The sequence below is a fragment of the Salvelinus fontinalis genome, chromosome 19, assembly GCF_029448725.1.
Source record: "Salvelinus fontinalis isolate EN_2023a chromosome 19, ASM2944872v1, whole genome shotgun sequence".
NCBI classification, from domain to species: domain Eukaryota; kingdom Metazoa; phylum Chordata; class Actinopteri; order Salmoniformes; family Salmonidae; genus Salvelinus; species Salvelinus fontinalis.
This window is the reverse complement of record NC_074683.1, coordinates 4,482,496-4,626,674: the sequence shown is the minus strand read 5'-3', so window position 1 is coordinate 4,626,674 and position 144,179 is coordinate 4,482,496. Positions and strand designations below refer to the sequence as shown.

The following is a 144,179-nucleotide window of genomic DNA, read 5'->3' as shown; positions in this document are numbered from 1 at the left end:
CGCTCTGAACTCTCAATCTGACAGCACAGTTGTAGTTACCAACGCTCTGGATTACATAACAGCCTAACCAGCTCTGCTAGGGCGAGTAATGTTCAGTGAGCTGTTCTGTTATTTCTGTCTGGAAGTAGCGATCAAGTTAGTTTGGGTGTTTGACTTTTGTTGTTAGTACAGAACGCTTGGATCAACCCTTAAAGAGATGGGTGGGGCTAAAGCTTAAGAGGGTGTGAACGATGCTGAATGGGTCAAATTTTGTTACATAAGCACGATTTGAGCCGGTCGGTCACAAATAGTTTTTTCCCCCTCATCAATCTGCACACAATACCCCGTAAAAAAAAGCAAAAACAGGTTTTGCTAATTTCTTAAAAATAAAAACTGAAATATGACATTTACAAAAGTATTCAGACCCTTTACTGAGTACTTTGTTGAAGCACCTTTGGCAGAGATTACAGCCTTGAGTCTTCTTGGGAATGACGCTACAAACAGGCACACCTGTTATTTGGGGACTTTCTCCCATTCTTCTCTGCAGATGCTCTCAAGCGCTGTCAGGTTGGATGGGGAGTGTCGATGCACAAGTAGTTTCAGGTCTCTCCAGAGATGTTTGATTGGGTTAAAGTGCGGGCTCTGGCTGGGCCACTCAAGGACATTCAGAGACTTGTCCCAAAGCCACTCCTACGTTGTCTTGGCTGTGTGCTTATGGTCATTGTCCTGTTGGAAGGTGAACCTTCGCCCAAATCTGAGGTCCTGAGTGCTCTGGAGCAGGTTTTCATCAATGATCTCTCTGTACTTTTCTCCATTCATCTTTCCCTCGATCCTGACTGGTCTCCCATTCCCTGAAGTTGAAAAAAATCCCCACATCATGATGCTGCCTCCACCAGGGATAGTGCCAGGTTTCCTCCAGACGTGAAGCTTGGCATTCAGGCCAAAGAATTCAATCTTGGTTTCATCAGACCAGATAATCTTGTTTCTCATGGTCTGAGAGTCCTTTAGGTGCCTTTTGGCAAACTCCAAGTGGACTGTCAAGTGCCTTTTACTGAATAGTGGCTTCCGTCTGGCAACTCTAATACATTTCCCAAAATAAATAAAAAACTGTTTTCGCTATGTCATTGTGGGGTATTGTGTGTATATTGATGAGGACATTTTTGTATTTAATACATTTTTGAATAAGGCTGTAACATAACAAAATGTGGAAAAAGTCAAGGGGTCTGAATACTTTTCAAAAATATATACGCAACATACAACAATTTCAAAGCTATTACTGAGTTACAGATCATATAAGGAAATCTACATAAATTCATTCTGCCCTAATCTATGGATTTCACAGCCACTGGGGAGCCAGGCCCAGCCAATCAGAATATTTTTTTTTTTCAGGCTCCAGTGATGGGATCAGCTAATGTGGACATACATATTGCGGGCCGAACGTTCCACCACCCCGTCTGGGTTGCCGAGGTCAGAGAAAAGTGGCTGTTGATTTTGGACTTCCTACACAGGGAAAGCTGACAGCTGGATCTTCGAGCTGAGGTGATAATCTTTTATGGCAGTCCTGCCATACATCTTCGCCGTTCCCGAAGACTGAGACACTCCAGACCCCAGTACTATCGAAGCCTTGCCCTTTGGAAGAAGACATCTCACCCCCACTAGCAGGCACGCGACCTGTGCAACCCCCCAGTGTACAGCACCCTGTGGACGTGATTACACCAACCTACCCCATGCCCAGCCTGACTCAACCCCTATTCCCCACACTCATCTAAGCAGTGACCCCCAGGTGTGGACTACAACCAGGTAAATGACATAACTGTCAAGTACTCCTTCCAGCTGTCTCGGGTGGATGAGTCCCTTGACTTGGTGGTGGGGTCCACATGGTTTTCTTCTTTAGACCTTCTTTAGACCAATGTTTGAACGACTGATGGAGAAAGAACTGGCTGGCATGCCTCCTGAATGCTGTCTAGTGTTCTTAGAGGATGTGTTGGCACATGGGCTGGACTTTGATGCTGCCTTAGAGGCGCTGAGAGAGGTCTTAGAGAGGATCCGTGCCGCAGCCTCAAGCTGCACCCTGAAAAGTGTTGCTAAGGGAGGTCACATTCCTCGGCCACAGAGTGAGCAGTGAGGGTCTCAAAACAATGGAGGACAAAATCGCTTCAGTTCAGGACTGGCCTACCCCCAGAGACATTCACTAAGTACCGGCATTCTTGGGCCTAGCCCAATACTACAGGAGATTTGTGGAAGGCTTTTCAATAGTGGCTGCTTCTCTGAAATGGCTCCTGAAGAAAGGGAATGACTTCCAGTGGAACCAAGAGCAGCATGTTGCCTTTGAAGCCCTGAAAAAGGCCCTTTGTGATGCCCCCATCTTTGTTGCCCCAGACTCACAGAGACACTTCACCCTGGCCACCGATATCAGTGGAAGGGTCTGGGAGCAGTCCAGTCACAGGTCAACCCGAAGGATGAGCGGGTAGTGGCATACTATAGACATACAGTACCTTCAAAAAGGCGGAGAGGAACTACTCCGTCACTCGCTGAGAACTCTTGGCAGTAGTGGACTTTACTCATCATTTCCGCCACCACCTCTGTGGCCTGCCCTTCGTTATACGAACATACCACGCAGCTTTGAAGTGGCTTCTTTCCTTTAAAGAACCTGAGGGCCAAGTCACCCGCTGGATAGAGCAGCTGCAGGCTTTCCAGTTCACCATTTTTCACTGTGCTGGGGAGAACCACTAAAATGCTGATGCACTGTCCAGGCGGCCATGTGGTCCTGAGTGCAAGCATTGTGAGCACACAGATGCTTGTGAAGTGCTGGCACTGTTGCCAGCAGACACTGATAGGTGGATAGAACAACAGCAGGCTGATCACGACCAACAGATGGTGTTTGGCTGGGTGGAGGAAAGATCTTGCCCCCCTGCGATGAGGTGGTGGAGCAGTCACCCATAGTGAGGGAACTGTGGTCATAGTGGCCTGGGTTAGAAATAAGAGATGGATAACTAAAAAGAAGCAGGTTGGAACCAGCCACAGGTGAGGCTCGTTCGCAGTTGGTATTCCCCAAGGTTCTGAGAGAAGAAGTGCTCGAGCTACACAATGGACGCCCTGGTGTAGGACATTTGGTGTTACCAAGAGACTGAAGCGAACCCACCAATCCTTCTACTGGGGACAATGTAGACAGGATGTGGAGGATAGTGCCCTCACCATAGTGCCCTAAAAAGCTCATCACTAAGCTAAGGACCCTAGGACTAAACATCTCCCTCTGCAATTGGATCTTGGACTTCCCGACCGGCCGCCCCCAGGTGGTAAGGGTAGGAAATAACACATCCGACACTCTGATCCTCAACACGGGGCCCATCACGGGTGCGTGCTCAGTCCCCTCCTGTACTCCCATGACTGCATGGCCAGGCACGACTCCAACGCCATCTTCAAGTTTGCCGATGACACAACAGCGGTAGGTCTGATCACTGACAACGATGAGACAGCCTGGGAGGAGGTCAGAGACCTGTTCGTGTGGTGCCAGGACAAGAACCTCTCCTTCAACGTGATCAAGACAAAGGAGATGATTGTGGACTACAGGAAAAGGAGGACCGAGCCCGCCCCCATTCTCATTGACGTGGCTGTAGTGGAACAGGTTGAGTGCTTCAAGTTCCTTGGTATCCACATCACCAACAAATCATAGTCTAAACACACTAAGACAGTCGTGAAGAGAGAACGACAAAGCCTATTCCCCCTCAGGAGACTGAAAATATTTGGTATGGGTCCTCAGATCCTCAAAAGGTTCTACAGCTGCACCATCGAGAGCATCCTGACTGGTTGCATCACTGCCTGGTATGGCAACTGCTCGGCCTCTGACTGCAAGGCCCTAAAAATGGTCAAAGACTCCAGCCACCCTAGTCATAGACTGTTCTCTCTGCTACCGCACAGGAAAGCGATACCGGAGGGTCATGTCGAGTTCCAAAAGGTTTCTTAACAGCTTCTAGCCCCAAGCCATAAGACTCCTGAACAGCTAATCAAAGGGCTACTCAGACCGCTCTTTTACACTGCTGCTAATCTCTGTTTATAATCTATGCATAGTCACTTTAACTTTACCTTCATGTACATTTTACCTCAATTACTTCAACTAACCGGTGCCCCGGCACATTGACTCTGTACCGGTACCCCCTGTATTTAGACTCTCTTGTTATTTTACGGCTGCTGTTCAAGATTTTTTTATTTTTTCATTCCTATTTTTTACTTAAAACTTCTTATGGCTGCAATCCCGTTAACGGGATGACATGACAACAGCCAGTGAAAGTGCAGGGCGGCAAATTCAAACAGCAGAAATCTCATAATTAAAATTCCTCAAACATACATGTATTTTATACCATTTTAAAGGTAATCTTGTTGTTAATCCCACCAAAGTGTCCGATTTCAAATAGGCTTTACAGCGAAAGCACCACAAACGATTATGTTAGGTCACCGCAAAATCACAGACAAACACAGTCATTTTTCCAGCCAAAGACAGGAGTCACAAAAAGCAGAAATAGAGATAAAATTAATCACTAATCTTTGATGATCTTCATCAGATGACACTCATAGGACTTCATGTTACACAATACATATATGTTTTGTTCGATAAAGTTCATATTTATATCCAAAAAACTCAGTTTACATTGGCGCCATGTTCAGAAATGCTTCCAAAATATCCGGAGAAATTGCAGAGAGCCACGTCAAGCAACATAAATACTCATCATAAACTTGATGATGAAAGATACATGTTTTACATAGAATTAAAGATACACTTGTTCTTAATGCAACCGCTGTGTCAGATTTCAAAAGCTTTACGGCAAAAGCACAATATTCAATAATCTGAGATCAGCGTTCAGCCACAAAAGGAAGCCATACAGTTACCCGCCAAATTGTGCAGTCAACAAAACTCATAAAAAGCATTATAAATCTTCACTTACCTTTGCTGATCTCCGTCGGAATGCACTCCCAGGACTCCCACTTTTTGCCTGCCATATGAGTTCTGTCACAGACATCATTCAAACAGTTTTAGAAACTTCAGCGTGTTTCTCTCGAATACGAATAATAATATGCATATATTAGCAACTAGGACTGAGGAGCAGGCAGTTTACTATGGGCACCTCTGTGCACCTTTTATCTACGCTTCTCAATACTTCCCCTGCAGCCATAATATTTTTTTTTTCTGAAAGCATTGTTGGTTAAAGGGATTGCAAGTAAACATTTCACTGTAAGGTCTACAGCTGTTGTACTCGGTGCATGTGACAAATACAATTTGTCACGGCTCCTCCTCTGCAGTGCAGGGGGCGGTTCCTCCTGCAGGCAGAGGAGGGTCGTTAAGTGATTGGAGCCACCTGGGCTCAGGGCATAAAACTGCTTACTAATCACCTCTCCCGGTCTTGCTCTCTCTCTCTCTCTGCTCCTCCAGGTATGCTCATGATTTGTTTGTTCCTTTTTAGTTTTGCATAGTTTTCACTCAGTCATGTTCACACACACATATTCATGCACCCATGCACTTTACATACACCTTACATTATGATACATCCACACCTCATTCCTATTTCTTAGTTTAAGTTAATAGTTTGTTTAATAATAAGGAACACTTTTAAATTGGCCTATACCTGTTGTTCATGTCCCCTCATTTTTGTCACAGGCTATGAGCCGGCTTGTGACAAGTGGGGGCTCGTCCGGGATGGTAGTTAACTTGGGTTAGTTTAGTTTAGTTTGCCAAATGTTTTTTTGTTTGAGTGGATGTTTTGGTTGGGCCAATTTTTGTTTAAGAGAGAGTTGAGAGCCATGTGTTCTTTTGGTTCAGTTAGCTTGGTAGCTAAGCAATTCACTCTGTGTTTTTCTGGGTTTGGTTCAGGTGGGAGTCCTCTCCTGTTCAGGCATATCAGCGAGTGTCAATAGGAGGCTTGTGGTGTTTTTGTTTTAGGTGGCAGTGAACGTGGGTAGAGCATCCCTTTCCCTTTTCCCCTACATCGGCTCGGGAGCACCTCCGTGGTTATGGGAGGGCCGCCAGTTTCTGGTTGTCTTTTCCACTCCACTGGTTTTGTGTGCATAAAACCCCACCACATGTGACTGCACGAAGACCAGGGCCAGTTAGTTAGTAGTTTTGGAGGATCGTGGGGTGTGGCTCCTGTCCTTGAACCCAGATTGACAGCAGGTGAGTTGTGTTTTTTTGAGCATTTGTAATAGTTGTATTGGTTGAGGAAAATGTCTTCCATTTTGTGTAGTTTTGTTCAAGCTCCTTCAGAGGTAGCCTTAGAGTTGTGTACTAAGGAGCAGTTAATTGAAATTGCTGAACATTATCAGATTGAGATTGTTGATAAAAAAATTAAAGAGACTGTTAAAACTAGCTTAAAGCAGGGTCTTAGGGAAATGGGTGTTTTTGGCAGTCAGTCTGCTAGTAGTGAGGGTGCAAGTTTTCAGTCTAGCCCTTCATTAACTTTTGAGCAGCAGAGGGAACTGTTGCAAATGCAATTAGAGATAGAGCGATTGAGAAATGCTAATAGACCGGAAAGACTACCACCGTTTGATGTTTCACAGAATCTTCGTTTGTTGCCTAAATTTGATGAGTCAGATCCAGACACATACTTTACTTTATTTGAGCGTATTGCGGAAGCTAGAGCTTGGTCAGATTTGGACATGACTATGTTGTTGCAATGTTTACTTACAGGTAAAGCACGTGAGGCTTTTGCAGCACTGAGTGTAGCTGACAGTAAAGTTTATGCTAAAGTTAAATCAGCAGTTCTGAAGGTCTACGAGCTTGTGCCAGAGGCATATCGTCAACGTTTTCGTTACAGGAAAAAGTTAGATTCACAAACCTATTCTGAGTTTGTTTGTGATTTGACTTCTGCATTTAATCGTTGGTGTACAGCTTCTGAAGTTAGTACTTTTGAGGGTCTGTCTAATTTGATTGTGTTAGAACAGTTCAAAAATTCTGTGTCTGACCAGGTTGCTACATACATGAATGAACGTAAAGTTAAGTCTCCAAGTGATGCAGCCATCCTTGCAGATGAGTACAGGCTAACACATAAAAGCCATTTTGAGTCAAACAGTGACATGTACCATAAAAATAACTTTACTCCTAGGAATAGGTCACCTGTTTTGGGGGCTTCTTTCCAAAGGCCTGGGCAGAAGTTTAAGTCTGGAGGACTTAAAGGACCGGTTAATGCTAATACCTGTCGCTACTGTTTAGTTGAAGGCACTCCAGCAGTGAGGTCAGTGTTGACTGCTGCCCCAGTCCCTGCATCTTCTGGCTTTAATTTGGTGGAGGGGGGAGAAGAGGAAGTTAAAGTTTCAGATGAGGTCTTACAAGGACGGTTGAAAAACTCCCAGACTTTGCAAAACCTTGGGGTTTTGGTAGATCATTTAGACTCTGAGAAACGTGATGAATTGGTAGCTCTTATTAGAAACTACCCTGTTTTGTTTTCTGACACTCCATCGCAAACCCACTTAATTGAACATGATATAGACATCGGAGATGCTAAGCCTATCAAACAGAGATTTTATCGTGTGTCTGAGGAGAAGAGATTGAAACTGGAAACAGAGGTGCAGTATATGTTGGACAATGGTATTGCGGAGCCATGTTGTTCAAATTGGGCTTCACCCTGTCTATTGGTCAAAAAGTATGATTCTACTTTCAGACCTTGCACTGATTATAGAAAAGTTAACAATGTTACTAAAGCAGACCTTTACCCTCTTCCTAGGATGGAGGACTGTATTGATCAAGTTGGGTCAGCAAAGTATGTTAGCAAATTTGATCTTTTAAAGGGATATTGGCAAGTACCCCTTACCAAAAGAGCTTGTGAGATTGCTGCCTTTATAACTCCATCTGGTTTGTTCTCTTATAAAGTGATGCCTTTCGGCTTGCGGAATGCTCCAGCCACCTTCCAGAGGCTAATGAATCGGGTGGTCTCAGGTCTGGAAGGGTGTGCCGTGTATTTGGACGACGTGGTCGTCTACTCAGACTCCTGGGAGGAGCATGTTCGGAGAGTGCAAGGCCTGTTTGAAAGACTGGTGTGGGCCAGGTTGACTATTAATTTGGCAAAATGTGAGTTTGCCAAAGCTACAGTCACATACCTAGGCAAGGTTGTTGGTCAGGGATTTGTCTGTCCCGTGGAAGCCAAGGTTCAGGCTGTGAGGCAGTTCCCACAGCCCTCTACAAAGAAAGAACTGATGCGCTTCCTGGGAATGGCAGGGTACTACCGTGCTTTTTGTAAAAACTTTTCGGTAGTAGTGTCCCCAATGACCAATCTGTTGAAGGCCAAGGCTGAATTTATCTGGTCCACCCAGTGTCAAGAGGCATTTGATGCAGTTAAGACTCTTTTGTGTTTGGCACCTGTGTTGGCAGCACCAAATTTTGGGAAACCTTTCAAATTGCAGGTAGACGCCAGTCAAATCGGTGCTGGGGCTGTGCTTCTCCAGGAGAATGACGACAAGGTTGAGTGTCCAGTCAGTTTCTTCTCCCGAAAATGTAATAAGTATCAGAAAAACTATTCTGTAATTAAAAAGGAGGCTTTAGGTCTCATTTGGGCTTTACAGCACTTCGAGGTCTATGTTGGTTCTGGTTTGACCCCTTTAACTGTGTTCACTGACCACAACCCACTTGTTTTTCTGAGGTCCCTGCAAAATCCCAACCAGCGCCTGATGCGTTGGGCTTTGTTCTTGCAACCTTTCAACCTTGATATTAGACACATTAGTGGTAAGGATAATATCATTGCTGATGCTCTGTCCCGTGCTCCTTTAACCTAGCTTGTATCTTTTCTCTGCTGACCCCTACGGGCTGTCTGCGCCTCTTTTCTCTTAAATTGCTACCCAGGTACCAGGGCTGCTGAGTTTGAGGGGCGGACAGTCAACTGGGGGACACGGGGCTACTGCTAGGAGCCGGGATTGGTATTTTTGTTTATTTGTTTTTTGGGAAATTTGAATTATTTTGGAATATGTTGGAGGTTGAGTTGAGGGTGGGACCCTCATTTTAAGGAGGGGGGTGTCACGGCTCCTCCTCTGCAGTGCAGGGGGCGGTTCCTCCTGCAGGCAGAGGAGGGTCGTTAAGTGATTGGAGCCACCTGGGCTCAGGGTATAAAACTGCTTACTAATCACCTCTCCCGGTCTTGCTCTCTCTCTCTCTGCTCCTCCAGGTATGCTCATGATTTGTTTGTTCCTTTTTAGTTTTGCATAGTTTTCACTCAGTCATGTTCACACACACATATTCATGCACCCATGCACTTTACATACACCTTACATTATGATACATCCACACCTCATTCCTATTTCTTAGTTTAAGTTAATAGTTTGTTTAATAATAAAGAACACTTTTAAATTGGCCTATACCTGTTCGTGTCCCCTCATTTTTGTCACAGGCTATGAGCCGGCTTGATTGGATTTGATTTTGATTACACAAGGCAGCTGCAAGACCGCATGGATGTTGCCCACAGATTTGCCCGAGAGCAAGCCAAGGCAGCTGGTGTGCGACAAAAGAGAGGGCACGATGTGCAGGTGATGGGGCAACATTTTACATCAGGAGACCTGGTGTGGGTGTATGGCCCTAAGAGAGTGAAAGACAGGAGCCCCAAGCTGGACAGCAACTGGGTGGGTCCCTGCTACATGGTTGGCCGGGTTGGAGAGGTCGTATACCGAGTGAGGCTAGCATGGCCACACAGTTGTCACCCACCGAGACAGAATGACGGCTTATCAGGGCCAGAACCAGCCCTACTTCGCCTGTAGCTCACCACATCCCAGAGACCGCAGCTCACCATCCCACAGAGACTGCGGCTCACCCTCCAGAGTCACCCATTCAACCCCCAGTCACCAGAGGGCCGGACGGCCTAACCTGTGGTTACCTGGCAACATCAGAGCCACTTCTGAGGTGAAGTGGTGACCCCAATGGGGGCACTGGTGCCTCCATCAAGGCCAAACACTACATTCCCTGCTTCCACTCTCGCACCCAGAGCTGGTCACCCTTCTCCGCCTACCCCCATTGCTCCAACCCGGAGGCTACAGCGTTCAGATACTTTATCCTTGGGGACAAGGACTTGAGGGAGGGAGCAATGTAGCAACCCTCAAGGGGTAGGGTGGGCAGATCCTGCCCCAACCTGTCGGCACCAGTCACATTCAATGTTTATGGTGTTTGTCATGGTAATAGAAAAGGGCTGCTCATAGGTTTTGTGGGGATATAACCAGTGTCTCTCTTGTGTTTATCTCTCTGGGGAGATACCTCCCGACTGTGATGTATCTAGTTCAGGCTAGGTTTGTTGTTTTGTGCAACTCCCTGTTACCCTGTGCAGTGTAACATTAAAATACCTTTTGGCGTTAACTGTATTTCTCTATCAGTCCATTTGTTATTTAAGCTATCAATGTTATAAAGATCGGGAAACCCGTAAACGCCACAGTATTTTGATATATTTACTACATAAAAAAACAAAATGCTATTGTTGCCTTTTTCACTGGTGTTACCTATATTTTAATGACAGTTCAACCTTTCCAGAATGTAATTTGATTATTTAATTTGCATATATATTCAAAGACAGAAAAGGTTCATGATAAAATTAAGAAATGTTTTTGATTAGTAATAATTTACTTTAAACAAAACACATTTTTTGTTTAACGTAAACGAGTGACTGTAACACCAGTGACCAGAAACACCAGTAACAAATCTTCAGACTATTCTACTAAAACCAGCAGGAACAGTAACACCAGTGATGGTAACACCAGTCACAAATCTGCAGAAAATATAGAATATCTAAGATGGTGGCCACAGTATCCAAACCACATTTCTTAAATTATAAAATCACTTAATCATTTGATTTCATCAATTATTTTAATTAAATGTCCCTTTACCCTTACTTTGAACTGTGTAACACCAGTGACACATCTTAAGGCTTCACCTGAAATTACCAAATTAATCATTAAATTGCTATGAAGAGAGAGAGCCCTACATCCAATGAACCTTTGACCAGGTAAGAAGTTCGTTTTTTTAATTGTGGTTTTTATAATGGGGTAACACCAGTGACATTAAATTGAGGGACAGCTATTCCCTGTAAATTATTTATAACATTTTGTTGATATTTAAGTATTTTAAGTGTTACACAAAACAAATATAATACTTCCCTTGGTATTCTTAAATTTAAAGTGGGAGAAAAAAAAAACATGGTACTAACTATGTTTTATGATATATACAGTACCAGTCAAATGTTTGGCAAGCGTGTACAAAGCTGTCAAAGGCAAAGGGTGGCTACTTTGAATAATCTCAAATATAAAATATATTTTGATTTGTTTAACACTTTTTTGGTTACTACATGATTCCATATGTGTTATTTCATAGTTTTGATGTCTTCACTATTATTGTACAATGTAGAAAATAGTAAAATAAAGAAAAAGTATGGTGTGTCCATACTTTGACTGGTACTGTATATATATAAAAGTTTGCAATATTACTGTCTTACATATGTTTTATTAACATTGGTCTAGGGGTATGATTCTCGCTTGGGGGTGCGAGAGGTCCCGGGTTCAAAACCCGGACGAGCCCCCCCTTATGTTACGAATCCCTTTTGCCCGACAGTCTAGGGGGAATGGTAATGGGACCCGTAACATAACTCATGCAAATTATAGTAGTGACAAAGTAAGAGTGAGAACGAAATAACCACGACAACTAATATCTACCGTCAAACACTCATGGTTTATTTACAAACACATGGTAATGGGGGGAGCAGGAAAAGGGGCTGAGCTGGACCCAAGGAAAGAAATAAGTATTAACAAACACCCCTAAGCTAGACTAGCCTACTTCACCAACAGCTAACTAACTAACCAAAAATACAGTAGGTGGTCCGCCCAGTTCTAACTAGTGTATTTAACAAAGTATTCCTACGGGTAAAGTATGCCCATGGGCGACTTATCTTGGTACCTCCTTTTCCCACCATCAAACACCATAACAAAACCAATGCTCACCAGCTGTGTCCTCAAATACTTTTGACATTGGTAGGCAGATTGCTTTGGTACCTTTGTTCAGAGAGTCAGAGGTTGACTCCTATTTTTGTGTATTTGAACGTATAGCCGTAGCATTGAAATGGATTGAAGAGGTATGGTGCCTACTACTTCAGTGTAAATTAACTGGTAAAGCCCAGGAGGTTTTGTCAGCGCTACCTCTGGAAGACAGTTGGAATTATGAAGTGGTCAAAGCTACTGTATATTAATTTAAAAGTGGTTAAAATTCATAACATTTTGATAATTCATAATATGATAAACTAAATAAATTAGATTTTCAATTGTATTTTGCATAATAAAGGAGCCAAACTCACAAACTAAACTATTCTCTTCATATTAACACAGAGAGAGATGTCACTCTACAAAGGATAAACCATCCTCATCACCACACCTACCATGATGCTTGAATTTGATGTCTTTGTTAATAAAAACACAAAACCAGCTCTTCTGTATGTACACACTCTCGATAAGATCAGCTGAGGCTTGCGGCCAGCTGACCACGAATCAGAGGGCAGGTCAGAAACTTCCATCATGGAAACAAACAGAGAATCTTGTGATTATCTCTTACCAGTCACTTCTCCACACACAGCCTGTGTGACAGATGAACATATCACTGGCTTAGATGCCTTGAAGAGTAGGAAAGAGCTGAGAACACCATTTTCCTTTCTTCAGGAGCCTTTCTCTCTGACATGGTTGGTCTCTCCTGGTCTCGCCTTTGCCACTATCTGTGAAATTCTCATCACGCACACACGCACGCATGCACGCACGCACGCACGCACACACACACAGCCCCTCTCTCTTCTCTAATCCTCCTCATAAAGAGTGCAATCCAAATAACTCCAGCAGACTGCAGAGACTTCTCAGGCTTTTCCTCTTTGTGTTGTGTTGTTGGCTGGAATCATTAACTTGGTCCCTGGAGACTTTGGGATGTAAATAATCCCCCTCCTCCATAGGGAGGATGTCAATCAAACCTGGTGGTGGAGACTGAGGGGGCTGGCTGCCAAGGAGACATCCCTGATTTAAGCAATAAGGCCCGACGACGTGTGGTATATGGCCAATGTACCACGACCAAGGGCTGTTCTTATGCACAACGCAACATGGAATGCCTGGATACAGCCCTTAGCTGTGGTATATTGGCCATATACCACAAACCCGCAAAGTGCCTTATTGCTATTATAAACTAGTTACCAACATATTTAGAACAGTAAACAAGTCATTTTACGACATACCCATGGTATATTGTCTTGATATACCACGACTTTCAGCCAATCAGTATCCAGAAGCCAAACTACCTGTTTTATAATGGTAATTAGGAAATTGCCATGTATGGGATAAGAGGGATATCGGGGAGTGTGGATATGGGGACATGGGGATGGGGGGATTTGGGGATGGGGAGGTGGAGGTGGCACAGCTGAGCTGGCCTGTACATTGATATTGGAGCGGTCTAATGCACTGCATCTCAGTGTGCCACCCTGGTTCGAATCCAGGCTGTATCACATCCGGTCGTGATTGGGAGTCCCATAGGGTGGCGCACAATTGGCCCAGTGTCGGCCGGGGTAGGTCGTCATTGTAAATCGTAATTTGTTGGCGAGCCTAGTTCAATAAAGGTGGCGAGCCTAGTGCAATAAAGTTAAATAAAATAAAAAATAAATATTGATTTGCAATAAGAGACTTGATACATGTAATATATGTGTACATAGCTATTTAGATGCATTATTGTTCATCATACAATTTCATTGTTCATATGCTACAGTTACATATCTACAGGGATTTAGCTTGCGAGGACAGTATGAGCATTTTCTTCAAGACATAAGATCATTTTTAAATGCATGAGTAGGGATGGCATTGAGGAGAGTTGGCGGGGAGGTGTAAGGCTTTGGTTGCCATGGTGGTGTGCAACAACTTGACAGTGCATCTTGGCTCTTGTGCCAAACAGCACTCTAATCCTTTCATGGCAAGTCCTCCAGCTCAGCTCTCTCTCTCTCCCAGATCAAAGCCTGCTTGTCTCCTACTGGGGCCCATGGCTGCCTGTCACTCTCCTCCTGCTCTCCTCTCCTCACCCGCAAGCTTTCCTCTTCTTACTGTGATGACTGGTCAAATGTTTTGAAAAGGCAAAGCAATTTGTTTACAAAGACTCTCTTCGCACAAGGCAACTGGACTTGTGAAGGGTCTTTCTGTTCTTAAGCTGACGACTTGACATTGAGAGGCTTGAGGAGTGTTACTGATGGAAGGTTTATACAAAGGATTCATAACAGAGGTGTTCAAGTTGACGTTTAGTAAATCTGGGTTGCCTGCCCCTCTCTTCACATTTTAGCTTGACAGGAGCTTCCAATGAAAAATTTGTGAAATGTAGTGTGTTAAATATTAAAATAAAACAGCATTTTAACATGTATACATTGCCCTCATTCAAAAAGATCGGACAAAGGATATGCAAACAACTCATGACTGTAACACATATCCTGTACACACACAAAGCCGTGATTGATTATTCTCACTTCGCTTGACAGAAGTATGTCCCACCCCTCATTATAATACCACATGTGCCAACTCTAAAAGACACCAACCCTGTACCCATCTGACACACAAATGACAATATATTTCTACACTATAGAAATACTGCATTGAAATAACTCTTATACTATAGCTTCTGTATAGTTGCCTCTGTATAGTTTCCAGGTAAAGCTCCAGAGTATACGGGATTGGTCCATAATAGCATTTTCCACTCAACTTTTTAGAAATTCCATCATGATTGATGCAGCAGTGTTGTTTCCTCAGCAGTTAGGTTATTTGGGGACAAAACATTTTTTTACTGGTAACAACTGGTTTAGCAGCAGAAGGTCAAGTCCAATATCACACCCATTTGGAGCTGAAATAAAGATTGAGTGGAAACGGTTTGATTTTGTTACATTTTGAACCACTCCAAAAGGACATGTCTGGACTGTGGTTAAGAAACTGTCTCCACCTCACCCACATGAAATCCAACCTGATCCTAAATCCAGGCTGACGCACAAAGCTACATTTATGATTTTCTGAGAGAAAAACAAAAGAAACAAAAGCATGATGGTTTTGAACTATTAACACTTTTTAATAAACTTCCCTCAACAACATAATAATACCATAAACAGTCAACTTCTGTTCCGTCAATTTGTAGTCTACATCTGACAGTGTTGTACTTGACTGAAGTATATAGCGTCGAAACTGAGACTGGGATGAATTAGGTTAAACATTAGGCTACACTCTTAAAAATAAAGGTGCAAGTTGGAACCAAATAAGGTTCTTGAGAGCAATACCACAGGGAAACTATTTTGGAGTCTTGGAAGAATCATAAATTGGACTGTTCTTGAAAGAACCATACAAAAATTCCAAAACCAGAAATGTTTCAGCCCTCCAGGACAGGAATTGAATAGCCCTGCTTTAGGGTTTTAAACCTTATTTACATATTTCCCAGGGTGCCTTTAGAGTGAATTGTAGAGTTACCAGTACCACCTATGACTGTGTTTGCTAGTGACAGAGACATGATTGATGCATTTATTCATTGACATAGCTATAGCCTTCATGTATAATTTTGTCATAAAAATGTAATTATTTAATACAAGGCCTTCAGTTGAGGGCCTTCTTTTACTCTATAGAGTGGCCTGTAACTCATAGATTACTGCCCACATCAGGCCTTATGCTGGTTTGCAAAGCGATGTGTAATTCCTATTGGAATCCAGCCTGAGTGGGGATATTAAATATTTTCAGAAGAAAAATCACCCGCAACCTGCATTCAGAATGACTGCCAGGGTTGGGAAGATTAAGATACTAGACTACTGTACCTTAATACCAACACTGGGGTTATTCTACACCACTGAGTGTTAAACTTAACTCATTACAGTGCTAATTTAACTCTTGAATCAACACTAGAAATGTTACACTGACAAACAAACACTAGTTAACACTGGCCAATTTCCTGTGTGCTATGAAAGGGACACATCTGCATGCTTCCATTCATTTGAAGAACCTTTCAGAATTCTGAAGAACCAGATGCCATGTGAAGAATCCCACACGTAACTCAAAGGTGCTTATTCGGGCAAGAGTTCTTGAAGGAACCTTAAGAACTGAGGAAGAACCATTTCAAGAACCTTCATTTTTTTTCAATGTAGCAGCAAATACAGCTTCATCAAATCCTGAATTCTTTGAATATTCATAAGTGAATGAAAAGTTATAAACCTCTTACGTAATTTACACTCAGAAATATTTACTTAGAAGTAATTGTCTTGTATATATGAGTATTTACCATTTGCTCTGATGACTACCATAATATAGAACAATTCTTCCAAACAGATGAATATTCATCCATGCTAAATAAGTCCATTAGTAGCTCAGGGCTACTTCCTTGGTGGTGCTGGGAAAGTCAAACATAAGAAATTGTGGCTTAGAAAAACCTTCTTGGAGTAGAAGATAAGGGATGGAACAGAGAAAGCACTGAGGCCTGATGGATCCAAGAGTCTAAAGCACATGGGTGTGTCAGATATGGGATGTGTCATATGGACTGGATTCACACAGATCCATCCATAATTTACTTGCTTTGGTCTGGTTGTTGAACAATTTAACTAGTCCACATGATTCCAACTAAACAGATAGATTCATATTGAAGATTTCTGAACATAATACACTTCTAAAATGCAAGATTTCAGGTACAGGCCATATTCTCAAAACGAGCCATATTATTCCCTATTTTCAAAAAATGGCTTAACAAGGTCCATAAATATGCTTCATTAATCAAAATGTTGTTATGTCCTTCAAATCTTATGTCCTTCAAAAACCTCAAACTAGAAATACAAATCTTAAGGATTCATACAACACAATTACAAATGAACTTTTACTGCACATGTCCAGATAATGGATCACCATGTCAAGAAGCTCAAGAAGCTATGCCTATATATGACATGTTCAAGCAGCTCAGAATAAATAGCTAGAATCATTCATTACAACAACTTTCCACAACATTTAGCCCTTGCATAACAAGCACTACTCACATGCTATGGTCCAGGGTGGTCCTGTCCAACGGAGAGGAGAGATGTAACACCCACTGAACGGTTAAACACTCTACTGCATGTCACTGGCACATGGATGAAACTCTGCCTCCAAACAAAACACAGCCACCTAGTTAGTGTGGTGCCTCTCCCTCCCTCTGCCCCTGACCCAGCCGTAGCCGTATGTTCATGGAAGCGTGTAACGGGCTGGAGTAGCGTCACTTGCACTGGGTTATTTCATGGACGCGGCATCCATTAAAGGGCTGGGACTGTGCTCTTGGCCCTGACACTCCCCTGTCGCTCCCCTCTCTCCCCTCTCCACCCCATAAGACAAAAGGCAAGCAAACAAAGACGGGGGAGTATGGGGGAACCTTGGGGATCAGGCTGCACACAGATGGGGTCAGTCTCCAAGCCTCTGCTGCATCGCTGCATCACAACCATACATCATCACAAAAGATACATGAAGAATACACTGCTCAATAAAAGCTCCTCATGAGATCATGGTGAAATAAATGTGCAATTGCAAGAGGCCATACAATGGGAGAAGATCTAGGGGAAAGGAGGACTTCTTCATTGATGTGTTGATGTGTTAGCAAATCAGATGTGAGAAAACGCAGATGTAATCGAAGTGAAAGCATGCGTTAGGGATAGGATTTTTTTCCCCACAGACTTATTATAAGGTCGTATAGAATATTTATCTACAGATTAAAACATCTAATAATAATAGAATCAGATAGGGGTTCTGCGGCTTGTAAATATCAACTTAATGAAAAACATGATTTTATAGATTTAGCGGAACCCTTATTTGAAGGTTCTATAAAGAACCCTTTCCCAAGGTTCTATAAAGACCCATTAAAAAAGGTTTTATATAGCACCAAAAAACCTTCCGCTATGGTTACAACTATTTTTGTGGCTTTTAGAAACCTTTTTTATGGTTCTTTATGGAACCTTTCTCAATCTGAAAGGTTCTTTGTAGATCCTTTTGAAGAACCATGCAGACTTTTTTATTCTGGTCAATCATTACATTCCATAGGTGTTATTGCTGTGTTCATTGACAAGTTAAATCAAGTGAGCTACCTTTGAAACAGCTGGGTGTCCTTAAGGAGAGATTTGAGAACCACTGACCAAATTGGTCATCTTTCACAAGACACCATCACTGGCCAACGTCATCTAATATATGTAGTGGCATAACACAACACATTAGATAAACTGGAATGACACTCTCACTCATGGTTGCACAAAACGCCGCCGCTACTTACAATTTAATTATCACTAAAAGAGCAAATAATCATTTTGCGAACTGTAAGTAAGAGCTTAAATGGTTCTTTGTGTCATTATGGTTGCACATAGAACCATCACCCTTTACAAAGTCCTCAATTTTTTGTGTATATTCATTTAAGTAATTTAGAAGATACTCATATACAGAGCAACTTACAGTAGTGAGTGCATACATTTTTCATACTGGTCCCCCATGGGAATCAATCCCACAACCCTGGTGGTGTAAGCACCATGCTCTACCAACTGAGCCACATAGGACTGTATACTCAACCACCCAAGTACGTTCAACCACCCAAGATACACAACGTTAACTTGAGGGATGAATCCAGCACGAACTGCACTGCACTGAACACAATCTGCATCATTCTGAGAGAACATTATCACTCCTGTTAAATTCTACCTTACTCCACTGTCCCCACGGACAGTTCTGTGTGCACACGGTAACCATGGCAAAGGTTCAAGATTTTAATTACTCTGCTGGCCTATCAGTAAGATGATCTCCCCCAAGGGCTCACTGCTGAAACACACAGGGTTGATGGATCAAATAAATAAACATATAAATGCATTTCCCTCTGCAGCAGTGTTCTACTACAATAAATGATGAACCCTCCTCTAATCTATCAACAATACAAACAAAAGAATAGCAACGAAGATAACATCTACTATCCTCTTTACCTTTGCTTCGGGTTTTTCATTTGAGTAGCTGTGGTTGAGTTTCAAGCGAGTGGAACTGGAAAGCCATGTGTGTGCCACAGCACAAGATGCCCTTAATGTAAACAACCTTTGGACTGCATTCTGATTAGCTTGGATAACATATAGTTGGCTGTGAGGGGCTATAAGAGGCATTGACCTGGAAGTTATGCTTTTCCTTTGAGTATAGGGCAGCTATACTACAGCTTGATTGTCTCCATGGCTACGGCCCTGCCTGCCAGCACTGTGGCATCAGATTCCATGCAGCTTTTTCTCTGCTCTCTCTCACACAAGCTCTAGCCATTCAACAGCAGCCATGATCTGAATTGACACAGTGAGGTATGTTTTTAAGAACCTAGATGGGAAAATACTTGGAGGTGTGCTGTTTATTTACAGTGAAAAGCAAATTCTCCAGTGTAAAAAAAACATCAAGTATATGTGTGAGTCTGAGTGTGCACAGCAAATTCTCCAGTATTAGATCAACACTGAAAGTGAGGATTTGTATAGACACTGGAACAGTGTTAAATTAACACATTGCCATTCGAGTGAATTGTAGTTACCACCCATGACTGCTTTTGTGAGACATGGTTGTTGTATTCATCCATTTAAAATTAAAGTACATTTATTTAAAAGGTCATGAACAGTCAAAATCATGTTTTTCATGGAGTAGGGTGATATTTGGATGAAACCAGATCGACGTAAGATCATAAAGTTGGGGTGTCAGCAAATATATTTAAAAGTTTACATTATTCATCTATGGTAAAGATACTTACATGTTTCCCCTTTCATCTGTGTCTGGTTTTTGCTAGTTACTTGCTAGCTAGGTCTTCAGCCAGCACGGAACAAAAGGGGGGAAGGGTCATTCAAAACATTATCAGTGCTGCTGTGAACCGCATCACAACAGACATGACAAACGGGAGATGTATATATAAAATGAAAATAGCAACATTCATGCAATTTAAATGTTTGAGTAGCTTTGTGTATTACCAAATTAGCTTGAGGTGATTTTACTGCAATACTGCTGTCTGCAACCACGCTGCTTGACCTTTATTTAACAAGGCAAGTCAGTTAAGAACAAATTCTTATTTACAATGACGGTCTACCAAAAGGCAAAAGGCCTCCTACGGGGATGGGGGCTGGGATTAAGAATAAAAATATAGGACAAAACACACATCACGACAAGAGAGACACCACAACACTACATAAAAAGAGACCTAAGACAACTAAATAGCTTGGCAGCAACGCATGAAAAGACAGCATGGTAGCAACACAACATGACAACAACATGGTAGCAACACAACATGGCAGCAGCACAAAATGGTAGCAGCACAAAACATGGTACAAACATTATTGGGCACAGACAACAGCACAAAGGGCAAGAAGGTAGAGACAACAATAGATCACACGAAGCAGCCACAACTGTCAGAAAGTGTCCATGATTGAGTCTTTGAATGAAGAGATGGAGATGAAACGGTCCAGTTTGAGTGTTTGTTGCAACTCGTTCCAGTCGCAAGCTGCAGTGAACTGAAAAGAGGAGCGACCCAGGGATGTGTATGCTTTGGGGACCTTTAAAAGAATGTGACTGGCAGAACAGGTGTTGTATGTGGAGGATGAGGGCTACAGTAGAGATCTCAGATAGGGGGGAGAGAGGCCTAGGAGGGTTTTACAAATAAGCATCAACCAGTGGGTCTTGCGATGGGTATACAGAGATGACCAGTTTACAGAGAAGTATAGAGTGCAGTGATGTGTCCTATAAGGAGCATTGGTGGCAAATCTGATGGCCGAATGGTAAAGAACATCTAGCCGCTCGATAGCACCCTCACCTGCCGATCTATAAATTACGTCTCCGTAGTCTAGCATGGGTAGGATTGTCATCTGAATCAGGGTTAGTTTGGCAGCTGCGGTGTAAGTGGAATGATTACGATAAAGGGAACCAAGTGTAGATTTAACCTTAGCCTGCAGCTTTGATATGTGCTGAGAGAAGGACAGTGTACCATCTTGCCATACTCCCAAGTACTTGTATGAGGTGACTACCTCAAGCTCTAAGCTCTCAGAGGTAGTAATCACACCTGTGGGGAGAGGGGCATTCTTCTTACCAAACCACATGACCTTTGTTTTGGAGGTGTTCAGAACAAGGTTAAGGGCAGAGAAAGCTTGTGTGTAGAGCATTTAACACAACATCCAGGGAGGGGCCAGCTGAGTATAAGACGGTATCATCCGCATATAAATAGATGAGAGAGCTTCCTACTGCTTGAGCTCTGTTGTTGATGTCAATTGAGAAGAGCGTGGGACCTAGGATCAAGCCTTGGGGCATTCCCTTGTTGATAGGCAGTGTCTGAGACAGCAGATGTTCTAACTTCATACAGTGCACTCTTTGAGAGAAGTAGGTAGCAAACCAGGCCAAATACCCCCCAGAGACACCAATACTCCTTAGCAGGCCCACAACAATGGAATGGTCTACCGTTTCAAAAGCTTTGGCAAAGTCAATAAAAACATCAGGACAACATCGCTTAGAATCAAGGGCAATGGTGACATCATTGAGGACCATTAAGGTTGCAGTAACGCATCCATAACCTGAGCGGAAACCCGATTGCGTACCTGAGCTAATATTATAGACGTCAAGAATGCCAGTCAGTTGATTATTGACAAGTTTTTTTTAACACTTTTGATAAACAGGGCATATAGAAATTGGCCTACAACATTTAGGATCAGCTTGCTCTCTCCCTGTTAATAAAGGATGCACTGTGGCTGCCTTCCAAGCAATGGAAACCTCCCCAGAGAGGAGATACAGGTTAAAAAGGTCAGAGATAGGCTTGGCGATCATAGGGACAGCAACCTTAAAGAAGAAAGGGTCTAAACCATCTGACCCAGATGTTTTTTGGGGATCAAGTTAAACAAGCTACTTTAGCACCTCAGACTCAGTGACCCGTTGTAACTTTGTAGCGGGCAGGGGAAAAAGAGGGAGGAGCATTGGGGATAGTCGCACAAGATGGGGTGGGAGATTAGGAAATGTTGGACGGGCATGGAGGCATGGCAGAGTCAAATAGTAATCCTGACTTAATGAACTGGTGATTAAAGAGCTCAGCCACGTTCTCCTTGTCAGTTACAACCACATCATCAACATTAAGGGACATGGGCAGCTGTGAGGAGGAGGGTTTATTCTCCAGGTCTTTAACTGTTTTTCAGAACTTCTTGGGGTTAGACCCACAGAGAGAAAACTGCTCCTTAAAGTAACGAACTTTGGCCTTCTGGATAGCCTGAGTGCACTTATTTCTAATTTGTCTGAACAAGAGCCAGTCAGCCTGAGTATGCGTGTGCCGAGCAATTTGCTAAATGGAATTCTTGAGGTGGAGTAACTCTGCCAGATCACGGTCGAACCAGGAGCTGAACCAGTTTTTAATTTGAATTTTCTTTATGGGCGCATATTTGTTAACGATACAACTGAAAATATCAAAAAAGAAGGTTAAAGCGTCTTCGACGGAGGAGGTCAAGCTGATTATACACCAATTTACAGAGGCCATGTCAAATCAGGCCATGACAAATCAGGACAGGTTGTTTCACTGAGCAGCCATTACAAACACAGGCTGTAAAACAGTGATCACTAAGGTCATTACAGAAAACACCAGACTGATACCTATCAGGATTATTTGTAAGGATAACATCAAGGAGAGTTGCCTTTTCTGAGAAAGATTTAAGGAGTCCCATTGCTTTAGGACTTGGTCAGGTGGTTTAAGCATGTCACTGTTTTGTTCGCCTAGCAGGACAAATTCAGACTTAGTGTAAAGGGCCAGGAGAGAGCTTAGGGCATTTAGGGTACAGGCCGGTGCTGATGGTGGCCAATAACACCTGGCAACAGTCAACAAAGAGTTATTTGAAAGTTGAATGCGTAAAACCAGCAAATCGAATTGTTTGGCGACAGACTTGGTAGAGACAATCGAGCACTGAAGGTGATCCTTGGTAAAGATTGCCACTCTACCACCTTTGGAAGATCTGTCTTGCCGAAAAAGGTTATAACCAGAAAGGTTAACATCAGTATTCAAAACACTCTTTCTTAACCACATCTCAGTAATGACCAACACATCTGGATTGGAGCTGTGAACCCACACTTTCAATTTATCAAATTTAGGTAATAAGCTTCTATTGTTAATATGCAGAAAACCAAGGCTTTGAAGAGAGCAGAAGTCAGTGAAGCAGATATCAGAGCACAAATAAGAATTGGGGCTAGTAGATGGGCCAGGGTGTACATGCACAATCCCAGATATAAGCAGCAGTAATACAATCAGGGCACGGCAGAGGACAGGGAGAGCTCTGCAGTGTTGATTTAGAACATTTGAATGTGCATTAGAAGGCAACAAGATCATAATGTACAGCAATTTCATCAGGTAACATGAATACAAAGCTGGCGAGATGTGGTTAGAATAGGATGGGAGGCCAAGAGTCTGTGTAACCAATAGAGAGTCAGAGTCCCGAGTGTGGGAACAAACATAGTCCGTACCACGGTTGAGTAAACAAGCAAATTCATAGTCAACAAAGCACGCAGGAGTCATGAGGCAAATAGCATAAAGCACAAGAGAAAAATATAACGACTTGGGGCTAGTCATTGTAAGTTCAAAGTCACTTACCCCAACAGTGTGTGTGTTCTGGAGGAGAGCGAAAGCTCAGGAGAGAGGAGGGAGTGTGGTGGGGGTACCTGTACCAGACAGGGGGAGACAGGCCAGGGCAGATGGTGAACAGATCACCAGGTGGAATCCAAGCAGCAGTGCAGCAGGCAACGGGAGTAGGTGTTACACACACTTGGGAGAAACTTTTTTCGGGAGGCAGATTCCTTGTAGAAAATCCCAGCTAGCTAGCTAACGTAGCTAACGTAGCTAACAAGTCTCTGTTCACCATCTTTTCCACGTGGAAAAGGAGGTTGTTAGCTAGCTATATCTTTTCAGTTTTGGCGAATGGTCCTTTACGACGTCCAAACAAAGTTGTCCTGGGCAGTATTTTTGAGATTCTGAGGAGGATATCTCTGCACAGATGGAGGGGGCTGTGAAACTATCTTGCCATTGTCATGCTCAAGGGTTTTCACACCTCTCACTTCACATTTCAGTGCTAATTTCAGTCTGTTTAATTTCTAGTGGCTTTGTAGCTTAATGGCCATATTTATTTAGCTATATATATCAAAATTACCTAGAGATTATTGTCTTTTAATTTTGGGCTTCAGAAGTAAGTTCAGACTGAACATTACTCACTCAGTTTTGTGTAGGATGGTATTTCCAGGTTCCAATGTGTTTCTTCTGCAGGTTTTGGTTTGTTCTAAGTTTTTTTTCTTGATGATCCTTGGTGGTAATAGTCCAATCAGATCATTTTGCCCAAAATCAAGGTTTTAGGTATGGAATTGTGATTTGGAATGAAGGTTTTGATGTTGATGGTAGTATCCTGTATAAGTCCTTGCGAAAGATTCAAGTTTATCTACATTTATCCAACTCTAAATTCTATCAAAGTAAGGCGAGCTCATTAATTTATCTCCCCACCCACTCAGTCTGTCTTTTCAAACTTCCTGGTAGTGAGAGACAAAGTACTCAAATGTTGAGCAATTCTATCCGAAACAAATATTATGTGTGATATTTTAGTCACTCAAAGGCTATTTTACGTGAGAATCAGAATGACTGTTGTAACGGTTTTCCTCTTCCTCTTCATCAGAAGAGGAGGAGCAGGGATTGAACCAAAATGCAGCGGAGTTTGAAGACATGATTTATTAACGAAAACACGAAAACACGAAAACGAAATTATCTTGACTAAACAAAATAACAAACGGTGTAGACAGACCTGGACGACGAACTCACATAAACACTAAGAACGCACGAACAGGGAAAATAGCCTACACATAAATGACGATGAACAAACAAACCGAACAGTCCCGTATGGTGCGACAAACACTGACACAGGAGACAACCACCCACAACGAACACTGTGAGACAACCTACCTAAATATGACTCTTAATTAGAGGAACGCCAAACAACTGCCTCTAATTAAGAGCCATACCAGGCAACCCATAAACCAACATAGAAACAGAAAACATAGAATGCCCACCCAAACTCACGTCCTGACCAACTAACACATACAACAAACTAACAGAAATAGGTCAGGAACGTGACAACTGTTCGGAACCTTTAACACACTATAATACATATTTCATAAGGCCTGCGTTTGAGGTCCTTCACTCTAAACATAAGAACTCTGTAAATGCTGAATTAACATTCATTGGTGTAAAATAACCCCAGTGTTGACAAAATAACCAGATTTGAACCAAAACCACTCCCATCATTATCATATTTACCAGCATGCTCTATTGCAGGATGAATTTAAGAATTGTTTGTTTCAATATCTAGGTTCTTGCATGTTCATTGATTGATTACTTAATCTTATGTTTCTCAAATATAAATGAAATACATTTTCTAAACTAATCCAATATGTTACTAGTTACTGAAATGGTTGTTCCAATTTAGACGCTTTAGGTAGTCTAATATTGCAGTTTTCCCAACCCTGGCAGTCATTCTGAATGCAGGTTGTGGGTGATTAAAAATGCTCAAGGTTGGATATTGGCACTCTGGCTGAATTTCAATAGGAATTACACATCACTTTGCAAGCCAGCATAATGTGGAAGGTTGTGTGAAAAACCCAACAAGCATAGGTTAATTAAACCATCAATTTAGTTTTCATTCTGGGTTGACCAAGCAGATGGAATAATGTAATCTATAGGTTATATTCATGGGGCGTGGCTTATTAGGGGTGAGGCTTTAACATAGTTAATGTCATTCCTGGTGTTCATGTTAACTTTGTTCACAACAAAGTCATATTTTAATTGAACACAATTGCACATTACATTTTTATAGACAAATATAAATGCCTTTATTTTCATATTAGTGCTACATAGTGGTTTCTATCACATTGGGCTTTGCATATGCTTTCAAAGGTCATCCAGTGTCAAAATCAGTTTTTTTGTGAAATTGGATGATATTTGAAGGAAACCAGATTAAAGTATGATGACCAAAATATGAAAAGTTATTGTTGCTTCTACATAGATAAAGTTTGATCATAAAGTTACTGGTTCCCTCCCCTATGTCAAAAACTTGGATTCATTATTAAGGGGACAACGTGATGTCACCTTTACTCTAAATTTAATTTGCCAAAGGTAACATGATATTCTCTAACCTAATTTCTATAAGTAACATCCTTGTAACCAACATCAGAGAAGGCATGTTTGCGGAGGGGTGCGGTTTATATAGCTAGATGGCTACTCTACTGGTGCCAACATTTTACTGTAGGGTGTCAGCAAATAAAGTGCATTCGGAAAGTATTCAGACCCCTTGACTTTTTCCACGTTTAGTTTTTTTTCCCACATCGATCTACATACAAAACCCCATAATGACGAAGCAAAAACAGTTTTTTAGAAATGTTTGCACATTTATAAAAAAACAACAACTGAATTTACATAAGTATTCAGACCCTTTACTCAGTACTTTGTTGAAGCACCTTTGGCAGCGATTACAGTCTTGAGTCTTGGGTATGACGCTACAAGCTTGGCACACCTGTATTTGGGGAGTTTCTCCCATTCTTCTCTGCAAATACTGTCAAGCTCTGTCAGGTTGGATGGGGAGCGTTGCTGCACAGCTATTTTCAAGTTTCTCAAGAGATGTTCATTCGAGTTCAAGTCCGGGCTCTGGCTGGGCCACTTCAGGACATTCAGGGACTTGTCCTGAAGCAAATCCTAAGTTATCTTGGCTGTGTGCTTAGGGTTGTTGTCCTGTTGGAAGGTGAACCATTGCCCCAGCCTGAGGTCCTGAGTGCTCTCTGGAGCAGGTTTTCATCAAGGATCTCTTTGTACTTTGCTCCATTCATCGGTCCCTCGATCCTGACAAGTATCCCAGTCCCTGAAAAACATGCCCACAGCATGATGCTGCCACCACCATGTTTCACAGTAGGGATTTTGCCAGGTGTCCTCCAGACGTGACGCTTGGCATTCAGGCCAAAAAGTTCAATCTTGGTTTCATCAGACCAGAGAATCTTGTTTCTCATGGTCTGAGAGTCCGTTAGGTGCCTTTTGGCAAACTGCAAGTGGGCTGTCATGTGCCTTTCACTGAGGAGTGGCTTCCGTCTGGCTACTCTACCATAAAGACCTGATTGGTGGAGTGCTGCAGAGATGGTTGTCCTTCTGGAAGGTTCTCCCATCTCCACGGAGGAACTCTGGAGCTCATTCAGAGTGACCATCGGGTTCTTGGTCATTTCCCTGACCAAGGCCCTTCTCCCCCGGTTGCTCAAGTTTGGCCGTGTGGCCAGCTCTACGAAGAGTCTTGGTGGTTCCAAACTTCTTCCATTTAACAATGTTGGAGGCCACTGTGTTCTTGGGGACCTTCAATGCTGGAGAAATGTGTAATACTCTTCCCCAGATCTGTGCCTTGTCTCGGAGCTCTACAGACAACTCCTTTGACATCATGGCTTGGTTTTTGCTTTAACATGCACAGTCAACTGTGAGACCTTATATAGACAGGTGTGTGCCTTTCCAAATCATGTCCAATCAATTGAATTTACCACAGATGGACTCCAATCAGGTTGTAAAAACATCTCAAGGTTGATCAATGGAAACAGGATGCACCTGAGCTCAATTTCGAGTCCCATAGCAAAGGGTCTGAATGCTTATGTAAATAAGGTATTTCTGTTCTTTACGTTTAATAAATGTGCAAAAATGTATAAAACAATGTTTTCGCTTTGTCATTATGGGTGGAAAAAGTGTGGAAAAAGTCAAGGGGTCTGGCTACATTCCGAATGCACTCTATGATTAAAGGTTTACCATATTCATCCATATGGCAAAGGTACTTACATGTTTCCCCTTTTATCTGTGTCTGTTACTGGCTAGCTAGGACTTCAGCCAGCATGGAACAAAAGTGGAGCAAGGGTCATTAACAACTCCGACACAGTTGTCAAGTCAACACATCCTTCAGTGCTGTGATTTTCTTGGTAAGTTTTTATTAGGATCCAAGATGGCGTAGCAGTAGAACGTGTGTGTTTGTCTTTGTCTTATCCCGTGTAAATAGCCGGTCTTTTTCGTATTTATCTTAATCTCACTATCTATCTACGAACTAAATATACACTGCTCAAAAAAATAAAGGGAACACTTAAACAACACAATGTAACTCCAAGTCAATCACACTTCTGTGAAATCAAACTGTCCAATTAGGAAGCAACACTGATTGACAATAAATTTCAAATGCTGTTGTGCAAATGGAATAGACAAAAGGTGGAAATTATAGGCAATTAGCAAGACACCCCCAAAAAAGGAGTGATTCCGCAGGTGGTGACCACAGACCACTTCTCAGTTCCTATGCTTCCTGGCTGATGTTTTGGTCACTTTTGAATGCTGGCGGTGCTCTCACTCTAGTGGTAGCATGAGACGGAGTCTACAACCCACACAAGTGGCTCAGGTAGTGCAGTTCATCCAGGATGGCACATCAATGCGAGCTGTGGCAAAAAGGTTTGCTGTGTCTGTCAGCGTAGTGTCCAGAGCATGGAGGCGCTACAAGGAGACAGGCCAGTACATCAGGAGACGTGGAGGAGGCCGTAGGAGGGCAACAACCCAGCAGCAGGACCGCTACCTCCGCCTTTGTGCCAGGAGGTGCACTGCCAGAGCCCTGCAAAATGACCTCCATCAGGCCACAAATGTGCAGACCTCACCTGGCTTAACTGGTACCTCTAGAGACGAAACCTCTCTCATCGTTACTCAACGCCTAGGTTTAACTCCACTGTACTCATATCCTACCATACCCTTGTCTGTACATTATGCCCTGAATCTATTCTACCACGGCCAGAAATCTGCTCCCTTTACTCTCTCTCCCCAACGCACTAGACGACCAGTTCTTATAGACTTTAGCCGTACCCTTATCCTAGTCCTCCTCTGTTCCTCTGGTGATGTAGAGGTTAACCCAGGCCCTGTAGCCACCAATTCCACTCCTATTTCCCAGGCACTATCATTTGTTGACTTCTGTAACCGTAAAGGCCTTGGTTTCATGCATGTTAACATCAGAAGCCTCCTCCCTAAGTTTGTTTTATCCACTGCTTTAGCACACTCCGCCAACCCTAATGTCCTAGCCATGTCTGAATCCTGGCTTAGGAAGGCCACCAAAAATTCAGGAATTTCCATCCCAACTACAACATTTTCCACCAAGATAGAACTGCCAAAGGGGTTGGAGATGCAATCAACTGCAGAGATAGCCTGCAGAGTTCTGTCATGCTATCCAGGTCTGTGCCCAAAAGGTTTGAGCTTCTACTTTACAAGATCCACCTTTTTAGAAATAAGTCTCTCACTGTTGCCAATTGTTATAGACCCCCCAGCTGTGCCGTGGACATCATATGTGAATTAATTGCCCCCATTTGTTCTTTTAGGTGATGCATATGCTTACAGCCCGGCCGTCCTACACTCTAAACTAGATGGCACAATCTCACACAAATTATCAAGGAACCTACTAGGTAAAACCCCAAATCTGTAAACACGGGCACCCTCATAGATATCATCCTGACCAACCTGCCCTCTAAAACACCTCTAATATCTTCAACCAGGATCTCAGCAATCGCTGCCTCATTGCCTGCATCCGTAATGTGTCCGCGATCAAAGACCACCCCTCATCACTGTCAAACGCTCCCTAAAACACTTAAGCGAGCAGCCCTTTCTAATCGACTTGGCCCAGGTATCCTGGTAGGATATTGACCTCATTCCGTCAGTAAAGGATGCCTGGTTATTCTTTAAAAGTGCTTTCCTCACCATCTTAAATAAGCATGCCCCATTCAAAAAAATGTAGTACAAAGAACAGATATAACCCTTGGTTCACTGCAGACTTGACTGCCCCTTCGACAGCACTAAAACATCCTGTGGGGTACAGCATTAGCATCGAATAGCCGCCCGCGATATGCAACTTTTCAGGGAAGTCAGGAACGAATATACACAGGCAGTTAGGAAAGCAATGGCTAGCTTTTCAAACATAAATTTGCATCCTGTAGCACAAAGTCCAAAAAGTTCTAGGACACTGTAAAGTTCATGGAGAATAAGAGCACCTCTTCCCAGCTGCCCACTGCACTGAGGCTAGGAAACACTGTCACCACCGATAAATCTACGATAATCGAGAATTTCAAGAAGTATTTTTCTACGGCTGGCCATGCTTTCCACCTGGCTACCCCTACCCCGGGCAACAGCTCTGCAATCCCACAGCAACTTGCCCAAGCCTCCCCCATTTCTCCTTCACCCAAATCCAGATAGCTGATGTTCTGAAAGAGCTGCAACATCTGGACCCCTACAAATCAGCCGGGCTAGACAATCTGGACCCTCTCTTTCTAAAATTAACCCGTGGCAATTGTTGTAACCCCTACTAGTAGCCTGTTCAAACTCTCTTTCGTATCGTCTGATATCCCTAAAGATTGGAAAGCTGCCGCGGTCATCCCCCTCTTCAAAGGGGGAGACACTCCAGACCCAAACTGTTACAGATCTATATCTATCCTACCCTGCTTTTCTAAAGTCTTCGAAAGCCAAGTTAATAAACAGATCACCGAACATTTTGAATCCCATGATACCTTTTCCGCTATGCAATCTGGTTTCAGAGCTGGTCATGGGTGCACCTCAGCCACGCACAAGGTCCTAAACGATATCATAACAGCCATCGATAAGAGACAATACTGTGCAGCCGTCTTCATCGACCTGGCCAAGGCTTTCGACTCTGTCAATCACCACATTCTTATCGGCGTACTCAACAGCCTTGGTTTCTCAAATGACTGCCTCGCCTGGTTCACCATCTACTTCTCAGATAGAGTTCAGTGTGTCAAATTAGAGGACCTGTTGTCTGGACCTCTGGCGGTCTCTATGGGGGTGCCACAGGGTTCAATTCTCGGGCCAACTCTTTTCTCTGTACATATCAATGATGTCGCTCTTGCTGCTGGTGATTCCCTGATCCACCTCTACGCAGACAACACCATTCTGTATACTTCTGGCCCTTCTTTGGACACTGTGTTAACAAACCTCCAGACAAGCTTCAATGCCATATAACACTCCTTCTGTGGCCTCAAACTGCTCTTAAATGCAAGTAAAACTAAATGCATGCTCTTCAACCAATCGCTACCCGCACCCACCCGCCCGTCTAGCATCACTACTGGACGGTTCTGACTTTGAATATGTGGATCACTACAAATGCATATGTGTCTGGTTAGACTGTAAACTCTCCTTCCAGACTCACATTAAGCATCTCCAATCCAAAATTATATCTATAATCGGCTTCCTATTTCGCAACAAAGCATCCTTCACTCATGCTGCCAAGCATACCCTTGTAAAACTGACTATCCTACCGATCCTTGACTTTGGCAATGTCATTTACAAAATAGCCTTAAACATTCTACTCTGCAAATTGGATGTAGTCTATCACAGTGCCATCCGTTTTGTCACCAAAGCCCCATATACTACCCACCACTGCGACCTGTATGCTCTCGTTGGCTGGCCCTCGCTTCATATTCGTCGCCAAACCCACTGGCTCCAGGTCATCTATAAGTCTTTGCTAGGTAAAGCCCCACCTTATCTCAGCTCACTGGTCACCATAGCAGCACCCAACCGTAGCACACGCTCCAGAAGGTATATTTCACTGGTCACCCCCAATGTCAACCCCCCTTTGGCCGCCTTTCCTTCCAGTTCCCTGCTGCCAATGACTGGAACGATGTGCAAAAATCACTGAAGCTGGAGACTTATATCTCCCCCACTAACTTTAAGCATCAGCTGTCAGAGCAGCTTACTGATCATTGTACCTGTACACAGCCAATCTGTAAATAGCCCACCCAACTACCTCATCCCCATATTGTTATTTATTTTCTTGCTCCTTTGCACCCCAGTATCTCTACTTGCACATTCATCTTCTGCACATCTATCACTCCAGTGTTTAATTGCTAAATTGTAATTATTTTGCCACTATGGCCTATTTATTGCCTTACCTCCCTAATCTTACTACATTTGCACACACTGTATATAGATTTTTCTATTGTGTTATTGACTGTACGTTTGTTTATCCCATGTGTAACTCTGTGTTGTTTGTGTCTCACTGCTTTGCTCTATTTTGCTTTATCTTGGCCATGTCGCAGTTGTAAATGAGAACTTGTTCTCAACTGGCCTACCTGGTTAAATAAAGGTGAAATTATATATTTATTTACTTTTAATTGCAAAACTGCTCACTGCATCCAAGTTGCTTGACATAGGCATTTCAATGAGCTGTCAGTCAAGGTGAGGCCATCAATATAAGCTCCCCGCCCACTCAGCCTGTATTTTCCAACTTCCTGGTAGCTAACCATGGGAGACAAAGTACTTTTCAGAATGACTGTCCAGGACCTTTAACACTTTCAAAAGTGTTTTTTTAATACCAGTTGAGTGGTGTACATTTCACGCTTTCCGAGTTAAATGTACAAAATAGATTTTACTTTGCAGGCTATGACTAGCTACCATGGCTCACTCTAAAACTTGGACAACCTAAGCACAAAGTCTGCAGATAGAGTGTGACTCAAATGTCCAGCACAAATAAATCATTTGCAGAGAAACGCCGGGATGAGTTGCAATATTTATTTTTTGCATGAGAAACACAAAACAATACTGAATGTCTGTTGTTTTCCCAGTTAAATAGGGAGATAGAGGCAGTAACTTATGGGAAAATAAGGTTATGTGTTATGTTTAGTTCCACAGCACAGTCTAATAGCCAAAGCTTGTTGGCTTTTCTTTTTTCCTGAAAAATGTATCCTTCTTCTGTAAGTCTGTGGTGAAAGCCTGCCACATTCTTTTCTGCTTGGAGAGCCCTGTAATTGCTTCCAGCAGCTTCTGATGGATTTTCTTAGACATTGTTAGACTATTAGATGTATGTCTTTAATAAGCAAAATATTAACTTAAAGCTGTTTATCGCAACTCAGATGAAAAGGCGGGAAATGTCTAGGTAATTCTCAAATATCTCAGACAGTTACACAGCTAAAACCTGGCTGACTAAACTTAGTCATTAGCACATTCATGATACCCGCCTAAATCATCAGTTAACTTTAATACAGACCCTATTGTACTGTTCCTTGTATCTCTCCCAGAAACATACAGTTTTACTAAGACACTGAACAAAGTGGAGACTGGCTAGGGGGGACTGTGAACATCTGCTGTTCTATGCTCCTGTGTCTTATCCTGGGAGAGCTGTGGATAGGATGAGCGCTGCAGGAGCCCTCAGCAGGAGAACCAGCTCTTAGAATCTGGGTCTGGGCTTTGGGTCTTGGTCTGGCTGGGTGCATTCCATCTTCACTACACTACAGGCTCTGTCAAAACACCATCAGCTCTGGTTTGGTCTGGTCCCTCAGTGGGAATAATTACATAATGCATTGTTAGAGGCAGAACGGGTTATCATAGACAAGCAATATAGTGGATAAACGTTAGCTATCACATCTTGGTATATAATTTTTACACTATAGGTTATAGTTTCTGTAGAGGGCCCTGGCTAGATGGGGTTGAATAGTCCTCAACAAGAGTTAACTGAAAAAACTTGTAAGCTTCATTGCTTTGGCTGGCTAGAAGCATGCAGAGTATCCTCCTTTCATTCCTTCTCCATATATATCTCACTTGCTCTAAAGTCTTTGCAGGACACATTCCCCAAACTTGGCTCCAACAATAGATTTTTCTCCCATTTCAAAATGGATTAAACAGTCGCCTTTTCCACTGAGCTCAGATTGTCTTCTCTGGGAACTGGAGCTTGTGCTCCAGCCTCCAACAGCAGAGGAGTATCCAACCACACATTGTGGTGACTGACTCACAGACTCAGCATCACTCTTTCCACAGTCAATGCTACAGTACAGTACAACCCTTGGGCTCACATCAACACAGCGGCGTGCTCTGTCACAACCAATGGCTGGGAATAATATAGGAATGGACAAAGCCATTGATCACATGACACCATTGATTCCTATGTGAAGACTCAATAGCGCATTTGAAGCCAAGGAAGTCAGGTGAAGATGCGCATGCACTTTGAGTTACTCCAGGGTACTCCCGGGTACTACAGGCTGCCATTAGCTACTAAATTATCCTCATAACTTCTTCTGTTTGTAATTTTAAAATAATTGGTTAAATAATCAAGGACATACATCTGGTGTAATAGAATACATTATTGGTACAATGATTGTCTAAAAAAATGCTTTATTTAAACCAAGATTGACCATGAAGTTTGACATTTTCTCATTCATTTTCTCATTCCCTAATGGGGATCCTGTTTTTTTGCAAATAATACCTGCAGTACCGCGGTCTGCCTTGAACTTCGTGGCTTCAATTAGAGTGGGCAGTCATTCTCCCCTGGTCACAACACCCAGGCCTAGCGAATTCACCCTCACTAATGGCCCTGGCTCTCTTGACACGGGATGGATACATTGGGTTCATTTATCATTAAGAAGGATGGTAGTGAGGCAAAAGTGGGGTTTAAGAGGTGATACACCAACAGAAACTACAATTCACATTGCTAAACGTAAATAAAAAATCCCAAGAAATCCATTGCACTCGGGATTATTATAATGTATTGATGAGAAATTACTCGTCTGGACTGTTCTTTAAAAAAAAGAAAAAAGAAAAAAAGAGCTGGTTACGGAATTCAGTCCTCAAGGCAAAGAAAGCACAAAATATTAATGTTGAGAGAAAGTACTACTGTTTCAGTCTATTTAAGACAAAGTTTACAAAGAAAGTGTTTGAAGTGTTTGAACACTACCAGATGTTTCTAGGCTGCACTTCAGGGAAACTACAGAAAACCTAAATGAATATACCAGATTCCCACTTTTACCATTTTTGGCTCAATTAAATGTACTGTATCCTTTCCTAAAATAACATGGTACTGCTGTCATTTCCACCAAAAAGCTTTAGGTTAAGATATATGACATAACGTTTATTTTAAATTATAAGATTTATGGTGTAAAATTACAAGGAACTGAACCCTCTAACCTCCTTATGTACAGTAGCCACATGACAGTTGACTGTTTCCCTGAAATGAAGTATACGTACATTTTTCTGTTTAATAAGCCAAAGTCAGAACAGTTTCCTCTTTGTGGTACCTGGTAACTCAGTGGACCTGTCAGCAGGTATGATTCATGTCCACACCAGTCTCAACCTGTTCTTTTACAGCAATTCCTGCTCCTCCTTACTTGGAACACACACTCTCTCTCACACACACACAAACACACACACAAACACACACCCTGGGACTTCAACACCTGACCAGTAGCTCAGTAACAGGAATTCACTTACAGCACATTCCTATTCTGTTGTCTCTCAGACTGGCAGAAAGAGTCAAGCAATATTAGGCCCCCGAGTCTCATCAATATCCATTTAAGAGAGATTGATCAAATCTTTATATAGGCCTTTTTTTATAGTCCTTCTGATGCAATACAGAGGATGTATTATCCTAGTCACTTTGTAATCCCTAATCACATTCTCTGCCTTTGCGCAAGAAATTGTACACCGTGTGCAGAGGAGACAACAATGTTGAGTCAGCAATGGTTAGCTTAACAATTTGGTTGTTGAGGGACGCAAGTGAAAGTCATGGAGAAAGTTGTACTGTACAAAAACTCAATCCTGAATACAATTCATAGTCTCATCACTATTCCAATGTTGCCATTTGTCCTTAGACCTCTACAGTATGTATCTTACCTGGCTCCCCATGGCTGCCATGTGTGAGTCTCTCCCAGGTGAATAATGGCAGAACAGCAGAACGTGGCCAGGCAGAATGTCTCCGTCAGGCAGCAGTCAGCCAGGATTCCTCTGGTAAAAACATACAGGAGGTTGGAAGGTGTTCTGTCTCGCTGCTGTACACTCCCCTTCATCAGGGTGTGTACACACACATACCATATTGACACACACTCTGCTTCTCATCTGCCTCACAGGTTTACACAGGAGCACAGAAAGCTGGGCTGGGGTGAGTCCTTCCACCCCAGGGGAGCTGCCGTTACAGTAATGCCTTTACAGTTCTATCCACACACAATGTACAAATATTTCCATTAAATTTACCCTAATTATACTCACTGCAAGTCATCATCTGACCTACCCATATGGTGGGGGAACTTATCTGTTCTGCACCTAATATGCACAAACTTTGTAACTTATTGATTATCTTTTGGTAGTTAGCTGCAAAAAACAACAACAAATTAATTAGATAGAATTAGGAGGAAAGTCAGGGAGACTTGTGTTTACTAGGGCTAGGTCTGTTAGCCGTGGGTGGAAAATCAGTTCCTGATAATGGGGATAAATGCTCTTTCATCTTAACAGTTTATCTCACATGGCCCTGGGCATTCTCCACTGAGATACCACAGCAGAGAAGACAAACAGAGATAAAGAAGTCTGGAACAGAATGAATCTCCCTAAGCATCATCCTACGCAAACAGGCAAAAAACCTGTTGTAATTAGAATTTAATTTATCAGCTAAAGACTTTAAATGCTGCGGGATTGATTGCAATGTTTGAAAAATGAACGATTTCATCATCACAATGGTGTGATCTTATGGGTCTGGAGTAAACATATATCTCCCAACCTCCCTGAGGACAAGTCATATTTTATGCTAACTGGACTTTTTTGGTAACATAGCAGAAGGCTCAATGAAGACCTTAGAAAACCTTGAGGAAACTCCCTCAGTTTCAGTGACTCCAATAAAATGAAATGACTACTTATTATCAAGGCCTATCTTCTGCTTAATTGCTGCTTGCTTTCACTTGACATTTCTTTGATACATAAAACGCATAATTATATGGTTGGAAACTAGATTTATCGCTCAGTGTCTCCTGCTTTGTCTGAGCGCAAATGTTTTACCCCAATCAATTTAGCAAGCATTAATATTGAAATTAAGACATGCCTTGGAATGTTAAATAACAGCCTTCAGCGTTTTCTCCAGTGAGTAGTACACTCTTAGACAAAAGCGTTTCAAAGGGGTTCTTTCGGCTGTCCTCATAAGAGAACCCTTTTTCGTTCCAGGTAAACTCTAACGAATGTTGGGTTAAAAACAAGCAACCAACTCGCTATCAAGCTTTGATTATTTGAATCAGCTATGTAGTGCTAGGGCAAAAAACAAAATGTGAAACCAGGTGGGGCCCAAGAACCGAGTTTGGGAAACCCTGATTTAGTGTAGCTATGATGCACCGGGTCAGATCAGAAGACTGGAGGTGTGGCTTAGTAGGGGCTTGGCTTTCAGCTAGTTATTTTTGCTCACTCGGGAGAGTAAATATAATTCCAATGAATCTGTTCTGTTGTAAAGTCAACATGTTACGTTTAAGCACTGACACTTTTGGGGTTTTAATGAGGTTTATACAAGAGTATGAGTTCTTTAAGTGCCTCTGCATATCTGAATGGTGGGTTAGTTACTGCTTAGTTATGATATCTAATAATAATGCAATTACATTTTATATTACAATGTGTAAGGTGCAAAATAATTGAAATGTGCATGTACAAATTAAACATGATGAACAGGAATGATATTTACTCTCACAGGATGCCAAAATAGTGATATGGAAAGCCATGCCCCTAAAAGGCCATGCATTATTAATTTATCCATCAGTTGGGAGGGGGGGTTCACTTTCATGCTGGGTTGACCCAACAGATGTGTATTTATATTATTTTTTGTATTGCAGTCCATATGTTATTTTTAGGAGGCATTGCCTATGTGTGGCATGGCATTTAGATTGTTATTGTTTGCCACCCACCAGAGCAAATGTCATTCCTCTTCATCATGTTGTTTACATTTCCTGAAATAATATTGCCTGTTACATATTTTAATGTAAAATTAATAACATCATTATTTAAATATCATAAAGTGTTAACTAATAAATATAGTTTTGTTGGTTAACAAAAGGTGTGGACTAACAGTGAAATGGTTATAGGCCCTATCCAACAAAGCAGAGAGAAAGAAAATAAAGAAATAATGGAAAAGTAAAGAGCCAGTGTGGTGGGATTCAATCTTAGTCCTGTAATGATGCTTTGCCTGTTTGTTGCTTCATCGGCAGGGTGTAGCGGGAGTTCTTATCAACGTCCGAGTTAGTGTCCCACTCCTTGAAAGCAGCAGCTTAGTACTGACGTTGCCGGTAATCCATGGCTAATGGTGGGGACAACATCATCAATGCACTTGGCATACACATAGGCACTTGAGACAGTCAACTTGTGTAAGGCTCACTACACAACAGAAGTCAGTGCTCAACCTTAACATATGCTGAAAAACACAACAGAACAGATTAACCGGAATTACATTTACTCTCACAGGTGGTAAAAAATAGCTATCTGAAAGCCAAGCCCCTACTAAGCTACACCTCCAGTCTTCTGATCTCACCCGGTGGATCATAGCTCAATAACCCAGCTAAGTGACACAACTGGCTGGGTTAAAAATAACCCAAAGTGTGTTCTGTCCACTCTTTACCCAGCGTTGGGTTGTTTTTAACACCACATTTTTAGAGTGTGGAACCGTTTTTCATTCCAGGTAGAACGCCTTCCAGAGAAGGTTTTACATGGAACCCAAAAGGGTTCTACCTAGTACCAAAATGGTACTACAAATGATTCTCCTAAGGGGAAAGCCAGAGAATCCTTTAAGGTTAAGGTGAATGTGAATGTGTACTGAACAAAAATATGAAAGCAACATGTAAAGTGTTGGTCCCATGTTTCGTGAGCTGAAATAAAAGGTCCCAGAAATGTTCTACACGCACAAAAATATTATTTCTTCCAGAGTTTGCGAAGAAATTAGTTTACATCCCTGTTCGTTAGCATTTCTCCTTTGCCAAGATAATCTATCCACCTGACAGGTGTGGCATATCAAGAAGCTGATTAATGAGCATGATCATTAAACAGGTGTACTGGGGACAATGTAAGTCCATTCTAAAATGGGCAGTTTTGTCACACAACACAATGCCACAGATGTCTCAAGTTTTGAGGGAACATGCAATTGGCATGCTGACTGCAGGAATGTCCACCAGAGCTGTTGTCAAATAATTGAATGTTAAATTCTCTACCATAAGCCACCCCCAATGTGGTTTTAGAGAGTTTAGCACTGCGTCCAACCAGCCTCACAACTGCAGACCACGTGTAACCACACTAGCCCAGGATCTCCACATCCCACTTCTTCACCTGCAGGATCATCTGAGATCAGCCACCCGGACAGCTGATGAAACTGAGGACTATTTCTGTCTGTAATAAAGCCCTTTTGTGGGGAAAACTCGTTCTGATTGGCTGGGCCTGGCTCCCCAGTGGGTGGGCTCCTGTCACGCCCTGACCTTAGAGAGCCGTTTTATTTCTCTATTTGGTTAGGTCAGGGTGTGATTTGGGGTGGGCAGTCTATGTTGTCTATTTCTTTGTTTTTGGCCGAGTATGGTTCCCAATCAGAGGCAGCTGTCTATCGTTGTCTCTGATTGGGAATCATACTTAGGCAGCCCTTTTTCCCACTTTCTGTTGTGGGATTGTGTTTTTGTTTGTTGCATGTGTTGCACTCCGAAGCTTTATGTTTGTTGTGTTGTTTATTATTTTTTTGGTGGAACATTTAATAAAGAAAATGTACGCCTACCACGCTGCACCTTGGTCTGGTCATTCTACCACTAACGACGGACGTAACAGCTCCCCAGCTCCAGAAAGAGTCTTGGTGGTTTTAAACTTCTTCAATTTAAGAATGATGGGGCCACTGTGTTCTTGGGGACCTTCAATGCTGCAGAAAGGTTTTGGTACTCTTCCCCATATCTGTGCCTCGACAGAATTTTGTCTTGGAGCTCGAACAATTCCTTCAACTTCATGGCTTTGTTTTTGCTCTAACATGCACAGTCAACTGCCGGACCTTATATAGACAGGTGTGTGTCTTTCCAAATTATGTAAAATCAACTGAATTTACCACAGGTGGACATCAGTCAAGTTGTAGAAACATCTCAAGGATGATCAATGTAAACAGGATGCGCCTGAGCTAAGCTTCGAGTCTCATAGCAAAGGGTCTGAATACTTAGGTAAATAAGGTGTTTCTGTTGTACATTTTTAATACATTTGCAAACATTTTGAAAAACCTGTTTTTGCTTTTATTCAGGTTTGATCAATTATATTCTTCATACTAGAAAATAATATAAAATAATGCCATGGAATTCTAAGCAAAAGCGTGTCTTCTAAATGAACTAGTGTAGTCCACAGCCATATGGCATAACCAGATCAGAACCTAACATAAGGACAACTCAGAGTATGCTATTCTATTCTTCTGAAATAGACTACATTTTCTTCATATTGTGCTTCTTTAGACCTGTCTAAATAAATAATGGATTCATGTAGGCTATATTACATGGATTTATTAGACTTTTAAAAACGTAAATGTTCCAAAGGTCTGCATCAGTGGCTTGTGTGGAAGCCAGTAGATGCAATATGTGTTTATGTTAATTACCGGTCAATTACTGTGAGACTGACAATCCCCGGGTGACGTAATTTCGTGTCCGTCAAAGCCCTAACTGTAACTCAGTAAAATTGTTAAAATTGTTGCATGTTGCGTTGATATTTTTGTTCAGTGTACATCTGAGAAACTGCAATGTTTCTAGTTATCTTCTTGAGAATACAGGGGGTGCTGTTTCGCATTAGCATAATTGCCTCTACAGATTAAACTGCCTCTTATTCAATTATTGCTGTTACTATATGCATATAACCATATACCATTGGATAGAAAACAAGCTATGGTTTCTAAATCCGTTTCAATTTCGTCTCTGAGTGAAACACAGGTCATTTGACAGCACTTTCCCTGAGCCAGAAGAAGATTGCAAGATGTGTATGCTCGCTTCAACGCTCTGCCTATATATGGTCATGCCACCTATGACCCGAAACACACTTCCTTCTTCTTCCTCTGGGTGTCTGGAAGACGTCAGAGGAGAAATTTTTTGTTTATCTTGTACTGACGTGAAATAAGACCTATTTCTTTAGCGTGACCGACAACTTCCGGTTTCTGAGATGCGCGTTTTCAGAGGTGCCATTGTCTTTTGTTATGCTGACGTTACGGATGAAAACTATCTCCGTCTCGAAGTTTGTTTGATACATGTGACCATATCACCGTAATGTATGTTTTTTCAATATAGTTTAATCAGATTATTAGAATTTTTTCGGGAGTTTTGCCGTGTTCCGTTCTTTGAGTTTTTTAACTTTGGACAGGGACCGTGCCAGTCGACCAGTACCCAGGCTAAATGAAGAGGGGAAGTTGCCATTGTGAATGGATTGAACGACTCATCAGGACTAAGGACACCTTGATCAACATTCTGATGAAAGACCAGCAATAGTAAGACCCAATTTACGATGTTATTTCATATATCTGTCGTGCATGTGAACTGGTCGGGCGCGTCCAGCTGGTTCTGGCTGGCCTGGTTATGCTAATTTAGCGCTACATTTTGTTTTCGCTATAAAACATTTAAAAAATCTGAAATATTGTTTGGATTCACCAGATGTTGGGCTTTCAATGTCTGTACGCTGTGTATTTTTTCTGAAATGTTTCAAGACAAGTAATTAGTTATATAACGTTGGTCTCTGTAATTGTTCTAGCTGCATCAGCACTATATCAGATTGCAGCTGCAATGTAGAACTGTGATTTATACCTGAAAAATGCACATTTAAAAAAAAAAAACTATGCTATACCATAAATATGTTATCAGACTGTCATCTTATGAATTTGTTTGTTGGTTTGTGGCTATCAATATCTTAGTTTAGCCGAATTGGTGATAGCACCTGATGGAGTAAGAAACTGTTGGAGTAAGAAAATGGTGTCTTTTGCTAACGTGTTTAGCTAATAGATTTACATATTTTGTCTTCCCTGTAAAACATTTAAAAAATCTGAAATGGTGGTTTTATTCACAAGATCTGTGTCTTTCATTGGGTGTCTTGGACTTGTGATTTAATGATATTTAGATGCTACTATTTAATTGTGACGCTATGCTAGCGATGCTAATCAGTGTGGGGGAGGTGGGGGGTGCTCCCGGATCCGGGTTAGGTACTCTGTAGAGGTTATTTACTTTGAGATATTTTTCCCCCCTGGAATTTGTTCATCTTGAAATCCAAAAAAGTTACCGAAGGGGAACAAGCAAATTGTATACACTCAACTACTGTGATGATGCTTTCACTATGCAGTCTTACCTGTAACAACACAGATGTGTGGTCTGTAATATAAGTTGCAGTCAATACAATAAGTATTTCCCAACCCGACATCAATATTTTGTTGATGTCTCAAGAAACATTACAAAGCAAGTATAGTTATGGAGAACAAACAAGCACTGCTAAGCAATATTTCAGCTTCAATCTATTTTACAGTCACTTTTGAAAACCCACATAGTAATAAAAAATCTGTTTACAAGATCAGTCTTTTCAAATAATTTGTCAACGAGACTGCTCTGGACTGCTCCAAATGTGATTATTTTACAGCCTAGTTCTAAAATGGATTATATATTTTTTCAATCTATAGACCATACCCCATAATGACAAAGCAAAAACTGTTTTTTAGAAGGGTCTGAATACTTATGTAAACGTCATATTTCCGGGTATTTTTTGTAATACAATTCACAAATGCATTACAAAAAATACCCGGAAAAATCACATTTACATAAGTATTCAGATCCTTTACTCAGTACTTTGTTGAAGTGCCTTTGGCAGTGATTACAGCCTCAAGTCTTTTGGGTATGGCTCTACAAGCTTGTTACACCTGTATTTGGGGAGTTTCTCCCAAACTTCTCTGCAGATCCTCTCAAGCTCTGTCAGGTTGGAAGGAGAGCGTCACTGCAAAGATATTTTCAGCTCTCTCCAGAGATGTTTGATCGGGTTCAAGTCCGGGCTCTGGCTGGGCCACTCAAGGACCTTCAGAGACTTGTCCCGAAGCCACTCCAGCATTGTCTTGGCTGTGTGCTATGGGACATTGTTCTGTTGGAAGGTGAACCTTCGCCCCAGTCTGAGGACCTGAGCGCTCTGGAGCAGATTTTCATCAAGGATCTCTCTGTACTTTGCTCCATTCATCTTTCCCTCGATCCTGACTAGTCTCCCAGTCCCTGCAGCTGAAAAACATCCCCACAGCCTGATTCTGCCACCACCATGCTTCACCGTAGGGATGGTGCCATATTTCCTCCAGACGTGACGCTTGGCATTCAGGCAACAGAGTTCAATTGGTTTCATCAGACCAGAGAATCTTGTTGCTCATGGTCTGAGATTCCTTTTGGTGCCTTTGGCAAACTCCAACCGAGCTGTCATATGCCTTTTATTGAGAAGTGGCTTCCATCTGGCCACTCTACCATAAAGGCCTGATTGGTTTCCGAATGCACTGTGTCTGTAGCTCTGAGAATTACTGCTCCTTGTTGAATTTGCTGATTGTTAAGGAGTTGGATACTCTGTGTCTATATTGGGAAGTGGCTTTTGGTTACTATGATGAAGTAGAGTGCTAACACATTTTCTAAAACAACAATTGTTAAGAATCAGTTGGCCAGAATAAGGACATACTGAGGTTGCCCCAAACTGATCTCCTGTCCCACCATGTCCAAAGCATCTGTATCCCCATTGTGTTTAAGTATAGTATGTCGACCCAAGAACAGATCATCTAAATAGGATCATCAAAAAATGACCTCTCTCCTGGAGGATACCAATATTTAAAATGTTTTTCAAGGCATTGTTCACACACATACGCTACATGCAGTGGTGTAAAGTACTTAAGTAAAAATACTTGAAAGTACTACCTAAGTAATTTTTTGGGGTATCTGCACTTTACTTTGCTATTTATATTTTTGGCAACTTTTACTTTTACTTCACTACATTCCTAAAGAAAATAATGTACTTTTTACAACATACATTTTCCCTGACAACCCAAAGTACTTATTACATTTTGAATGCTTAGCAGGACAGGAAAATGGTCCAAATCACATACTTATCAAGAGAACATCCCTGGTCATCTCTACTGCCTCTGGTCTGGCGGACTCACTAAACACAAATGCATCTTTTGTAAATAATGTCTGAGTGTTGGAGTGTGCCCCTGGCTATCTGTACATTTTTTAAACAAGAAAACGGTGCTGTCTGCTTTGCTTAATATAAGGAATTTGAAATTATTTATTATTTTACATCTACTTTTGATACTTTAGTATATCTTATCAATTACAGTTACTTTTGATACTTAAGTATATTTAAAACCAAATACTTTTAGACTTTTACTTAAGTTCTATTTTACTGTGTGACTTTCACTTTTACTTGAGTAACTTTCTATTAAGGTATCTATACTTTTACTCAAGTATGACAATCGGTACTTTTTCCACCACAAAAGTATGTGGACATAACTTTATATGAGTGGATTCGGCTATTTCAGCCACACCCTTTGCTGACAGGTGTATACAATCGAGCACACAGCCATGCAATCTCCATTGAGAAACATTGGCAGTAGAATGGCTTGTATTTAAAACCTTTTCTCAATAGGGGGTGCTGTTTGCACTTTGTAATAATTTCGTTCCCAAATTAAACTGCCTCGTACTCAATTCTTGCTCGTACAATATGCACATTATTATTACTATTGGATAGAAAACACTTTCTAGTTTCTAAAACCGTTTGAATTATTAACTCGAGTTGGAGCAATTTTCCTATGAGGAAGTGAGAAATCTGAAATCTGCAGACTGTTCTGAGGTCGGTTTATTAATTTGCATGTCTTCTATTGGTTGAGATGCACTGCATACGCCTTCCCCTGGATGTCAGCGAATAGTGAGAATTGAAATGGAGTTGCTAGGCAGATCTGAGGCCTTATAAATGGGCTGGCAACGTGGGGTCCTCCCTTTCTTCTCTTCGCCATGAAGCAAGACAGACCTCAGGATGGCGTTCTAGAAAGCTCCCGTTATAGCCCTTAGATATATCCGGCTCTGATTTTATTCGATATAGGTGTTAAAGACATCATAATGTTGTTATTTTAAACCGAGTTATATCAGTTTATATCAGTATATTGCAATTTTCGGGTATTTATTTGTGCTGCGTTCTAGGGAGTTGGGCACGTCTGGCCCACATGGCTAATGTTACTGCAAAATTCCAACGTTGAAGGCGACAATCTACAACCGAGCAACGATTCTTTTGGAAAAAGGACAACTTGCCCAAGATTCTGATGGGAGCTCATCAAAAAGTAAGAACTATTTATGATGTTAATTCGTTGTTCTGTTGAAAAATGTAAAACTCATATTCCGCCATTAATTTCGGTGCGGTCTCGCTTTAACGCACGCTGTATGTCGTAGTAACGTTAATTTAAAAAATCTAACACAGCGGTTGCATTAAGAACTAATGTATCTTTCATTTGCTGTCCAACCTGTATTTTTTAGTCAAGTTTAAATTTAGTTACTGATTAGATTAGGTGCCTCTCCCAAGATTTCTCCCGACATATTGTTGGCAGCTTGGCTACTATTCTCATTGTATAACCACGATTTGTGCCGCTAAATATGCACATTTTCGAACAAACTCTATATGTATTGTGTAATATGATGTTATAGGTCTGTCATCTGAAGAAGTTTGAGAAGGTTAGTGAAAAAATTTATATCTTTTGCTGGTTTATTCGTTGTCGCTATTGTTGGCTTGAATCAATGCTGTTGTGTGGTTGGCTATTGTAGTAAGCTAATATAATGCTATATTGTGTTTTCGCTGTAAAACACTTAAAAAATCTGAAATATTGGCTGGATTCACAAGATCTTCGTCTTTCATTTGCTGTACGCTGTGTATTTTTCATAAATGATTTATGATGAGTATTTAGGTAATTCACGTTGGTCTCTGTAGTTATTCTAGTTGCTTTGGTGAGAGTTGTGATGGTGGCTGCAATGGTAAACTATGATTTATACCTGAAATATGCACATTTTTCTAACAAAACATATGCTATACAATAAATATGTTATCAGACTGTCATCTGATGAAGTTGTTTCTTGGTTAGTGGCTATTTATATCTTTATTTGGTCGAAATTGTGATAGCTACCTATGCAGGAAAAAAATGGTGGGAAAAAAAAGTTGTGTCTTTTGCTATCGTGGTTAGCTAATAGATTTACATATTGTGTCTTCCCTGTAAAACATTTTTAAAATCAGAAATGATGACTGGATTCACAAGATGTGTATCTTTCATCTGGTGTCTTGGACTTGTGATTTAATGATATTTAGATGCTAGTATTTACTTGTGACGCTATGCTAGGCTATGCTAGTCAGCTTTTTTACTGATGGGGGTGCTCCCGGATCCGGGATTGTGATGAAGTAGAAGTTAAGAGCTCAGTGACATTCAACGTTTCATAGGATGCTACCTTTCCAACAAGTCAGTTTGTCAATTTTCTGCCCTGCTAGAGCTGCCCCGGTCAACTCTAAGTGCTGTTATTGTGAAGTGGAAACGTTTAGGAGCAACAATGGCTCAGCCGTGAAGTGGCAGGCCACAAATCTCACAGAACAGGAGTGCTGAAACGTGTAACGTGTAAAAATCGTCTGTCCTCAGTTGCAACACTCACTACCAAGTTCCAAACTGCCTCTGGAAGCAACATCAGCACAATTACTGTTTGTTGGGAGCTTCATGAAATGGATTTACAAGTAGCTTGTACAAGCAGATTTACAAGCCTAAGATCACCATGCGCAATGCCAATCATCGGCTGGAGTGGTGTGAGGCTCACCACCATTGGACTCTGGAGCAGTGGAAGCTGGCAGTCCGATGGGCAAATCTTGTTTTGGCGGATGGCATGAAAATGCTACCTGCCCCATTGCATAGTGCCAATTGTAAAGTTTGGCGGAGGAGGAAAAATGGTCTGGGGCTGTTTTTCATGGTTCGGGCTAGGCCCCTTAGTTCCAGTGAAGGGAAGTCTTAATGCTACAGCGTACAATTACATTTGAGATGATTATGTGCTTCCAACTTTGTGGCAACAGTTTGGAGAAAGCCCTTCCTGTTTCAGCATGACAATGCCACCTTGCACAAAGCAAGGTCCATAAAGAAATGGTTTGTCAAGATCCGTGTGGAAGAACTTGACTGGCCTGCACAGAGCCCTGAGCTCAACCCCACCAAACACCTTTGGGATGAATTGGAACACCGACTGCGAGCCAGGCATAATCGCCCAACATCATTGCCCGACCTTGTCTTGTGGTTGAATGGAAGCAAGCCCCTGCAGCAATGTTCCAACATCTAGTGGAAAGCCTTCCCAGAAGGGTGGAGGCTGTTATAGCAGCAAAGGAGAGGGACCTACTCATGATTTTGGAACGAGATGTTCGACGAGCACGTGGTCACATACTGTTGGCCATGTAGTGTATCTACAGTGCCTTCAGAAAGTATTCATACCCCGTGCCTTATTGCACATTTTGTTGTGTTACAGACTGAATTTAAAATTGAAGATTTTTTTTCTCTCACCCATCTACACACAATACCCCATAATGACAAAGTGAAATCATGTTTTTAGACATTTTTGTGAAATGTATTGAAAATGAAATTCAGAAATATCTCAATTACATAAATATTCCCACGCCTGAATCAATACTTTGTAAGAAGCAGCTTTGGCGGCGATTACAGATGTGAGTCTTTTTGGGTAAGTCTCTAAAGGCTTTCCACATCTGGATTGTACAATATTATTCTTATTCTTTTTTAAATTCTTCAAACAACAAGCTGATTGTTGATGATTGCTAGACAGCCATTTTCAAGTTTTGGCATGAACTTTCAAGACGATTTAAGTAAAAAATGTAACTAGGCCACTCAGGAGCATTCAATGTCATCTTGGTAAGCAACTCCAGTGTAGATTTGGCCTTGTGTTTTAGGCTATTGTCCTGCTGAAAGGTTAATTCATCTCCCAGTGTCAAATCAAATCAATTCCCTCTAGGATTTTGTCTGTGCTTATGGATTCATTGCGATAATTTTTTCCTTAAAATCTCCCTAGTCCTTGCCGATGACAAGCATACCCATAACATAAATACACAAAGCGTGGTACTCAGTGATGTGTTGTGTTGTACTTGCCCCAAATATAACGCTTTGTATTCAGAACATTAATTTCTTAGCCAAATTTTTGGCAGTATTACTTAAGTGCCTTGTTACAAACCGGATGCATGTTTTGGAATATTTTAATTCTGTACAGGCTTCTTTCTTGACACTGTCATTTAGGTTAGTATTGTGGAGTAACTACAATGGTGTTGATCCATCCTCAGATTTCTCATATCACAACCATTAAACTCTAACTGTTTTAAAATCACCATTGGTCTCATGGTAAAATCCCTAAACAGTTTCCTTCCTCTTCGGCAACTGAGTTAAAAAAGACACCTGTATCTTTGTACTGACTGGGTGTATTGATACACCATCCAAAGTGCAATCAATAACTTCACCATGCTCAAAGGGATATTCAGCGTCTGATTATTTATTTAATTTTAATTCTTCATATCTACCAATCGGTGCACTTCTTTGCAAGGCATTGACAAACCTCCCTGGTCTTTGAATCTGTGCTCACTACTCGATTGAGGGACCTTACAGATAATTGTATGTGTGAGCTACAGAGATTGGGTAGTCCAATTAAATCAGATCAAATTTTATTGGTCACATACACATGGTTAGCTGATGTTATTGCGAGTGTAGCGAAATCATGTTAACCACTGTTATTGAACACAGAATGAGTCCACGCAAATAATTATATGATTTGTTCCGCACATTTTTACTCCTGAACTTATTTAGGCTTATTGATTTAATACTTATTGATTTAAGATATTTCAGCATTTTATTATTTTCTCAAGTGTTCTACAAACAAAATTCCACTTTGACATTATGAGGCATTGGGTGTAAATCACTGACACAAAATCTCAATTTAATCAATTTTAAATTCACAACAAAATATTGAAAAGGTAAAGGTATGTGAATACTTTCTTAAGGCACTGTCTTTAAATGTCTTATTACACTGAAATAATATAGTGGGAATGAAATAAAGTTTGTTAGCTCAAATCCCAAAATACGCTCAATATATTTCCTTTTGGATCATCTCCTCACAGGTGTGATTACTACCTCTGAGGGTTTAGAGCTTGAGGTAGTCACCTCATACAAGTACTTGGGAGTGTGGCTAGACGGTACACTGTCTTTCTCTCAGCACATATCAAAGCTGCAGGCTAAAGCTAAGTCTAGACTTGGTTTCCTCTATTGTAATTGCTCCTCTTTCACCCCAGCTGCCAGACTAACCATGATTCAGATGACCATCCTACCCATGCTAGATTACGGAGACGTAATTTATAGGTCGGCAGGTGAGGGTGCTCTCAAGCGGCTAGATGTTCTTCACCATTCGGCCATCAGATTTTCCACCAATGCTCCTTATAGGACACATCACTGCACTCTATACTCCTCTGTAAACTGGTCATCTCTGTATACCCATCGCAAAACCCACTGGTTGATGCTTATTTATGAAACCCTCCTAGGCCTCTCTCCCCCCTATCTGAGATATCTACTGCAGCCCTTATCCTCCACATACAACACCCGTTCTGCCAGTCACATTCTGTTGAAGGTCCCCAAAGTCGCTCGTCTTTTCAGTTCGCTGCAGCTAGTGACTGGAACAAGCTGCAACAAACACTCAAACTGGACAGTTTTTTCTCAATCACTTCATTCAAAGACTCAATCATGGACACTTTTACTGACAGTTGTGGCTGCTTCGCGTGATGTATTGTTGTCTCTACCTTCTTGCCCTTTGTGCTGTTGTCTGTGCCCAATAATTCTGTACCATGTTTTGTGCTGCTACCATGTTGTGTTGCTACCATGTTGTCATGTTGTGTTGCTACCATGCCTTATTGTCATGTGTTGCTGCCTTGCTATGTTGATGTCTTAGGGCTCTCTTTATGTACTAGCGTTGTGTTGTCTCTCTTGATGTGTGTTTTGTCCTATATTATTATTATTATTTTATTTTTTTAACCCCCGTCCCTGCAGGAGGCATTTTGCCTTTTGGTCGGCCATCACTGTAAATAAGAATTTGTTCTTAAATGATTTGCCTAGTTAAATAAAGGTTAAATAAAATAAAAAATGAAGATGTTCTTTTGAATAACAGACATTCCTTCTGTTTTACATGGAGAGGTAGCTGAACAGAGGTCTAGAAGACTGAATATGAGGTTAAAACAAGCACCTCAAATGAAATACATTTGTATTTGTCACATGCACAGAATAGAACAGGTGTAGACCTTACCGTGAAATGCTTACTTACAAGCCCTTAACCAAGAAATAAGAAATAAACTAAAGTAAAAAATGAAATAAAAAGTAACACAATAAAATAACAATAATGAGGCTATATACAGGGGGTGCCGGTAACGAGTCAATGTGCGGGGGTACAGGTTAGTCGAGGTAATTTGTACATGCAGGTAGGGGTAAAGTGACTATGCATAGATAATAAACAGTGAGTAGCAGCAGTGTACAAAACAAATGGGGGGGGTGTCAATGTAAATAGTCTGGGTGGCCATTTGATGAATTGTTCAGCAGTCTTATGGCTTGGGGGTAGAAGCTGTTAAGGAGCCTTTTGGATCTAGAGTTGGCGCTCAAGGCACTGCTTGCCGTGACCATTTTTTTGGGCCTTCCTCTGACACCACCTAGGATATAGGTCCTGGATGGCAGGAAGCTTGGCCCCAGTGATGTACTGGGCCGTACGCACTACCCTCTGTAGCGCCTTACGGTCGGACAGAGCTGCCAATTGTGAATGAAACAAAGCAGATCTGTCCAGTGGTCTGCCAGTCTTAGTGAGAGCAAGAATGTTTCACATTAAATTACTAACAGAAGGAAGGCTGAGAAGGAAGGCTGTAATTATATGTTCTGACTGAACACAGGTTCAAGGAATACACTGAGCTAAATGTAGTAACGTATAAGTAGAAACATTACCAGACCAATGTTACTGTAGCATTTTTGTTTTATTTGTATGGGGACAAACACCTTGGCCAGGAAGAGCATGAGGAGGAGCAGATGGGTTGGTGCACCCACAGTGCTGGTGTCTCCGTTCTCACCAGGACCCTGGCAAAGACAAGGAGAAAACGTCTGTCAGGTTTGGCCAAGGTACTTTATGCAGATGACTTGATATATGTCCTACTAATCTCAAGGATGACTTCAAATTAGTAATGTATGTTTTTTTTTGAGGGGGGAGTGCATTTGATTTAGGGCATTGCTTGTATATGCTATTTAAATAAGTTCACTTATCTCAGTGCTAATACCTGAATAAAATATCAAGTAAACCAGTTTCCTAGAATATATGTTGCCTTGCGCCTTTCAAATAAAAAGGTATTGCTCAGAATCAAAAGACTGACAACAAAGTGCACCCAATTACTTAAGCATGTCTTATCTTTAAAAGTAATGGTAATAATCTGAAGTCAAGTGAAAAAATGTGGGTCCTCTAAGAAGATTTTGAATTGGTCTAGGCTAAGAGGCTTAATGCAATCAGTGTTAATCCTTTAATCGGAAAGAACGTTTTCTCTAACATAAAGTGGTGTTCACTTCCTCAAATGGGTGTTTCTTATGACTGTTTAATTGGTAATGAGTGTTTTAGTAGAATACTAGTAGAAATAGCGAGTGATAGGCTCGATGCGTCAGAAGTTCTTCTAGTAGGGATAGCAGCTAATAATAGCAGTACTAAAGTAAAGCAGCATGAGACATTATGTTCGGGCTGTTCAATGTTTCCATTGATCACATTGTTAACAAAACATGTGACAGGTCTACTGAGACTGGCTGTGGAGTGCAGACATATTCTCCTGCTCTTGAATAAGTTCTAATGGATGTTCTGTTGTTCCTGCATGTCCACCCACAGTCTCAGCTACAACCTTCCTTTGTCCTCTCTGCAGCTGCTGCTGCCAGTAAACAGGTAGGATGGACCCCCCTGTGAATGACTGAGACTCCTCTCCTCCCAGCCAGCGGATCAGCTTGCATTTGTCAGTACAACCCTGATAAGAGGGGAAATCAAATATTTCAGATTTGTCAATTGGCTCTACAGTACATTGCACCCATCTCTTCAGAGCAATGTTGTTTCCTATGACTCTTTTCTATCCCAGACCTGGTCTGTTTCTTCTTAGAGAGGATGGATTTGCATGTGTGGTGGGGGTGGAGGAAGGCCTGTTTCACTCTGTACTGCAGATGGAAAGTGGAAGTGGAAGTAAACAGCAGTGTGGTTGGTTGGATTGGTTGTATTCCCTATGAAATGCATCCAGACATCCTGCTCTGTCTCTCTGGCCTGGTCAGAGAGTGTGACAAGCTATTTGGTGGCCAGAGTGGAATAGCAAAGCCTTTAAACAGCTGTTAAGGCAGATATGGCCCACGTAGTTTAACCACATTTCTCAGTGCTGAGTAAATCCCCTGGCTTTGCCTAACAAGGAGTAGACTGCTTTTGACAACAGAAGCCAGATGTCCTATTTTGGCAATTGTTCCAACGAAGAGCAGTGTGACGACTGGACATTATATTCAGCAGCACATCTTTAAGACACCCACTTGGAGATTTTGTTGAATAATGAACAAAGGCCTAGTGATGCTTTACTTATACCAAGCTTAAAAAATGTATTACTCGCAACACTGTCTGCATCGAGAGACTGAACAGAGACTAGGGTTGCAAAGGTAGGGTATATTACTAACAATCTAACTACCAGAATTTTGTTATCTTTCAAGGATTTTATGTCATCTATCACAAGACATCTAGTGGCTCCTTTGGGTACTTTAGGTTATCACAGGTGTCTGTAATAGTCTCTGGACCTCTGTGACGCCTTATAAGATTATTTAAAAATAAAAGAATGACAAAGCTGTAAACTAAATATACACCATCAACTTAGGTGGTTTAAACACCAATAGTATTCACTAAGGTCGATATCCGCTCCCCAGTGGGAATGTAATTAGCACAATATAAAAATCCCCCCAAAAATCTGTCAGTTAAATCTAGAGATATCTGTTTTTTTCAATAATGGATCCGCCTATGTGGCACTTCCGAATCTGCTGTGAAAGGTGACAGAGCTAAAGCAGTGTTTGTTAGACAATGAGACAAACCCTGAAAATCGGTCTTCTCACAAAATCATCTATAGCGTTCCGAACGGCTTACAGACTATTATGTTCCATGTAGTGAATCTGTTATTCTATGCGTTTGTATGGGCTAATAGCAGTAAGATCACTTTTTTTGTACATCAAATAATTTTTAAGGATTTTTTGCTGGATACTTCAACAGGTCTTAAAATTACAGATAAATAGCTAAATGATCCTTGTAATGACCTTCTTAAAACAATTCCAAATAGCTTAGCAGAACACTCAATTCTCCAGCTTAGACAGGGCTTAGACTGTTTAGTGCCAAAAATAAGTGGATAAACACATGTAAAATAACAAATAACAAATGTTTCCTGATCTTTCTTATATTGCGCAGATATATGAGAGATACTTCAGAACAAACTTACTTTTGATATTTTTTGGGGACTATATGTTGTTCCATGTAGTGAATATGGTATGCAATGCATTTGTAAGGGCTAATAGCAGCAAGATCAAAAAAACATTTTGATCAAATCATTTTTGTATTTACAGTACCAGTCAAAAGTTTGGATACACCTACTTATTCCAGGGTTTTTCTTTATTTTTACTATTTTCGACATTGTAGAATAATAGTTAAGACATCAAAACAATGAAATAACATATATGGAATCATGTAGTAACCAAAAAACGTGCTAACCAAATCAAAATAGATGTTATATTGGAGATTCTTCAAAGTAGCCACCCTTTGCCTTGATGACAGCTTTGCACACTCTTGGCATTCTCTCAACCAGCTTCATGAGGTAGTCACCTGGAATGCATTTCAATTAACAGGCGTGCCTTGTTAAAAGTTTATGTGTGGAATTTATTTCCTTCTTAATGCATTTGAGCCAATCAGTTGTGTTGTGACAAGGTAGTGGTGGTATACAGAAGATAGTCCTATTTGGTAAAAGACCAAGTCCATATTATGGCAAGAACAGCTCAAATAAGCAAACAAAATGACAGTCCATCATTACTTTTAAGACTTGATATTCAGTCAATCCGGAAAATGTCAAGAACTTTGAAAGTTTCTTCAAGTGCAGTCGCAAAAACCATCAAGCGCTATGATGAAACTGTCTCTCATGAAGATTGCCTGTAAGGGGTGCGTGCTGGTGGCAGGGAAGTCAGGCACAGGAGATCGAACTTGGTAGAAACGGAGCAGTTTAATAAGTGCTCAAAAACTCAGAAAACCAAAAAATACAAAATAATACAAGTGGGTACAAAACCCGTCGCACACCAGAACGTAACTTGCACATAGCTTACAAACGAACAATCACCGACTAGACATGAGGGGGAACAGAGGGTTAAATATACAATGTAATTGATGGGATTGGAACCAGGTGTGATACAAGACAAGACAAAACCAAAGGAAAATGAAAAGAGGATCAGCGATGGCTAGAAAGTCGGTGACTTCGACCGCCGAACGCCGCCCGAACAAGGAGAGGGACCAACTTCGGCGGAAGTCGTGACACTGCCACAGGAAAGGAAGACCCAGAGTTACCTCTGCTGTATAGGATAAGTTCATTAGAGCTACCAGCCTCAAAATTTGCAGCCTAAATAAATGCTTCACAGAGTTCAAGTAAAAGACATATCTCAACATCAACTGTTCAGAGGAGACTGCATGAATTGCAGCCACTACTAAAGGACACCAATAAGACTTGCTTGAGCCAAGAAACACGAGCAATGGACATTAGAATGGTGGAAATCTGTCCATTGGTCTGATGAGTCTAAATTTGTGATTTTTGGTTCCAACCGCCGTGTCTTTGTGAGATGCAGAGAAGGTGAACAGATGATCTCTGCATGTGTGGTTCCCACCGTGAAGCATGGAAGGAGGTGTGATGGTGTTGGGGTGATTTTCTCGTGAAACTGTCTGTGATTTATTTATAATTCAAGGCACACTTAACCAGCATGGCTACCACAGCATTCTGCAGCAATATGCCATCCCATCTGGTTTGCCCTTAGTGGGGCTATCATTTGTTTTTCAACAGAACAATGACCAAACACACCCCCAGGCTGTGTAAGGGATATTTGACCAAGAAGGAGAGTGGTGGAGTGCTGCAACAGATGACCTGGCCCCCACAATCACCCGACCTCAACCAGATTGAGACGGTTTGGGATGAGTTGGACCGCAGAGTGAAGGAATAGCAGAAAAAAAGGAAAAAACTCATTCCAGGTGAAGCTAGTTGAGAGAATGCCAAGTGTGTGCAAAGCTGTCATCAAGGTAAAAGGTGACTACTTTGAAAATTCTGAAATTACTACATGATTCCATTTGTGTTATTTCATAGATTTGATGTCCTCACTATTATTCTACAGTTTTGAAAATAGTACAAATAAAGAAAAACCCTTGAATGAATTGGTGTCCAAACTTTTGACTAGTACTGTATATTTTTTGATACTTCAAGTGGTCTTAAAATTCAAAATAAAATAGCTAAATTATCCAATTCCATTTAGCCTAGTAGAACCCCCTCCCCCGGCTTAGACTCGGGCCAGGCTCTGATGGGTTAATATGAGGGTTTCAGCATAAAATATCTTTTATATATATTTTTTACAAACTTTTATTTATTTACTATGTAAATATGCATTTGTTGTCAATGTTTTGGTCTCAAACTGGTGGCAGTTGTGGGGGAAAACAGTCAATAGTTGGAAGATTTGCAGCGTTAATTGAAAATAATATAATAATAATAATAAAATAGATGCTTTTTTCATTAATTAGGCTATTTCCTCTTGAACCATATAGTTTAACTACTAGAAAGTCAATGACATTATGGACACAGATATAATAAATGAATCCTACATATTAATATAACGTGTACATTTTACAGTAATTTTACAGTATAAATTACCAAAGTTACAATAGATTGCCATATAATTTTTGTTAATTACCAAAATTACTGGTGGCTTTGGTAAATTATAGATAACTTTGCAATCCTACAGTAGCTGAGACACACGCTGTAAATAACCAAAACCTACAAAAAGGAAGATAAACAACCATTTATGGATATTCAGCAAAATAACACAGGTATTGCAACCATGGTGAAGATAGAATGTTATAATTTAGAAAAAGTTAAAATTTAGAAAAAATTCCTAAATTTCCCTATTATACTAACAAATTCAAAAGATATGCAATGCAGGAAAATACGGTCATCGAGAACAGGACATTCCGTTTGGTCATGGTTCCCTCTTGTGGCCGTTCAAAGAAATAATTTGATTCTAGGTCACATTAACATCAACAAACACTGTATTTTAATTTACAACATCTATATGCTCAAATATTTTGCGTAATCTCACAAAAATCATACTCCACCCGTAAGCAAACAGAGTTAAGTGGCGAAAGGACCATATAGTGGCGAAAGGACCATATAGGATTGGGCATCATAACTCACCCCACCCATAAAAAGATAAGCCAGTAATCAGGAAGCGAGTTTGCCTGTGTTCCAGTCTGGGGAGAGGAGAGGTGAACTCCCTATGGTTATGTCTGGGACCCTCTGATCCACTTCCTGGTTTGTGAGAGGGGTTTCTCAGAGACCAGACAGCTCCGGCTCCGGCACTTCATTACAGTGTTGAAATTTGCCAGAATTAAATCTTTATGGAGTCTGCGGAGAAGCTGCAAAGAGACACCTTCCGCTCCAGTTCATTAGAGTGTGAACCACTCACATTGTTCCTGACTTCCCTTTACACAGAATGGGCACATAAGAAGTAAGAGCGAGAATAAATCAATGTAGTAGTTGGAGCATACTGACAGAACTCTGTGAAGTAGAAATTAATAGGCATTTTAAAGACAGTAAGAGGTTATAGCCACATAACCTTCTGCGTCATTTTTAGTTTCTATGTATAGTTTTACAGAGGATGATAACAAGATGTCACAAGCCGGCTCATAGCCTGTGACAAATGAGAGGACACGAACAACAGGTATAGGCCAATTTAAAAGTGTTCTTTATTATTAAACAAACTATGAACTTAAACTAAGAAAAAGGAATGAGGTGTGGATGTATCATAATGTAAGGTGTATGGGTGCATGAATATGTGTGTGTGAACATGACTGAGTGAAAACTATGCAAAACTAAAAAGGAACAAACAAATCATGAGCATACCTGGAGGAGCAGAGAGAGAGAGAGAGAGAGAGGTGATTAGTAAGCAGTTTTATACCCTGAGCCCAGGTGGCTCCAATCACTTAACGACCCTCCTCTGCCTGCAGGAGGAACCGCCCCCTGCACTGCAGAGGAGGAGCCGTGACAAAGATGATAAAATTACTAATATCACATCATGGAAGTCATAGGAAAATGAACATACAGTAAAACAATCAGGTGGAAGAAGGGTTGGAGTTGGCAATAATACCGTATTAAAGCAGCTTGATTAGATTAAAAACATGTCAATACTGATGCTGCCCAAGGTACTAAAGCATGACTATTAGCATTAGCAACGTAATGTTAAGTCAAAGTGAACATGAACAAGTCTTACTAGCATGACTAGCCATCTCAGAGACAATACTGTAGTTGTTATTAAGGCATAACGTTTGGTCAGGACAAACAAACAACATTTCCCAGCAAATAACAACGAAAAAAAACTCAATGAAAGTCATGACCATATTTATATCTTAGTACAGTACCTTCACTTCCCCTCAAAAGCTATAAAACAAATTATAGGGGAGAAGAATAAAACAAACAAACTTGGTACATTTCATGACAGTGGCATTCAATCACAAACTGAGTGATGCTTTTGTCTTTTTCTGTACTCCGTATTGTGGAATTACATTCATAATGTTCTGTATCGTCAAGTTTCATTTTCCTTCAAATAATCAAAACAGTTAGATGACAGTTACTGTTTTATTTGGATGCGTGAACAAGTCAATGAATTAATGACTATTTCAATCAGTTACAGAAGGCCACAAACATTAAAATTAGTTATAAAAAGCAAGTGACCTAAACAGTTAAGTTCAATATCACTATCAAAAAACACAAACAATCAATTTTCATTTGTTCGGCAATAGCTCCACCAAGATACAAATAACACAAAGACACTTACAGCATCGAACATAATTTGATGTCATGTTTCACTAAGAAAGTTGTATTTGATTTTGCTTATAACATATCTGCATTATATCTCACAGGGTGATATTACAATACAAAAACAAACATTACGTGTAGGCTATTAGTACCAATACGTTTAGGATACATTCAGATTAATTATCACATCATTGTTCTGAGTTGAAAGAAAATTAAAAAACATAAAGGAAAGAAAATTTAGTATTTAGTTACTATGGGTAAACAATATTCAGATAGTCACATGTCAGTGATGCTAATTTGTGTCTCTGTTGAGGTACTGTCTTAGTGGCAAAATGTTGGAGTCAGACTTCTGAAATATGAAAACTGTAAGACACACATCAAGAGTGAAATAACAACATTTACTCACAGACAATTGGCACATCTCAGTAAATTGAACCTACAATTTAGAGAAGGACAAAGTAGTTTGAGCGAGTGCGTATAAACATCACACCAGTGTCTCTGGTAGAGTGTATTGTCTGCTGATAGGAGCTGCCCTATCTGCCACCTCTCCTTCTGCAACTCTGGGCTGCCTGACACCTTCCCTTCCAGAGGACCAGAGGAGGGGGTCGTAGGGGCCACAGTCTGGGGCCCAGGGCTGCTGCTGCCCTGGGGGGGGGGGCAGTTGTGGATTCTGGGTGGGTCACACACCCAGGCTGGTGCGTGGAAGGGCAGAGGGAAGGTGTGGAGAAGTTCCTCTGAGCGGTCCAGAGTCGGAAGGGGGAGGCCTTCCATCCACCCTGCCGCCAGGCCTGCCTCTGAGGGAGGGACTGGCAGGCTGTCCCATTCCGCCCATTAGCGCAATGTCCTCTGGGCTGCAGCCCCCTGGTTGGCCCGGTGGCCGGTGAAGTAATAACAGGTCTGTACCCTCCAATCTCCGTCCTCTCTTCGTCAGAGGGCTACTGCTGCAGCAAGTCACTGGGGGGTGTGGCCTGCACTCAGGCATACCAATTGAGGTGTAAGATCATCTGACACGCTGTTTGCTGTTGTTACCTTGGTGACCGTCGAGTCCCTCCAATGAGCCACAAGAGCTGCATTCTGAAACGTCGCCATGGGAAACTGGGGGAAACCATGTACACATAATCAAAGTCTTATCTCCACCTAGTGAACATGTAATTTATTCTAGGTTGCAGGGTTTCAAAGAACAAAGAATGAGACATGCTATTCAAAGACAATGAACATACCAGTGATATGAGAGGAATGCCAGGCACCCCAGAAATGTTAATCAGGTGTGTCTAATAGAAAAATCTGAAATATTCTTCATATTAAGCAGCAATATACAATAGTGTATTAGTGGTATTTTCAGAGATGAAATGACCAACAACTTGATCATTGGACAGCTCCGCACCTCTCTGATTCAGAGGGGTTGGGTTAATTGTCGGAAGACACATTTCAGCTGAATGCATTCAGTTGTACAACTGACTAGGTATATCCCCCTTTCCCTTTCCTTTTCCCCTTTGCCTGTGGATGGTGAGTGGTACTGTAGCTGTCGCTGGGACAACCTTTGACGTGGCCCACCAGTGTGTACTGCTCGGAGACCTTGAAGAGCCTGTCAGAGAGGGGGCTGCTGTCCCCCTGGTCCTGGGAGAGCAAGCGCTCCGACAGCACTGGAGAGTTGATTTCATAGGGGGACACATCCGCACTGGAGGCCTTGTTGGAGTCACTGGAGCAGCGCCTCTCACTCAGAGAGAAGGGATCCTCAATCATCAGCAGGCCTGGACCACTATTGGAAAGAGGAGAGAACCATTATGAAGAAGAATCTGCGCCCTAGTTACAAAGTATGCCATAATGTACAGATAAGTAGGGAACATTTGTAGTTCCACATTATAAAACAATTAAAATTGATTAGTAAATCATGTATTCAATGTATTAATCATTACTCACACATTTGTACATGTTATTAACTTATTTAGTCAGACATTTATAAACAACTTTCAAAGTATTTAATAATGATTTATAAGATCATTCATAAGATGTTTAATATAGGCCTTTATAAACCAAATATTTGTGCGCGGTCTCATCTAAAGTGTGGGCTATTTATACTTTCAAAATACGTTATAAATGTTTGGAGTGACCAGTGTAATTTCTCACAAAAAAGGAGCACATGGCATTGGTAGACATTCCAGCAGTACCTGATGCTCCTTAAGGTCTCAAATGGCATCTAGAACATACAGTATCAATGGATAAACAATAAGCACACAATACAGAGGATGTTTAAAACATTTTATTACAAAACAGTTACACTGTTGTAATAGGTTGATGTATAACTTCAGACACACTCTATGCTGAATACAAACTGTTTTTTGTCTGAAATGCTAACTTAAGCTTTCTCGTCAGTGACTTTTCTACCAAAATCAAAGTGTGGATTCCATTCACTCCTTAGAGCAGTGTAATCTTAGTTAACCCAAAACTAAAATCTTAATTTGGCATCATTTGATCAGCTGCATGACTAGGTTCTGGGTCCATACGTGTTAGAAATTGGGAGTTACGAATTGCAAAGTCTCCAGTCTTGCAAAAGGAACAATACACAAAAATCCACAAAATAAAAATTAAGAAATATCAGAACAAGCAATGTCAGAATCTGGAATATAAATATACACTACCATTCAAAAGTTTGGGGTCACTTAGAAATGTCCTTGTTTATGATTGAAAAGCACATGTTTTGTACATTAAAATAACATCAAATTGATCAGAAATACAGTGTAGACATTGTTAATGTTGTAAACGACTGGAAACATTGTGGCTGATTTTTTTTTAAAGGAATATCTACATTATCAGCAACCATCATTTTTTTTTAAAGGAATATCTACATTATCAACAACCATCACTCCTGTGTTCCAATGGCACATTGTGTTAGCTAATCCAAGTTTAGCATTTTGAAAGTGTCACGCCCTGACCTGAGATATCTCTGTTTTCTTTATATTTTGGTTAGGTCAGGGTGTGACGAGGGAGGGTACGTTAGTTTTTTTTAATTATCTAGGTTTTTTTGTATGTCTAGGGTTTTTGTAGGTCTAGGTGATTTGTATGTCTATGGTGGCCTGATATGGTCCCCAATCAGAGGAAGCTGTTTATCGTTGTCTCTGATTGGGGATCATATTTAGGTAGCCATTTTCCCTTTGGTGTTCGTGGGTTCTTGTTCTATGTTTAGTTGCCTGTCTGCACTATTCATATTAGCTTCACGGTTCGTTTTGTTGTTTTGTTAGTTTATTCAGTGTTCATTCTTTTAATAAATATAGAATGTACGCATATAACGCTGCGCCTTGGTCCGATTCATACGACGAACGTGACAGAAGAACCCACCATAAAAGGACCAAGCAGCGTGTTCAGAAGGAGCAGACATCATGGACATGGGACGAGATTTTGGATGGTAAAGGATCCTGGACGTGGGAGGAAATATTGTCAGGAGAGGATCGCCTACCATGGAAGCAGGTGGAGATAGCGCAGGAGGAAAGGCGACGATACGAGGGGACACGGTTAGCACGGAAGCCCGAGAGGCAGCCTCAATAAAAAAGAAATTGGGGGGCACACGAGGAGATTGGCTGAGTCAGGTTGGAGACCTGAGCCAACTCCTCGTGCTTACCGTGGGGAGCGTGTAACTGGTCAGGCACCGTGTCATGCAGAGATGCGCACGGTGTCTCCAGTTCGCATTCATAGTCCGGTGCGCTCTATTCCAGCTCCTCGCATTTGCCGGGCTAGAATAGGTATCCAGCCAGGATGGATGGTGCTGGCTCAGCGCTCCTGGTCTCCAGTACACCTCCTTGGACCAGGATATCCTGCGTCGGCTCTGCATACTGTGTCTCCGGTGCGTCTGCATTGCCCAGTGCATCCTGTGCTAGCGCCCCGCACTTGCCGGGCTCAAGTAAGCATCCAGCCAGGATGCATTGTGCCAGCTCTACGCTCCAGATCCCCAGTGCGCCTCCACAGTCCAGTACGTCCTGTGCCTCCTCTCCGCACTCGCCCTGAGGTGCGTGTCCCCAGCCCGGCACCACCAGTGCCGGCACCACGCATCAGATCTCCAGTGTGTCTCCACAGTCCAGTACGTCCTGTGCCTCTTCCCCGCACTCGCCCTGAGGTATGTGTCCTCAGCCCGGTACCACCAGTTCCGGCACCACGCATCAGGCTTCCAGTGCGCTTCCACAGTCCAGAGCTTCCGGCGACAGTACCCAGTCCAGAGCTTCTGGCGACAGTTCCCAGTCCAGAGCTTCCGGCGACAGTTCACAGTCCAGAACCTCCAACGACGGGCCACAGTCCAGAACCTCCAACGACGGGCCACAGTCAGGGGGCCTCCGGCGACGGGCCACAGTCACGGGGCCTCCGGCGACGGGCCACAGTCAGGGGGCCTCCGGCGACGGGCCACAGTCAGGGGGCCTCCGGCGGCGGGCCACAGTCAGGGGGCCTCCGGCGACGGGCCACAGTCAGGGGGTCTCCGGCGACGGGCCACAGTCAGGGGGCCTCCGGCGACAATCCCCAGTCCGGGGCCTCCGGCGACAATCCCCAGTCCGGGGCCTCCGGCGACAATCCCCAGTCCGGGGCCTCCGGCGACGGTCCCCAGTCTGGGGCCTCCGGCGATGATCCGCAGTCCAGATTTTCTGGCGATGATCCGCGGTCCGGTTCTACAAAGGCAGAGGGATCAGCGTAAAGAGGGGGGGGGGGGGGGGGGGGGCTGCGTCCAGAACCGGAGCCGCCACTGAGGGTAGATGCCCACCCGGACCCTCCCCTATAGGTTCAGGTTTGCGTCTGGGAGTCCGCACCGTTGGGGGGGGGGGGGGGGGGGGGTACTGTCACGCCCTGACAAGAGATATCTTTGTTTTCTTTATATTTTGGTTAGGTCAGGGTGTGACTAGGGTTGGTACGCTAGTTTTTGTATTGTCTAGGGTTTTTTGTATGTCTAGGGTTTTTGTAGGTCTAGGTGATTTGTATGTCTATGGTGGCCTGATATGGTTCCCAATCAGAGGCAGCTGTTTATTGCTGTCTCTGATTGGGGATCATATTTAGGTAGCCATTTTCCCTTTGGTGTTCGTGGGTTCTTGTTCTATGTTCAGTTTCCTGTCTGCACTATTCATATTAGCCTCACGGTTCGTTTTGCTGTTTTGTTAGTTTGTTCAGTGTTTATTCTTTTAATAAATATAGAATGCACGCATACAACGCTGCGCCTTGGTCCGATTCATACGACAAACGTGACAGAAAGGCTAATTGATCATTAGAAAACCCAGCATCCCGGAGTTGCCTTTTCCCTGTTGATGTTGAGAGTGGTGTTTTGCGGGTACTATTTAATGAAGCTGCCAGTTGAGAACTTGTGTGGCGTCTCTTTCTCAAACTAGACACTCTAATTGTCCTCTTGCTCAGTTGTGCAACGGGGCCTCCCACTCCTCTTTCTATTCTGGTGAGTGCCAGTTTGCGCTGTTCTGTGAAGGGAGTAGTACACAGCGTTGTATGAGATCTTCAGTTTCTTGGCAATTTCTCACATGGAATAGCCTTAATTTCTCAGAAAAAGAATAGACTGACTAGTTTCAAAAGAAAGTTCTTTGTTTCTGGCCATTTTGAGCCTGTAATCGAACCCACAAATGATGATGCTCCAGATACTCAACTAGTCTATAGAAGGCCAGTTGTATTGCTACTTTAATCAGCACAATAGTTTCCAGCTGTGCTAACATAATTGTAAAAGGGTTTTCTAATGATCAATTAGCCTTTCAAAATGATAAACTTGGATTAGCTAACACAACGTGCCATTGGAACACAGGGGTGATGGTTGCTGATAATGGGCCTCTGTACGCCTATGTAGATATTCCATAAAAAATCTGTTGTTTCCATCTACAATATTAATTTACAACATTAACAATGTCTACATTGTATTTATGATCAATTTGATGTTATTTTAATAGACAAAAATGTTGCTTTTCTTTCAAAAACAAGGACATTTCTAAGTGACCCCAAACTTTTGAACGGTAGTGTACATACATGTATATGTGTAAAATGCTATTTATAGAAAATATGGATATTATATGAATATCAAACGTGTAGTTATACAGGATGAGTCTTGACTAGAATACAGTATATACGTATCAATTCTAGTCTTGAAGTGATGGTTATTATATCAATATTTGCACATTTTCCAACACCATTTCTTGCATTATGATTTTTTTTACCCCAATTTTGTGATATCCAATTGGTAGTTACAGTCTTGTCTCATCACTGCAACTCCTGTACGGACTCGGGAGAGGTGAAGGTCCAGAGCCATGCGTCTTCCGAAACACAATCCTCCGAAACACAACCCTGCCAAGCCGCACTGCTTCTTGACACACTGCTTGCTTAACCCGGAAGCCAGCCGCACCAAAGTGTCAGAGGAGACACCGCACAACTGGCGACTGAAGCCCGCCCGGAGGAGTCACTACAGCAAAATGGGACAAGGTAATCCCGGCCGGCCAAACCCTCCCCTAACCCAGACGACGCTGGGCCAATTGTGCGCCGACTCATGGGTCTCCCGATCACAGCCGGCTGTGACACAGCCTGGGATCGAACCCGGGTCTGTAGTGACGCCTCAAGCACTGCGATGCAGTGCCTTAGACCGCTGCGCCACTCGAGAGGCCTCGCTTAATACATTTTACCGACAGAAAAAAATCCCACCATGTAGAACAGACAAATTACCTGTCGCCATTTATACTGTACTGAAACTCCCTTTTTACATTCCTGTGGATGAAAACATGGCTAATCTGAGCAACTGGGTGAAGACTAGGAGTCCCTCTACTATGAGTCACACTCACTGAAATACCACAACCTAACACGAATTCGGTGCCCTAGGATGCATAACGGCTTTCCCTAGCATTCTAGTACAACACAAACTTAGCACGTCATATCCTCCTTTCTATCTTCCCTGTAACAAAGCCAACAATGTATTATTCCTCCAGTAAATTGAAGTTCACCTAGGCTCAACTAGACTGTGAGGGTGTGATTGTCCCTCAACCTTGTCTTCAGCCTCAGCAGCATGATGTCCAATCTCTCCAGCCACTGACTGTCATTGATACCATGGAGACAGCTTCTATTGACTGTCTGGTGCACAGGTGACATGCCTACAGTGTCTGAGAATTGACAGTCCACCAGTGTCCTACAGACAGAGGGAGAGAGAGAGAGAGATTATTATAAAACAAATCCCAATTAAATTTGATTTGTCACATGCCTCATTAACAACAGCTGTAGACTAACAGTGAAATGCTTACTTATGGGTTCTTTTACAGAATTAAAGATAAAGGTCCTAAGCTTGGCGATGGGCTTGGAGGGGACTATGGTGTTGAATGTTGAGCTGTAGTCAATGAACAGCATTCTTACATAGGTATTCCTTTTGTCCAGGTAGGTGAGGGCAGTGTGGAGTGCAATAGAGATTGTGTCATCTGTGGATCTGTTGAGGCGGTATGCATATTGGAGTGGGTCCAATTGGACAATTTGTCTGTGTCTGTATTTATTTTTGGGCAAAAGTCGCCTATTACCGGCTAACGGAAACCCTGGTACATATGTATGGTCACTGTGGGGATGACATTGTCAACGCACTTATTAACGAAGCTGGTGACTGATGTGGTAAACTCCTTATTGTTCTCTGACGAATCACGGAAAAAATACCAGTCTGTGCTAGCAAAACAGTCCTATAGCTTAGCATAAAAACTCTACTGGTAAATAGTATGTTATGCATCTTAGCATACAGTACTCTAACACAGGTGAGCAAAAACTAAAGATTTCCTTAACATTAGAGATCGGTCTTGACGATGAATAGAAGAACCAGGAAGATTTCTATCTAGAGTTGAAGTCGGAAGTTTACATACACATTAGCCAAATACATTTAAGCTCAGTTTTTCACAATTCCTGACATTTAATCCTAATAAAAATTCTCTGTCTTAGGTCAGTTAGGATCACCACTTTATTTTAAGAATGTGAAATGTCAGAATAATAGTGTGAATTATTTATTTCAGCTTTAATATTTTTCATCACATTCCCAGTGGGTCAGAAGTTAACATACACTCAATTAGTATTTGGTAGCATTGCCTTTAAATTGTTTAACTTGGGTCAAATGTTTCCGGTAGCCTTCCACAAGCTTCCCACAATAAGTTGGGTGAATTTTGGCCCATTCCTCCTGACAGAGCTGAGTCAGGTTTGTAGGCCTCTTTGCTCGCACATGCTTTTTCAGTTCTTCCCACAAATTTTCTACAGGATTCAGGTCAGGGCTTTGTGATGGCCACTCCAATACCTTGACTTTGTTGTCCTTAAGCCATTTTGCCACAACTTTGGAAGTATGATTTGGGGTCAATGTCCATTTGGAAGACCCATTTGCGACCAAGGTTTAACCTCCTGACTGATGTCTTGAGATGTTGCTTCAATATATCCACATAGTTTTCCTCCCTCATGATGCCATCTATTTTGTGAAGTGCACCAGTCCCTCCTGCAGCAAAGCAACCCCACAACATGATGCTGCCACCCCCGTGCTTCACGGTTGGGATGGTGTTCTTTGGCTTGCAAGCCTCCCCCTTATTCCTCCAAACATAACGATGGTCAAACAGAACTTTTTGCATCAGAATGCATCTCCTGCCTGAGCGGTATGACGGCTGTGTGGTCCCATGGTGTTTATATGTGTGTACTATTGTTTGTACAGATGAACGTGGTACATTCAGCCATTTGGAAATTGCTCCCAAGGATGAACCAGACTTGTGAAGGTCTACAAATTTTTTCTGAGGTCTTCGCTGATTTCTATAGATTTTCCATGATGTTAAGCAAAGAGGCACTGAGTTCGAAGGTAGGTCTTGAAATACATCCACAAGTACACCTCCAATTGACTCAAATGATGTCAATTAGCCTATGAGAAGCTTCTAAAACCATGACATCATTTTCTGGAATTTTCCAAGCTGTTTAAAGGCACAGTCAACTTCGTGTATGTAAACTTCTGACCCACTGGAATTGTGATGCAGTGAATTATAAGTTAAATAATCTGTCTGTAAACAATTGTTAGAAAAACGACTTGTGTCATGCACAAATTAGATGTCCTAACCGACTTGCCAAAACTATAGTTTGTTAACAAGAAATGTGTGGAGTGGTGGAGTTGTAATGACTCCAACCTCAGTGTATGTAAACTTCCGACTTCAACTGTATGTCCGCATTCAATCACGACTCTGAGAAACAATGAATATTATAGTTTTTTAGGTCCCGTTAATAGGATAGTCTCGAATGGAGCTAATCCAGTTTGTTCTTGCAGGTTCGCCAACAGACCAGAGGGCAATGGCGGTCTATTTGGTTGCTGATGTTGTTTCGTCAGGATGCCAGCTTGCCTGTCTCTCTTTCGCAGCCACTTCTTCTTTCGAGTCCAGGGGATTAGGGCCTGGTCCGGAGTAAGCAGAATAACAAGTCGGCAGCTCTGGACAAAGTAGACATTTTCGTCCAAATCAAGGTCAGTGATCGCAGTTCTGATGTCCAGAAGATGGTTTCAGTCATAGGAAATTATGGCACTACGTACATTAATTAAAAGTTACCAGCTAGACCAGGATGAATACCAGTCATAGATATTAGCTAACTATCATCATAAGGGTTAGGCTTCAGGCTTAGGTTACATTAATTCTTGCTTACTATTTTTAGGAATCATAACACATGTAAACAGACACCTAATGAGATATCTAGCTATGTAGCTAGTTATCTAGCTAGCTAGCTAGCTAGCTAATAATTATATGGTTATCATACATTTTACTAGTAAAATAACAATCCTGCAGCAGCCGTCTCTTGGCTGTGGTAGACACAAACTGAATCACACACTAGCCAGTTCATTTGAGCTCTTAGCTAATACCAATGACAAATGCTCTTTAAGCATTTTATTTTGTACAGTTACTGTATAAAATAAAATTTAAATCAAAAAGACAAGACAAGAGATGAGCTAAATCATGTAGGCTAGCTAGCTAGGTTGTCTCGTTTTTGGCTGACTGACTACTCGGCTTGTATCAGAAGTTCATTTCACAGATTAATTTCATCAATCGGGAAACATACTTGAAAATGTACAGATTATAATTACCCACATAAAAACAAATTGTAAACAGTTTCTTACCTTACTATTGTTATCCTGATCTCAATGACAAAGTTGTGAGAACTTTTAGGTCCAGTAGAAGCGAAGCGCCTCCCGGTGGCAGCATTCATTCACTTTCAGTCCCGCACTAAAACTCACAATTTGCTCAAGCCTGCCAATGGCACACTGGCGTCATTCATTAATAGGGGAAATTCAAGACCTCTACACATACCTCTAATAAACTTTTTTTTAAATAAAAATCCCCAAAATAGAGATGTTTCTATGTTAAATGCACATGTTTAGTATTAGTGGATGAAATACATTTCTTTGCTTAGCTTTACTTCCTAAAGTGTTTCCATTCCCCTTTAAGGGTTGCCCTATTGACCGGGGCAAGTGAACTGAGCAGACGGCCAAGTTGAGCCGGCTGTTTTTTATTTGACTGAAAACAACAAAGTTGTAAGGAATTCCAATAGGTGTATTCTAAAACGTCTCTTTCTGGTTCATTCCCATTGTTCAAGTGAAATATTATATGGCAATTATGGAGTTGGGCAAGTTGAGCATGCTCTGTGGCTGTCCCATTATGCAGGGTATTTTTAAACTGAAATCAACCAAACTGAAAATAATTTGAGATGGGGTGTCTCAAAACAAGTTCATATTTTTACCTGCTACACTTGAAGAGTAACTTTTGGTCTGGGCGAGCTGAGCGCGAGCCACTTTATCCTTTTACTCCAGACTGAGATACTCTATATAGCAGTAACTGTACAGGCCACGCTAGCTTTACCCTCATGTGGGTGCTAAAAAGCTAGCAGGCATGCTAAGTAGTGCTACGTATCAACAGCCAATGTAAACCAATCCAGTAGGGATTGGAAGCTACAGTATGTTTGTCAACCAATCTAGTAGGGGTTGGAAACTACAGTATGTTGAGCTTCGATTGGTTCCTCGCACCACGATATCGCAGAAGATTTGCATTAAGTTAAGCTTTGCCCAACTTTAGTGCGGCCCTGTTCAGCTCCCTCGCCCATGCTCGCATCGCCCAACGGTCCCACCCACACTGCTCTCCCCTGCTTTCCTTCCATTGAAAATGAATAGGAACACATTGTTTCACCACGCACAGCCTTCTCTAGTGTATATGCCTGAGTTGCGTGGTGAAATCTTGAAAATAGAACCAGAGCGTAATTTTACACTCGAGCAGCAGAAGCCCAGATTTTGTGGAAATGAATATGAGCGTCTCACGCTTGGCAAAAGTAACATGTCCGATGTAGCAGACCATTTATTTCTGATAAGAGAAAATGTGAATGTGATCAAATTTGGATTAAATTCAAACTCCGGTCGGCTAGGCTACCGATGCCTTTTTTAATCCATAATTATTGACTGGAATTATTCAAATCAACAAATAGTGATGACATACTGTAGGCTAGACTGTGTTAATACACCTGTAGCTTTTTAATTACAGATGTATGTGCCTGCACAGGGATGCAACATAAGGTGGGAAAATAAAATGTGAAAATAGCTGTTTACACGCAGAAGGTGGTAAATGGTCGGTCTCTTAATTAAACAACGGGGAGGAAGTAAAAAAAATAGTTAGACTATAAATACATAGTGTTACCAGATGGGACAGGGGCTATAGACATTAAAATAAGTAGATAGTGATAGCGCTGACATCATTCACGTATTCCTATGGAAAACTCCCGATGGCGCATGAAGCTGGAAGAATTTGAAGCTCGCCATATTGCTGAATGGGGCTGAATGGCAACAAGAATCATGGGGAAAGACACTGTAACTACCAATGGATCATGGTCGATGTAGTCGTTTTTATACTGCCTAAGAGAGTCAACTGGGAGCGTCCTGTGGTCCTGTGTGACGACAACTGTCAGAATGGATCACTATTTCATTAAATATCTCAATTTGTATAGGGAAATTCAAAAGTATTCACAGTGGGGATCGAACTTGATCATAATAAACCAATTTTAGAGCCAAAACGGCTGTTGAAATGTTTTCCTGCCGATTGCAATTTACATAGGCTTTCTAGGATAGACCGGGGCTTTTGGCACCGCTAGGTTATTACACAATAGCTGACCAGCAGAGCTCATGACGTCGCGCACTGGTTTCTATAGACATGTGCTGTGCCCCACCTGCAATTTTCCTGAATCGGATTGGTCAAGACACACACTCACACTCACACACAAACACAGCACTCTGTTCAGAAGGCCATAGTGCGAGAGTTGATGAAGAGGCAAGGCAAGTCAGTCTAAAAAACTGTTGGTCTACTTCATCTCTGTTTTCAACGCTTTTCGTCCCCCCAAAATATTAAAATAAATCAAAAGTGGAAGGGCACTGCCCCGTCACCCCCCAAATTGAAAAGTGCAGGGGCAAATGCCTGCTCGCCACACGTTTGCTGGTGGCCCTGCAGCAGCAAGTCCATATCTAAGCACACAGAAGGCCACACACTCACGAGTACTGAGAAGCCTTCCTCCGCAGTAGGTAATCCACCACATCAGGATCCGTCTCCAGCAGACTCATTAGAACCTCATTCTGCAGGTCAGGGGGCACCTGGGAAGGCCAGAAATACAACATCTTTAACTGGACGTCTGAATTTAACTGAGTTGGTACATCCATCTCATTCTGTGTTAGCTTAAACTGGATATGTACAGTAACTCCCTCAAGAAATCATCAGCTGCTCAGATGTAGGCCAACTTTTGAGCCAGATATTGACACAATAATGTACAGTGCATTCGGAAAGTACTCAGACCCCTTGACTTTTTCCACAATTGTTACGTTTCAGCCTTATTCTAAAATTGATTTTTTTTAAAGATTCCTCATCAGTCTACACACAATACCCCATAATGACAAAGTGAAAACAGGTCTGTAGAAATGTTGCAATTGTATAAAGAATAAAAAACAGAAATACCTAATTTAAATAAGTATTCAGACCCTTTGCTATGAGACTCAAAACTGAGCTCAGATGCATCATGTTTCCATTGATCATCCTTGAGATGTATCTACAACTTGATTGTAGAAAATTTCAATTGATTGGACATGATTTGGAAAGGCACACACCTGTCTATATAAGGTCCCATGGTTGACAGTGCATGTCAGAGCAAAACCAAGTCATCAGATCGAAGGAATTGTCCGTAGAGCTCAGAGAAAGGATTGTGTCGAGACACAGATCTAGGGAAAGGTACCAAAATATTTCTGCATCATTGAAGGTCCCCAAAAACACAGTGGCCTCCATCATTCTTAAATGGAAGAAGTTTGGAAGCACCAAGACTCTTCATAGAGCTGGCCACCCGGCCAAACTGAGCAATCGGAGGAGAAATGCCTTGGTCATGGAGTTGACCAAGAACCTGATGGTCACTCTGACAGAGCTCTAGAGTTCCTCTGTGGAGATGGGAGAACCTTCCAGAAGGACAACCATCGCTGCAGCACTCCACCAATCAGGCCGTTATGGTAGAGTGGCCAGACGGAAGCCACTCCTCAGTAAAAGGCATGAAATCCCACTTTGAGTTTGCCAAAAGTCACCTAAAGACTCTCAGATCATGAGAAACAAGATTCTCTGGTCTGATGAAACCAAGATTGAACACTTTGGCCTGAATGCCAAGCGTCACGTCTAGAGGAAACCTGGCACCATCCCTACGGTGAAGCATGGTGGTGGCAGCATCCTAGATGAATCCTAGGCTGTAATCGCTGCCAAAGGTGCTACAACAAAGTACTGACTAAAGGGTCTGAATACTTAAGTAAATGTGATATTTCAGTTTTGTATTTTGTATTAGTTAGCAAATATTTCTAAAAACCTGTTTTTGCTTTGTCATTATGGGGTATTGTGTGTAGATTGATGAGGGGGGAAAAAAATGTTATCCATTTTAGAATAAGGCTGCAACGTAACAAAATGTGGATAAGTCAAGGGGTATGAAATCTTTCCGAATGCACGGTAAATGTGTACTCTGAAACACTAAATTACAAGAACTGATGCAAGAATGTCTCCTACGGACGATGTGTCAAGAGATTGATAATATAGCTCAAGATTTACAGCGGTTCATGTACAGTTTAAAGCTACTGTACCATATGTTAACGCATGCTCATTTTATATTATAGCTTAGATTAAACAATGGCCAAGGGAATGTTGTATAAGGGCTAACATGGTTTTGTGTTGGAAGGTCCTACAGACTAAGGTTCAGAAAAATAGAGCTAGGTTAAACTTATAAATGCATCATGAGCTAAATATAACTGTTGTACCCTATCAGAAACTAAAATAAAAACTTATTTTACTCCAATGTTTTTAAACATTGTACATTTAAACAAATACTATTTATTGCCTCAAAATATACAAAAACTATCATTTGTATATCTTGTATGGTCAATCCTTGCTCTGTTTATGAATTTAAGAGTGTTTACATTTCTCCAGGTCCATCCCTCAGATTTTGCGGATTGCCTCTTTAAGAAAAATAGAGCTTGGTCCGAAAAGAGACTGTAATAATATTCCTTCAGAGTCTATACCTGTCTATCTAAGTAACATAATAAAAAAATCCCCATCAAAATCTGTCAATTTAAACTAGAGATATAAGCTTTTTGCATGGGCTGCGCCTCCATCCACCGCATCCACCCATGTCGGCCTTCTGCATCTGCGGTGGAAGCTGGCTGAGCTACAACGGTGTTTGTCAGACCATGAGACATCCCTGAAATTGGTCTTCTCACGAAAATGTCTATAGCGTCCGAACGGTTTGGCCTACAAACTAATATGACCACTCAATGGAATGATGAGACTCTCACGAACATGATGGTGTTTTGCTCTATGACCCCCACAAGTGTGATGGGACCCGTCTGAAGATAACCTATACAAATGAATGGATTTATGGAGGTAGTTTTGAGAAACAAATAAAAACATTTCCTGAGCTTTCTTATATTTTCTAGATAGGACAGACACGTCAAAACTTTATGATTTCTTATTTGACATTTAGGCATGTGTTATTCAATGCGTTTCTATGAGTAGGAAAGGCTAAATTCAATATTTGATCAAATAATGTTTTAATTAAAAAAATAATCCATGTTCCAAAAAGTGTTTGTTTATCCTTTTCTTAGACATTACAAGGACACGTACAGGAGTGAAAAACAATGGCACGAGTTCATTAGCCTCTCTGTACTGGGGCTTGGTTTAACGAGGCTTAAGTCTTCTCGAAAATGTATAAATGTCGTGTTTACATTTCATTAGATGGAGCCACTCTATTAAGCTTGAGAATTCCCCTAAACACAATTCTTCCTGGAATGGGGAGCAGTGACTAAGAGAGTTAAATTGTTTGTCAGCTGTGTCAATTTTTTATTCTGTCCTCTATCTACTGTGATAAAAGCTTTTTTCCGTGCATTGGCGCCATGTTCTAGTGTTTTCCATAAGTGATAGCTTACCATGAAGAGGGTCTCGTATGTGTTGATCATCCTCTGTACCACGCCTATGATGGCTGTACTCTCCTCGGCACGGGCAAAACTCTGCACAGCAAACTCCTTGTCCAAGCTCTTTTGCATGTGTAGAAGGTTCGGCCCAAAGACGGTGGCCAGGTTGAGCGATGTCATCTTGTTCCCTGTGATCTAAAGTGGACAATGCTGGATTTGACACTAAAACACTAAAAAGATGAGCATGGACACGCACGCACGCACACACGCACACACACACACACACACACACCTTTCTGGGAAGCTCTCCTGACTGTGCTGGCATACCTAAGCTCCTTCTGCTCGGGAGGATTAAAGCTGTTATGCATCGTCACGAAATACCCAGTGATAACAGGATGAAGAAGTTTGAATTTATTTTATTCTGGCGGTCTGACCAGCAGCCCCTCAGCCTCAAAACTCACAGGCCTTGGTGCGTGATTGCAAGGAATTTCTCTGACCTTTTGCGATTACAGGAAACATTTCAGGATTATACTGAAAGTTACATTGATGGACGTAAATTTGAAAGATTATTTAAGGTGACGGTGAATAAAAAAACTCAGATGACTTTTAAGTCTTTAAGTTGAATGAAGAATAACCACAGTTTTCTAAGTGATGATTGTGGTAGCAAAGGAACACAATTCATGCACATGGCTGACTTGAAGGCTTCTCCTGTCTCACCCAAATGTCTACACATAATCACAAACTGAGAGGAGTGTGGGAATGAATTTGCACTTAACCTGCCCTGTCAACATGAATAAAGCCATGTCTGTCAATCAGAATCAGAATGTCAATGGATCCTCAACATTTACTCCACTCTGCTCTAGTTTCGGATGGCAGAAGTACTACTACTGCATGTTAATTAACCATGTATTCCGTGCTGTAATGTAAAATGCGGCCAGTATTTCAAAAGATGACTATGACCTTGTCATGGATATCAAATACCAAACATTGGATGTACTACGACAACATTCATCCATGAAAGTTTATTCCAGGCGAAGGCAGAAAAGTACAGTAAATTTGAGCCATTTTATTAGACGACTGATATCCCAACCAGCATTCCTGTCCTGTCCTGCCCTCCTGTCCTGCCCTGTCTTGCCCTGTTCTGTCCTCCTGTCCTGCCCTGTTCTGCTCTGTCATATCCTGCTCGTACCTGCCCTTACCTCCAGTCCGTCCCTGTCCTGGCTGTCCTTGGCATGGGCGGCCACCGTGGCCAGGAACTCCAGGAGGCGTTGCAGGGTGTCACTGTTGCAGGGTGGGAGCAGGTACATCAGCAGCTGCATGGTGATCTCCTGGTCTGAATGGTCCAGTACTGCAGAAGAGGACACGATAAACCTCATCACAACTCACTCTCATTCTTACAGCTACAGAACAATTTGAACTCGCTTAACGATAGAGATGTGTAGGAATTAGCTGAGCAAAATATGAGCTTTTTTATTAACAAACTTAAGTATTGTAGGAGTTACTGTACACCCTTCCCACATGGAGTTGATGAATGCTATGAGAAGTGTTGTGCTGAGAGTGTGGCAAAGCATTTGAGTTATACACTGTAGTGGATGTAGTGTACATGAATGTGGGATATGGGGCCAGCGTGGGCTGTTCAAGTTTTAACCTATTTAATCCCATCAGTCACAATAGTGACCATAAAGAACGTTTTCAGTTATAAGGCTCTAAAAATGTTACTGAATGATGTATCAATGCATTTATAGCAAATATTGACATGATAAAGGGTCTCAATGAAATATGTGCAGTGTCACATGTTTAGTGTAAATTGTCACATGACCAAGGCTGTTTAATTCCTGGTTGCACCATGAGAAGAGGATGGCTGCATCAAAGCTCCCAAACAAAAGGTTAGTAAAGTATGTTAACATAAAGATAGGACAAAGATTTTTGGTACACATCTTTAAGGTGTCTAGTATTGATATACGCATTTGCAATTACTCAACTTTGTTCAGTGTGGTCATAGAATGTGCAAACATGTTGATGGCAACAATAGTGACCATCGGAATAACACAGTGCATCTAGGTATACACATAGTTATACACATACATAGTTCTTGTTCTACCTAACTTTCTACTCTGTTCTTTCTTTTAGTTTCACTTTGAGTCAAGTTCTGGATATGTCGGATCTAGGTGGCCACCCAGACAAGGCATGCAACATTGCAGTTATCCCTCAAAATGAGGAAGATGCTGTCCTCAGTGATTGTGAAAGCGATGGGTCAGATATGGACTATGAGGGGGAGACGGGCCATTTGCCAGCCAGGCTGTTGAATGCATATGCTTAACCTATGAAAACAGATCATGACATGTTATCAGTGATGATGACCTACCCCCCCACACACACCCCTCCACTATTGATAATGAAGAGCCAGGGCCTCTATCCGCAGGGGGTCCAGACAGAAGAGCCAAGGGCCTCTACAAGCCACAGGGGAAGGCCAGAAGAGCCAAGGGCAAAGCTGCAGGTGGTCAACAATAAAGATGGAGTGTTCAAACAATCGAAGAGGCCTGCCTCCGCTGTGATTCCAAAACACATATTATTCAGCCCAAATGCTGCAGAATGTGTAAAACAAAGCTCCCCCAACCCAATGGATGTTTTCCTACTAATGTATCCACCCAGCCTAAGAGAGATCACCATTGAAATGTCCAACCTCTACTCCACCCAGACCAAGGACAAGCAACTGTATCTGAGTATAGATGAGCTCCTTACATTCTATGGGATCCTTGTCACATCTGGGTACAGCTCTGTTCCTAGAAGACACATGTACTGGTCACTTGACAGTGATGTACACAATGAAAGCACTTCAGATGCAATGCGGAGAAATCGCTTTGATGAAATAATGGCCTCAGTTCATGTGGTTGACAACACAAAGATCACTGACGACACATTTCTTAAGGCCCATCTTCTCTGAGCTCAATCAGTCATACAAAGTCATGCCATTTCAGGAATGGCTGTCAGTGGATGAGAGCATAATCCGATACTATTGCTGGCATGGATGTAAGCAATTCATAATTGGGCCGGGATATATAAGAATGTTGATGACTGCATAGGAGAAATATGTTAATTCAGAATACATCACAATATCTCACCTACTTTTCCATGAAAATTTCAAAAAAATAATGATTGATTATTTCAAAGGGTTACTAATGATTTAGATATTTTCTTGTCTGGGAAAATGTGGGATTAAATGGGTTAATGTCATGTGCACAAGCACAGTGAAATGCCTTTCTTGCAAGCTCCAAACCCAACAATGCAGTAATCAATATCAATGTAGCACTAAAAATAACATAAGGTAGAACAAAAACACACAATAAATAAAATAAGAAATAGGAATAACACGAGAAAATAAGAAGCTATATACAGGGTCAGTTCCAATACCACATTTACAATATGCAGGGACACTGGAGTGATAGAGGGAGAGATATATATAGGGGTAAGATGATTAGGCATCAGGATATGATAAACAGAGTGGCAACAGTGTAAATGATGTATGTGATTGTGTGTGTGTGTGTGCGTGTAGAGTCAGTATGAATGTGTGTTCATGTTATGTGTGTGTTAGAGTGTCAGTGTGCTTGAGTGTGCATAGAGACAGTGCAAAAATATAAATAAAATACAAGGTTCACACATGGTGTTGATGAAGGCTATTTGAAGTGTAGCGGTGACATTGTGTGTTATGTGTGGTATGAGGTTTGTAGTGTGGGTTTAGCAACATGTGAGTATGTGATGTGTAGCCAGGCAAGGTTGTGTGTGTGTTCCTCACACATGGTGTTGATGAAGGCAGTGTAGAGCTCCCTGGTCAGTAGGGGATCAGACATGTCCCTCAGGAACTCCTTGAGCAGCGCGGCCACGTCATGGACACTGTGCTCCTCATCCAGTTGGATCTCCACACCCTGGTCACATTCCTCTCTCAGCTGAAGACAACAACACAACGCAACACAACATCCACCACAGTTTAACACTAGAAACATACTACGAATATCATAGTGTGTTTAATGCACACTCATCTACTTGTCAATCAGCATTTTCCAGTGAAACCTTACCTGCCGTACCCTCTTCTTTGAGCTCCCTACACGGAAAATGCCAATAGTCTGTAGACCTAAATTAAATGGCAAAATAGAGGACAAATTTGCTGTAACAACAGGGAAAGGGTGTAGATAAATCCAGTCACGATTAAATCCTCTGCAAATCATATTGTCTTCAGTGAATGATTTACATGAACGTCTGAGTTGCCTGACTTAACTCTGATTGGGGGCACAATATGCGTAAGAACGACTGCAGTATATGTACCATGTTTCTCCAGGTGCAGGCAGCAGCTCTCCACTACCCTGGGCACCTGTGGAAAGATGTGGTTGAGGCTGAGATTCTTGTCCCTCTGCTTCTTCTTGTTGCTGGATGTCTCGGCTGGCAGGGACAGCTGCAGGGCCTCCAACAGACGAGACTGGTTGTCATCCAGGTCAGTGATGCAATCCACAGACATTCCTCCCTTGCCAGATACACACAGACACAGGGTTGAGTGAGTCAGGGGTTGGAACCGGTTCAGGGAACAGAGACGAAAACCGTAAAATAACAAACATTTTCGACGAACAGAACCACAACAGAGAACGAAAGGGACCTATACTGTTCCGGGAACCGAACCATTATATTAAAAGCATAGGAACTGGTTAATAACGTTCTTTAACGTTCTGGGCATTGTTTTCCAGTCCCACAAAAAATGCTACAAAGCGCCTATGTAAAGCCCTCACTGTCACTCAGAAACTTATTCTAGTGTCTGCCTGCCTGCCAGCTGAAAATCTTTGCCACTTACCAGTATCTTCCTGAAAATATAACTGAAGCATGTCAATCAAAGACAAAATGACAGATGCTGTGTGTTGGCTATCTGCCCCTCCCCCTCCCTCTGAAGCATGCATAGTCTTCTGAAGTTACAGGCCTGAATCATTAGTTAAGGATACTATAATTATCACGTTTCACATTGAATGTATTAACTACAAAAGATAAGATGTGATTTTATTTTAATTTTGGTGCTGCTCTGCACACAAAAGCTTGTCAGCTAGCTTTGGTCTAGCTCTCAAAGTCTAGGCGGCATTATGTGTAATATAATGGAACGGAGAGTCATGATCAAGGGCTAGCTCTGGTCCAACGTTAGTTAGGCCATCTCTCTGAAGTTCAACAACATTCAAAGTTCCTTCAGAAAAGCTGCTCCTTCGTAGGCATAATTCTGTGGGCCTAAAAGATTTTAACCGGTTCAGAACTTTATTTTGCTGGCCGGAACAGTGGAATGGAACAAAACATTTTTTGGGGTTCTGTTCAGAACAAAACAATTGGACAATAATTTTGGTTAAAACCCTTGGAGTGAGAACAGTACCGACATATGGAGAGGTGATGGATAGCATACGGCGGCTAGCATAGCATCAAGTACATGGCATAGAAAGCTGGATTATATACAGTGGAAAGCATAGTGAAGTGAAGTGGGAGAATGGCCAACAGTATTTCTACCTTTGCCCCTCAAGTTGTAAGCCTCATAAATTCCAATTCAATTCTTGAATTGAAGTAGTAAACTGGATACAGAATTGCTTTTCAAATTTTATTAAAGTAAATAGAATTGAATTCAGTGGTATTCAAATGCCTCTTCTATTCTGTATTAAGTGTATTATATACAAATATACACTCAGTGTACAAAACATTAGGACTACCTGCTCTTTCCATGACATAGACTGACCAGGTGAATCCAGGTTAAAGCTATGATCCCTTATTGATGTCACCTGTTAAATCCACTTCAATCCGTGTAGATGAAGGGGAGGAGACAGGATAAAGAAGGATTTTTAAGCCTTGAGACAATTGAGACATGGATTGTGTATCTGTGCCATTCAGAGGGTGAATGCAAGACAAAATATTTATGTTCCTTTGAACGGGGTATGGTAGTAGGTGCCAGGCGCACCGGTTTCAGTGTGGCAAGAACTATAACGCTGCTGGGTTTTTCACTCTCTACAGTTTCCCGTGTGTATAAAGAATGGTCCACCACCCAAATACATCCAGCCAACTTGACACAACTGTGGGAAGCATTGGAGTCAACATGGGCCAGCATCCCTGTAGAACGCAATTAATTGAGGTTGTTCTGAAGGCAAAAGGTGGTTCAACTCAATATTAGGAAGGTGTTCCTAATGTTTTGTAAATAAAACATCAAACATTTCATTAAATACATGCATATCAAATATTGTTGAAACATTTCTTTTTTTTACATGAAATAAAAAGTTGTTATAAGTTGTGGTTATTATATTTCATTAATCACATAAATTGAGTTCAATATGTGGAAAACACCAAATTTCCCAGAATGTATTAGTTTAACCCTGAAGTTGACCCTGAAGCCTTCAAATCGAAGCAAAAACAAATTAAATGGTTGGTGGAAATATAATAGGCTATTCTAAGCACTAAGATTAAAAGAGTATATGAACATTGTTTTCAGAGAAAAGTTATATATTCTTTGGTGTCTGAAAGTGTGACCTGTCATGTTCAAGGAAACTCTCATGTTCTATGACTGAGTGGAGTTCTTTGAATTGCACTGCATTAAATTGTACTTCCTGTCAATCAAACAAAAATTCAGATTCTACATCATGTCGCTTGTGGCCAAATCAATTCGAATTTCAACTCATGGGTTGAATGAGACTGAATTCCAAAATTCTGAATTGAGCCCACCCCTGCTAGCCAGCTATCTAAACTTGTACTAATCCTGGCCGAATTACTAACCAGGGACGCAGGAACCCTGACCTCCAGGGGGCTTAGATAAATGTTGTTTGTCACTCACTCACTCTCACTCATATACTGTATTATGGTAGTCATGGAAAATAAGTCATGGAAAATGTGTACAATTTCAGGAAATTAGCTGTAAAACTGCACATTCTCCGCCCTATGGCAAAATGAGTAGAATTGCAGAAAATGTGCTTTAAACTGCAACATTCTCTCTATGCCCCATTGCAAAATGTGTAGAAATGCAGAAAATGTACTTTAAAAACAAACACATTTTTCTGTCGCCATCAACAGTGGCCCACTAAAATGTTTTACCAGCAAGGTAGGTGGGCCCCTCAACCAAATCTTGCTTAGGGCCCCCAAAAGGCTAGGGCAGAACCTGTATATCTGGGTGTGTAACAGAATACATTCAGGCTTCTGATATGGGTTTGTGAGAACAGCCCACACATGTAAAACCTACCCTCCTGTGTGTGCGTGGTGGTGCCTCGGGCGTGTTGGGCAAAGGGGACTCATTGGGCGTTTCGGAGTTGGAGCTGAGGGAGGAGTTGCTGCTGGACAGCTCCTTGTCCTTAGTGCTTCTCCGGGAGGTGAGGTGCAAAAGAGAGGACACCAGGTCAATGGCATCACGATGCTCCTCTCGCTGGGTCTGGAGCTCCTGACGCTGCTTCTGGGCACGGTCGTTAGAGATCACCTTCGACAGCGTTATACCGAATGCCTGGGGCATAGACTCTGTGGTGCAAGGGAGGGACAGAAAAACAAAAGTTAATCTTCATCATTAGCTTCAATTCAATCATAAATCCATACACTTGTTTCACAGTATTTTATTTTATTTAACCCTTACTTTACCAGGTAAGTTGACTGAGAACACATTGTCATTTACAGCAACGAACTGGGGAATAGTTACAGGGGAGAAGAGGGGGGATGAATGAGCCATTTGGAAGGAGAAAACAAAGCAACATCTACCTTATGGGGATTATGAAGTAACATCTACTGTAACTGTACTTGTCAAAAAGCCTGCATGACTATAAACCATGCCTGCTTTTTTGCCTTCTTTAAATGTCCCATAGGAACTCTAATTGAAGAAAAAAAAATGACACTATAGGTTCTTGGGGAAATGTAGTGTTTAATCTAAACAATATCCCCACTATGTATCCACTATCCTGTCAGGGGACGCATAGATAGGGATTCTTCTCTTTAAACACGAGAGAAAAGGAAAAGAGAGTGAGAGTTGGATAGGGTTGGCCATGCCCGAGGATAGGCTATGATGACTGAGCCACCTCTCAAGGTTGTTTTTGTTATTTCCTTGACCGCCCAGCCGACAGAGAGAACTCACATTCCTGTGAATGAACATTGTTGCAGGGGGCAGGGCAGCAGTCGACACTGCAATTATTGAAGAAGCCCCTTCTACTGTATATTTTCCCTGAGAGCTCGGCAGGTAGAAACAGCTGAGAATGCCTGCTCCAGTGAACTCCAGTGAAATGGATCAGAGAGTGAGTTTTCCACTGTCAACGGCTGGCCAGGCCAAAGTGTGAGAAAACAGAGCCCAGCTGGACAACAACAACCCACTGGGAACAGAAGTCAGTTGAATGTCTAGTTTGGATTCACATTTGTGAATTCACATAATGTGAACATGACATTTACATCATGTGAAATCAACAAAACATGTCACTGTCATTGGATTTAGGTTAAGAGTTGGGTGAAAAAGAGATACAATTCCTTTACGTTGATGACTTTTTGCAAATCCAATCAGTTTTCCATATTGAAATTACGTGGAAACAATGTTGATTCAACCAGTTTTTTTACCAGTGGGAAAGGTATACAGGACTCAGTGACTATCCCACAGCCTTGTACTAAAAGGAGCCATGTTAATCTTCACTGGGTCGGAAAGTACCTTTTTCCTTACTCTTCTCTTTGGCAAATGAATCCAACTTCCTCCTGAGTGACTTCTTATGCTTTTGACCATCTAAGAAAAGAAAGAACACAAATGTTACGCAAGACTTCCTAACATTCTACCAGATATTACCATACTTGTAACATGTCACTTCGTGACTCAATATTACATTTCCATATACCAATGTATCTCATCACAATCTGAAAGAGGCTTCAAAATCCCCTTAAACAGACAACCCTAGCATAAATCATGTCATATTTAAAATGTGGTATGTGAATCCTAATTAATAGTATTCTTTCAATAGCACTATGGAGGGCATACGTGACTTTCCACACAAAAACATGCCTGCCTTTACTGTCTTACCTAACTCTATCCATATGTAGACAGGGTGATTTTAAAGTCTGCTACTTTTCAAATTACATTTAATGTGTTTTTCCAACAGATTATATTTGTTGCTATGGTTACAAAGCTACTGGTAATTTGCCAAAGTTAACAGAAACTTCAGTAATTCTGGTAATTAACAGAAAATCTATCGTATCTTTGGTAATTTATGTAAAAATATAGTGTTCATTTGTTATATCTGTGTCCATATTGTCCATGAGTTTCTAGTAGATAGATCATAGGTTCAAGAGAAAATAGCCAAATTAATGTAAAAATAATCTTATCAACTATGGTATTATTTTCAATTAACTCTTCCAACTATTGTATTTTTTTCACAACTGCCATCAGTTTGACAACAAAACATTAACCACAAATACATACTGACATAGTAAAATAGATTTAAGTTTGTAAAAATAAAGAAGGAAAAAAAAGTTTATTTCGTGCTGAAACTTTTATTTAACACCAATGGTTACATTTTTCATTCTATTTTTTTATTTCATAATCATGTGATAAACCACATGTGATAAGGCCACACAGAGGATTATTACAGACCCCTGGGATCATCTCAACTATTCAAATGAGCCACTAGATATATTGTGATATATTACATACAGTGTTAGGATCTTCATTTGAGCCAGTTTGCTACAGAAGGAAAATAATCCTGCAGCAACACCTCACGGCACAACGCCTCTCCCCCATGTGACCTACTTGTTGTGTGTATGTACGGACATGTATGTGTAACTGATAGATGCACACACACACTACATGTTAATATTTAAAAATCTATGTAAATTGTAAATTATTTTGTCTGTTATATCTTTTACGTTATGTGTCAGACCCCAGTAAGACTAGCCGTCACCATTGGCGTCAGCTAATGCGGAGCCTAATAAATCAAATCAAATTATAAGTAATGGAAATTTTTTGTAGGGTTGATATATTTTTCTTTAGGGACAATCAAGTCTGGCATTTTATAGTGGAAATGACAAACTTTAGAAGCCTTTTTAACCCTTGGCCTACAATTTCCGTGCCCCCGTGGAAATCTAATTAACATAATACAAAAATCCACATAAAAATCTGTCTGCTTAAACTAGAGATATCTGGTTCTTTGCATGGGCTGCGTCTCAATCCACCACATCCGCTGACATCGCCCTGCCGCCTCTGCGGTGAAAGGTGGCAGAGCTAGAGCGGTGTTTCTCAGACCATGAGACATTCTGAAAATCGGTCTTCTCACAAAAACATCTGTAGCGTCCGAACGGTTTGGCCTACACACTAATATGACCCCTCTGTGGAAAGCTGAGACTCTCACGAACACCAGTTTAAACGTTGAATACACTACAGGTTTGCATTTCCTGCTCAGCAACAAAAGAGTGATCAAATTGAGATCGTATATCTGTAAAATCCTTGAAAGATACCAAAATTGTGGTAGATTACTAGTAAACTTTGAAAGTTTCCAGTAATCTACCCTCCCTTTGCAACCGTTTCTGTGAGAGGGCCCGGCTGACAAGAAACAGACCAGGAGTTGAACACATACAACCTCACACCACGGCAAGACTGTTGAAAAATATATACTTCGAGCTACATACAGTACTTTCAAATTACCTTCTTCTATACAAAAAGTAATTGAATACACAGAATAAATTGGGTAAAAAATGGTTTTACAAATTTCTGTCTTATACCAACACTAAACATGCAGGATTAACTAGAAATTATACATTACATTCTGTTTTGGTGTTAGTGTCTGTTGAGTAATATTTAGACATGTTGTAACAAGAACTTCTCGCCAAGGGCCTGGCAACAAATAGCTTTCCTCACTGTATGGGAGTCTGAAGGGAGGAATCAGGAGATAGTGGCTGACTGTTAGATGGCTTCCAGGCCTGAGTAGTAGAGTACCTTTAGGGATGGTGATCTGGCAACCCAGGTCGTAGTCCTGGAGCAACCTGCTGAAGGCCACTTCCTGCAGGCGGACTCTCTCCAACTCTGAGAGGCTCTGGAGGGGCACCGGCTTCAGGCGCACGCTCAGCCCTGACATGCTGTTCCATGTGAAGTCATCCTGTTGTGAGGAGACAAGACACATGTCAGAGAGGGAAAGAGAGAGAGACACGCACACCCCAGAGATATCTGTCACTGTGGAGGGTATTTTTTTAGTCACGCTCTTTGAAAAAAGTAAAGCACTTGTACACCAACAGACACTTCTGCCTCACCTGACAGCTGAATGCCTCAAGCCCAACAATCATCTGACACTTTCCATTACTAAAGATGAGATCCTCCAAAGTGTCAACAAGACAGTTGGATTTAGGCTAGTATATGTCAAGTGAATAGAAGGGGGTGGTGGATGGAGGAGTGTCCAGCTTTAGCTCTGTTTCTATTGTACTACATTCTGTATACGTAACATACAAACTCTTCTTTCATTCGACTCTGGAAGCGTAAGTATAAACTAGAGCTTGTGTTCGTATGAATGATCTACTCTCCTGGACGACCGATGGCTCTTCTTTCCCCAAAAATAGATTTTTTGGAGGAGAATGTAAAAACAGAATCTTGCTAACCACTCTAAAAGCAGAAGGGTTCGATGATGATTTGGTGTTCCTAATCTATCAAAACAGACTCTTGTCAATTCCACAAACAGAACAAGCCATCACAAGTGAGACACAAGAACAAAAATAGAATTTAAAACATTATCTACAATAGTGTTGTCACGATACCAGAATTTTGGCTTCGATACTGGTATCAGGTTTAGTATCACGATACTCGATACAATCACGATACTCGATACCATGGCAAAAAAATTGCATATTAGCCAAAGTCACAGAATGGCATTGTACAGCTATTTTATTGTACTTATTAACAACATTTGCATAGAAGTAGCAATATCTTATTTTATAAAAGTGTGCATTGTCTCCTTAAACCCAGTAATGACGGCATTCATGACAAGGCACAGGCCCACACCAAAGGCAGTACGAAGAAAGGCAGAAACTGCTTCTCCAATACAAATCACGAATCATACTTGCAGGTGATGTCATGGCAACGTTGGCTAGATAAGCCACTGACCTATAATTAAGCAATAAGGCCCAAGGAGGTGTGGTATATGGCTATTTCCCACGGCTAAGGCCTGTTATTAAGCGCAACGCGGAGTGCCTGGACACAGCCCTTAGCCGTGGGAAAATTGGCCATATATCACAAAACCCTGAGGTGCCTTATTGCTATTTTAAACTAGTTACCAACGTAATTAGAGCAGTACAAATAAATGTTTTGTCATAGCCATGGTATACGGTCTGATACGGTCTGTCAGCCAATCAGCATTCAGGGCTCGAACCACCCAGTTCATAATAAAGTTAAGCCTCCTGTAGAAACACTTCATCGGGTCTAATGGTTGTCTCGCGCCAACTGCACATGTGCAGGCTGTCAAATCAAAAGCCCTCCTTTGATATAAAGTTGTTGTTGACAAAAATGAAAACGTGTCAGTTTATCACTTTCACGAGGTTGATGTAACGGTCGTCAGAGTCGTTCTCCTCCTCAGACGAGGAGGAGCATGGATCGGACCAACACGCAGAGTGGGTAGTGCTCATGATAATTTAATGAATCGAAACTGAACACTAACATGAAACGAAATAACAAAATGAATACAACCGACAACAGTCCCGTGTGGCACGAATACAAACACGGAAACAAACACCCACAACACACACGTGAAACCCAGGCTGCCTAAGTATGATTCTCAATCAGGGACAACGATTGACAGCTGCCTCTGATTGAGAATCATACCCGGCCGAACACAAACATCCCAACATAGAAAATCACACATAGACAAACCCACCCAACTCACGCCCTGACCAACTAAATAAATACAAGACAAAAGAAAACAGGTCCGGAACGTGACACAACCCCCCCCCCCTTAAGGTGCGAACTCCGGGCGCACCAGCATAAACTCTAGGGGAGGGTCTGGGTGGGCGTCTGTCCACGGTGGCGGCTCTGGCGCTGGTCGTGGTCCCCACCCCACCATAGTCAAACCCTGCTTCCGTGGCCTCTTCCCAATGGCCACCCTCCATATAAACCCCATTGGATTAAGGGGCAGCTCCGGACTGAGGGGCAGCCCCGGACTGAGGGGCAGCCCCGGACTGAGGGGCAGCCCCGGACTGAGGGGCGGATCCTGGCTGGCTGGCTCTGGCGGATCCTGGCTGGCTGGCTCTGGCGGATCCTGGCTGGCTGGATCTGGCGGATCCTGGCTGGCTGGATCTGGCGGATCCTGGCTGGCTGGCTCTGGCGGATCCTGGCTGGCTGGCTCTGGCGAATCCTGGCTGGCTGGCTCTGGCGGATCCTGGCTGGCTGGCTCTGGCGGCTCCTGGCTGGCTGGCTCTGGCGGCTCCTGGCTGGCTGGCTCTGGCGGCTCCTGGCTGGCTGGCTCTGGCGGCTCCTGGCTGGCCCAACGCATCTGGCCTCCAGTGCGTCTCCTCGGGCCGGCGTACATGGCACCAGCCTTACAAATGGTGTCCCCGGTTCGCCAGCATAGCCCAGTGCGGGTTTTTCCACCTCGCCGCACTGGCAGGGCGCTGTCCGTCTGTCCCGAGCCGTCAGAGCTGCCCGTCTGTACTGAGTCTTCAAAGCCGCCCGTCTGTACTGAGCCTTCAAAGCCGCCCGTCTGTCCTGAGCCTTCAGAGCCGTCTGCCAGACAGGAGCCGCTAGAGCCTTCCGCCAAACAGGAGCCGCTAGAGCCTTCCGCCAGACAGGAGCAGCCAGAGCCGTCCAGCCAGGACCAGCCAGAGCCGTCCACCCAGGACCCACCCAACTCATGCCCTGACCAACTAAATAAATACAAGACAAAAGAAAACAGGTCAGGAACGTGACAGTTGGAGTAATAACTTGTTTAACTATACTGAACAAAAATATAAACACAACATGTAAACTGTTGGTCCCATGTTTCATGTGTTTAAATAAAATGTCCCAGAAATGTTCCATATGCACAAAAAGCTTATTTCTCTCCAATGTTACGCACAAATTAGTTTACATCCCTGTTAGTGAGCATTTCTCCTTTGCCATGTTAATCCTTCCACCTGACAGGTGTGGCATATCAAGAAGCTGATTAAACAGCATGATCATTACACAGGTGCTCCTTGTGCTGGGGACAATAAAAGGCCACTCTGAAATGTGCAGTTTTGTCACACAACACAATGTAAAATGTAAAAGGTTTTGAGGGAGTGTGCAATTGGCATGCTGACTGCAGGAATGTCCACCAGAGCTGTTTCCAGAGATTTTAATGTTAATTTCTCTACCATAAGCCACTTCCAACGTTGTTTTAGAGAATGTGGCAGTACGTCCAACCGGCCTCACAACCGCAGACCACGTGTAACCAAGCCAGCCCAGGACCCCAGGACCCGGACAGCTGAAAAAACTGGGTTTGCACAATCAAATAATTTTTTCACAAACTGTCAGAAACCGTCTCAGGGATGCTCATCTGCGTGCACATCGTCCTCACCAGGGTCTTGATCTGATTGCAGTTTGGCATCGTAGCCGACTTCAGTGGGCAAATGCTCACCTTCGATGGCCCCTGGCAAGCTGGGGAAGTGTTCTCTTCACAGATGAATCCCAGTTTCAACTCTACCGGGCAGATGGTAGACAGCGTGTATGGCGTTGTGTGGGTGAGCGGTTTGCTAATGTTAATGTTCTGCTTCCACATGGTGGTGGTGAACAAAATTGCATTTTATCGATGGCAATTTGAATGCACAGTGATACTGTAACGACATACTAAGGTCCATTGTCGTGCCATTCATCCACTGCCATCACCTCATGTTACAGCATGATAATGCAAGGGCCCGTGTCGCAAGGATCTGTACGCATTTCCTGGAATCTGAAAATGTTTCAGTTCTTCCATGGCCTGCATACTCACCAGACATGTCACCCATTGAGCATGTTTGGGATGCTCTTAGTCCACGTGTATGACAGCCTGTTCCAGTTCCCGCCAATATCCAGCAACTTAGCATAGCCATTTAAGAGGAGTGGGACAACATTCCACAGGCCACAATCAACAGCCTGATCAACAATAAAATCAATAATAAAATCAATAATAAAATATAACACAAGAGAAATAAAATACACAAGAATGGAGCGACAGTATACTCTATACAAGGAGTACTAGAACCTAATGCTCACATGTGGAATTGCATTTTCAGATGTGATCAACATTCACATGTGAAAATCAAATTTGCAGGTATACATATAAAAAAAATTGTTACATGTAGTTTCACGATGTTGTTACATTTTTTTTTAATGTGCTCAAATATTTTCTTGTGTAGTTTCATGTTCTCACATGTTGCTTTTACATGTTGAAACGTTATCACATTAACTCCACATGTGAAATGCATGTGGTTTTTCCATAAGGGCTACCTCAGCGAGCACATTGCGAAGGTTCCTCCCTTCGTAAGGTATTGGATCATTGAGTAATTTTCCCCAGTCCTAACCTATAACAGTCAGACAGGGGACTGACACTGTGTACGTCCTTCCCTCATCAACAAACAAAAGACTGGCTCTGTTGCAATTCTCTCCATGTTCTGTCCACTGGAGCCAAGATCTCTGCTGTAGCCAGAGAATGTGTTTAATCTCCCTGCCCTGCATGCCAACCAATAAAGGCCAAACACACACACACACACACACACACACACACACACACACACACACACGGCTGATGCCCTCCACAGCTGGGAGGCATTAACACCCAGTAATACATCACAGCACTTTATCACACACTTGCTCAATGTGGGATTGATAACAGTGTAAATGGGACGATAAATCTGACCAAACAATCCGATTAACCAACATTACAGTTTCCTGTGTGGATAGACATGAAAAATACTGTGCAGATTGTCAACAGTTTTGCTGAAACTGGACGAGAGGTGCGAAAAGAAGGTCACATTTTTAACTATTCTATTATTTGTCCAAATCAAAGTAAAAATTGGGGAATAGGTCAAAGTCTACAAAGCTGCCTAATACTCCTTATAACTTCCTACTAATTGATGTCCCTATTGAATTGATTGTGATAATAGTTGAGGTATGAGCAGGTGTTATTCCAGGGTGGGATACAGTGAGATTCTAAAGTAGAGCAGTCTGTAACCCTTTCCAAGATATATTTTGAAATGGCTGGTTGGTAACTTCGCAACCACATTGTTTGCTTTCACCCCTGCAGTTTTATGTATCTTTACAGTACTTGTCCAACTCATTCCACTGATGGCCGAGTATATGCAGGTTTTCGTTCCCCCTTGTTGATTAATTAAGATCACTAATTAGTAAGGAACTCCCCTCATCTGGTTGTATAGATCTTCGTTGAAAGGAAAAAACGAAAAACTAAAGACACTCTGCCCTCCGTGGAATGAGTTTGACAGGCTGCAGCATCTGTCCACAAAATAACATTACAGGGTATTTGTTTACAACCGACTCTAATTAAGATGAGAAGGTAAGTGGACTAGGTTTTAATGAGAAGTTATCACCATTACCTGATACCGTACAATACGTTTAAAAAAGTTACATACACTGAGAAACCACACACCAAATTCTCCAGTGTTAAATCAACACTGACAGTTTGAAATTAACAATGAAAGTGTGGACCTGTATAGACACTGGAACAGTGTTAAATTAACACACTGCTTGGTGTAAAGCCTTATTTTCCAGGGTGCCTTGCCTTTCGAGTGAATTGTAGAGTTACCACCCATGACTGTATTTGTTAGTGAGTGTTTATTTTTATTGATTATTTTCTTATTTTTTCTTATTGAATATTTAAAACATACAATCTACTTGCATTGAAGCCACTCAACAATTACATCACATTAGTATTCTAACAGACTCCCATCCAGAGCGACCCACAGAAGCAACCAGGGTCAACGCCCTGCTCAAGAGCATGTCGACAGATCTCCCACAAGGTCAAAAACGGGGACCCGAATCGGCGACCCATCAGCCACCGGCCCAAGCTCCCAACCGCCAGGCTACTTAGCCCTCCAAGATCCCCTCCACAGTTCCCCAAGAGCTGCACTTCAACCACCTGAGACCCCCCCACAATACCCTCCTCCCCCCAAGAAAAATATAATAATTCCATTCCATTCCCCAACCCCAAGACCCCCGTCCTCCCCAATGCACCAACAACCATCAAAATGAACAAAAGAAGAAAAAGAGAATAGAACAATGCAAAAAACAAGACATGAAGGACAACAGAAATCATAACAGAGAGGCCAACTGAATATGTTTGAGTGCATGTATGGCACTATTTACATGTGTGTATGTGTGTGTGTGTCCGATGAGTGAGAGTGTGTGTATATGCATGTGTACAAAGCCTACGGGGAATCAGCCTCAGGCAAACAAGAATTAGCTGTAACAACACTGGTGTCATTCAAATGTACTTTTTGTTATGTTTTATTATTACTTTATTTCTTTTTTCTTTTATCTTTGACCATCATTCTATCCTCCGCCCAGCAACTCCACTCCCACTTGTCTCCAATTCCACATCCCAACCCTCAGCTTCCACCTATCTCTGCTGGCCACCCTCTTCGGATTTCTACGCACCATATACAGTATCTTTCAACTATGCTGTGATGTTTAATATAAATTTTGAATCTATCTAATCGAATAGAATCCACAGATTGCGAGTTGAAGATAAATACTTTTACTAAGAGTATTAGTATATTAGTAATTGACTGACCTGGTCTCTCCAGATCTCCCAACATTACTATTTCTAGAGTAAATTTCAGATCAATGTTATGCATTTTCAGCCATTCCTGAACCTGAGACCAGAAACTGGCTACCTGAGGACAATACCCCAAAAAATGGTCTATTGATTCTGTATCCTCACAACAAAACCTGCAGAGCTGCGATGATTGTATGCCCTAAATATTCAACATTTTGTTGGTGGCAAGAATAACTTTAGCGAAAAGCACAAAGTCTTGAATCTTGCGTTATTTTATATATCAACTCATACACCCTGTACCATGGAATCGGAACATCGAAAATCTCTTCCCAACCATTTTGCAATCTGTATGGCACAGCTGTCAACATCCTGGTCCTCAAATGAAACTGGTATACTTTCCTATTTATGCTATTTTTATTCCCCTGACAGTTTTTATCCTTTATATTGGGCAGACAGACCAGTTCCCTACCTCCTTCTGTTGCCACCTGCCTCGTCCATTTTTGGGGTAATGCTGTAATCAATTGGTTGTAGTCTTGGATTGAGCAGACCTTCCCATACAATTCTGATAACTCCATGAAAGACATACGTCTACCATTTCAATTTACAATATAATTTAAAAACATAATACCCTTTTCAAACATATTTTTAATAAATACAGGTCTTATCAACTAGCACATTTGAGGTCAGCCATACTATTTGTTGTAATATTTGTTCTATCTTTTCAGGGGGCTAAAATTGAAATTGTAGCCAGCTCTGCAATGCTTGTTTGAAAAAGAAAGATACATTGAAAAAAAGTTTAATTTTCAATTAATTGAAAATGAGACATGGCAATCTGCACAAAGGCAAAAAGGCAATTTTTAAACAATGGATGAGCTTTTAATAGTAATCTACTTGAGAACCATTTAGGGTTCAAGTAAACCTTTTGGATAAATGAAGCTTTAAGAGAGAGGTTTAGTGCTTTTATATTTAATCATCTCAACCCACCCATTATATAGATAGGCACGCTTTATATTGTCTGGTTTAGCATCCCAGATAAAGCAAAATAAGTAAGTGTGTAAACTGAGATATGGCTAAGGAGTTAATCAGTGCAATTTTTTCATAAATAGACAGGTATTTACCTCTCCATGGTTGCAGGATCTTGTCTATTTGCTATTGAAATTCATTGTGGAGAGCTCTTTGATATATTTTGTGATATGAATACCTGTCACGTTCCTGACCTGTTTTCTGTTGTTTTGTATGTGTGTAGTCGGTCAGGGCGTGAGTTGGGGTGGGCATTCTATGTTATGTGTATCTATGTTGGTTAATGGGTTACCTGATATGGTTCTCAATTAGAGGCAGGTAGTTTACGTTTCCTCTGATTGAGAGCCATATTAAGGTAGGTTGTTTCACATTGTTTGTTGTGGGTGGTTGTCTCCTGTGTCAGTGTCTGTGTATATTACGCCACACGGGACTGTTTTCGGTTTTGTTTGTTTGTTCGTTTTATGTAGTCAGTTTTCCTGTTCATGCGTTCTTCGTGTTTCATGTAAGTTCGTCGTCCAGGTCTGTCTACGTCGTTTATTGTTTTGTATTTTTGTTCAAGAGTTTTTCGTCTTCGTCTGTTTGTTGTAAATAAATAATATGTCGAACTACAACGCTGCATTTTGGTTCAATCCCTGCTCCTCCTCTTCGGATGAAGAGGAGGAGGAAAGCCGTTACAATACCAAGTATGTCTACTTCACAGTCAGCCCATTTTATAGGTAAACTGCAGGGTAATGTAAAAGTTGTATTTTTTAAAGATCCAATACGTAATGTTATACACTTATCATAATTAGGTTTTAGTCCAGAGTCCAGAAAAGTTATCTAGATCTTCAATGAGACATTGCAGGGATCTAGCTTGCGGACTTAATATAAAACTTGAGTCATCGGCATACATGGACACAAAAAATGCAGAAGGTTGGATATCCCCTCTCTGCTGGATTTCAATAGAAATTACACATCACTTTGCAAACCAGTATATTTTGACAGGTTCAGTGAATAACCCAACATGTTGTGTTGTTCAGATTACCCAAGCGTGCGTTAATTTAACCATCAGTTGTGTTTTCATTCACTTTCATGATGGGTTGACCAAGCAGCTGGGTCTTCGTTAATGTAATCCATAGGTTCTTTTCAGGAGGCATGGCTGATTATCATGTTAAGTATGTGCACTGCAATGTTACATTTGGCTTCAATATTGCACAAAACATACAAAAATATTAACATTATTATTTACATAATGCAACAAAGGGTTACTATCCCACTGGGGATATCGCACTGGGATTTGCAGAGGTGTTTGCATAGAACTCATACACTTCTGTGAGCATAATGAAAGCTACAAAAGTGTAATTTGTCAAGCTTAATATGTGACAACAATTCAACAGAACAGATTAACTGGAATTACATTTACTCTCATGGGTGACCAAAAATGACTTCCTGAAAGCCACGCTCCTACCAAGCCAAGCCTCCAGTCTGATGATCTGACCCGCTGAGTCATATCTCAATGAATGTATTTACACAGGCATTCTGATATTTTTTTCTACTAATTGTTCTTTTGACCATTCACCTCAGATCTTTTCATCAAATCTTCTTCTTGTTCATGTGGTTTTACAGCAGACTAGACGCTTTGTTGTGTATTGGGACCTTTCACAGTTTGGAAAGTGCATTGCACATTTGTTCACAAAAAAAAAAAGGAAATTGCACCGCCATCTAATCCTATATCCCCAGCACTCCCCACCACCCTTTCCCCCTACTTTGGCCCCAACAGGTTCTACACCAGGCCATCCACCTGGGAGGGTGGAACCCCTTCTATCAAAACCCCCTGCTGTTTTTCTGCACTAATATCTCTGATACACCAAAACATATCTGCTGCTACTACCAATTCAATCTTCTGGGATTTCCTTTCCATCTGTGTGGTACAATTAATGATCATAGTAATAAACGCCAAGAAGCCAACCTTACTAAAGCACAAACCATTTGGGTCAATCTGCACTGGCCTACTACTCACAGGGATCCTCCTCATCCTCTACTTTCTTCACTGCCTCAGCATGACACTTTCTGCACTGCCCCCACCCTAGACAATTCAATCTGTCTCACTCGGATAGGACATTTCTGATCCCCAGCAACAAGGCTACTCCCACAATTGAAACACACCACTTCTCCCCCCCGAAACTACACACCCTCCGGCACACCTTAGAATCTCCCTCCTACATACTGCTGCAACTTGACCAGAAACTTGGCACTTAGTGGGGTTGGAAAACCAACGCTCTCACGGTAGGACTGAAACTGGATGAATGCAACAAGCATGTCTCTGTCACTAACAAATTCAGTCTTTGGTGATAACTCTACAATTCACTTGAAAGGCAAGGCACTCTAGGAAATATGAAAATAAACCTTTACACTGAGCAGTGTTAATTCAACACTGTTCAGTGTCTATACGGGTCCACACTTTGTGTTAATTTAAAACTGGGGAATTTGCTGAGTATAAAACTGAGGGAACATGCAGATATGTGTACACATTTATCATACACTGTAATTGTGTATAATACAAAGTCGTATCTTATTCAGAATAGTTTTAATGACAGCTCGCATCTGCTCAATCTGTTCAGACATTCCTATAGAGTGAGTACTGTACATGGGAGGGGAGGCTTTCTAACTAATTTCTCCCCTATCAGATCTCTGTACATGCTAGGTTCCCACAGTCCTTCTCAAACACAGAGGGGCACGGTCCTCATATTGAAAACTATACCGACATGGTGGACTGGACTAAGACATAACCCCAGCACTCATAAACCATCTCTTGTAAAAATGTTTAGTGTAAAAAAAGTATTTTAAATTTAATGTTTACTATGACCATGTGTGTGTGTGTTGACTTGCTGCAAAAGAAAGCTACCCGGATATTATGGGTGAGTGCAGAGATATGAGGGCATGCGGTGGAGTAGATCTTCATGGGCTATACTCAGCCTTGTCTGAGGGGAGTATAGCCTAAGATATCTGTTGATATCCCTCTAGTGGTGTGGGGGCTGTGCTTGGCAAAGTGAGTGGGGTTATATCTTGCCTGGTTGGCCCTGTTCTGGGGTATTGTCGGACGGGCCACAGTGTCTCCTGGCCCACGCTTGTCTCAGCCTCCAGTATCTATGCTGCAATAGTCTATGTGCCGGGGGGCTAGGGTCTGTTATATCTGGTGTAATTCTTCTGTCTTATCTGGTGTCCTGTGTGAATTTAAGTATGCTCCCTCTAATTATCTCCCCCTTTCCCTTCCCGGAGGACCTGTGCCCTAGGATCATGCCTCAGGACTACTTGACCTGATGACTCCTGGCTGTCCCCAGTCCACCTGGTCGTTTCAACTGTTCTGCCTGCGGCTAGGGAATCCTGATGTGTTCACCGGACGTGCTACCTTGTCCTGGACCTGCTCTTTCCGACTCTCTCTACCGCACCTGCTGTCTCAACCAAGCCAACTGACATTTACTCCAGACGTACTGACCTGTTACACCCTCTACAACCAGTGTAATTATTATTTGACTCTGCTGGTCATCTATGAACATTTTGAAGAACAATCTGGCCATAAATGACCATGTATTCTTATAATCTCTACCCAGCACAGCCCGAAGAGGACTGGCCACCCCTCAGAGCCTGGTTCCTCTCTAGGTTTCTTCCTAGGTTCCTGCCTTTCTAGGGAGTTTTTTGTGACATCTGCTGATGTAAAAATTGCTTTATAAATACATTTGATTAAATTGATATATTGATATATTTTAAAACAGTATATTCTGTAAACAGATCATATAATTTTCAGCAATGTATTATAAAAAGTTACATGTCTAATATAATTTCAAGCATTATGATGTTAGGAAAACACACCACAGTGGGAAAAAAAATCATTCAATGAAATGGATCATCCTGAAAAGTTTGGCTTGAAAAACATAATATGAAAATGTCACTCTTAGTGTCACTCTCGCACACTAAAAGGAGCACCTGGTATTTGAAAATATTGAATGTGTCATTAAATGTGGATGTCGCTGTCACACTATCCCGAGGTCAAAATCTCATCTTAAACATGGTATGTGAAAATATTAGGCAACTCTGTGTGGTGTTTAAAAAAAAATCAAATTACAGGTGAGAGGTGCTACCCTGCTGCCAAAGCACTAATCAGAGGATGGCAGAACATTACCCAAGCTGACACATAGACATATGAGACACATAGCCATACACCTCCACATGTGGGAGCAGGGAAACTTAGTCTTGTTACTAACCGCTTTGATAGTTAATCATTTCAATTCAATTAGAGGAAATAGTACTTTATTGTAAACTGTAATACTGTAGCCTATATGAAAGAGTTCACACATGTCTTTCAGTGGTTACCTCCCAATGCAATTAAAAAAAATATTTAAAAAATTGTTATAACAAGAGATGCTTACTCTTTTCACTTACAGTTTTGTTAGTTAAACTCTAATAGTCGAAAAGATCCCAGAAATGTTCCATATGCACAAATACCTTATTTCTCACAAATTTTGTCCACAATTTTGTTTATACCCCTGTTAGTGAGCATTTCTCTTTTGCCAAGATAATTCATCCACTTGACAAGTCTGGCATATCAAGAAGCTGATTAAACAGCATGATCATTACACAGGTGCACCTTTTGCTGGGGACAATAAAAGGTCACTCTAAAATGTACAGTTTTGTCACACAACACAATGCCACAGATGTAAAGTTTTGAGGGAGCGTGCAATTGGCATGCTAACTGCAGGAATGTTCTCCACAGCTGTTGCCAGAGAATTGAATGTCCATTTCTCTACCATAAGCCGCTTCAACATCATTTTAGAGAATTTGGCAGTACGTCCAACCGGTCTCACAACTGCAGACCACGTGTAACCACGCCAGCCTAGGACCTTCACATCAGATTTCTTCACTTGCAGGAACGTCTGAGACCAGCCACCTGATGAAACTGTGGGTTTCCACACCCAAATAATTTCTGCACAAACTTTCAGAAACCATCTCAGGAAAGCTCATTTGCGCGATCGTAGTCTTCACCAGGGTCTTGACCTGACTGCAGTTCGGTGTCGTAATTAACTTCAGTGGGCAAATGCTCAACTTTGATGACCACTGGCATGCTGGAGAAGTGTGCCCTTCACGGATGAATCCCGGTTTTAACTGTACCGGGCAGATGGCAGACAGCGTTTATGGCATTGTGTGGCAAGTCGTTTCCTGATGTCAACATGGTGAGCAGAGTGCCCCATGGTGGTAGTGGGGTTATGGTATGGGCAGGCATAAGCTACGAACAATGAACACAACTGCATTTTATCAATGACAATTTGAATACGCAGAGATACCGTAACGCAATCCTGAGGCCCATTGTAGTGCCATTCATCCACCGCCATCACCTCATGTTTCAGAATGATGATGCACGGACCCATGTCGCAAGGATCTGTACACAATTCCTGGAAGCTGAAAAGGTCCCAGTTCTTGGGACCTTTTCAGAAATTGACTGATTTTCTTATATGAACTGTAACTCAGTAAAGTCTTTGAAATTGTTACATGTTGCGTTTATATTTTTGTTATAGTATAGATTGGGGCACATGTGCGTGACTTTATAACCTAAAATAGTATGAATTTGCATTCAGTTAGATAAAATATAACTTTATTGTATACTGTAATACTGTAGCCTAAATGAAAGCGTTTACACAAGGCACATGTCATTCAGTGGTTCCTTACCAATGTGATGAAACATTTTTAAAGAGAAAACCTAAGATATCATTCAGTGGAGTACAATGAGCAAGGTAAACACAAAATAGTGAGATTGAGCACCCAGAATACATCCATCAACCACATTTGAACTAGATCCGATAGGTGATGAATATTCCTCTCTGTTCAGGAAGCCTTCAATGGAGCATTTTACGAGTTGTGTTCTCCACAAAAACTTCAAACTGGGACTAGACTAATTTTAGGAACAAATACCTAAAACAAACGCAGGTGCACATTTTCCAAAACCTCTACAAGCACAGCATTACCGAAAAAAGTGGAAGAGAGCCAGTCATCTCTCCGATCTGAACCATTCAGGATTCTGCATGCTAATCAATATTCATGACTGCATGCCGAGGTGAAGTTGGGGTTGTTGATTATTCATTGACTTTCTGATGTCTGGGAAGTTCACAACCTGCACACACAGCAACCATTTATTGTATCTAGAATGAGGGGAAAGACACCCATAATTGGTTATTCGTAGTTTGTAAATAGATTACAAATGACCATTAGTAATGGCAGTTTCTAACTGCATTGACATTTATTTTGGGAAAATTAAAAAAAAACAATACCTTAGGACGTTCTATAGACATTGTCAACAAAAACAAAATAGCCTTCAATGACTACTATTATTGCACTTCACAACAAATGTTTTTTGAATAATGATGTGAAACACAATGTGTATGACTTGATTTCAGAAGTTGATTCTAGGACATTTTATCATACTTCATACAGTACTTCCTGCTTTTAAGCACAATATCATATATTATATACAGTACATATTACCTCAACTAACTTGTACCCCTGCACATTGACTCAGTATCGGTACCTCCTGTAGCCTCATTATTGTTATTTTATTGCTCCTTTTTTGTCTTTAGTTAATTTTTTTACTTTAGTTTATTTAGTAAATTATTTCTTAACTCTTATTTTTCTTAAAACTGCATTGCTGGTCAAGGGCTTGTAAGTAAGCATTTCAAAGTTGAATTCGGCGCATGTGACAAATACAATTTGATTTGATTTAAATTGTACAGTATTATACTGTGTCATACACAGTACTTGCTTTGAAATCGTATTTATATTGCAGTAAGTGTACTGTAATATGAAATACATTTTACTTGTCACCAAGCTCCCTGTAAGCTACTGTCAAATTCACACTAACCCCTTCACAGTGTGGCTATTGCCTACCTGTTCATTCCTGAGCAGTAATGGATTTGATGAGATTTCACTTTAAAGCTACACTGTAAAACGGGCATGTAGCCTACCATTAAAGGGTGGACCACCAATAAAACAAACAATGGATCGATGGGATCCCATGCCATTTTATTTGTGATGATTTCAAGGACATAACACTGAAGTAATGACATTCCATGTGAGCAACTTTACTTTTTAACATGATTTGCAGGCACCTACCATTGCAGTTAATTATTCCAAAATTCAGTTATTCTCAACAACTTATTTAAACCACCATTTTCTACACAGAATCAGAAAGTTATCAATGTCTTGGCTGAACATAGCCAACACAAAGTGTGGCGAATTCAACAAATAGGCTACTACAACGCTGATGCTGCTTAGAAGATAAGGACCGCACAATACTCACAAGGAGATGTGCCTGTCGAAGGGTAGGAGGTCCCCCATGATCAGAATACAGAGAGCAGCCCGCAACACAGAGCAAAGTTTGTGGAGTTACATTTCAGAAGAGTTTGCTTCGTTTGCCCTTAGTTTTACTTTTAGATACATTTTTGTTCAACTCTCAATTGCGTGTCTCCTGTGGTGAAGCTGAGGTCCTTGAATAATGAATCATAAGGAAGCCTGATGATGATTATGGGGGCAGCTAGAGGAGCTCTATCTCTCTCTTTTTATCTCACTCTCTCGCTCTGAAAGTTTAACAACTCAGCGGTTAATGAGGCAGTAATAAACACTGTCAAAATTCACAGAAAATAGTCATACATTAATGTTTAAATGCATCTGAAGCATGCCATTCTTCACCATACATATTTTCTAATCAAAATGGATCAAATTGTCCCACTGTGATAAAAAAAATATTTATACTAGAGACCATACCTCAACATCATTCAATCATTTATTTAAATTCCACTATCAATGTGTTGTCAGTGAAATCTATTCGCGTAAATAATTGTCAACGCAGATATTTGGTGAGAGGAAGTTTTGATGGGAGGAATGTGGCTGTCCTGTAATAAAACATGCTGTTGCAGTATGAGCACAGCTGTGTCCCAGACCAGATGTGAGGCACATGCAGATAAATGTACACACCAGATGTGATGTACTATCCTACAGTAGCCTATATAGGTCGCCTAAACAAATGATGTGCTATGCAAAGGAAACCGCTTTGACCCTGCTAAACATGCATTACACTTTGCAATATGCTGTGGTTGTATTCACTTGGTTCTCATGCATAAAAAATGTATTCAATCTAAATGAAATCCAGTCAACATCTTACAAAATTGTTCCATTAGCCAATGAGGCATATTCCCAAAGGGTAACCAAAGGTCTCTATTGCCTGAGAATGTGGAGTAACTATTCCTTATGGAGAAGATGAACGGACATGTTTGTTATTACTTTGACATGCTGACATCTTCGGCAGCTTTTACTAAAACAAAAATGGCTATGGCCAAAATATATCACTGTATTTTTCACATTTTTGACGGTATGACGGTATTTGACGGTGTTTATGTTTTTTAATAATAAAAGTTCAACATTTGCTTTATGAGTAGTGCGTGTGTTACGGCTCTCGTTTGTAGAAGGAGACCAAGGCGCAGCCTGGTAGGCGTACATCGTCTTCTTATTGATGACACCAAACAAAATAACAAAGTCACAAAACGAAGCGCACAGTTCTGTAAGTCAAAGAAACTAAACAGAAAACAAGATCCCACAAAACCCAAAAGGAAAATGACAACTTATATATGATCCCCAATCAGAGACAACGATAAACAGCTGCCTCTGATTGGGAACCACACTCGGCCGAAAACAAAGAAACAGAAAACATAGACTTTCCCACCCGAGTCACACCCTGACCTAACCAAACATAGAGAATAATAAGGATCTCTAAGATCCACCTTGGGTGGCAACACATACACTCTAAGTGATATCAATGGGTCTCTCTCTATTCTGATTCTTTTATACTGTCCAATTAAACTTCAACCAAAAATTATTTTCTGCATTTTCATAACTTCATGCACTTCCTGCAGTCATTTGACATCATTTCCACACTGCTACGTAGAGCTGCATGATATGGGCAACAAAATCTAGGCCTTATTTTTAACCAAATATTTGCTTTTGCGATTTGACATAAGATTTAGATCAAAACACTTGGGTGAAATGTTGGAATCATGGAAAAATAAGGATTATTCTAATTCTATAGTTAGAAGATAATAGTGGGCACTTTGAATACAGTGTTGTTTGACATGGCAACAAATGAAAATTCCAGGGAGGAGTTATTGTGACGGGTTGGAACCAAAGTGTTTATCAGTGTTTCCTAGGGGACCCTATAATCTTTGGCTACATTAAATGTTCTCTTAGCTACTTCATGTAGCTAACATATTCATATTTGCCTATTCCTCTTTGATTTAGAAGATACTGTTTCATAAACAACATAGTGATTTAGGCCAAGACCATCACTGCTATCAGGCTGTATAGCTAGCAAAATTTGCTTTGACTCAGTACATTTATTAGATAGCTAGTTAACCAGCTAACTAGCGATTACCATTAATAAGGACATTATCTCAAAAGAGAAAAATTACCTCATGTGTGCTACCTATAACCCCCCAATAGAATCCCCATATTTTAATGATGACAGCTTCTTCATCCTGGAGGGAGAGATCAACAATTTCCAGGCTCAGGGACATGTACTGGTCTGTGGTGACTTAAATTCCAGCACTGGAAAAGAACCCGACACCCTCAGAAAACAGGGGGACAAACACCTACCTGGAGGTGACAGCATTCCCTCCCCCATATGCCCCCCTAGACACAACTACGAAAACATAACCAACAAAAAGGGGTCACAACTCCTGCAGCTTTGTCAGATGCTGGGTATGTACATAGTCAATGGTAGGCTTCGAGGGGACTCCTATGGTAGGTACACATATATAGCTCATCTCTTGGCAGTAGTACTGTAGACTACTTTGTCACTGACCTCAACCCAGAGTCTCTTAGAGCATTCACAGGCAGTCCACTGACACCGCTATCAGATCACAGCAAAATCACACTCTACTTGAACAGAGCTATGCTCAATCAAATGAAATTAATAATATTAATAAATGCTATAGATGGAAGGAAAATAGTGTGGAAATCTAAAACTATATTTGACCTCTCAGCTTCCCTTTCAAATCTAAAAATGTCAAGCAGACAACCTATGAAAATGAACAACAAAGACAAATGGTTTGTTGAAGAATGCAAAAACCTAAGAAAGAAATTGAGAAACCTATCCAACCAAAAACAGAGAGACCCAGAAAACCTGAGCCTATGCCTTCACTATGGTGAATCACTCAAACAATACAGAAATACACTATGAGTCAACAGCAACCTTGGGAAAATCCTCTGCATTATCATTAACAGCAGACTCGTACATATCCTCAGCGATAACAATGTACTGAGCAAATGTCAAATTGGCTTTTTACCAATTACCATACAACAGATCACGTAATCACCTTGCACACCCTAATTGACAAAGAAACAAACCAAAACAAAGGCAAAGTCTTCTCATGCTTTGTTCATTTCAAAATAAGCTTGAGACTCAATTTGACTGGAGGGTCTGCTATACAAATGGATGGAAAGTGGTTTTGGGGGAAAAACGTACAACATTATAAAATCCATGTACACAAACAACAAGTGTGCAGTTAAAATTGGCAAAAAACACATTTCTTTCCACAGGGCCAGGGGGTGGGACAGGGATGCAGCTTAAGCCCCACCCTCTTCAACTTTTATATCAACAAATTGGCGAGGGTACAAGAACAGTCTGCAGCACTCTGCCTCACCCTACTAGAATCTGAAGTCAAATGTCTACTGTTTGCTGATGATCTACTACTTCTGTCCCTAACCAAGTAGGGCCTACAGTAGCACAGATATCTTCTGTACAGATTCTGTCAGACCTGGGCCCTGACAGTAAATCTCAGTAAGACAAAAATAATGGTGTTCCAAAAAAGTTCCAGTTGCCAGGACCACAAATACAAATTCCATCTAGACACCATTGCCCTAGAGCACACAAAAAACTACACATACCTCGGCATAAACATCAGCACCACAGGTAACTTCCTCAAAGCTGTGAATGATCTGAGAGACAAGGCAAGAAGGGCCTTCTATGCAATCAAAAGGAACATATCAATTAGGATCTGGCAAAAAGTACTTGAATCAGTTATAGAACCCATTGCCCTTTATGGTTGTGAGGTCTGGGGTCCACTCACCAGCGAATAATTCACAAAATGGGACAAACACCATATTGAGACTCTGCATGCAGATTCTGCAAAAATATCCTCAGTGTACAACATAAAACACCAAATAATGCATGCAGAGCAGAATTAGGCGGATACCCGCTAATTATCAAAATCCAGAAAACAGCCATTGAATTCAACAACCACCTAAAAGGAAGCAATTCCCAAACCTTCCATAACAAAGCCATCACCTACAGAGAAATTAACCTGGAGGAGAGATCCCTATGCAAGCTGGTCATGGGACTTTGTTCAAAAACAAAAACAGACCCCACAGAACCCCAGGACAGCATCACAGTTAGACCAAACCAAATCACGAGAAAACAAAAAGATAATTACTTGACACATTGAAAAGAATTTACAAAAAAACAGAGCAAACTAGAATGCTATTTGGCCCTAAACAGAGTACACAGTGGTAGAATACCTGACCACTGTGACTGACCCAAAATTAAGGAAATCTTTGACTATGTACAGACTCAGTGAGCATAGCCTTGCTATTGAGAAAGGCCGCCCAGCCCTAAAAACAACAAACTGCAGTATGATGTAAGGTAGAGGATAAACCTTGACACACACTGTTTTTGCACAACAAATCTAAGCTATAACCCTCAACTTTCGACCGCATTCTTGGGATTAAGCTCTAGTTTTAATAAGTCATGAGGACACAATACTTCTCCAAGGTAGATAAAACATTTTAGTGTTTTCCGTTGAATATTAGCTTGTTTTACTCTTGTATTTGCCATTGTTTTTCTAGAACATTATTTGAATTTTAATCAAGTGAATTTCTTTATTACACAATTGTCTTATGTCATTAGAATTAACCCATTATCAAGCCCAAATAACATTTGGCTCAGGAGTTCAAAATTACTCTTCATCTATGATCTGACTGGAAAGAGACTTGTTTAAATCAAACAAATTTAGGGCCCCCCGAGTGGCACAGCGGGACTACACCGCCGTGCTTGAGGCATCACTACAGACCCGGGTTTGATCCCAGGCTGTATCACAGCCGGCCGTGACTGTGAGACCCATGAGGCGGTGCATAATTGGCCCAGCATCATATGATTTAGGGGAGGGTTTGGCTGGCTGGGATTTCCTTGTCCCATTGTGCTCTAGAAACTCCTTGTGGTTGGCAGGGAATCTGCAAGCTGACTTCGGTTGCCAGCTGGACAGTGTTTCCTCCAACACATTGGTGCAGCTAGCTTCCGGGTTACGCGAGCATTGTGTCAAATAGCAGTGCGGCTTGGCAGGGTCGTGTTTCGGAGGATGCATGGCTCTCGACTTTCACCTCTCCTGAGTTCATAGGGGAGTTGCAGCAATGGGACAAGACTTTAACTACCAATTGGATATCATGAAAAACAGGGGAGAAAAGTACAACAACAACAAAAAAGCTTACAAATTTGGAAAACTATCTAACTGCATTTTAGGTAGCCCTATTTACATGGACTTTTAATCAATCATGGGATATATTTTCTATGCAACTCAGTAGCTTTGAGTTGCATAGGAAAGATATCAAATGTTATATTGTTTAGAAAAGAGATGCGTGTCAGCTAAGCTAATAGCTGCTAAATTCTTTATGATGACAGCCAAGTTTATTTATGTTTGACAAGCGAAAACTCCCCACTCCCAGAATGCTATAAGATGCAAATAAACAAATAAACAAATAAAGTCAAAGTCCCAGATGGCTGTAACCATTGCCTGAAAAAGATTAACTTAGTTTGGCCGCTTTTCAGTATATTAGAAATTTTCGATGTATTTGTTACAGTGTATATACAAGAACCGGAGCACTTGACTTGACAAGTTGTTTACCGTTTTTGACAGATCGGGAAAAAATCGCAAAGTCAAATGTTATCACCTCACAGATCATCACCCCAAATACAAGTCCACTGCCTAGCCTAATCAAATTGCAAAACAGGTATGAAAAGATTTTAGGGGGGCTTGTGCGGGGGTTCATTTAATTTGTGGTGAGTTTTCAAGTCCATGGGGGGTAGAAATGGGGGAAGGTATCATGGGGGGATATGATGCAGGAATTATTACTATGATGGGGTATTTATCAATAAATGGGGGGAAAAAACAGGAGAAGTTTATAAGCGAAATAAAAATAAACCACCTGGAAAGAGTCTGAGCTGGCAACCCTGAGGTACCATAGTTACAATCTGATGCCGCGTTCAAAACAACTGGCAACTCTCCGACTTCAGTGCGTTCAAGACAACTGGGAAATCTGAAATAAATTCGGAATTCCAACTCGAGAACTCGGGCCACCTTCTAGAGCTCCGACTTTCCGACCTGAAGATCACTGACGTCATGATTTTATCTCATATTTTTCATAGTTCCCAGTTGTCTTGAGAGCAACATAAGTCAGTCGCTTGAACTATCAATTTTTATAACACCTTTGGTCTGACAAACGCTTACGTAACAACCAGAATGCATTGTATGATGTCAACAAACATGGCACCACACTTATCTGGCAAACAGCTGAGCATTAGTTAATCATAATCAGTACAACCTACAAAAAAAGTATTTTACACACATCATATGTGTCCATTACAATCTATCCAAGAATCGGAATGCATGATTTGTCGCCACATACTTGAAAACATGTGAATAAAACAGTAAATACATTATTCTCCATACATACATACATACATACATACATACATACATACATACATACATACATACATACATACATACATACATACATGCATACAGTATGCTACAGTAGAAACGACAACAGGATATACAGAAAATAAGGCACTTACTTTGAAGGGAACGCACACATGTCCAACGTTATTATTTGTAAGGAAAACAACAATGTAGACAATGTGAGCGCAAGCCAGAAAATGTGCCAGGGGGAAAAGTTTGTGCAAGGCCTGTTTTGACTTGAGATGCGCAATGTCATCATACCTGATCTGGCGAAACACTGGGGAAGTGCTTGGGCTCTCCTTGAAGAGACAAGTTTGTCGGCTCAGTAAAGCTTCAAACATAAATGTCCGCAACAGTGAAATGTGCTACTTCTTATGTGAATTAATGAGGAGGCGGAACACACCTCAATTCAAACTGTTGTTAGAAAATAAAACTTGTTAGAAAATCATTTGAAATTGACAAGTTGAAACATAGCCTACAGATAATTAGCAGACAGCGTGCCTTGGTTTGAGGGCAGCACAGGTTAACTGTCCTGTTGCGTAACAATCACATTTTGGAACAGTGAGTGCATTCTGATATCACGCGCATAAAAAAAACTCACGCTTGGACGACCATTAGAGATATTTGGAACTCAAGTGGGAAAAGGTTATTAAGATCACTACTATCCCGGCCTAATGGAATGGCAGCACAAGAGGTGATTTTAATTATTTTGGAATATTTCCTGATAATGTTAAATAAAAATGTGGGTTACTGAGCCAACGATGATAGGCGCTGCACAATAAGCAGAACAAGATCCAATTGGTCCGCCCCTGTGGATGTCTTGTCTATTGCTAGCAAAGCATACAGGACTTATTTTTCTAGAAATAGTCTAAAAGAAAAGCTTTGACTCTAATTTCTCTGATCATTCAGCAATTTTCCCTTATCAGCATCTAGACCAGTATTATTGTGAAGTTCATTCAAAGAGATACCCTGCTGAAATAAAATGGTGATTAAATGCATCAATGATGGCATTTTCTTCCATAATGAGGCCAGTGTCTGAATTCATTTGTTGTGTCAGAGGAGGAAGTAGAACCCTTCGGGGATTTGACAGTTTTCCATAATTTAGCCGGGTTCCCAATACAATCCGAAAGAGTGGTTACATAATAATCAGATGTAACTTTTCTGATTTGTCTTACACAATGATTCCTCAGTTGCTTAAAAGCTTGCCAGTCTGAGCCTAAGCCTGTGTTCCTGCCCTTGACCCAAGCATCATCTCTTTTATGAATGACTTCTGATAATTCCAGTGTACCAGGCATTCAATCTACATTTAACCCCTCATTTTTTGAAGGGAGCATGATTATCCACAATAGTATTGAAGACAGCTACAAAAATGCTCAAAGCTATATCTGTCACGCCTGCTCCCGCTCTCCCTCTCTGGCACTCAAGGAAGCAAGGCTTCCCTTCATTACGCACACCTGGCACCATCATTACGCGCAGCTGCGCAATATTGGACTCACCTGGACTCCATTACCTTGTTGATTACCCCCTCTATAACTGTCTACTCCCCTGGGTCAGCATTAATGTTGTTATTTGTTCATGGCCAGACGCTGTCCTGTTACATGCCAGTTGCTATTAAATGTTCACTCCCTGTACCTGCTTCTCATCTCTACCAGCGTCGATCCTTACAAAATCCGGTTCAGAAATAGCTGAAATACAATCAAGGTCACTAAAATAAAGATCATGTAAACAAGCCTGTTCACTGACGTTTTTAAAGTTCCTCTTAGTGATGACACAAGGTTTAGATTTTTGAATTCTCACATCTCTAACACAAACAACTGGGCAATGGTCACTAATGTCTTGGGCGAAGACACCAGTAGAAATATATTGTTGTGGTGTATTTGTTAAAATAAGATAAATTAGAGTTGACTTTGAAAGACTTTTAGGGTTGAGCTGTGTAGTCTTAGTCACCAGCTGGGTTAGGTTTAGATCATTAGATGTCTTTTAGATTGTCTGAAGCCTGTATTTCCAAATCATAATTTAGGTCACCCAGGATAATAACTTCTGATTAAGAAAAAAGAAGACAACAAACTAATTAACCCCTCAAGTGCACAAATGTTAGCTGAGGGAGGATGGTTATAACAGTTATGGATACATTTATCCCCAGACAAAGGCTTAAATATAGTAGCTTATAAAAATTGTCAGGGTAAATAATTTCAGTAAAGAGACAAAGCAAACATTTTTTTAAATAAAAATGGCCGCTCTAAATTATGACAAGCAATATTCATTGGAAAACTCTTCTCCCGATGACACATCATTTAATTGAAGATGTCGTTAATTCTTAATGAGATGAGACAAATGCTCTACTAATGAAAACACAAAATGTATAGATTTTGTTTGGCAGATTATCATCTGTGTTACTGTAACGTGTGGTCAATGTCTCCCTCTAGTGGACTCTATAATACTGACTCTGCAGACGGAAATACAGAGAAAGGAATCTATGCAATGAATATAAATGTCTTCTAAGCATTTGATTAAAGAAATGAAATACAACTTTCAGACATGTTTTGATGTGACTAATTAATTAAACACAAAGGCTAGATTAATATATTTCTTTATAAGAGATGAAAACAACTCAGATATATAACTTATTTCAGAATTTTGTATTGCAGGTCAGGTTAGTTCAGGACATGAGATGGCGAAAGAAAGTTAGTGACCACTAGATATCAGCATTGAGCTACACCTTGATATTCAACTGCGTTTTGCCATCATTGATGAAGAGAGCATCTTCTGAAGTAATCCATAACAGCCATCTTCACAGAAAACAGCAATATACACGGACGGAGACACACGGTCTGATATACAGTCATTCATGTAGGGTCCACAATAATCTATTTCTTTTTTAAATGGCATTGATTACATCTACATACAATCTTTTCACAGTTTCTCATAGGGTTCACAAGTTTCATACTGTACCTGCCTTGGGGCAATTCAATTACAAAGCAACATGATATCCTAAAATCAACCTAAATGAACCCAAAAGCATCCATAACTAATGCTGGGGATGTGGGTAAACAGAGAATGTCCACAGCCACATGAAACAGTAATTCATTTAAGGCTCCGATGCCCAAAGCCATCAAATCAAATAATATTTGTAAACAGAGCTAAATCAGCTCTAGTTTAGAAAGGGTAGTCTCTCAGAAACAACAAAGGGTCACAACTTCCTCTCTATATCGTATTATCTATGTTCATTTGAGCTTCGCCGCCTCATATGTCTCTAATCTAATCTCCTTCTCTATTGAGAGTTCATCTTGTTTATCTTAAGACTTGGGTGAATAAGAGTGAGGTGATTATTACGTTTAATGAGACCTCAGACCAGACACAGCCAGCCCAAGCAAATACATTGTGATGAGCAACTGAGCGCAACACACTCATCTGAAGTAACAACAGCAGGATCCCCATTGAGGATTCACTCCCTGATCGTGACTGATGAGTGTTCCTTCTCCTCCGACACGTTTGCATTTCCTCAAGAAGCTGCCGTCGTGCCGTCTATATTTAGAAAAGGTTTTCTCGTCAAATAACAACATCAATGTTCTGTGGCAAGCTGTCTCACTCAGCCCATTTACACTGAACTGTAGGATCTTAATTTGATCACCTTGTTGAAGGGGAACTGCAGGACATTTAAAACTTGTAGTGTATTTGAGGTTTTAAAAGGCTTCTGAAGTTTGTAATTTCCACTTACAAATGTAAGATTTGATTTTCCCCTACAAAAAATGTCAATTCATTTTAATCCACATAATACTTCACATTTCCTGTTGCTGCAGGATTATTTTCCTGCTGTAGCAACCTGGCTCAAATTAAGGTCCTACATCTGCTGGTATAAATCCTTTCCATACTGTATTCTCTCTCTAAGAAAGGCAGTAATGAGGCCTGTAATAATGTGAGAAGTGAGAATGTTTTGTTGAGTAAGTTAGCATCCAAATAATGAAATAGTAATCATGTGTAAAATCACTGTGCTAGGATAGTATTGGCAATTCTGTGCTTTTTGAAGAGATTGTAATGCCATAGCAACCTCGTCCACACGATAATTGCTACCACATAGAGCTAACTGGGGGACGAAACTATTGCAATAGTGATCTTAAAATGTATACATTTGTGGGTAGTATAATGATCGTAGGCTTAATCATGTGAGATTTTCTGAAGTGTATTGGGACATTAAATGCATTTTAATTCAATTGTTACTTAATTTGAGTGTACCACCATGCAAAATGACATAGTTATCTCCCTCTTTGGATTCCATGGGGTTAATCAATGATTGAACCAGCTTGTTGATTATTTACATTCTACACTCTGGGCTCTATTTCCCGGTTGCGTTAAGCAAGCGCAATTGTCAAACGCATTCTCGTTTGCAATTTTGACCTGTTAAAGCCAGAGCTCTTCTATTTTCAAACCCTAACGCCAGGATTGGTAATTTACCTGCCTTACATAAGCTTGCGCTGAGGTGGGAAGGGTGGCAATATCTGAGGTGTGTCCTTAAAAACGTGAGCCGAAGTGCCAATTTCAGTCAGCACTGGAGGGGATATTTAAGACCAGCCAAAAGCTGGTCTTGGTGTTCGTTTTTTTTATCGCTTTGGTACTATTTTCACAAGTATGTGGTGAATTTTCAAAACTCTTAGTAAACAACTCCAAACTGGTAACACAGCCAGTCTTACATTCTAAACCTTTCATTGTGCATTCATTTTGTTCGTAGACATCTTTTTTCAAAAGGTTTTTCCCTAGGTGCATGAACAATGATGATAGTTACTGCAATTTTGATGAGAACCTATACTCAAGATAGGCATGAGGCAAACGAGTGCCTGCTAAACGTTGTTTCTTTCAAACCCTGATTTGTCCATCGGACTGTCAGATGGTGAAGCATGATTCATCATTCCAGACGACGTGTTTCCACCGCTCCAGAGTCCAACTGCGGCGAGCTTTACACTACTCCAGCTGACACTTGGCATTGCACATGGTGATATTAGGCTTGTGTACAGCTAATCGGTCATGGAAACCCACTTAATGAAGCTCCTGACAAACAGTTATTGTGCAGGTTGGAACTCGGTAGTGAGTGTTTAAACCGAGGACAAACACTTTTTACGCGCAACATGCTTCAGCACTCGGAGGTCCCGTTCCGTGAGCTTGTGTGGCCTACCACTTCGGCTCTGTGCCGTTGTTGCTCCTAGATGTTTCCACTTTACAATAACAGCACTTACAGTTGACCGGGCCAGCTCTAGTAGGGCAGAAATTTGACAAACAGACTTGTTAGAGAAGTGGGATCCTATGGCGGTGCCACGTTAAACGTCCCTGAGCTCTTCAGTAAGGCCATTCTACTGCCAATGTTTGTCAATCGAGATTGCATGGCTGTGTGCTCGATTTTATACACCTGTTAGCAACGAGTGTGGCTGATATCGACAAATCCACTCATTTGAAGGGATGTCCACATTTTTTTGTATTTACAGTGCCTTCGGAAAGTATTCAGACCGTTTGACTTTTTCCACATTTTGTTACGGTACAGCCTCATTCTAAAATGGATTAAATAAATATAAATCCACAGCAATCTACACACAATACCACAAAATGACGAAGCAAAAAAAGGTTTTTAGAAATGTTTGCAAATGTATAAACATAAAAAACAGAAATACCTTAAATACCCTTTGCTATGAGACTCGAGCTCAAGTGCATCCTGTTTCCATTGATCATCCTTGAAGGCACTGAAGGTCCCCATCATTGTTAAATGGAAGAAGTTTAAAACCACCAAGACTCTTCCTAGAGCTGGCCGCCCGGCCAAACTGAGCAATGGGCGGAGAGAGTTCCTCTGTGGAGATGGTAGAACGTTCCAGAAGGACAACCATCTCTGCAGCACTCCATCAAATCTGGCCTTTATGATAGAGTGGCCAGACATAGGTCACTCCTCAGTAAAAGGCACGTGACATCCTGCTTAGAGTTTGCCAAAAGGCACCTAAAAGACTCTCGGACCATGCGAAACTAGATTCTCTGGTCTGGCTTCACCTTAAAATCAAATGAATAGGTTGTCATTATATGGATAATCGGATCGCTTCCTACTGTTTCAGTAAACCATTAGCCAACACTTCAATGATTAAAGTGTCATCATGAAAAATTACTATCTCTTCACTTTTTCAGTGGTTACATCTATTCTTTTCCTGTTATTGTGAACTGTAGGATATAACAAGTTAAACTTTTCAATGGAAGGCCTATCACAAACCTCTATTTGTAGTTGATTCTGGTAGGCTAATAAAAGGATGTTGTTCGCAGCATTAACCAGCCTATTATCTCCGAAGTTCATTCATTTATGGATACTTAAACTGTACGTCAAGGCTACTGTTAAAGCACTCACATAGGCTACTTATCTGCCAGAGTGTGTGAGATAACTAGTCCTACCGGTAAGTGCAGTCTAAGCAATTCCCATATGATATCATGTTACCTCCCTACATTGATTCTACCGTTGTTTACCTCTTGTGTGAAACACATTTAATTTAACATTTAATTCTAGCTCACAATCAAGGATGGCTGTGTGTTCCCTCCAGCAGTAGTGAAGTGTAGGCCTATTACTATGTAGCCTTGTGACACTGTCCTACTGGACTCTGTGCCAGTCCCTACTTCAATGTAATACATTTTTGAGAAATTGCATCCCCACAGGGGTAGCTTCATCTCAATGTATTTGTCAATTTTAGGCATTTCAAATATATTCCATTGTCCTTTCTCTTGTTTATAGTATGGGTATATTCACACTAATATTCCCTTATGTAATTAAGCTTATACATGCTTTTTTCTGTCTTTATAATAATGATAAAATGTCATTTGTAGAGCGCATTTCCCACACTGTCATGTGCTCTCCCTCTCCGCACACCTGTCACTATTGTTACACGCACCTGCACCTTATCAGACTCACCTGGAATCGATCACTTCCCCGATTACCTTCCCTATATTCCCTACTACCTCTTTACCTACTGTATTTATTTATTTATTTTGCTCCTTTGCACCCCATTATTTCTATCTCTACTATCTCTACTTTTTTTTTATTTTTTACTTGCTATATTGTATTTACTTCGCCACCATGGCCTTTTTATATTTTTATTTATTTATATATATATTTTGTTTGCCTTCACCTCCCTTATCTCACCTCACTTGCTCATATTGTATATAGACTTATTTTTTACTGTATTATTGACTGTATGTTTGTTTTACTCCATGTGTAACTATGTGTTGTTGTATGTGTCGAACTGCTTTGCTTTATCTTGGCAAGTTCGCAATTGTAAATGAGAACGTGTTCTCAATTTGCCTACCTGGTTAAATAAAGGTGAAATAAAAAATAAAATAAATAAAAATATATGTCACTCCCTTTGACTCCTTCCCCAGGTGTTATTGTTTCTGTTTCAGTGTTAAGTCTGTGTGTTGTTTGTGTTTCTTTTGCCAAATTTTATATTGTGTTTACTTATTAAAACACTCACTCCCTGAACTTGCTTCCCGACTCTCAGTGCACATCGTTACAAACACTCAATGCACATGTGAAACTTGTTGGTGCTTGCTTCTGTGTGCAAATCACTTGCACTTGAAAAAAAGCTCATACTGGCCTTTATTATTTACAATTTATTCATTATATTTTAACCTTAATAATTATAATAATACATATATTTATAATAGATTTATAATAAGAAAAACTAAAATACATTTGACAGTAGCCTATGTATTGTCTACCTAAAAGACCCGTTAATACGTTTGAAGTCCTTCAAAATAGAAACCACATATCCTAATTTTAGAAAGTAGAATATAAACTCGATATAGGCTACTGTGGGTGGAGTAGGCTAAATAATAACAACTGAATAGGGTTAATTAAAAGAATGGTGATAAAGGAAATGAAAAATGCTAGGCAGAGCATGCACAGAGCTGGTGGATAAGCAGTACCAGAGCGAAATTTGAGCGTGAAAGAAGGCCGACACCATTTTTTAAATCTGCTCGATTTACGCTCTGCTCCTCGCTCCACACTCGCCTACTTACATGCTCTGGCATTCAAAAGCAGCCCTGCTTTAGGCTATCAAAAACGGTCAATGAATATTCCTATCAATGGATGGATCAGTGAATGAATGGCTGCAGCAACCATTACATGGTATGACAAGCTGCATAATTGGTATTTTGCCTAATTCGTTAAGTCATTCAAACGAGATAATAAGTGGTACAAACGACTTAGTATCTTGCTTGAACTACAAGGACTGTGGCGGTCATTAAATTTTGCCAGCCGGTGATTGTCAAGCAAATAACTGCCGGTCTCACGGTAATTGACCGTAATTAACATAAACACATTTAGCATCTCCTGGATTCCAAGCAAAACCTACAAGCCACCGATGCAGACCTTTGGAACATCTACACTACCGTTCAAAAGTTTGGGGTCACTTAGAAATGTCCTTGTTTTTGAAAGAAAAGCACATTTTTGGTCCATTAAAATAACATTAAATTGATCAGAAATACAGTGTAGACATTGTTAATGTTGTAAATGACTATTGTAGCTGGAAACGGCAGATTTTTATGGAATATCTACATAGGCGTACAGAGGCCCATTATCAGCAACCATCACTCCTGTGTTCCAACGGAACGTTATGTTAGCTAATCCAAGTTTATCATTTTAAAAGGCTAATTGATCATTAGAAAACCATTTTACAATTATGTTAGCACAGCTGGAAACTGTTGTTCTGATTAAAGAAGCAATACAACTGTCCTTCTTTAGACTAGTTGAGTATCTGGAGCATCAGCATTTGTGGGTTCAATTACAAGTTCAAAATGGCCAGAAACAAAGACTTCCTTCTGAAACTCGACAGTTTATTCTTGTTCTGAGAAATGAAGGCTATTCCATGCAAGAAATTGCCAAGAAACTGAAGATCTCGTACAATGTTGTGTACTACTTCCTTCACAGAACAGCGCAAACTCGCCCTAACCAGAATAGAAAGATGAGTGGGAGGCCTCGGTGCACAGTTTGAGAAACAGATGCCTTACAAGTCCTCAACTGGCAGCTTCATTAAATAGTACCCGCAAAACACCAGTCTCAACATCAACAGTGAAGAGGCGACTCCGGGATGCTGGCGTTCTAGGCATAGTTGCAAAGAAAAAGCCATATCTCAGACTGGCCAATAAAAATAAAAGATTAAGATGGGCAAAATAACACTGGACAGAGGAAGATTGGGGAAAAAAGTATTGGAAAGTTTGAGGTGTTCGGATCACAAACAAGAACATTCATGAGATGCAGAAAAAATAAAAATAAATGCTGGAGGAGTGCTTGACGCCATCTGTCAAGCATGATGCAGGCAATGTGATGGTCTGGGGGTGCTTTGGTGGTGGTAAAGTGGGAGATTTGTACAGGGTAAAAGGGATCTTGAAGAAGGAAAGCTATCACTCCATTTGCAACGCCATGCCATACCCTGTGGACGGCGCTTAATTGGAGCCAATTTCCTCCTACAATAGGACAATGACCCAAAGCACAGCTCCAAACTATGCAATATTTATTTAGGGAAGAAGCAGTCAGCTGGTATTATGTCTGTAATGGAGTGGCCAGCACACTCACCGGATCTCAATCCTATTGAGCTATTGTGAGAGCAGCTTGACCATATGGTACGTAAGAAGTGCTCATCAAGCCAATCCAACTTGTGGGTGGTGCTTCAAGAAGCATGGGGTGAAATCGCTTCAGATTACCTCCATAAATTGACAACTAGAATGCCAAAGGTCTGCAAGGCTGTAATTGCTGTAAATTAAGGATTCTTTGATGAAAATAAAGTTTGAAGGATACAATTATTATTTCAATTAAAAATCATAATTTATAACCTTGTCAACGTCTTGACTATATTTCCTATTCATTTTGCAACTCATTTCATGTATGTTTTCATGGAAAACAAGGACATTTCTGAGTGACCCCAAACTTTTGAATGGTAGTGTACATTTTTAAAAGTCTAATAAGTCCATGTAATATAGCCTACACTATGACAATAAATCAATTATTTATTTTAGACAGGTCTAAAGAAACATGATATGAAGTCTAGTCTATTTCAGAAGAACAGAATAGCGTACTCAGGGTTGTCCTTATGTTAGGCCCTGATCTGGTTACGCCATATGGCTGTGGGCTACACTAGTTCGTTTAGCAGACAAGATTTGCTTAGAATTCTGTTGCATTATTTTATAGTTTGAAGAATACAACTGAACATAGCTGAATAAAACATAAATAATATTTCTCCAAACGATTTGAGGGAGTGCGCACATGCGGCTATTCTGTGTTGAGCGGATAATAAAGAAACAGGTACACCCATTTGCTTAGTAGGTTGTTTAAATATTTTATATATTCTAAGGCTGCATGATGTGATTCTAATAATGATTTGAAAAAACTCATAAAAGGCATAAGCTCTGCTTTGTTTTTTGCGCAGGCTGTACACACTTCATCAGTCTCTCATTCACATTTTTACAAGCTTTTGATAATACCTCAAATTTCCCAGCTGCATCCCCTTTGTGTAGCCATAATGCACCCCTAAAAAATCCATGCATTTTGCCGCCAATTGCAGCCAACGCCCTTGGGCTGAATATAATAATTATAATTCCCTTCTACCGGCTGCGAGCCAAAGCACCTCTCACTCACATGGCTCTCCGTCACTTGATCGGGTCTTTCTCACAGGATACAAATAAAGACAGACACATCAGGGATACAAACTGCATGCGTCCTTATCCAACACCGAGGCGCATATTGAAGATATTGGAAGAACACTTTTTGTAAGCCAATAAGATGAGTAGGCCTAACGAACAGCAATCTACTATCCCCCTAGTACAAAAGTTGACTTATTCTATTCTGTGCGAGATACAAATATTACAAACAGTCTGAGACAGTTGTGGGATGCGATAGATCGCAAATTAATACAACCACTTGCATCAAAAAACCTGTTTTAAGCAATGAGCCTGACAACAGAAGACGACCTTTAGCTTAAAATGTTGATAAACTATTAGGCTATTTCTTCACATTATAAGCGCAGCAATGGCTATGAGCGCGAATGTTCCATTAGCAGGAAAACACCATTCTCACAAGTGGCCACAAATGCTACTATGCATGTAATGCTTTTATTATAAAAGGTGCATTTTTATGGTGATAAATATCTTCCCAAACTTGAAACTCAAACGCTGCGTATGTATGCCAGTTAGGCTCTACACCTATTGTAAAGCTGATTAATGAGCTTAACTTGAAGAAGTTATTTGGCCACTTTAGTTGTGATACAAACCGTATCAAAACATATAGGCCTATAGGCTAAGCTACATGACAGGTGCAACTAAGATTTTTAAAAGTCGCCCCAAAAAAGCATGTGCTGTTTCATGCCTTAAGCTGGGCATCATTCACAAGTGGTATATATAATTCACAAGTGACAGGCTAATATTGTCACCCATCACACTATTCTTGATTTAATCTTGTCTTTACATAAACTAAATAATATATGTGTAACGATTTTCCTCCTCTTCAGATGAGGAGTATGAAGGATCGGACCAATACGCAGCGTGGTAAGTGTCCATGATAGTTTAATAAAACTGAACACGACAAAATAAAAAAATAAAACAAGTGCATGATAACAAAAACCGAAACAGTCCTGAAATGTGAAACTAACACAGGAAACAATCACCCACAACACACAATGGAAAACAGGCTACCTAAATATGGCTCCCAATCAGAGACAACGATAGACAGCTGCCTCTGATTGGGAACCACACCAGGCCAAACATAGAAAACCAACAACCTAGAAAAAAGAACATAGACTGCCCACCCTAACTCACGCCCTGACCAAACTAAAATAGAGACACAAAAACAGGACTAAGGTCAGGACGTGACAATATGCGTAAGATTTGATTTAGAATGGACCATTTTCATGCACCCGTCGCGAAACAGGGGCAGTGGAAAAAAATATGTCATCTATGCACTGAAATAGCGAATGGAGGACACCTTTCCTGTGGTTCATTTTCATGTCAGCCAGGTAGGAAATACTCCTGTTGTAAAGAAAAGCAATGTGCTTAATATTAGGAAAGTTGAGAAATAAATATAGTATGCCTAGCCTATAGCCTATAGAAAGCTGAGTAGAGGCAGGCAACTGCATAGCCCATAGAAATGTTTCTGCAACATGAGCTCATGGGCTTTCATTAAGTGTTTGATTCGATTTTCGATCACATTTGCATTGATGTCAGGGTGATCAGAGTGACAATAGAGTCCTGAGTACAAGGCAGTTAGCAACTTTGGTAGGCTACTGTTAGGTTCTAAATGAACCTATTAAAACTCACGGATGATCAGTAAAGCTTAAACCAAGTTTATTCACACATTGGGTCAATATGGCTGCAACAGACAAAAGATATATATACCCCAATTTGGGTGGAGTCTCCTTCTCTCTAAACATTGCATCTTTATTACTAGGCAACAAACTGTTCCTTCTCCCTTAATGTGACCTGACCTCGACCCCACTCCTCACTAATCCACAGCTCTCCACCCTTATCAGTGCCTGCCAACATATGATCGTATTCCCTGCACTCAGTACATTCCAAGCTTAATTGCCTCTACCATATACATTCCTCCTACAGACAATCATTAACTTATGGTGTAGACCCTCTAGACCATAGCACTCAATATTTCAATAGGATACCTGATAATTAACACTATTCCAAGTTCAGGAGTCAGAACCCAGATTCCATCACTACTGATGACCATCAGCAGCATCAGAGCTTGGAGAAGCCTTTGAATTTGACTGCCGCCATGACTCGTGATCGCCGGTGTGGCGGTAATGCGGTCACCGCAATGAACTATTTCGTATCTCGACTTAGAAAAATGCTTTCGTTGAAACGAGATACTAAGTCATTCAAGCGAGATAGACTCTTGGAATTATGTTTTATTTTTTTTGCCTTGGGCTTCAGGGCCTCCTTATGTAAAATCTATAGGTGTACCAAATGGTTAGGTGATCATGAATTAAGGGCAGTCGGATTACGTAATAGTCAAATGTATTTTAACAAAAGAGAAGATAATCATATCAAAAGTAATGTGATCATTGCATTGTGAATGGACATTATATGAACATGTATTGCAATGAAACTGATTAAGTTTGGTGTAAAAGTGACTGTATGATTTTGTGTGTTGTATTTAGTCAATTGAGAATGTGCTTAGAGTTCTGAAATAACTGCCTTTTAGAAGATCTGTATTGAGTTTTTAACTAAGAGTTGTGAAAATGTACCACATACTTGTGAAAATTGCACCAAAGCGATAAAAATAACAGATACTTTTTTCCCAAAAATTTGTTTAATGTGATTAAAAACCTCTCCTCTCAATTAAGGAATTTGATTTTGTCCTGTCCAATGCATTTGCTAAGTAGTCAACACAATTAAGGGTTAGGCTCGTGAGATCACTTTGAAATAAATCTTAATCCCCTAAGCTTAATTAAAATATCAAGTTTGGGAGCAGCAAAACAGTGAGCGGACATCCCCTTTTTATCTCTGTAGGCTATTGTACATTATTTTAGCCAGCCCCTGTTATTATTTTGGATTTGGAGGTGCGTAAAAGCCTACATGGATGGGTTATATGCCCATCATGGAACGGGAGATGAGAGGATCCAGTGACACTCATATTTAGAAACATCTAAGTATTAAGCCATCCCCGGACCTGTAGCGGTATCGCCAGTGCTAAGGTTTACCATTGCATTAGGTTTGTTAAAATAGAGCTCTCTATACGGAAACTATACAATGATGCGTAGGGCATTGGACATCCACTTAAGAGACAACATTTAGTGTGCATGCATGGTACATCTAGGTGAGGTGGACATTACGTATGCCAAAATAATGTACCTTACAGAAACAGAATATCTGTGGACATTGTAATGACTCTTAGATCTTGGTCTGAACCTTTAACAACCCAATGGAAAGCTTCACATACTGCCGTTACTTTGTCCTAAACAAAGACCAGAGGTTACAGGACATACTGTACCTCTCATAAAAGGAGAGAAAGTGGGAACTGCAGGCTTTAGTAGGGGGCTGCGGTGCAGGGTTTCATACAACGGGGAAAACAATGTCAAACTGGCTTCACTGTTGTTATTGGGTCAGTCCAAAGTCTCTTAGATACAGCAGGAACAAACGACCACAGTCGCATATTATGACACCTTGGACCTAACACGTGACTGTGGTTAGTGACCTGAAATGACATGTACAGTTGAAGTCTGAAGTTGACATACACTTAGGTTGGAGTCATTAAAACTTGTTTTTCAACCACTCCATTAATTTCTTGTTAAGAAACTATAGTTTTGGCAAGTCGGATAGAACATCTACTTTGTGCATGACACAAGTCATTTTTCCAACAATTGATACAGAGAGATTATTTCACTTATAATTGACTTTATCACAAATCCAGTGAGTCAGAAGATTACATACACTAAGTTGACTGTGCCTTTAAACAGCTTGGAAAATTCACAAAAATTATGTCATGGCTTTAGAAGCTTCTGATAGTCCAATTGACATCATTTGAGTCTGTGGATGTGTTTCAAGGCCTACCTTCAATCTCAGTGCATCTTTGTTTGACTTCATGGTAAAATCAAAAGAAATCAGCCAAGACCTCAGAAAAAAATGTGTAGACCTCCACAAGTCTGGTTCATCCTTGGAAGCAATTTCCAAACACCTGAAGGTACCACGTTCATCTGTACAAACAATAGTACGCAAGTATAAACACCATGGGACCACGCAGCCGTCATACTGATCAGAAAGGAGACGCGTTCTGTCTCCTAGAGATGAACGTACTTTTGTGCGAAAAGTGCAAATCAATCCCAGAACAACAGCAAAGGACCTTGTGAAGATGCTGGAGGAAGCAGGTACAAAGTATCTATATCCACAGTAAAACAAGTACTATATCGACATAACCTGAATGGCCGCTCAGCAAGGATGAAGCCAGTGCTCCAAAACCTCCATAAAAAAAAACAGACTACAGTTTGCAACTGCACATTGGGACAAATATCGTCTTTTTGGAGAAATGTCCTCTGGTCTGATGAAACAAAAATAGAACTGTTTGGCCATAATGACCATCGTTATATTTGGAGGAAAAAGGGGGAGGCTTGCAAGCCGAAGAACACCATCACAAGCACGGGGGTGGTAGCATCATGATGTGGTGGTCCTTTGCTGCAGGAGGGACTGGTGTACTTCACAAAATAGATGGCATCATGAGAAAGGAAAATTATGTAGATATATTGAAGCAACATCTCAAGACATTAGTCAGGAAGTTAAAGCTTGGTCGCAAATGGTTCTTCAAATGGACAATGACCCCAAGCATACTTCCAACATTGTGGCAAAATGGCTTAAGGACAACAAGTCAAGGTATTGGAGTGGCCATCACAAAGCCCTGACCTCAATCCCATAGAAAATTGGTGGGCAGAAATGAAACAGCGTGTGTGAGCAAGGAGGCCTACAACCTGACTCAGTTACAGCAGCTCTGTCAGGTGGAATGGGCCAAAATTCACTCAACTTATTGTGGGAAGCTTGTGGAAGGCTACCCAAAATGTTGGACCTAAGTTAAACAATTTAAAGGCAATGCTACCAAATTATAATTGAGTGTATATAAACTTCTGACCCACTGGGAATGTGATGAAAGAAATAAAAGCTGAAATAAATCATTCTCTCTACTATTATTCTGACATTTCACATTCTTAAAATAAAGTGGTGATCCTAACTGACCTAAGACAGGGGCTTTTTACTAAGATTAAATGTCAGGAATTGTGAAAAACTGAGTTTAAATGTATTTGGCTAAGGTGTATGTAAACTTCCCACTTCAACTGTACCTAAAGTTTGTTAGTCTTGTCAGTTTACGGACCTAACTCCACACTGACCATGGTCATGTAAATCTGTAGAATCTCACACCAAGGTGCCCTTATTTTAACTGAACTGGCTACACTGTTGTCTGGATTGGCCTCTGCTGTTCTACCACATTCTTGGGCAATGAAGCAAATGGTAGCACTGGCACTTGACTCACACTCCCAAGAGCTTTCAACTATTATTAAATAGCATTGAAGAAGGTAAAAAATGAATAAGTATATGCATAAATCTGATTAAACATTGGTAATGAACATCTGTGCTTCATAACAATATAATGCCAACTACATAGCTACAGTAAGTCACAAATAAAATATTCAATCATTACCATTGATGAGTCAGAATTCAACTAATTTTAATCCAGAAGCCAAATTTAATTGATTCATCATGTAGATTCCATTTTGAATCAGTGTTTTAAGGTAACACAACATTTACTTAATGTTACCTAGATATAACACGAGGAAATATACATAATGCCCACTAATCAACTTCAATGTGGTGTTGTAAACACTGGCAGCTGCTTTTCAGAGCATGAGCACCATGTAAGATATACAGTCCCAATGGCACAATAAATCCTATTAAGTATTCCACTGTCATAGACCTACTCCCCCTGCTATAAATCAGCCTCAATCGGATTTACATTGATTACATTTCTGAGGGATCTGGCTTTGGGTTCGGAGCCCTTGCTGATGACTGTGGTATGAAGAAACCAGAAGCCTGGTCTTCATTAAAACCTATCATAATGTCACCCTTTCAATACATCTTGGTAATGCTAAATAAACAGTACACCCGTGGATACCTTCTTAGGGTCGTGCTGCTACTGGGACTTGATGTGCACAGAAATCCCTCCATTTATCATTCACCTTTAAGGATTGCCACTGAATTAGTGAGCTGTTCTGGCTTCTCATGTCTGTTGGACACTCTAAATAGCACTGTAAAAGGCATCTTCGGCATTAAACAACCTACAAGAAGTAAACAGCCTTCTGCTTTTGTTAAGCCTGAACTACCCCTAGTGACCTAAGGGTTTGTGCTCCAGAGGAGAGCTCCAGAGGAGTGTGACATTATGACATGACACCAGTAAAGCCTAAATCCTTGGCTAAGACCATCATTAAATTAGCAATACTTACTCCAGTCCCATGTCACACATGGCAGAGCAATTCACCTGCTAAATGTAGCTTAGCTGCAGTAGCAACAACAACAACTGTATTGTCAGACACTTTCATGATCCTAAAGCACTGATGTGTCTTGGGAACAGGTGAGTAGAAGCTACATTCATTACCAGTACAGATCTGTACTGGACATTCTGCACATTCTTACAACAAAGAATATTTAAATCCACGGTCAAAAGGTGACCAACTCAGAGCAGGACATGCAGCTACACTCTTTGAGAAAAGGGTTCCAAAAGGGTCCTTAGGCTGTCCCCATAGGAGAACCCTTTTAGGTTCCAGGTAGAATCCTCTTTAGTTCCACTCTTACGGACAAAACACATGATTTCACGTGATATTTCCACGTCTTGCACAAGTTTGCAGAAAGTATTCAGACCCCTTGACTTCTTCCACATACTCGAAATTGAGCTCAGGTGCATCCTGTTTCCATTGATCATCCTTGAGATGTTCCTACAACTTGATTGGAGCCCACCTGTGGTATATTCAATTGATTGGACATGATTTGAAAAGGCACACACCTGTCTATATAAAGGTGCCACAGTTGACAGTGCATGTCAGAGCAAAAATCAAGCCATGAGGTTGAAGGAATTGTCTGTAGAGCTCCGAGACAGGATTGGGTTGAAGCACAGATCCAGGGAAGGGTACCAAAAATTGTCTGCAGCATTGAAGGTCCCCAAGAACACAGTGGCCTCCATCATTGTTGTTTGGAACCACCAAGACTCTTCCTGGAGCTGTCCACCCGGCCAAACTGAGCAATCATGGGAGAGAGTTCCTCTGTGGAGATGGTAGAACGTTCCAGAAGGACAACCATCTCTGCAGCACTCCAACAATCAGGCCTTTAATGGTAGAGTGGCCAGACGGAAGACACTCCTCAGTAAAAAGCACATGACAGTCTGCTTGGAGTTTGCCAAAAGGCACCTAAAGGACTCTCAGACCATGAAAAATAAGATTCTCTGGTCTGATGAAACCAAGATAAAACTATTTGGCCTGAAGGCCAAGCGTCACGTCTGGAGGAAACCTGGCACCATCCCAACGGTGAAGCATGGTGGTGGCATTATCATGCTGTGGGAATGTTTTTCAGTGGCAGGGACTGGGAGACTAGTCAGGATTGAGGGAAAGATGAATGGAGCAAAGTAGAGAGAGATCCTTGATGAAAACCTGCTCCAGAGCGCTCAGGACCTCAGACTTGGGCGGACATTCACCTTCCAACGGGACAACAACCCTAAGCACACAGCCAAGACAATGCAAGAGTGGCTTCGGGACAAGTCTCTGAGGCCGGACATCGCAGGAGAGACCTGAAAATAGCTGTGCAACGTCTCTCCACATCCAACCTGACAGAGCTTGAGAGGATCTGCAGAGAAGAATGGGAGAAACTCCCCAAATACAGGTGTGCCATGCTTCTAGCGTCATACCCAAGAAGACTCGAGGCTGTAATCCCTGCCAAAGGTGCTTCAACAAAGTACTGAGTATAGGGTCTGAATACTTATGGAAATGTGATACTTCAGTTTTACATTTTTTATACATTTGCAAAAATGTCTAAAAACCTGTTTTTGCTTTGTCATTATGGGGTACTGTGTTCAGATTGATGAGGGTAAAAAACGATTTAATCAATTTTAGAATAAGTTAGTTGAAATGTTAGTTGAACATAATTGTTAGTTGAACATAATTTAGCTGAACAGCAATAACACATTGAATTGCACATTCCAAAAACACATTTTCACATGAAACACATGATAACATGTAACTATTCTTATCCATTGCTGTTCATTTTGTGGTAAATTTTACAGTCATTATACGATAAATTTCTACAGTAATAGGATACTGTTTTAGTGTATTGCTATATATTTACTGTCAATCGCAATACACTTGGGCCCTTCCTGAAAATTAACTTGGCATGCCTCCAATGAAATTGCATTTAAACTTATAACCTAACCTAGCCTACTTTAGATGTGCTTATGCAACAAACTGTTTAAAAAATCCTGTAATTTTACAGTAAGTTACCGGCTACTGAGTTGCGGTGAAAATAGTGAAAACAACTTTTAATGCATTTCTACAGCTAAACTGTATTTTTCTGAGTAAATATACAACAACAAACTGTATTCAGGAAGTACACAGAAATGTGTATTTATTTATTTTCAATATCTTAAAATTAGGAATTGGATTTTGGTTTACTTTCTGAATTGAATGGAACTTAAAGGAAAAATCCACCCAAAATCACTAGTTCATATGCTTTACAGTGTTAAATAACACTAACATGTGAGAACAACGTTTTTTTGTGAACAAATGTTTAATTTTGTCATTATAATAAAGTTGGTATCAACGTGAAAAACATTTTTGAAATCTGTTGCAGCGCACGTCAACTACAAAACCCACAATGCAATGCTATCTCTATGGCCTGGTTGACTAGCTAGCAGCTACACACAATAATACCAAAGTTAATATCAGCATGTGAAGGAGCTAGTTAGTTGTAAAATAACCTAAACAAACTGCACTATCAATTTAGGAGTCAACAATCGCATCATGTTCAACCTGAAGATTGTGGTGCCGCGCAGAGAAGAGTGTGACTTTCGCAAAGGCCATGCAATACAACCTGGACTGAAGAGGCAGACAAATGATAGAAATGTGGTGGACCCTCTATTAAATTACACATTTCTCGAGGTAGGTATAGGAACATAGCAAAAATATGAACAGTGGCTTATTTGAGAGAAGGCAACCTCCCGTGTTATGACATCAGCCAGTATTGAAATCTGACATGCATGATCGATGTTTTCGAAAATGTAAAAATCGTATTCCTATTAAATTCCAGTATAGTGAGAGCAGCTTTTTTGCAACGCTAAATAATACCAGACAAATTTCTGTCTGCTTGAATGCCAATAGCTCAGATACACATGAAATTACTCGGAAATCGATAGAACATACAGTACCAGTCAAAAGTTTGGAAACACCTACTTATTCAAGGGTTTTTCTTTATTTTTTATATTTTCTACATTGTAGAATAACAGTGAAGATATCAAAACTATGAAATAACACATGGAATCATGTAGTAACCAAAAAAGTGTATTTTAATAAATATTTTATATTTGAGATTCTTCAAAGTAACCATCCTTGGTCAAATAGCCCTTACACAGCCTGAAGATGTATTTTGGGTCATTGTCCTGTTGAAAAACAAATAATAGTCCCACTAAGCGCAAACCAGGTGGGATGGTATATCGCTGCAGATTGCTGTGGTAGCCATGCTGGTTAAGTGTGACTGAATTCTAAATAAATCACTAATAGTGTCACCAGCAAAGCACCCCCACACCATCACACCTCATCCTCCATACTTCACGGTGGAAACCACACATGCAGAGATCCGTTCACCTACTCTGCGTCTCACAAAGACATGGCGGTTGGAACCAAAAATCTCAAATTTGGACTCATCAGACCGATGGACAGATTTACACCGGTCTAATGTACATTGCTTGTGTTACTTGGCCCAAGCAAGTCTCTTCTTATTATTGGTGTCTTTTAGTACTGGTTTCTTTGCAGTAATTCAGGAATGAAGGCCTGATTCACGGAGTCTCCTCTGAACAGTTGATGTTGAGATGTGTCTGTTACTTCACTCTGTGAAGCATTTATTTGGGTTACAATCTGAGGTGCAGTTAACTATAATGCACTTATCCTCTGCAACAGATGTAACTCCGGGTCTTTTTTCCTGTGGCGGTCCTCGTGAGAGCCAGTTTCATCATAGTGCTTGATGGTTTTTGCAACTACACTTGCAGAAACTTTTTAAGTTCTTCACATTTTCCGGATTGACTGACCTTCATTTCTTAAAGTAATGATGGACTGTCATTTTTCTTTGCTTATTTGAGCTGTTCTTGCCATAATATGGACTTTGTCTTTTACCAAATAGGGCTATATTCTGTATACCACCCCTACCTTGTCACAACACAACTGATTGGCTCAAACGCATTAAGAAGGAAAGAAATTCTACAAATTAACTTTTAACAGGGTACACCTGTTAATTGAAATTCATTCCACCTCATGAAACTGGTTGAGAGAATGCCAAGAGTGTGCAAAGCTGTCAACAAGGCAAAGGGTGGCTACTTTGAAGAATTTCAAATATAAAATATATTTTGATTTGTTTAACACGTTTCTGGTTACTACTTGATTCCATATGTGTTATTTAATAGTTTTGATGTCTTCACTATTTTTCTACAATGTAAAAATAAAGAAAAACCCTGGAATGAGTAGGTGTGTCCAAACGTTTGACTGGTACTGTAGCTCAGAGATAAACAAAAACAATATAACATTAAAAATGTTCATTGACCTCAACATTGCTTAGCACACTTGGGACTCAACCACACATAGGATTTGAACTCACAACCTCTTAGCTTGTAGAGTCACAAGCTTGACGTAAGCATTGAGTGCTAGGAATATGGGACCAATTACTAAACATTTTTAACTACTTTAATACACATAAGTGAATTTGTCCCAATACCTTTGGTCCCCTAAAATGGGGGGACTATGTAAAAAAAAGTGGTGTAATTTCTAAACAGTTCACACTGATATGGATGACAATAACCTCAAATAAAGGCTGACAATCTGTACTTTAACCTCATAGTCATTGCATCATTTCAAATCTAAAATGCTGAAGTACAGAGCCAAAACAACCAAAAATGTGTCATTGTCCCAATAATTATGGAGGGCACATAACAGGGCTAGATGACGGTGCAATTTCCTTTTTCCCCTTTTCCCATTTCCCCTTTTTTGTGAACAAATGTGCTATACACTTTCCAAAGAGTAGCCACGTTTCCATCCAACCATTTCATACAGATTAATTACCTGATGCATGAAAAAGGTCATGACCGGGCTGATGGAAACATCAAATGCCAGTACAATTTTATAAATGTCGAAAGACAATTTGTTCGTTCAACATGGTGGGATCTTTTTGTGATGTCATATGTTGTGTGGTCCTCCCACTACGACTCGGGAAAGCATGCAGTTTATTTGTCTACAGATTAAATAAATGATGATGAATTTCACACGGTGGTGAAAAAAAGTCAGTTGGATGGAACCCCATCTCCGGTGGGAAAATGTGCAAATTGGATGGATGGATGGATGGATGGATGGATGCACGTATTGCATGCAGACTTTCAAATATTCAAATTGAAAATTTGGCGCAAGTTGGATGGAAACCTGGCTTGTGAAAGGCAGCAATACGCAACATACCGTCTAGTCTGCCGGAAAGCCACATGAAGAAGAAGAATAAAAAGAAGAAGAAGATGAAGGTTAAGCACTTCTTTTAACATTGTCAGTTGTGCAACATTTTTTAAGAACTTAACGGTCATGAACAGTCAAAATCATGTTTTCATGATTTGGATGATATTTGAAGGAAACCAGATGAAAGTATGATGACCAAAATATGAAAATGTCTGTTGCTTCTACATTGATAAAGTTTGATTATAAAGTTACTGGTTCATGTCAAACACTTGGATTCATTATTAAGGGGGCAAGGTGACATCACCTTAACTCTCATTTTAATACACCAAGGGTACTACGATATTCTCTTACAGAATTTAAATAAGTACCGCTTTGTAACCAACATCTGAGAAGGCTTGTTTGCAGATGGGCATTGTTTATATAGCTACTGGTGCCAAAATTTGAATGTAGTGTGTCAGCAAATATAATTAAAAGTTGACCCTATTGATCTATGGGAAAGATACTTGTATTTTTGCCCTTTCCTCTGTGTCTGGTCTTAGTTAGTTACTGTGAACCGCATCACAAGAGACATGCCAAACGGGAGATGTATAAAAAAATATATATATACTGTATATATAGTTGATGCAAATTCAATGTTGGTTGAGTTGCTTTGTGTATCACCAAATTAGCTTGAGATATTTTTTACGGCAATCTGCTCACTGCATCCACATTGCTTGACATAGGCATTTCAAAGAGCTGTCAGTCAAGGCTAGCTCATTAATATATTTCCCCACCCACTGGGAGACTAGTCAGGATCGAGGGGAAGATGAACGGAGCAAAATACAAAAAGATCCTTGATGAAAACCTGCTCCAAAGCACACAGGACCTCAGACTGGGGCGAAGGTTCACCCTCCAACAGGACAACAACCCAGCCAAGACAACACAGGAGTGGCTTCGGGACAAGTCTCTGAATGTCGTTGAGTGGCCCAGGCAAAGCCTGGACTTGAACCTGATCAAACATCTCTGGACAGGGAAAGGGGGATACCTAGTCAGTTGTACAACTAAAATGTGTCATCTGCATTTAACACAACCCCTCTGGTGTGCGGGGGACATCCACGTCATCCGCACCTAGGGAACAGTGGGTTAACTGCCTTGCTCAGAGGCAGAACAACACATTTTTTACCTTGTCAGCTCGGAGATTCGATCCAGCAACCTTTCGGTTCATGGCCTAATGCTCCTACCCGCCAGACTACCTGCCATCCAGAAAATAGCTGTGCAGCGACTCTCCACATCCAACCTGACAGAGCTTGAGAGGATCTTCAGAGATGAATGGGAGAAACTCCCCAAATACAGGTGTGCCAAGCTTGTAGCGTCATACCCAAGAAGACTCAAGGCTGTAATCACTGCCAAAGGTGCTTCAACAAAGCACCGAGTAAAGGGTCTGAATACTTATGTAAATGTGATATTTCAGTGTTTTATTTGTTATAAATTTGCAAAATTTCTAAAAACCTATTTTTGCTTTGTCATTATGGGAGTTGTGTGTAGATTGATGAGGGAAAAAAGCAATTTATTACATTTTAGAATAAGCCTGTAATGTAACAACATTTGGTAAATGTTAAGGGACTATAGGCTACAACTACAGTTTCTATAGGCTATACAGCTATAGGCTACAGGTTTTTGATATGGCACATCCACCTTTGTCAGACAGCAGTTTTGTGGTGACATCGTACTGTCTAATTGACATCCTATTGCTCAATTGTGAGTGTTTCAGACAGACTAACAAATATACAATTGAAAGTTAGAATGGAAATTTCCCAGGAAAACAGCTGTAAATATTACTGATGACTCTATACATGTTTTTGAACCTTGTAATTGACTGTTACACTGTAAAACTAGGTGGTCATGTCACCATACCACTACAAAGCTACTACTTCCACCTCGATCTTCAATCATAATCAACATCATCATCACCATCACCATCAGCTCTACTAAATAACTATAGTAAGCTTCATTCATGTGCTTATCGCTGTGTAATACAACCTGTTGTCTACATCATGGACAGTTTTGATCAACAAGAATATAATCATGATCACCATCATCACCAACAACAACATCAATAAAACTGTAATTTTAAGACTTGCTTACTTCAGATTTCCATGCAGCATTTGAATGAGGGATGGATGGTTGAGATGGCTTCTTTTGAAGCCACTTTCTAGGTGAAAATAAGGTGTTTGAGCTTCCGGTTGGAGTACAGGGGCTTCTTTTAGTGGCTTTTGAATCATTGTCGAAATGGCCAGAAGTATCCAAATATATTGACAGGCTTGAGGATGCAGATTGACAGTGTTTAACTCCGGCTGTAAGGCGCGCATCTAGTTTGGAGATGCTTTCGTTTGAGGCTCGGAGCGACTTTTGATCATCTGCTTGACCAGATGTCCCATCCGGTTCAGTCCCGTAGCGTTTTATCAAAGCTGGGTCCAAACTTAAAGTCTTTCTCAGTCTCCGTTTGGACCTTGTTTTGGATGTTGGCGAGGAGCATAAGAAAACGCTGCTCAGCAACCCTTGCGCGGACATATCAGTATTCTTAACGTTTCACAAAGTAACCTATGCTACTATATCGAGTTCATTAAAGCGATCAGAGATTATATGGTTACCTTGAATAAACATAATCACATGCCTTCCGTTCTCAGTGGTAAGGCTGGCTACCTGTTGCGCCCCATACGACCCTGATATTCAACCAAGAAACCCCACAAACAAAAGTAATTCGCTCAGCTATAGTTCTTCTTTGTTAGTTCTTCCTTTTCATGATTTACATGAACAGGGATGGTAGTACAGTTTCACAACCGTGGACTCTTGCGCGTCACCAAGCTTCGCCCTTCTGAGTAATAAGAAATAGATGCATGCATCTGACTCATCGCATGAGAACCGCTCTACTCCCAATCCCGCCACCGTCATAATTAAATGTGATTTCACATCCATAAAATATATTGGAATATAATAGAATAAGATGTGGTTTTGTGGGGTACACTGAGGAGAAAATGAAGGTTCTTCCTCAGTTCTTAAGGTTCCGTGGATAACTATTTAATAGCCTACAGCAAATCGGCCAGTGTTAAAGGCCCAGTGCAGTCAAAACGTGATTTTTTTTGTTTAATATATATTGTTTTATATACACACTGTTGGAATAATACTGTGGAATAGTAAAAATGATGATAATACCCTTTTAGTGTAACAGCTGTTTGAAAAGAGCGCCTGCAATTTCAGCCTATTTTAGTGGGATTGAGTTTTGGCCTGCCTGGTTACATCACCAGGCGGTAAATTAGTTGATAGACAAATAATTTAGTTCTAAACCTCTGCCAATAACAGCTAGTTTTCAGTTTTCCCCTCCCCACTCAGACTACTCCCAGACAGTCCTAGTAAAATTATTGCTTGAGAAACATATCATTCCAAAATCATGGGCATTAATATGGAGTTGGTCCCCCTTTGATGCTATAACAGCCTCCAATCTTCTGGAAGGCTTTCCACAAGATGTTGGAACATTGCTGAGTGGACTTGCTTCCATTCAGCCACAAGAGCATTAGTAAGGTCGGACACTGATGTTGGGTGATTAGGCCTGGCTCGCAGTCGGCGTTCCAATTCATCCCAAAGGTGTTCAATGGGGTTGAAGTCAGGGCTCTGTGCAGGCCAGTCAAGTACTTCCACATTGATCTTGACAAACCATTTCTGTAAGGAAAGGGCCTTCCCCAAACTGTTGCAACAAAGTTGGAAGCACAGAATTGTCTAGAATGTCATTGTATGATGTAGCGTTAATATTTCCCTTCACTGGAGCTAAGGGGCATAGCCCGAACCATGAAAAACAGCCCCAGACCATTATTCCTCTGCCACCAAACTTTACAGTTAGTACTATGCATTCGGGCAGGTAGTGTTTTCCTGGAATCCGCCAAACTCAGATTCGTCCGTCGGACTGATAGATGGTGAACACGTTTCCTCTGCTCCAGAGTCCAATGACTGTGAGCTTTACACCACTCCAGCCGATGCTTGGCACTGCGCATGATGATCTTAGCCTTGTGTGCGGCTCCTGACAAACAGTTATTGTGCTGATGTTGCTTCCAGAGGCAGTTTGGAACTTGGTAGTGAGTCCCGTTCCCGTGCAGTCCCGTTCTGTGAGCTTGTGTGGCCTACCACTTCGCAGCTGAGCTGTTATTGCTCTTAGACATTTCCACTTCACAAATACAGCACTTACTGGGGAAAATCTAGCAAGGCAGAAATTTGACGAACTGACTTGTTGGAAAGGTGGCATCCTATGACGGTGCCACATTGAAAGTCACTAAGCTATTCAGTATAGGCCATTCTACTGCCAATGTTTGTCTATAATAATTGCATGGCTGTGTGCTCGATTTCATACAGCTGTCAGCAACGGGTGAATTTGACGTGGCATCCATATACCTGCATTTTTATAGAATATTTTTGTTTCTTTTTAACAATTTTATATGTAAACGATCACAGTAAGGTACTTAATATTGTTACACAGAAATGATTTGAAGTTGAGATTGGTCTGCATTGGGCCTTTAAAGATACACTATGCAGAAATCTCTCCACCATTTCATGGTGGCTAAAATTCAAATAATTCACCAAATTTTAGTTTATGTGACAAAACAAGCAAGCTGTGAAGTATATTTTCCATAACCAAAACCATTGCATTTTCAGCTGTTTGATGCTGGTGTACAAAACCTCAAGTAAAAGACACAAAATTGTAACTTAAGAACAGGAAGCATAGAAATAGCACACATAGAATAGATATGCTGCTTCTTAGACTTGCTTTCAATGAGAATGACAGATCTATAACTCACCTTTCTATGTGAAAATTGGTCGGTCACACAAAAAGTTTCATATACCAGCTTTAACTAGTTTAGATTTTTATTGTAACATTTCCAGTGTTGATTCAAGAGATTAAGACTACATTACTGTAAACTTTACAGTGTAGTGTTGGTGTTAATCAGCGGAAGAAAAAGTACCCAATTGTAATACTTGAGTAAAATTAAAGATACCTTAATTGACTCAAATAAAAGTGAAAGTCACCCAGTAAAATACTACTTGAGTAAAGATCTAAAAGTATTTGGTTTTAAATATACAAAAGACCAGCAGACAGCTCGGACACCCATGCATACCCCACAAGACATGCCACCAGAGGTCTCTTCACAGTCCCCAAGTCCAAAGCAGACTATGGGAGGCGCACAGTACTACATAGAGCCGTGACTACATGGAACTCTATTCCACATCAGGTAACTGATGGAAGCAGTATAATCAGATTTTAAAAAACAGATCAAAATACACCGTATGGAACAACAGGGACTGTGAAGCAACACAATCATAGGCACAGACACATGTATACACACATGAAAACATACGCACCATACACACACATACACATGGATTTTGTGCTGTAGATATGTGGTAGTGGAGGAACGGCCTGAGGGCACACACTTAGTGTGATGTCAAATTGGTTATGAATGTATTGTAATGTTTTTAAAATTGTATAACTGCCTTAATTTTGCCGGACCCCAGGAAGAGTAGCTGCTGCCTTGGGGGGATCCATAATAAAAACAAATACAAATGTAAAAGTACAAATGAAAATATACTTAACTATCAAAAGTAAAAGTACAAGTATAAATCCTTTCAAATTCCTTATATTAAGCAAAGCAGATGGCCACATATTCTAGTTGTTTTTATTTACAGGGGCACACTCCAACACTCAGATATCATTTACAAATGAAGCATGTGTTTAGTGAGTTCGCCATATCAGATGCAGTAGGGATGACCAGGGATGTTCTCTTGATTGTGTGTGAATTAGACCATTTTACGGTCCTGCCAAGCATTCAAAATGTAACGAGTACTTTTGGGTGTAAGGGAAAATGTATGGTGTAAAAAGTACATAATTTTCTTTTGGAATGTAGTGAAGTAAAAGTAAAAGTTGTCAAAAATATAATTAGTAAAGTAAAGTACAGATAACCAAAAAAACGACTTAAGTAATACTTGAAAGTATTTTTACTTTAGTACTTTACAACACTGGCGCTACCAAAACCATGCCCATCATTATCATATTTCCCAGTATGATCTATTGCAGGTCGATTGATTAACTGATCTTATGCTACTAAAATATAAATAACATACATTTTCTAAACTATTCCAATCTTTTAATTGGACTTATTGCACCTGTTACTGAAATGATTGTTCCAGTTTAGATGTTAAAGGTAATAGTCTTCCCAATCCTGACAGTCATTCTGAATGCAGGTAGCGAAAAAAAAAAAAAAAAAAAGTTGGATATCCCCACTCTGGTACTCCAATAGGAATTACACATCACTTTGCAAGCCAGCATAATGTGACTTGCAGGCCTGATGTAGCCTGTAAACTATGAGTTTCTGGTCACTGTATTATGGTAAAACAAGGCCCTCAAAAGAAGTCCTAATGAATATATCTTAACATTTTTTAAATGAATGAATGCAACAACCATCTCTCTGTCACTAGCGAACACAATCATGGGTGGAACTGTTAGAATTTGCTTGAAAGGTACCCTGGTAAAAATGCAAATAAGGCTTAAAACCCAACACAAGGGCTATTCAATTCCGGTCCTGGAGGGCCGAAACATTTCTGGTTTTGGATGTTTTGTATGTTTCTTCAAAGATCCATCCCATTAATGGTTCTTCAGAGACCCTTAAATGGTTCCCCTATGGCATTGCTCTCAAGAACGTTATTTGGTTCCAACTTGCACCTTTATTTTTAAGATTGTAAGTGTACTTCATAATTTCTGTCACGACTTCTGCTGAAGTCGAAGCCTCTCCTTGTTCGGGTGGTGCTCGGCGGTCAACGTCACCTGTCTTCTAGCCATCATTGATCCATTTTTCATTTTCCATTGGTTTTGTCTTGTCTTCCTACACATCCGGTTTCAATTCCACTCCTTACCTGTTGTGTATTTAACCCTCTGTTTCCCCTCATGTCTTTGTCAGAGATTGTTTGATGTTCAGTTTTGTGTTGTTTGTATTGGTGTGCGACGGGTCCTCGTACGCACTTTGTTTTATTGTTATTATAGTTTTGGAGTTATGTTTTATTTATTGTTATTAAACAACTCCATTACCTTAAGTTTGATTCTCCTGCGCCTGACTTCCCTGCCACCTATACACCTATGCACACGACAATTTCAGTCATCTTAATATTTCCCTTCAATAATCAAAAAAGAATACTGTACAAGGTTCCTTAAAGTTAAGTATGTTGATATAGCCATTTCCAAAGGAAGAGCAATAATTCCTTTAATATGTTATCATTTGGCTCTGACTGGATTCAAACTCGCCACTTAGCTCACCAGCATGTCAACTTTGGTAGAGCCTTTTTCCCTTGGAGTAAAGCTGCTGCTGCTGCTGCTGCTGCTGAGATATTTGGCAAATATGGGAACAGTCTCTTCCTGTGTAAACCCTAGGGAAAGGACACATCGGATAACATAGCTTGTGAACCAGGACTGTATAGCTCTGATTAACATTAATCAGATACTGGAAACCACTAACAGATATCAGAAGAGATTATAAGAGTTGCTTTTCGTTTGAGCCACTTATTTGCTCACAAGGTTTAGAGTAAGACCCCTGAATGTTCCAATCAGACTTCCCATTATGTCATTCCCTCTAGCAGGGGTAGACAATTCCAATCCCCAAGGGCCTGATTGGAGTCACAGTTTTACCCCAGCCACAGATAACACACCTGACTCCAATAATCACCTAATCATGATCTTCAGTTTATAATGCAATTTGATTAATCAGCTGTATTTGCTAGGGATGGAGAAAAAGCAGGCCCTCGAGGACTGGAGTTGCCCACCCCTGCTACAGGATAACTACTTTTTGAGGAGCTTACATCCATTGACCTTCTTAACCTACCGACCTATAGGCTATGGGTAGAGTTGGACACTGTATAGGACAACTGTGTACTCTACGGCACCATGCACTTCCCTGTACAAAGTAGTACAAGTTTTAAATGTAAAATGTACATATATTTGCTGTACATCTGAAGCCATTTAGGATCCACAGGTTAAACATAAACATCCAACAATAACAGTCCATTATGAATGGGAAAACTACAGGAAATAGGAAATACAGTACACAATATATACAAAAGTATGTGGACACCCCATCAAATTAGTGGATTTGGCTATTTCAGCCATATCCGTTGCTGGCAGATGTATAAAATTGAGCACACAGCCATGCAATCTCCATAGACAAACAGAGCTCAGTGACTTTCAACGTGGCACCGTCATAGGATGCCACCTTTCCAACAAGTCAGTTCGTGAAATGTCTGCCCTGCTAAAGCTGCACAGGTCAACTGTAAGTGCTGTTATTGTGAAGTGGAAATGTCTAGGAGCAACAACAGCTCAGCCGCGAAGTGTTAGGTCACACAATCTCACAGAATGGGACCGCCGAGTGCTAAAATGGGACCGTAGCGCGTAAAAATAGGCTGTTCTCGGTTGCCTCACTACCGAGTTCCAAAGTGCCTCTGGAAGCAACATCAGCACAAAAACGGTTCGTCGGGAGCTTCATGAAATGGGTTTCCATGGCCAAGCAGCCGCACACAAGCCTAAGATCATCATGTGCAATGCAAAGCATCAGCTAGAGTGGTGTAAAGCTCGCTGCCATTGAACTTTGGAGCAGTGGAAACTAATTCTCTGGAGTGAATGAATCACGCTTCACCATCTAGCATCCGACGGACGAATCTGGGTTTGGCGGATGCCAAGGGGAACACTACCTGCCCCAATGCATAGTGCAAACTGTAAAGTTTGGTGGAGGAGGAATAATGGTCTGGGGCTGTTTTTCATGGTTCTCTTTACTGGCCCCTTAGTTCCAGTAAAGGGAAATCTTAGCACTACAGCATACAATGACATTCTAGATGATTCTGTGCTTCCTACTTTGTTGCAACAGTTTGGGGAAGGCCCTTTCCTGTTTCAGCATGACAATGCCCCTGTGCCCAAAGTCCATACAGACATGGTTTGTTGAGATCGGTGTGGACAAACTTGACTGGCCTGCAGAGCCCTGACCTCAACCCCATCGAACACCTTTGGGAGGAATTGGAATGCCGACTGCGAGCCAGGCCTCATCGCCCAACATAGACCTCACTAATGCTCTTGTGGCTGAATGGAAGCACGTCCCCGTAGCAATGTTCCAAAATGTAGTGGAAAGCCTTCCCAGAATATTGGAGGCTGTTATAGCAGCAAAGGGGGGGGACCAACTCCATATTAATGCCCATGATTTTGGAATGAGATGTTCCATGCCCACATACACTACAAGACCAAAAGTATCTATCCATATCTCTTTTACACAAGCAAAACCTTGTTTCCCCAACGTTTTGCTTCAGGGTTGGGACACTGTTTATTTAGTCTTAATGTTGGGGTGATTTGACATTACACTCATCTTGTTGGAATTTTGGAACTGGTTATTCATTCCCTTTGGTATGATGTTAGTGTTCATTAATGTCATTCATTCTCTACAGAACAGAGCCACCTTGTGGCTTTACAACAGCTAGGTTTCCATTAAAGGAAAGGTTCACCCATTTCAAAGTTACATTGTTTTTGTGCATCTCTGAGTGATGTTCTGTCGATTCCCTGGATCATTTCATGTTTTCACATGTATCTGAGTTAGCATTCAAGCAGAGAGAAATCCGTCATGTATGACGTGGCACTCTGATAAAGTGGATCTCACTAAACTAGAAGTTCATAGGGATACGACTTTTAGATTGCGAAACGTCTATCGTACGTGTCAGATTTTAATACTGGCCGATGTCATATCTCAGGAGGATGTCTTCTTTCGACTGAGCTATTGATCACATTTTTGCAATATTCCTACTTCGAGAAATGTGTAATTTAACGGAGGGTCTAGTACATTTTTCCTATTTGTCTGCCTCTTTAGTCCAGGGTGCATTGCATGGTGCCGTTGCCAGAGATACTGTATTATAGAAAGGAAATAGGAATCCAATGAATGAAGGAATGTATAACATCCCAAAGAGCAGACTGTCGACCAATCGCGTTCACTTTGTCATGCTGCGTCACGCGGTTGCTAAGCTTATCGTCATGCAACCCCTTCTCAAAGTCAGTGTATATGTAGATAAAAGTTCCTATTTTCCTCGAAAGTACGTAATGTCACGATTCCAAAGCTATACGATATGACAGATAGCAAGCTAATTATCTCACATCTCAGAAAAGATTTGTAATGTTATACTTCCTCTTGACGAAATTCGTGCTAATGTTGGGTTTTTGAGCTAGCGCCCAAAAGACTCCCATTCACTACTTGAGGAGAGCATTCCTTGTCCCAGAATCGCCCAGAATGCACCGCACGGCCCATTGAAATAGAATGGGCAACGTTTCCCATCTCCTCAAAAGTATATCTCCGTTGCGAATGTCAGACTCCACTCTGTGAGGCACATAGATGATAGATCTCAAACCAAATCCAATGTTATGTGTCACATACACGTGTTTAGCAGATGCTATTGCAGGTGTAGCGAGAGGGTTGTATTTCTAGTTCCAACAGTGCAATAATATCTAACAAGTAATATCTAACAATTTCACAACAAAACACACAATACACACTAATCTAAAGTAAAGGAATGAAATATAGAATGTTTAATTATTCGAGCGAGCAATATCAGAGGGGCATAGACTAAGATAGAAAACACTATATACATATCAGATGAGTAATGCAAAATATGTAAACATTATTAAAGTGACTAGTGTTCCATTATTAATGTGGCCAGTGATTTCAAGTCTATGTATGTAGGGCAGCAGCCTCTAAGGTGCTAGTGATGGCTATTTAACAGTCTGATGGCCTTGAGATAGAAGCTGTTTTTCATTCTCTCGGTCCCAGCTTTGATGCACCTGTACTGATCTCACGTTCTGGATGATAGCGAGTGAACAAGCAGTAGCCCCTGTGGTAGTTGTCCTTGGTGATCTTTTTGCCCTTCCTGTGACATCGGGTGTTGTAGGTGTCCTGGAGGGCAGGTAGTTTACAGCCCGACAGGATGCTCTCAATTGTGCATCTGTAAAAATTTGTGAGGGTTTTATGTGCCAAGTCAAATTTCTTTAGCCTCCTGAGGTTGAAAAGGTGGTGTTGCGCCTTTTTCACCACACTGTCTGCGTGGGTGGACAATTTCAGTTTGTCAGTGATGTGTCCGCTGAGGGGCTTGAAGCTTTCCACCTTCTCCACTGCTGTCCCATCGATGTGGCTAGCGGGGTACTCCCTCTGCTGTTTCCTGAAGTCCAGGATCAGCTCCTTTGTTTTGTTGATGTTGGGTGAGAGGGTATTCTCCTGGCACCACACTCCCAGGCCCCTCACCTCCCTGTAGGCTGTCTCATCATTGTTGGTAATCAGGCCTATCATCTGCAAACTTGATGATTGAATTAGCTGCGTGCGTGGCCACGCAGTCATGGTGAACAGGGAGTACAAGAGGGGACTGAGCATGCATCCTTGTGGGGCCCAAGTGTTGAGGATCAGCGAAGTGGAGGTGTTGATTCCTACCTTCACCACCTGGGGCGGCCAGTCAGGAAGTCAAGTGCCCAGTTGCACAGGGCGGGGTTCAGACCCAGGGCCTCGAGCTTAATGATGAGCTTGGAGGGTACTATGGTGTTGAATGCTGAGCTATAGTCAATTAACATCATTCTTACACAGGTATTCCTCTTGTCCAGATAGGGCAATGTGCAGTGCGATGGCAATTGTATCTTCTGTGGATCTATTGGGGCGGTAAGCAAACTAAAGTGGGTCTAGGGTGTCAGGTAAGGTAGAGGTGATATGATCCTTGAATAGTCTCTCAAAGCACTTCATGATGACAGAAGTGAGTGCTACTGGGCAATAGTAATTTAGTTCAGTTACCTTTGCCATCTGAAGGTTGAACATGGTGAGATTGTAGACTCCTAAATTGATAGTGCAGTTCGTTTAGGTCATTTTACAGCTACGTTTTCTAGCTAGCCAGCCAGCCCATAAAGAGAGCATTGCAGATGACAAAAAATATTGTTCTCATTTATTAGTGTTATTTAACATTGTAAATTAAAATAATGAGTGGTTTTTGGTGGATTTTTCCTTTAACATGTCCAGTGATGTTTTTGTCGACATTTAAAAAGTTTGTATAGAAAGTAGATGCAACAATTGCATGCCACGGTGTGTTTCCATTTAACTGTCTTGTGTTGATAAGAACAGCTAGACGTAATGACGTAAAAAAAAAAAAACGTTTTTCCTAAAAACCTAGAATGTCATATAATGTTGAATATTGTTTGTTAAAAAATTGTTTCCATTATCCATTTATGCAAATTGAGCATTAATAAAGTGGTGACAGCCTGTATGCCCTGCCCACATATCTGTTTAATGTCTCAGGTAGCCCCACAAAAAAACAGCAAGGATAGAATTCAATAATTGACAAATATTTGCCATATTCTAATAATGCTCATGTGTCTACTTATCGTCACGGTCCGTACCATAGTGTGACTTGCACTAGGCCTAGTAGAGATCTGAATCAATTTGATGGTGAAACTTGCAAAGAACTTCAGGTATTCTTGAAAGTCAAGACAATCCTTGTCTTGCTAATCAACATAATTTTTCTAGTTGAATAAATGGCAAGCAGTAGGCATGTAGAATTAAATGTGGAGTGGAGCCAGACATACTGTGCATAATATGAGATGATCTCTGCCCTAACAATTGGAGTCCTTGTCCCAAAGGCGGGAAGGCAGGCGGTCTGATTATCTGTCTGTGTATTGACTGATAAAGAGAATCACTGTTTATTTAGAATTTACGGTAACATACTGTACTAAACAGTTTAAACAGCAAACAAACATATTTATTTGGGGGGGAAATGAAGTTGTACTTTGGGAGTCTTGCTAATGTTCATGTGCACTATAAACATCCCCCACTCAGAGGGTAAGAAATGGTAAATAAAATGCAACAATACCTAGGAGTAGCAATACCTCTACCTAGGAGGTATAAGAAAGCTCAGGAAATATTTGTGTTTTTTTGGACACATATTTAACCCCTTCTTTTTGTTGTCACAAAACTACCTCCATATTTCCATTGGTTTGTATGGGTCACCTTCAGATGAGTCCTGTGACACTTGTGGGGGTCATAGGTCAGAACGGAGAACACCATCATGTTTGTGAGCGTCTCCTCTTTCCAGGGAGTGTTGTCATACGCTACAGATGTTTGGACGCTCGGACGCTATAGACGTGAGAAGACTGATTTTCGGGATGTGTCATGGTCTGACAAACATCGCTGTAGCTCTGCCACCTTCCACAGCAGATGCAGAAGACCGACATACTCAGATGGGGTGGATTGAGCCCACTGACATATTTTGATGGGGATTTTTTTATTATGTTACTTTTGTTGACGCACAGGTGCTTCAATAGACTCTTAAGGATTAAACTTCCATGGGCTTTGTGTCCTGCTATCAATCCCTATTTATTACCCTGCTACCCTTATTACAAACCCTGAATAATATTTCACCAATTGCTTTAGCAGTTATCTTTCCTCAAGGTAAAACATACAGTTATGACTATAACTACTGTTCCCAGAAGGAGGGAAACGAGGTACAACACAGCTATGGGAAGTTTGCGTGTTAGTGCCCTCTGAATCCCTGCCTTCCACAGGTGATAAACCAGAGGCACGGATTCATTCCTTCTTCTCAGTACCGCTCTTCACCGTGCCCAGAACTGGGCTGCCCCTGAACAGGTGTTGTACTTACTTTCCCTCTTTCAGGGAGCTATAGTTATAGTCAACTGTAAGTTCCCTTTCAATCGGTCATCTCTGTACAACACAGCTATGGGGATAGGACATCACGACCCAAGCAGACCCCAGCGGACACCAAATGAAATGGCCCATGGCAGACCACCCAGAGTTCCAACCCAACAGGAAAACTTGTGGTATCCGGGTATTGTGCAATCTGCACATTGCCTAACGACCCTCTCCTAATGATCCTCATCGAACCCACAATCCTGGTGCCATGCTCTACCAACTGAGCTACACGGGACATAAAACAGAATCCAGTGTGAGAGACGCTCCTTAGAAAGTGCTCTCCCACAAGCCAGATTAGCAACAACAAAAAAATTAGTTTTTCACACAAACTGAGACCACTGGTGCATTATGCTCTTACCAGACACAGGGCATGTAACTGTTACTCCTCAGAAGAAGACAGAGGAGGTGAAAAGGGAAAAAACTCTAACCTAGAGGCCTGTAGGACATCGTCGTGACCTTAGGGGTGAAGGCTGCATTAGTACGAAACGTCACCTTAGAGTCGCCACGGGTGAACTGCATGCCGGAGCAGTGAACGGATAACGCGCTGAGATCTCCAAAGTGTTTAGCTGAGGCCAAAGCCAAAAGCAGAGCGGTCTTGTAGGAGGATCTTCAGATTCACAGACTCCATCGGTTCAAAGGGGGCGTCACATAGCATATCCAAAACAAAAGCCAAAGCCCAAAAGGGCGCAATAGGTTTAGAAACTGGCCTGAGATGGCGCACACCTTTTAAAAACCGCACTGCCAGGGGATGGAGCCCCTAGAGTGGCACCATACAATTCCCACATAACAGGCTGAAATAGCTTCAGGGTGGAGAATGAATGGCCCTGCTCGAAAAGTGCCTGTAGGAACATTAAAATGTCCACCAAAGAAATCTGAAAAGGAACAGTGTCTTTATTTTTTGCAACATAGCTCAATACATAGCTCACTTATATCCATACAACCCTCTCATGGAGGGTGCCCTTGTGGACTGTATAGTAATAATAACATTCAGAGGTAAACCCTTGCCATCAGATTAGTCCTTTCAGGGGCCAATCCTGTTTCAGTGTTTTTGTCAAGCAAAACTTTTTGTGGAAGGTACAGTACTACGCAGCACACAGACCCTTTCGCTTTAATCATCTTCGTCGAGTTTCCTTGTAGGCCTATTTGGCAGGGAAAATGTTAAGCCAGCACTATAGCCAATTGCCTCTTTCTGTTTATGAATCTTTTATTAAAGAATGTGAAACAAAGGGTTCTAACTAGCACCAAAAAGGGATCCCATATAGCGACAAACCTGAAGAACCCTATATGGTTCTACTGTACAGAGCACCTTTATTTCTAAGAGTGTAGGCTTTAGTATACCGAATTTGATGAAAATAAAACATTTCAATCAAAAAAATATTATCTGGTACAAGGCCGACATTTGGATGTTTCAGTTCAAATAGACTTTTTGTCACATGTCTAAAGAAATGGAAACATTGTGATTTTAGAGACAAATTAATAATAGCCTATGATTAAATGTTTAGGCTATACTGGGCTCTCACCACCATCATCATTATCATTATTCACATCATTCCAAATCATTCAAATCACAATAATCAGCTTTGGTAATGACATCAGTGAGAAGGCTTTCCAAGTGAGGAGAGACACATGGGTAGGCCAACCAACAGAAAACGAAAATTATTATGAAATTCGGACCACAAAAATCAAATGTTTCTATAAAATGTCTGCCTTTTCCTCTACATTTTAACAATCTGTCAATGTAATATAAAACAACATCACAAAATCTATTTGGCCTATATCGTTGCATTTAGTTTCATTATGATACAGAAAATGTAGGCAATTTCAATAGAACAGAATACCATATTTTTTTATAGATTTAGCCGAGGTTCAATTTTAAGGCAAAGGCCTTCTCGCTAATTAGCAACTTTTCAACTACTTTGCAAATACTTAGCATATTACTGTACCTAACCTTAACTCTGTTAGCTAACCCTTTCCCTAACCATTAAACCCTTTAACCTAACTCCTAACCGTAACCTTAACCCGAACCCCTGACCCTAACGCCTAGCCTAGCTAACATTAGCCAGCTAGCTAACATTACTGTTAGCCACCTAGCTAACGTTAGCCGCAACAAATTGGAATTCATAACATATCATACGTTTTGCAATTTCTTAACATATCATACGAATTGTAATTCGTAACATATCATACAAATTGGATGATGGACATCCACAAATGAATACATATCATACAAAACGTAACATATCATACT

The 144,179-nt window shown here is 41.1% G+C and overlaps 2 protein-coding genes across 4 annotated transcripts in view; both read right to left on the bottom strand.

The window, feature by feature from the left end:
- Nucleotides 1-35,738, bottom strand: part of LOC129816207 (E3 ubiquitin-protein ligase Midline-1) — a 72,758-nt gene extending 37,020 nt beyond the window's left edge. The window contains exon 1 of one of the 3 annotated variants that reach the window (XM_055870445.1): nt 35,657-35,738. The gene's annotated coding sequence lies outside the window, so the exon portion shown is untranslated. Of the gene's footprint in view, nt 1-12,529; nt 12,659-16,979; nt 17,189-35,656 lie in introns of those variants that run through there. The other 2 variants (XM_055870443.1, XM_055870446.1) reach the window with 2 other exon arrangements.
- Nucleotides 35,739-56,856: 21,118 nt separating this feature from the next.
- LOC129816197 (rho GTPase-activating protein 6-like) lies at nt 56,857-131,007 on the bottom strand. Its single transcript, XM_055870436.1, has 12 exons — nt 130,287-131,007; nt 84,331-84,490; nt 82,060-82,131; nt 80,629-80,897; nt 77,715-77,910; nt 77,468-77,523; nt 77,188-77,338; nt 74,594-74,742; nt 73,410-73,589; nt 70,465-70,562; nt 59,504-59,708; nt 56,857-59,044 (listed from the first exon to the last, which is right to left on the bottom strand). The coding sequence occupies exons 1-12, from the start codon at nt 130,710-130,712 to the stop codon at nt 58,901-58,903; spliced, it is 2,106 nt and encodes a 701-aa protein (XP_055726411.1). The 5' UTR covers nt 130,713-131,007; the 3' UTR covers nt 56,857-58,900.
- Nucleotides 131,008-144,179: the final 13,172 nt, after the last annotated feature.

Bases quoted from the DNA above. Each gene is read 5' to 3' on its own strand.
- LOC129816197 (XM_055870436.1), bottom strand. From the start codon at position 130,712: ATGTCCGCGCAAGGGTTGCTGAGCAGCGTTTTCTTATGCTCCTCGCCA. The intron at 82,132-84,330 runs GTACTCTACTAC...TTCTTTTCTTAG, and splicing joins CCAGATCACCATCCCTAAAG to ATGGTCAAAAGCATAAGAAG. The intron at 80,898-82,059 runs GTACTTTCCGAC...CTTGCACCACAG, and splicing joins AGAGAAGAGTAAGGAAAAAG to AGTCTATGCCCCAGGCATTC.